Genomic DNA, 138,521 nt, shown 5'->3' on the forward strand with positions numbered 1-138,521 from the left:
CGGGGCGGGAGGGAAAGCTTCCGAGTTCCAGGGCAACGGGCTCCGGGAATAAAGCGCTATTTCATGGGCTCAGGAGGAAACACGACAAACGGGGCTCAGTCCCCTTTGCCCCCCGGCCTCGTCTGTCCTGGGAATAGAGAAAGGCTGCCAAGGGACACCGCAGCGAGAGCACTATCACCACACTCCCGCGACAACGGGAGAAATCCTCGTACCTCCCCATCATTCAGCTCTTGCCTTAGTTTAGCCTTTCAGCTTCAACACCAGAAAGTTACATCCAAGTGATGCAAACCAACAAACTCCCTTTATGCTGACACACAGAATGACACTGTCTCCCAGAAAAGGTAGTCAGGAGATCAAGTTTTGGAAAGGAGAAGTCAGGACAGTATTCCTGTTAGACTGCAACACTGTGCCAGAATCCTCTCTGGTTTGTATCGAAGAACGAGGGTGAGTCAGAACAGGTAGAAAGGGTAGAGGAGAGGGTCACATAGCCAAGGGCCACTTCCTACAACTTGTAAGCGATAAGTCAACTACAATATATTTCTCAGGTCTGCATGAACACACACAAAGTACCTGCAGTAAGGGGCAAGGTTAGGCTTAAAGGCTTGAGTCACCAGAACCTTCCCTGGGGAGAGGCTCTTTCCTCTAACCAGGTCATCCCATTTGTCAGCCTGCTGTGATTTAAAGATACAACCAAAGCCAAGCTTGGCCAGAACAGCTGCTTCCTTTCTAGTCGTCAAAGACCATTAACTTGGGAGCTTTATTCCTGAAATGCATCCATGAGCCCTTGTCATGATTTCAGAGGGACTAGGCAAAGATTTGCCCCGCAAAAGTAGCCGGTATAAAAGCAGTCGGACTGATCTGCACGTTTCATAGACTTGCGTGCCTTAAACGTGTTTAAGGTTCAACCTTAAGGTGTTTCAGTTTCAAACACCTTAAAGGTGTTTAAATGCTCGTCAGCTGTCCCTTGTTCCCGTGAAAGCCAAACCAGGCACACAGTGATGGCAGGACGACCAGAGCATCTGCCCAAGAAAGGCAGAAGAGCGCCTTACCGTGTCTCTCGGCCCCTGGAGTCACGCGATTGCCACCTTTATCCCACCGCTGCTTAAACAGGTTGTGCTCTACCTCCAGCTGCTGCTCTCCTGCTCCCTCCATGGCTTCGATGCTCAAATCTGAAAGCAGTGAGCAAGGGAAGTGGTCTGTAAAGGCACAGTCATTATGGCCTGTGGTGGGCTGAGGAAGCATTCAACCCGTGAAAATACAGACTCTTTCAGCCAGGGGGACAAGAATGTGCCAACGTGAAAGGCTGTGTATGCTTGGGGCCGAGTGTCACCCAGGGAAGAAAACGCACGTTGCAGCAGCCGAAATGCCCCTTCCAAATACGGGGTTGGGTTTGGTGTACAAGAAGGACTGTTTCCAGCTGCCACAGAAAGCGTTACCCTGAAGGGTAATACACTTAAGGCCAAACAAATCCACAAACCAAGCCCCTCCAAGCCCATAACCATCTTCACAAACACCGCTTCAGGAGCACAGCTTAAAACTGGTGGAAAGCTGCCTCCTACCTCAACCCCCCCACCTTCAGCTGTCTGACTCCTTGTGGGAGTGGGGTGTCTCTGAGGGTGCCAGGGATAATTTAGACGTTTCCCGAGAGCGGTTCCCGAAGATTTCCGAAGGGCAAACTTTGGCCTGCTTAGGAGCATGGTTGAGAGTGTCCCTTGGGGGACAGTCCTGAAGGGCAAAGGTGCCCAGGAAGGCTGGTCTCACTTCAAGGAGGAACTCCTAAAAGCTCAGGAGAAGGCCACATCCCCAAGTCCCAGAAAACGAGCAGACAGGGAAGACGACCAGTAAATTATCCACGAGCAAGCAATGTGTCCTTGTCGCCAAGGCGGCCAACGGAATTCTGGGCTGCATAGGGAAGAGTGTGGCCAGCAGGTCCAGGGAGGTCATTCTCCCCCTCTACTCTGCACTGGTGAGGCCACAACTGGAATACTGTGTCCAGTTCTGGGCTCCCCAGTTCAAGAGAGACAGGGAACGGCTGGAGAGAGTCCAGCGGAGGGCAACAAAGACGATGGAGGCATTGGAGCATCTCCCTTATGAGGGAAGGCTGAGAGAGCTGGGACTCTTTAGCCTGGAGAAGAGAAGGCCGAGGGGAGACCTTATTAATGTTGCCAAGTATCTAAAGGGTGGGTTTAAAGAGGATGGAGACAGACTCTTTTCAGTGGTTCCCAGTAACAGGTGATGGGCACAAGGACCCTTGGGGCCTCCCTGTAGGGCTGCCTACACTTTCTGCATTCCTTGTGCAGTGGAAAGGGTCCCCTCCTTGACCTCTCCTGTCAGGGGACACTACACCCAGGAATCAGCAGCTCTCTGCCGTTTGGCAGGACTCGGAGCGAACCCACCTTCTGCAGCCTTAAACCCCTCCCCTGAGCAGCCCGTGGGGGCGAGCAGCCCGTGCAGAGCAGGGTCGGGAGAACTGGACCTGGCGAAGCAAAGCTCCTGCTGCGCTGGTGGATGAGCCTGGGACCCCCGGCTCTGCAGCGCAGTCGGGGCTCTGCCCCTTATCTCAGCCCTTTGCCGGCCAGGGCTGCTGCGGGGGCACCAAAACTCTTCATTCCTGCACCTGTGAGCAAAAAATAAACAAGTCATTTCCCCAGCCAACGGTGAGAGTGCTCATCCCTCCTCCTCCCCCCTCACCTCCTCCTTTCGCCAGTGGGCAGCAACCCCACTCCCGACACCAACCTGGGGGGGATTCTGCATCTCCGGGGCCTCAGCCCAGAGAGAATTTTCATCCCGAGCCAGCCTGTCCCGTGGAGAAGGGGCAATAAAGAGCAGGTCACAGACAACCTCCCATCGGCACGTTTGCTGGCAGAAGAATGCAAGCACCAAATAAAGACATTTTCAAAAAACGAGCAGTACTATGTTTTCCATTCTCCTTGAGCAAAAGAGTTTTGCTGAAGTGTTTTCCCCTTCTGGCAACAACCAAAGTTCCATATTTTGGCTGGGGCAGGCAGCAGGGCTGAGGACCCTCCGCTTGCCTCGGCAGCGGCACTGGCACCTCGTCCCGGCTTGTTGAGACCCCCCCACTGCCGCCACCCCCCGCCCCATCCCGGTTGTCCCCCACCCGCCTCAGCCCTGACACATGCCAGCCAGCGGGGCTGGCACCAAGGAGCGCGTCCCGCAGCCTCCACCCCACCGCTGAGGGCGATGCCTTCCCCTCCCAGCCCACGGGGGGCTCGGCAGCAGCTTGGGAAGCCTGACCCACCGGGCACTCGGCCCCCGCCTTGCCCTGGCACCTTTCCTCCGAGCCAAGGCACCGGGGCTTTCCCTTCATTGCTCCCTGCAGCTCCTTGAAACTCCTTTGCGCTCCCCACAACTCACTGCCGGGCACAAAAAGATGCCCCCAGTCATCCCCGCAAACATTTTATTGCTGACTTCCCACTTGCCCCCCACCTTGCCCCTTCTGCTCGATTGCTCTTTAAGCAGACCTTTCCCCAAACCCGCCCAACACCACCCTCGTTACCCAGCTCATCTGGGATTGTTACAGCTCTGCTGAAGTTAATGCCCTCCCAACACCATCATCTTGGGGCACTCGCTACAAACTCACCAACACCAGGGGTGAGCTCAACTCAAGCCACAAGGAGGAAAGCTCTCGCAGGAAGGGTCTCAGCATGCGGGGGGGAAGGGAGAAGGATGGCTTTGGGCAGCAGGATCCGAGTGGAGACCGGGTGCAGGCTGCTCCCTGCAGCACCTGACCCTGGGACAGCCCGGACACCTGCGAGTCCCTGGCTGAAGCCCCTGTGTCCAGGGGAGCCTTGACAGCCGGGGGGGCACGGACAGCTCGGCTCCGCCAGCCGACACCCACCGGACACACACGCACAGCCCCGACCCAGCCACACGGAGAGAGGGGACCCCGCATCGCCCCCCGACTCCGCACCCCAGGCAGCGGCCCCTCCGCAGCCCGACCCCCGCCCGGGCAGCCTCCCCCAGGGACAGGAGCAGCACGGCGGGGCGCCGCCGCCCGCAACCCCCATGGCCGGCAGCGCTCCCCGACCGCCTCCGCGGGGAGGGCACCACGCCCCGGCCGCCGCTAATGAGGCGCTAATGAGCCGCCGCTAATGAGGGGGCGGGCGGGGCCGCGGCTCCCGAGCGCCCGGCGGCAGCCCCGTGCCCGCAGCCCCGGCCCCCCGCGGCTCCCCGCATCCCGCACCCCCGGCCCGCACGGCATCGCCCCCCCTCGCCACTCTGCCGGCACCCACGGCTCCCCGCACCCCGACACCCTGCGCCCACCGCACCCCTGCACCAGCTCCCTCTCCCCAAAGCCCCCCGCAGCCTGCGCTGCCCCCTCCACGGCTCGCCCCGAGTGGGGACCAGGGCCCGGGGCCGCTGCCGGCAGCAGGAATGCCGGAGGGCAAGGAGGGCTTTGCTCCGGGCTTCGGCTCTGGGCACGGCCCCGGGTAAAGCACGGCAGGACCAGAAGCAAAGACCCGAGCGAGGGGAGGTTCACACCATTAAACATCAGCTCCTGCAGCTCCAAAACCTTCTCCCCTGAGCCTTGTACCAGCCATTCCCAAGGATGTCATGGCCCTCGGCTGATCAGTTTGCATTTTGCAGCTCTACGGCCCCATCCTGGCTTGTGCCCCGTCCCTCCCTTTCCTTTCCCTCCAGCAGCAAGGGCAGCAGCAGGTTTCCTGCCTGCTTTGATGGCATCACAGCAGAGTTGGGTCATGGCAGAGCTCACGCTTGGTTGGGGACCCCTTTGCTGTTGGGGACCCCACTCCCCAGCAGCCCTTGAACCCCGCTGGTGCCCAGGGACGTCCCCTCCATCAGCCACATCCCATCTGTGCACAGGGACCCCCGGGGTGGCCGTGCCACTACCCCCAGCCGCCTCCAGCGCCGCCATCCCCGAGACACTGGAACCACAACTCTGCAAAGGCCGCGGCTCCCAAGAAATGCACACAGAGCTTGGGTGTGAAAAACAGGAACACAACTCTTTATTAACAACAACACAACCACCTACAACTCTTAACAACCAGTAACAACTCTTACAACTCTTAACAACTCTGAACAACTAACAAAAATATTAACAACTAACAAAACTATTAACAAACACCAAAACTATTAACAAACTGTAGACAACTATTTACAACACTTCCTCTTCCTTGATCTGCTCTTGGTCTGGCTTCCGCACGCCTGCTGCCCCTGGAAGAAAAGCCAGCGGCACGGCCGTTTGGCTAACGAGCAGCGCCTCGCCGAGCAGAGCTGGGGCTTCCCGAGCCGGCTCAGCGGCAGCAGCTGCTTCGGGTCGGGCTTCGCCCTGACGGGCATTCGATGGCCACAGCCCTGGGACACGCTGGGGACAGCGGGACTCTGCCGCCGGCGCTGAGACCCACCTGGGCTCGGGCTTACACTTGCCTGTCCCGGCCCTAAGGAATCGCTCCCGGCCCAAAGCGGAGGGGGGCTCAGGGCAGCACGGTGGGGGCGGTTGTGCCGCCAGCACGAGGGCAGCGGGCGCCGTGTCCCTGTAGCGGGGACCACCCAGCCCAGCCCCAGCCCCAGCCCGGTGGCAGGAGACCCTCCCTCCCTGCGGGCAGGGCATGGGGAGCACGTGCCTGTCCTCCTGATGGCGGGTCCACATCCATCGCCTCCTCCTCCTCCACATCCACCTCCATCTCCTCCTCCTCAGCCACATCCACCTCCATCGCCATCTCTTCCTCCGTCCCCACACTCCTGGCAGCCGCCTCTGCAGCCTCCAGCGCAGTCTGGCACATCCTAAGCCGAAAGGCAAGCAGAAAAGGGCATTGGTCCTGCCCTGGCCAGACCAGCGGACCTGTGGGACGGGGGTCTCCACACCCCTGCCCCTCTTGCTGCCCAGGGAGAGCCGTGGGGCCATGGGGCTCCAGCAGGAACTGGCTGGACCTGAGTGGCTCCTTGGCCACCAGCACCCACCAGCACTGACGCCCCAGCGCCTGCAGCTGGAGGCTCCTCTTCTTCCTCTCCTTCAGCAGCTTGGAGTGCGGCACGGTCCTGTGGATCTGGCGGAGCAGAGAGGGCAGGGGTGAGCAGCCCTGCTCCCTGCCCCACGGGGCTCTGGCCACAGTCCCCGGCGCCCCCTGCGTAGACCCCGGCCCCGCGCCTGCCCTGGCGCCCAGAAGCTCCTTACTTGGTGCAGGCAACCTTTGGGCTCGGCACTGCTCCGCTGGCAGGGCTCAGCTCCCACGGCTCCAGCCTGGAAAGGGGCAGCGCAGGCACCGGCTCAGGCTCCGGCCAGCACCCGCCTGCTCCCGCCGAGCATCCCTGCGGCACCAGCCCGGGGCAGCGTGGGCTGTGTGTGGGGACGTGTCCCCCCGCGCAGGGATGCTGCATCCCAGCAGGGCATGAGCAGCCCAGAAGGGCTTCTGCCAGCCCCTGGCCTTGCAGGGGTGGGGGGAGAGGGCGAGACAAGCTCCCGGCCCCCTGAGCACTGGGGGGTGCCCCCCTCCGGGGAGTGGGGCCATACCTCTGCCAGCACAAGCGTCTTCTTTCCCTGGGCTTTCATGATGCCACCGAGATGGCAGCACACAGATGAGGAATGAGGTGTCGGGAGAAGTGCACAGGGGAAGGGCTGGGTTCTGGGTCCGAGGCACCAGGAGCAGGGCAGAAGGGCTGCGTGGGCAGTAGGTGAGCAGGGCTGAGTTGTGCCCGTCGCCGGGCACTGGCAGTTGCAGATGGAACACGGGCCATGGCAACGGGAGCCCCAGTGACAACTGCGCAGTGGGGATGGGGACGAGCCCCCTTAAAGCGGGGGGCAGCTTTATACATACATACGTGCCCCCCAAAGTTAAGAATCCCAACACAGTACACTTCATTCCTGTCTTCAGCAGCTCTTCCTAACCATCCCCTCATGCCTGGCAGTCACCCACGACCCACAGAAAAGTTCCTCTCCAGCTATTTCCTGCAGGAGCTGATGTTCACCTCACATCTCATGGCCATCCCTGGCTGGTCTCTGCTCTCGCTCTGCATCTGTACAGCACGTGGTGCTCACCAGTGCCCAGGGACCTTTCGCCAGTGACCAGCACACCAGTTGAGACCATGGTGTGTGGCAGGGCTCCCCGGGCTGCTTGTGCCCCCTCCAGCTCTAAGGCAGGAAGAGCATTGCCCATCTCTGCCACGGCAGCAGATGGAGTTACGACAGCCCTTGACAGTCCTGGTGGGTTATTGCCAGGGCAGGAATGCTCACGGAAACTTGTGGAAGGCAGTTTGTTGGCTATTTAACAAGTGGGTTTTACCCAAGGCGTTGCAGCCTGCCTGTGGGACGCGGGGGCAAGTGGTGCCCGTCCTTCCCAAAGAGGTCTGGACGGATGGAAATGCCAAGGAAAAACCCAGCCCGTCCTCACGTGCAAGTGCCAGCCCAGGCTCCAGGCAGCGCCCTGCAGGCCTTTGAGCCGCCCACCCCTCACCCTCCTCCATTCCTTACGCTCTCATCGTACAACAGCTCTTACGGGTTTGGAGGTGAGCAGCCATAACATAGACCCAAAGGCAAAGCCCCACAGCAAACCCGGCTACAACTCCGAAAAGCAATCGACAGCTCCCGCTGACACCAAGACGGTCATGGCAGTCTGTGGGCAGGGCTGGAGCCTTTCCTGCTGGTGGCACCTGAGCCAAGGCAGCTCCTCGAGAGCACCCAGCTCTGCTGGGACGGGCCATGCCCTCTGCGTGGGCTCTGACGACGCTGGGACCCTCGGAGGCCGGGCAGCGCGGGGGCAGGTGAGCAGCCCTTGCCCACGGCTGCAGCATCGGGAATTCCCAGGGCCCGGGCAGGTCCCTTCCAGTGCAGCCCAAGGCCGTTTGCGCTGGCACAGCTGGAGGGAGACCCCGGCTCCTGCTTTCCGGGTCGTGTCATATTCCTTCTCATACAGCCAGCTGTCAGAGCCTCTCCTAGTTGTTGGAAATCCCTTGGGTCTTATTGAGCCAAGGGACGACGTTCCAAATTCTGTCCCACCAACGATATTTTCACCAGTCCCAGACCCTTGTTTTCTCTGACTTGGGATCTGAAGCACGCTAGCGTTGATACTCCTGGTAAGGACACAGACCAAACCCTCGGCCCAAGGGGAACCTTGCAACAGTTTTGAGATGTACACTTGTCGTTTCAGTTGGGACGGACAAACGACAAGACTCTCCTTGAAGAGTTAAGTTAAGCTCTCTCTTTATTGTGAACTTGGCTTTCTTATATAGCTAATCTTGTTCACGCTCCGTTCACGCGTTCTTTCTACACTTTCAATTGGTTCGGTTACATAGCACATGCGCTCGTAGCTACAATGCGACTGGTTATTGAAATCCTGTTCACATTGCTCAAAATCCGGCTTTCTCACAGCCTAGTTCCTCCTTGTTCTCTGAAGCAATCTTCTTCTTTCTCCTTTTTCTTCCATTGTCCTTACATGACACAACTCGCGGCCTTCTTATGGGTACACTGCAATCTCTGTCTCTTCTGTCAAGGGGTCTACGGACCCATCGTATCCCCCAGCAACTGTGAGGTTTCTTTGGAAAAATACGAGCCTTGAGAAGCCAAAGGAGAACGTTGCCACCCGCCTTCTGCTCTGGGGAAAGGAGCTGATGGAGGCCCAGACCTGAGCATTGGTCCTTTCAAGAGAAAAACAGAACCAAAATAGAGATTTTTTTTTTTTTTCCCCTCTACTGGACATGAAGATTCAGCAAAAATTAAACAAAGCCATGAAAATGTGGTGGCCCAGAAACAACAACAAAAAAAAAAAAAAATCAGCCTTTTTTATACCGTCGGTAGAGACAAGACGCTTTTCTTTCCATTTCCTCCCTTCAACTAATCAAACTCTCCACGTTCCCTCCCAAATGCCGTGTTAATTTATGCAAATGAGCACCAATTAATAAAATAAACACGCAACGATGGCTTGAAATAGGACCGAGACGCCTCACGGCCACCCAACACCTTTAACCACCCCGATTCTGCTGCCCCGGAACCAGCGCAACGAGTTTTAAAGCCTTTAATGATCGCGCAAAAAGCTGGAGCGGGGCAAGAACTTGAAAACTCACCAACCAAATTTAAGAAGTAAATGAAAATCCACACACGAAAACTAACCTTATCTCTACCACAAGGGCGCTGCAGTCCAGATCTTAAACGCTGCGCACCACCAGCAGGGAAAAACGTTGTTAAATAGGATGACCCTTTTGGGGCCATTTCCCCCATTCCCTCTCTTTTTAGAGCGGGGGCGACCGCGTCTTCTTGAATCCTCAAAGCCCAGCCGCTGCCCGGATGCGGAGAAAAAGCTGGGCGGTTTTCAGAAAAATGGTAAAAACTGGCCTCGGGGTTGGTTTGGTGTCAGTTCCCAGGTGTTATGGGAGGAGGTCAGCGGAATGCGGGGGCTTTTGTGGCTTCGCCACCCTTTAGAAGAGCTCCCGGGGCCCTTTTAAACATCAGCTTTGGGGCGATGGAATCTCATGTGGGCGTTTCTCCCCTGGATCTTCTCAAACACCCTGAAAGTTAGAAAAGAAAGGCAGTTTTAAGTCTTTGGCATTTTTTGTAAATTTGTGAGACCAAGCTCCGTTATTCCTCCTTTTGGGAACTCTTGTGCTTTGCTGCGTGGTACGACAGAGTATCGGACGTCAGTGGTTCAACAGGACAGATCGTGGGCGACTAAAATATTAGAATGAATTGGGCCATCGCTTAAATGAGACTGAACTGAAACGCGAGGCATTTTGCTCGGAGCGAGCGAGCGGAGCGGGGAAGCCTCAGGCCCCAAATCCTCACGGAACATGAGGGTTTTTTGGTCAAAAAGGAGAAGCGCCGGGATTCTTGCGCAAGGGAGGGCCACCGCTCTGAACCTCAGGGCTCGGTGGAGGGTCTCCCTGACTCCGAAAACACACATTTTTGGGGGTTGAAAGTCAATGAAAACCGCCAAGCGGCCCCGGGGCAAGGGGAATCCTCCAGCTGCCCTCCCCCGCTGCCCCCACGGCTGCTTTTTGAGCCCCAAAACAGCCGCTTTTGAGAAGAAAAAGGAAGAGCTGACCTTCCACACTCGCCGCAGGGGAAAAATCCCGGATCTCCGGCGCTGCCGTCCCAGCACCAGGAAGCGCCGGCATTGATGGAGGAGCTGCCGTTGTCGTGGGGCTTCTCTTCCTGACTCCCCACCTTTGGATTTTCCTTTGGGATGACGCGCCGTCTCTTCTTTGCACTGCAAAGAGCCTGTAAATCAGGTAAAAAATAGCTTGAAACAGCTGCGGGTGGCAAAGGAATCGGATTTTCTGCGCCAGAGGTACCGCATTTTATCAGCCCAACCCCGCCCGGGTGGACTCTGAACACTAAATAGTCAAAAAAACCCACTTTAATTCCTCTGGGAGGACCAGACCTTGAAGGAAAACCCGTATTATTTCTTTATTTTTAGCAGAACAGCGCCTTCCGCAACAAAAATCTATCCCAAAGGGTTGAAAACATGGAATTCCGAAGCACCGAAGTGACACCGTCACCCCGTTTCTACCAGAACAAAGCTACAAATATTTCTGTGAACCAAATCCGCTGGTTTTTAAGGAATGTTTTCCCAGATGGCTTCATGGAGGAGCGGAAGCTGGCACAAAAATCCATCCCCCAGCAGCTTTTCTACCTCATCTTTAGCATTTTCCTCCTCCTCCGGGCGTCTCGGGCGCTTCTTCTGCGTCAGGCGAGGCCGAGTGCAGCCGAAACGGGTTTTCTTCTTCCAGGTGTAATAATATTCAACACACTGAGACACGCTTTTAGTCTGGATCTGCCGGGAGGAAAACCAGGAGCCACTTAATAAGGGAAATGCGGCAGTAAAATACCCAAGGGGCAGATCGACCCGGAGTCTCTCCTGCGCTTCTCGCAACGCAATGTCCGGGGGAGCTCGGACAGAAAAGAAACCGTCACCTGCTGAAAAACGCCATCAAGAAGCGATTTCAGGGCAGAATTCTCTGTTTCACAACAAAAACTGTCGCTATTCTTTTAACATCTCTGCTATTTTCTCCCAGAGAGATTAAATAGTCCCTTGCCATCACACATGAGGGCAAAAACTTGTCTCGTACCGGTGGTTTTTTAGCATGAAGAAGGGTCCTAAGAACAGCATTCCAACACGCAACTCAACATACGACTTTCTGGGTTGAAATTGCCCACGCTAACGAGCTGCGCCTCCCTCTAACGGCTTTACCTGCTTCTGTATGAGGTGAAAATTCTTCTTATGCATGTAAAAAGCCTCTTTAAACAATTGCTCCTCCACCGCTGTCCAAGTATCCGAGCCTAGGAATTAACCAGCGACAGCCAAACTATTACAATAGGCATCCCCCGCCTCCAAAAGCCCCGGAAAGGGATTAGAACTACTCTTTTCCCCACCCCAAAGGAACATTTTGAAGACTCAATTCAATCAGAGCAAAGGGAACGGCGGGAGCTGTTCTCCTCCTTTACCTGTGTAATGATAATCAGCCAGGGGATGGGACTCGGGTCTCCGAGGCGGCCCAGCACGGAGCATCTCCGCCGCCTCCTGCCAGATTTCATAGGGAAAAAAGAGTTAAATTCTTCCGGAGGAGGAGCCAAAAGGGAAATTCTCCCTCCTCCTGGCCACGCCCCAGCAGACGCCCAGCCCAGGGGTGTTAAATCCCTTCTTCCAAGAAGAGGGAGCAAAGCAGACCCGCTCGGGGCTCATCGAGGACACACCTCGGGTTTTAGCCAATATCCCTTCATTCGGGAGTAATTCTATTCTCCAAATCCTCCCAGAATCAAAACCAACTCTTAGTGATGCACCAGGAGAGGGCTCGGGAAGCCCACGACACATTAACGCCGTGACAGGCAACATCCAAGAACCTCCTGCGCCTTCGGCAAAGAGACTCCCGCCCGCGCAATAGAAAACTCGGAGCGACTCTCAGCTCAAACCAGGAGCAAAGTCCGTTCTTCATTAGAAATTGCCTCTTCTTACCAGCACGTCGCCTTGAGCCTCGTGCAGACAATGCAGAGCCAGCTCCGCGTTGACCCGGCCCCCCGGCCCGCCCTTGGGAGACGCCAAATGGAGCAGGTTTCTAACTACAAACGCAACAAAAACCCACAAAAAGTCACGTTTTCCTCCAGAAAAGGGGCCATAGGAGAGGGAGGGAAAACAGGACGAGCGCAGCAGAGACCGCAGACGAGGAAAAGGCAGAGAAAGAAGTCCGGTACCCCAAAGAGCTCTGTTTAAAAGCTCGGAGAGAAACCTCCCCTCTCCCGAGGGCGCCGCACATGAGCTGGGAGGGCTCCAAACACCCGTTTTTCATGCAAGACGCTGCCGAGAGTGTCGCCCGTTAGTCTTTAGTCCCTCTCCCACCAAAACCCAGCCGTCTCCTTCCCTCCAACGGGAAGGTGGGCAAGAAAAGGAGGGAGACAAGCCCAAAAAGGTGGCATTTTCAACCCCTCCTATCCCTGGCTGGGGTCAAAGTGGAAGAAAAGAGGTAGGAAAAAAAAAAGCCAAACACCTTTCTCCTGCGTCTCTGGGTTGGTTTCCACGTCGCCCCAGGGCTTCCACACCAGCGACGCTCCCTCTTCCTCCTCTACCAAACGGGCTGGGTCCTGGAGGTCTGGAAGCTCCGCTTGGAATTGGCTTCCAATGTTGATGCGCCTGAAAGCGTGAGGAAGAGGAGGTGAGGAAGGCGAGCGGGGAACAGCTCCGGCAGGAGAAACGCGTGCATACGGGAGGAGCTGTAAGAAAGACGGCCCCTATTTCCCAGGAAAGCGCTAATCGCTCTCCTCTAACAACTTCTCCAGCACCACCACGGTACCGTTCTGCCTCCTGAGTCCTCTTGGGCCCCATCGGGCAAGAAAATTGGGGGTTTCTTCCTCCTCAAAACCTCTCCCAAGTGGTCACGTTCCCTCTGAGAAGAGCAGCGAGCTGCAAGAGCCACCACCGCCGAGCACCAAGTGCTTCGGAATGTTGTGTAGAACGCGGGAGGCCGGCAACTCTCCGTGACAGCGCTCGGCCGGGCATTTCCGCACATTTCTGGCCAACTTGGCCTCAAAAAACGCGCCCTTGAGGACTGGCCGAGCCACCGGCAGAAGCTCAATGGCAACTGCCAGGGCCTGCGCACAACGGGCCTTGCACCAACCACACGCCCACTCCTCAACAGCACTTCCCTCGTCCCCCCTTTTCCCACACTTTGCTCTTCTTCCCACGGCTGGGCGCCCATTTTACTGTTTCATCAGCCAAAACACCCAAACCCCCTTGCAATTCTGCCTGGAAGGCAGGCAAAAAAAAACGCCCGAGAGAAAAATTGTTCCAACAAGACCAGCCTTTAGCCTTCCTCGCCATCCTCCAGTCTTTTGAACTGTGCGTTTTTAATGCTTACCTTCAGTTTTTACCCCAAACTCGCACAATCTAATCAGGTCGCGGCTTTAGGAGGAACTTAAATCACAACTCCAAAGGGATTAACAGGTTACCTGTTTCCCAGAAATTCCACCAACAGGCCCCTGGAACCTTTACCAACTCCGTTACCATTAGCGTTCATTACCACCAAGCCCATTCCTGCCGTCTTAGTCGAATAGAATTGGGGGGATTAGCTGAGCTGCTAAACTGCTGACCAGTGGCTCACAGAAGCCATTCCAGCAAGGGAGTTTTCTCTAAATACACTCAAAAAAAATCACTAAAATCGCCACCCACCTCCTTCCCTGCTGGAAAATTCCTTGTCGTGGACGGTACCAAGAAGGCAATCAGCCGGCAGAGCCACCACGACGTCCCCCTGAAGGCATCTCGGCTTTGGAGGGACGCTTTCCATCTCCTGCGTCCTCCGGCGATGGTTTCTGGGCACCAGCGAGGGACTGGGGTGCATTTTCTGGCCTCCAAGTCCTTCGCATCCCAACTCCAATCCAAATTGTTTCTCTCTGAAAGAAAATAACGAGAACTTCTGTTAAATAACAAGCGCTCAAGGATTCCCTTTCCCTTGACCGGCTGCTCCTTCCTTGCTGTGCGCCATCGCTCCCTGCAAAAACACCCGATGGTGACCCTTTTCGGTATAAAACCACCCGACCGCGGTTACTGGGGGGGGCGGCGGGAAAGCCGAAAAGGGGAGAAAAAAAAAAATGGAGATAAAGGGGTGGAAAATTAACGGGAGGAAGTTGAACTGCTTTTTTGAAGAATAGAATTTCATCACCCTCAGTGTTCGATCTGCCGTTTCGGGCCGGGCTGTGTGGCGGGGAAAGGACTACGGGGCTCGGAGCTGAGCCTGTGCAGGGTGCTGGGGTGGGCACGGGCAGGAAGGCGACGTGCAGCCACACAGAGTGCCGAGGGAAGCCCTTCTCTTCTGCCCTCGTCCCACGGCTGAAGCGGAGCCCTGGCCTGCGCCCGCGGGAAGCCTCAGCACACAGGGCTGCGAGCGCTTGTCCAGGCAACAGCGAGCCACAGCCTGGTGTCTCCTCCTCAGGAAAGGCTTCCGCAACAAAGTTGAAGGTTGCCCCCAAACGACCGGGAGCCATCAACACTTCTTGCCTGGGCGAGCGGCTGCTGCAGCCTCGAAGACCAGCTTGCCCACCCCCACCCAAGAGCTCCCTGAAATCAGGGCGACGCAGAAGAGCGAAAGCAGATCTGGAGGAAGGCCACATCTTCTCCCAATACGAGTGGGGACGGGAAGGTGCCAAGCTGGCCGGGAGGGTCAGTAGCGATGCTGACTCTGAGACACCTTTAGCCAGCACTTTGAGTGTGAGGACCAGGTCACGTTGCACGGTCGACTCTGCGTCGGAGCGGTTCTGTCAATGTGGGCCTGCCCTGTCCCCCGAACTGAGTTTTGGAAGGCGTGTCACAAAAACCACGCGCACCACGAGAGGGAAAGCCGTGCTGTCCCGCTAAGGACGCCCTCCCCTCCATGGGCGCGCAGTGGTCCCGACAGCCCGTCCCTCCAGCAGGTCCCAAGCCCCCTGCCCAGACAGGAGCCCGGCGCAGATCACTGCGTGTAAAGCCTGTCGGAGGCGAGCCCCAGCCGCCCGCCTCAGAAAGGAGGGGGTTCGCGGGAAGGCTTGTGGCCCATGACCTGAGGAGGTGTGCGGCAAGCGAGGTGTAGAGCCCCTGGGCAGCAGACACAGACCTCACCCGCTTGCGTTGCAATAAAGAGTTTACTCCCACGTCTTTGCTTGTGCCTTCCTTCCTTCCAGCCAGGCCATACTGCGTCTGTCTGGGCATCTTCCCTGCAATGATTTCCCTCCTCTTCCTTCCTCCCAATCCCTGGGTCAGGCAAAGACCCAGCTTTTGTCTCCTTTGGGAAGCTTTGTGGCCGGGCTATGGGAGGGGCTGCTCCAGCTCTGTTGAGCCGGGGTTCTGGCGGTCCTTGTGTCGAGATCCTTTCTCCAGGGCTCTTTCTCCTCAGAGCAAGCAGCCCTGCACAAAACCCTTGTTCCCGCCGCTCTGGGGACGGACGCTGGCGTCTCCCCCTGGGGACCGCTCTGCCACCTGTCCTTTGGGTCTCCTCGCTGCGCAGCGGGGAGGCAGGTCTATTGTGGAGGCCCAGAACGGTGCAGCGGAGCAGGTTCGAGCAGCCGGTGCCAGGGCTCACCCAAAGAGAGCTGCAAGCAGGGAATGGGAAAAACCAGGGCGGGAGGAGATGGCCCTAAATCAGGGTTCTTCACCCGCTGGGCAAAAACCAATCAACACACTGAGTCGAGATATTTGGCTTTATTTCAGTTCTGCAGAATCGGGTGCCGGGCGTTTCACAACAGCCAGCACACCACGCGTTTCCGACAGTCCCAGGTTCACAGTGATGAGATACAGCCCATGGGTGAGCTACAGTTCCCTTACCATCCCTCATCAGACACATGCATTCAAGTCCAAGTTTGGAACGGTTTGGGAGATCCCCCTAATTAGGCCAATTAAGGTTTAATTTCAGGAGTTCAGCTCAAGTTCCATCAAAGTTCTACTACAATTCTATACAAAGTGCTCCTGGAACTTTTTAACCATATTCTTTTGACATCCCTACTCTAACATTTTTCTAACCCATGAATGTACCAACCACTCTCTTTTTCCTTCAGAAACAGTACAAAATGGCTTTTATTACAAAAAAGGTATAAACCCCACTCTCTTTTTCCTTCAGAAACAATACAAAATGGCTTTTATTACAAAAACATAAAAACCCCTCGCCCTTTTCCCTTCAGAAATAGTACAAAATGGCTTTTAGTACAAAAACATAAACCCCCACTATCACTATCACATGCTGCAAAATCTAAACAGAACAAATGCACCCCCCCTGCCCACAGGAAAACAAACACAGTCCAGGGAAGGGCCCAAGACGGGAACCCCGCGATGCTGCAGCTGCCCCCTCGGCAGGACAAGGTTCAGCGCAGCTCCCGAGTCTCTGCCACCGGAGCAGCAGCTTTGGCCTTCAAGGTCTTGAAGTTCCTGGCCCGTCTTTGCACAGCACTCAATCCAGTCCCGCTTCTATTTTCCGTCTTGCGCCAGCTGCGTCTGCGGAAGGGACACCTGAAAGAGGCCAAAGGCCGAGCTCAGACAAGCCCACGCTGGTAGGACCAGCCCTAGCTCCACGGTACCGGCTCTCGGGGAAGACGCACCCTCTAACGCCAGCCCCGACAAACACTTGCTCTTCGGGGAATGGAAGTCACAGGCTCCCAGAGTCACCCTGGCCTCACCTCACACTATCAACACGTTGACTTTCTCTCTGGCTTACCATTCACACGTACAACCCCGAGACATCACACGGATATGAGAGAGAGAGGTTCCTACAGGATTAAGTCACCCAACTCTCCTTTCCAAGAGAGAGACTGGGGCTACTGCCACCTTACTGCCACAGGCTTTTTCCTCAGCAGGAGAGTTACTGGTTACACAAGGCACTGAGGAACTCTTCTGCTCTCATCTGCCTTAAAAACGTGACAGCTAGCGCGTGAAAAGGGAAAATGGGAAAGCTCAACAAGACGAGCAAGACTCAAGGGGAACGTCCTTAGACGATTCTCTATTTCCCATCCATTCCGTTTTCTGAGTTTCCTCCAATCCCTCTCCCACCCTGCCTGACCCGATGGCACCACAGAGACCAGACCGCGGTGAACGATGCTGTCTGGCCATGGCCAAGGGACGCGTCTGACTGGGTATTCCCACTGCCTGCCGGCCTCCCTTCCCGATGGCCAAACAAAACTCGGGCCACAGCATCGTGCAGAGCTGTGCCCATCAGCACAGCCACAGCGGCTCTGGATGAGAGCTTTCCTGCTCCTCACCCGGTCTATACTGGGGGGCTGCTGCCATCGTTCCTCCATCTGGCCAGAGCCTCCTCCCACCAAGGAAGATCCTGGTCTCACCTGCTGAGACACCGGCATCTTGTGCTGGTCAGACTCGGAGAGAGAAGATCCGCCTGCATCTGGCAGCGCCCGACCTCTGCAACATCTCCTCAGCCTCCTCCGTTCACGTTCCACCTGCACGTTGGATAGGAGAAAGGGTCACAGAAACCTGCCACCACACAAGGCGCAAAAGGACCTCTGGACATCCTGGCAAGGAGATGGCTGCTCAGAGACTGTGAATTGCACCACAGAACGCTGGGGCCAAAAAGCACTCCAAGTAGCCCACGGAAGAGAGCGAGCAGGAGGAAAGACTTCCTGACACAAGAGTGTCCAGTGGGTGTGTATGGGGACACTGGGGCAAGAAGGCTGGTACCGCAGTGAATGTGCATTTGCGAAGGCAACGGGGTGCCAGAAGAGAGAGAAAAGACAAAAGCGTGTGGCCACAGGGGACAGTGGGAGAGGGAAGGAAACAAGCCGAGGACTCCACAGTGCTGCCTCTGGAAATGCGGTGTCTTCCAGAGGACCGTGATGCTGCGCAGAGGCAGCGAAAGCCTGGTCTACCTCCTCCAGAGTCCTCCTGAGCTCAGCACTGTATTGCTTCAGCTCCGTCTTCTCCTGGTCCAGCCTTGCAACTGCTCGCTGCAGACGTTCCAGCCGCTGCGACAGGAGTCTCTTCTCCGAGAGCCAGGACAGCCGCTGCCCTTCTGCAATCGCCTGCTGGGCATTCAGAGAGCAGATGATGGGAGTGGTGCCACAGAAAGGAGAGAAGGGCCAGAGTCAACACATCGCGGAGAGTGACCATGGAGGAAAGGACAGTGCTACGTCCCTTCTCCTCCTCCTCCCGGCCCACAGCCCAAAACAACACTCTCCCTTCCCAGGGGCCCTCCTCCACATCACCTTGGAGAAATCCCTGCGCCAAAAGAACACCCTGAAAGCGCAATGAAGCCTTCAACCTCACCAGCCAACGGTACCATTTCCATTCTCTCTAATACCCTGGGAAAGCTGGACCTCAGGAGTCTCCATCTCTGAAAGCCTCCTCTAAGCACCATCAGTGTCGCTGCTGTTCAGCCATCCTTACAAAATTCTACTACGTTTAGTGCATTCGCTTGGTCAACTGTGCCCTTTCCAGGCCAAATCCCAACCGCCACACATTGCTTCATCTTGCCTAGATAGGAGAGAACCAACCACCCACGCACAGCTCTTGGACTCGCATTAATTTTAACGGCAAGCTGCGTAGTTCTTTCATTAGTTCTGGGCTTGACGGAAAGCGTTTGAGCAGCTGAATGGTGAATTACTAGCAAACATTTTCTTCTCGGCCCAAGCACAAACACAGGCTGGGCAGAGAATGGATTGAGAGAGCCCTGAGCAGGAGGACTTGGGGGTGATGGTCGATGAGAGCCGGCAACGTGCACTTGCAGCCCAGAAAGCCCCCCGTATCCTGGGCTGCATCCCCAGTAGCGTGGCCAGCAGAGCGAGGGAGGGGATTCTGCCCCTCTGCTCTGCTCTGCTCTGGGGAGAACCCCTGCAGTGCTGCCTCCAGCTCTGGGGCCATGAATATCAGCACACGGACCTGTTGGAGCGGGGACAGAGGAGGCCACAGAGATGCTGCGAGGCCTGGAGCCCCTCTGCTGTGAGGACAGGCTGAGAGAGTTGGGGGGGTTCAGCCTGGAGAAGAGCAGGCCCTGGGGAGACCTTAGAGCCCCTTCCAGTCCCTAAAGGGGCTCAGGGGGAACGGTTTTAGACTGAAAGAAGGGAGACTGAGATGAGATATTAGGAAGAAATTCTTTGCTGTGCGAGCGGTGAGACGCTGGCCCAGGTTGCCCAGAGAAGCTGTGGCTGCCCCATCCCTGGAGGGGTTCAAGGCCAGGTTGGACGGGGCTTGGAGCAGCCTGGGCTGGTGGGAGGTGTCCCACTGGCATGGGGGTAGGAACTAGAAGATCTTTAAGGTCTCTTCCAACCCAAACCATTCAGTCATTTCATGAAGTCTCAGCCAAGCTCCTCAGAACAGCGTAGGCTCACAGCCTCCATTTTCACAGCTCGGCTCCCTTTTCGTCAAGGAAAAGGTGCAGACGGACTGCAGGGCCAGAAAGGGACCAGACCCTCGTGCCCTCCTCACAAGACAGGCCACGAACTCCCGTACCAGGAACAAGGGGCCTGTTCCGTCTGCTCCAACACCTCTGTCAGCCGCCAAAGGACAGAAAGGAAGGAACAAAGTTCCCCCGCCTGCAGCTGGCAGCAGCGTTAGGAGTCTACTCCATGGCGGGCGGGAGGCTGGGAAGATCACAGCCCTTTGCTGCCATGCTTTGGCTGGGGACCACCCAACCTTCTGTTGAACTCCTCTTACGCCCACACGCAACCCGTGCCTGCATTTACTGTCCCACCAGAGTCCTGGGGGTCTCCACGCTCCTTCCAGGACGAGCCACTGGCTCTGCTGCCTGGCCCGGCACCGTGTCGCCCGGGACAGACCATTGCTGCCATTTCACACGCTCAGGCTGTTCTTCTCCTCAAGCCAGCCCACAAAGCTTGCTTGAAGCATTCAGAAGCATAGTGTTTCCTACCACGTCTTGCAGGAGCTTGTTTATCTCCCCTTGGTGGTCGGCCTCCCGAACTTTGAGGGTGTCGGTATGCTGCTCTTCTTTCTGCAGGAGCTCTTGCGCCATGTTTTGCCGTTCCCGCTTCAGGAGAGACCTCTCCGCTTCCAGCTCCCACTGAAGGCACTTCACTTCCCCTGCAAACACGACAAATGGCAAGAGTCAGAGTCTGCACAAACAGCGGCTCTGACTTTACTGACCTTATGCCCTTTGAGTTTCCGTGGAGGAGGGGTCTGTCTCCAGCTCCTTCACTCCTCAGAAGCACTGCGGACAGAGAGCTGCTTTCATACCACCTTCCCCAGGCACGGGGTCACCAGAAACGGGAGGCTCTCACCTTGGATCACCTCCTTGGCCTGCGCCACCGCGTGAAGCTGGGTTTCAAGATGACTCCTGCTGATCTCCAGCTCAGACAAGTGCTGCTGAGCCTCCAACAGGCTGCATTCCAGGGTCTCCTTCCCTGACCTGCAAAGCGTGAATACAGAGAGAAAGGAGCTGCTTGCTCCTGACACCCACAGGGAGTTGTTCCAGGAAGAAGCGGTGCAAGATCCCTACCCCTGCCTACGGAAAAAGGCTCGCCTGGAAACTCCTACACAGAGAGCCTATTTCTGCCCTTCAAAATAGCAATGCGGGCCCCTGCGAGGGGATGGCCAGGCTTCCCTTGTCACCTGGCAGCACACAGAAAGCCCAGCCGAATTGGACTGCAATAGCCAAATCTTCACTTGCTGGGGTCTGATCCACGACACACGGGTAGCTGCGCCCACCAAGCCTGTGCCAGCAAGCAAAACTTGGATGGACAACGGAGGACGTATCTTCAAGAAGGAGAACAAGCACACAGTTCCGATTACCCCAGTCTCTGGCAGGCCAAAGTAACTATGTCCATTTTAACAGACATCAGTGACGGGCAGGAACCCCTGAAGGCTGGCGAGAATTCAAGAGAGGGTTCCCTGCGGCTGGTGTCACCAGCTCTAGCTCCTGCACCACACTAACACCAGTTAGCTTAGAAACAGAAGGCCCTCCACATTTTCTGCAGGAGCCTCTGGCTTCTCCCAAAGGGCAGCGTCCTGCTCACAACCTCCATAAGCAATAGCCGTCAATTCTGAAGATCCCACCTCAAACTACGTGACAAGGAAAGATCAATGTTCAAATGCACAGAACAAGAATCCAAGACCCGAGAGAAACTTCACGTTCTGGGAAACGTCTGCGTGGTTTAATTATGGCTCCGTTCAGAGCCCACTCGGCTTGCCGTGGACGTCACAGAGGAACACGTAAGGGGGCATAAACATGAGCCCAACGCTCAGGAGAGCTTTGCCAGCTTCAGCTGTCAGAAAAATAACCTTCAAATCAAGGTAGACTTTGGTTTTTTTGCTTGAAATTCTTCCATTTTCTGTCCATGGAAGCGAAAACATGTGAAAAGCACACAGGATGCAATCAGTCCCCGTGTAACCACCGTCACCTTTACCATTACAGACATTAAAGAACGTCCTGCCCAGGGTCTCCTCCCTGCCCTTACCTGGCCTCTGCCAGCTGCTCCGAAAGGCCTTGTCTCTCCCGCTCCAGGGCTGCCAGTCGCACCTCCAGGGCAGCCTTCTCCCGCACCAGCAACTCCTTCTCTGCGCACACCTCGGCCAGCGCGTGCCCTTGGCGAGAGGACTCCTGGCGCAACTGCTCCAGGCCACTGCGAGACGACTCTTGCTGGCGGGAAACCTGGAAGCGGGACAAAATGCAGTGAGAGTCCTTGCGTGCAGCCCTGGCTTTTGCCCCAGACAAAGGCTCCAGAGCTACACAGTTTGCTGCTTTTGCCACATGGGAGAACAGTAGAGTCGTGGATGCAGTCCTCTCTCTGCAACTTACCAGAAGCCAAACAGGAGGCCAACACGGACAGCTTCACCCAGCCAAGCAGCCACATGCCCACCCAGAAGCACCAGGTCTTTGGTCTCACCTCAAGGAGTTTCTCTTGGGCTTCTTCCTTCTCCTCTGCCAGGACCCCCAGCTCTACCCGCAGCTCCTCTTGTTGCTCCTCTGCTTTCTTCAGCAGCTGCTCCAGGTGGGCTTTCTCTGCACAGAGCTCGCTCTTTGTTCTTTCACACAAGCTCAGCTTCTCCTGGGCAGAGATCTTTGCTCTCTCCATCTCATCCACTTTACACAACAGAGCCTCATTCTCTTGCTCCAGCTGCAATCACAGAAGCACAGAGGAAATCAAATACAGCAAGACTTACTCTGAAGAAGAGGAGAGCAGCAACTCCACATCCCCTGCGTCTCGCTGACATACTCCCAGGTCAGCGCTCCCAATAAGCACGTGCCCACAAACTACCCCAAGGAGCCTGCGTGGTCTCATCACCATTTCCCAAGAAGAAGAAGGACGCTGCATTTAAACAACAGTAGGAGAATGGAAAGGGAGCAACACGGTGTTCAAAAGACGGGTAGACGTGGTGCTCAGGGACATGGGTTAGTGGGGTTTTGGCAGTGTTAGGTTCGTGTTTGGACTCAATGATTTTAAAGGTCCCTTCCAACCTAGACAATTCTACGAGTCTATGATTGTCCCTGTCTTCCCCTGCCAGAAACAGCATCTGTGGCGCTCTTGCTAGACTTCCTATGAAGGTTGGGCTTGGACAGAAAAAGGAACAGTTCCATATTCAGTCAGTCACACTGTCAGAAGGCAAGAAGTCTGAGAAGAAGCAGCAGCTGGAGACAAACACCTGCCAAGACCTGTGGCAACTCTGCTCACCTGCAGCACACGTTGGTTCAGTTGCACTTTGTCCAACGCAAGAGCTTCATTGATACAGCTCATGTTTGCTGTTGCAACACGTAGATCGGCAAGTTCAGCACTCAGCTCACGCTGAGCCCCCGTCAGCTCTGCCACCGACTGCTCGGCCTGAAGAGACAAAAGAACAACATGACAATAAGGGCAGGGAAATCCCTGCCTTCGAGCAGCAACTCCACATCCCCTGTGTCTCGCTGACATACTCCCAGGTCAGCGCTCCCAATAAGCACGTGCCCACAAACTACCCCAAGGAGCCTGCGTGGTCTCATCACCATTTCCCAAGGAGGAGAACAGCACGTTCCCTGGCCTCTACTGACACGAAAAAAGCATCTGTGCTGGTCTTGCTATCACAAGGTGGCCATACCTTCTCCAGGGCCACTCTAAGCTCATGCTTCTCTTCCTTCAGCACATCCCTCTCAAGGTGCGATTCCTCCAGCGCCTCTCTCGCAACTACCAACTCATGCTGTAACACGCAGTGTTTGTCTTCGAGTGCCACTAAGTCCTTCAGTCTGTGAGAAGGGGAAAGACAAACAAGTTGTCAATGTAAAAACATTCTCCTTTCCAAAACCAGGAGCACATACTGTGTCCCAGATATGGCAGTTGGAAGGATTTCCAACGGCTTTGGACCTACACCTAAACACCACCGGCATTTCCTGACTAGAGCTGCGTCACTCTTTGTCATGGATGAAACGTTCGTCAGTGAGAAAGTAAATCAAGCTTCCAGAAATCACAGAACGTTTCCAAAACGTTCAGGTACCGGCAACAGCTTCCTGCCTCTTAGTTCTCTCTCTCCTCTTTCATACGTTGGATACAAGCCTTGCACAAGTTCTTCTTGGGCTAAAACAGACTTTGAAAGTCCAGACTACGACTCCCACAACTACTTTTGCCTTCTGCAGTGAATGAATCCAAGGCCCTGCAAGCTGTCTGGGGAGACGGCTACGAATGTCCAATCCAATAACCATGGGATCACAGGAGGGTCCCGGTTAATACGCTGCATGTTGCAAAATGGCCCTTCTTGCCCCAAAGGCCTTCTGCACTCAGTCTCGCAAGGAACTGTCAGCACAGAGGTGCTACAGTGCTTAGGATGGTGCTGGGCAAATTCCTGCCAACTCCTCTAGCACCGCCCCGGGGAGCAAAAGGGCTGTACCAGAGACAGAGCTCTCTTTAGGCTGCTCTCGCTTGCTCACCAAGAACCAGTTCACAGCAAAAGCACTGGAATACGCCACCTCTTTGCCAGTCTGGTCTTACCCAGAGGAGCTTCTGGCAGTCAGACGATTTTTGCCGTCCTTTCTGTTGAAGGCAACCGTTTGACTCGGGACAGAAACAAGGCCGTGCAGAACGGGTGTGTTTGCAATGTGAACACAGCCCATCTATGAATGCAAGAGGCAGCCCCAGAAGAGAACGGTGCTAACAGCAAAGTCTAAAACACCTTTACCTGTCCTGAAGCTCCTTCTTCTCCAGCTCCCCCTTCGCTTGGAAGGACATCACGCTGGAGTTTAGACGGGAGCAGTTTGCCATTACAGACCCAGAAAGCCTCGTTTGCTCTGCCTTCAGCTCTGACAAATCTCTGCAGAAGAACAAAGGAAGGGCCAACGTTCACACCACCAGCTCTATCAGCTGACTCGCTTCTCACGCACGTAATCGCGCAAAGAGGAAAAGCTGCCAGGAAAGATGACATCTCGGCTGGGGACAAATCATTCCTCGACACTCTGGGGTCAGGACACACCTTGGCGAGCGACTGCTCAGACACTCACGACAACAGCCACATAATAAACTTTTCAGGAAGGCGGAGGAAGAATAAGCCTAAAACGGCGTAACGAAAAAGCACAAAGAACACAAGAACCAAGGCACGCTCAACGCATTAAGGAAGGTTCATCATCCCGGAAGATAAATGGCTGACAGTAACCCAGAGTTTGAAGTCGCCTGCTGACACCAGCAGCAGACACTCTCACGGCTACGCTGCTCTTGTTTGTGTAGAAGGCAACTGTGAGAAAGGAACCTCAGAGAGGTGTGAAGGGAAGGTACATCTTTTCTGCCAGAGATCGGGCCTCAACTTCTACTCACCGGTTCGTGGCAGTCTTCATTTCCAGGAAATGACGGCGGAAGGTGACCATCTGATGCCACAGCCCGAGCAGACGGTCACGGTCACCCCTGAAGTAGTTCTCATAGAGCTACAGATGCAAAGACAAAAAGAAATGCCAGTTCAGCCTCCGCCATCACTGTACGAGTCTTTCCGCTGGCAGAGAGCACAACCACCATCGCCAGCTCTCCTTGAATAACTATTCCGACAGGGCACCAAGGACTGAGGAGGCACCGCAGAAGCAGCCCCAGCAGACCTGCCACCTGCCTTCAAAGAAGGCAACATCCACCCTTCTCCTGCGGGAGGGGACATCAGCAAAGCAAGCTGACCCCGAGTCAGCACCTCGCCTTGCAGAGCTGTCTCACACTCTTGGTGGAGGAAGACAAAGACATGCCCCTCCAAGACCACCGTCCCATTTGCTAGCGGTGACGGAGGCCTGTCTTCTTCTTCCCTTGGCTGCTCTGAATCTCAAAACACACAGACCTCTCTGCTCTCACGGCTCTAGACGGAGATTTAAGAACCATCAAAAAGATGAGCGCTCCCGTGTCGCTGCCCTACAGCGTCCAGCAGCAGCAAGCATTTGCCTTCAGGACCCAGCAGCGCGGCCACAGCAGGTGGGCCTCTTCCGTCACCACAATTTGCTGACACTCCCCCAGCACCCTCTTAAAACTGTCACGTCTACTATCGACTTGGTCAAATCATTGGTTTATATCAATAAATATATTGCTGCTTCTCTCTTAGGAGTGAAGTCTATTGCTGCATCCGCGACAACCCCTCTCTTCTGCTCATCAACACCAACACATCCTCAACAGAGCCACAACCTTCTCACAGCAAGTTCTCTGGGCCAGAAACAAAACGCGTTCTCATGCCACGCTGGCACCACCTCTGACATTCCCGCAGCTGAGCCTCACCTCACGTTCCTGGCGCCACTCGCGCTCCTTCGCTTCCAGCTCCTCCCGCGCCCTCATCCAATCCGCCGTCAGCTTTCCAACATCTTCTTTGAGGGCTGAATTCACCTCTTTCGCTTTCTCCAGGTGCTCCCGCAGCAGACTGTTCGCTTCAGCCAGATCCTCGCACCTTGCAAAGGGAGGAACAGCCATGAGGTCACTGAACAACCCCGATCCACAAGCGGCATCCCCGGGATTTCCCGGCTCCCCCAACACTGACTTTGTTCTCAAACTGAGAGGCAGGAAAAGCGCTTTCTAGGATGAACTAAGATCTCTGGGTGATGGCCACCTCATGTGCTTCTCCTTGCTTTAAGCCTTCAGTTTCCACCTACAGGTTGGGTTTCCCCTTCCTCTGCAACTCGGACGATGCCCACAGTTGACGGCTGCCTCCCCTTCGTGCTGCCTCATCACTGGACGCATCACCTTTCTCTAGCGTTGCCCCCAGTCCCTCACCTACTGCACCAGGGCAGCGTTTAGGCTGGAAAGGGACCCTTGGAGCTCACCCGCAGGAACGCCCCGCTCCAAACAGAAGCGGTCAGCACACACCACTATTACTGCCCCACACAACAGGTTGGGCACCTCTCTCCTTTCCAAAGGGCTTGCCCCAACACTTCCCTTGCGGAGACTGCCTACCACTGACAGGTTTTCCCTCCCTGCCGTGAGCATCCAGGATACCGAGTAGGAGGGAACGCTTCTTCCTTGTACCTTTGCTGCTCCTCTTTCACCTGAAGCAGGGCTTTCTCCAGGGCCTCCGTGCCTTCCCACCTGCCTGGGAGGCATCCCTGAAGAAGAAAGCGAATGGTTGGTCCAATTCTTCCACCTGAAGCCCAGGAATGCTCTCCTACGCTCCCGCCCTTTCTTTCCTAGATCTGCTTTAGCCGGCAAGCAGAACGAAAAGCACAGAGCCAGCTCTCTCTGGCCGACGCCAGCGTTCTCGCCTTCCAAAACACTGTCTGTCCACCCATTCTATTTCAGAGACAGCCCCAGAACAGGCAGCAAAGCCCTCTCCCGAGACCCAGGACGAAACGCTCCCCGGCAAGAAAGCACCCCTGCACACAACTCAAATCCTGCATTTCTGGGACTGCTGGCTGCTCTGAGAGCGGCAACTGGGCAGAACAGGGGCGGGCAAACTCGCAGCGCTTCTTGAAACCCTCCGGGGGCACAATCTTGCTTTCCCCTGTCATGGCCCGGGGAGCTTTTTCGCTCCCGAACGCTACGGCCGCTCTCTTCAGTTCGCGCCCTGCGCACTCACCGCTCCTGCTTCCAGCTGCTGCTCCAGCTCTCGGCAGCGGGTCCGGTACTGCAGGACCTGGGCGCAGACACGGCATGAAGATGAGCGAGTGCAGCCGGGGACGGACCCGGCTTCTCCGGCACCGGCTTTTCTCTCGCTCTCTGCAGCCCGAGCTCAGCCCGCGCCACGGCGCTGCCGCTCCGACACCGAGTCCCTTCGGGACCGGGAAGCTTCGCTTCCCCCGAGCCCGGCCAAGCCCCGGCGAGCGGCTCGGGGGTGACCGCGGACGGGACGGGACGGGACGGGACGGGACGGGGCGGCTCCCGGGGCCTCCCTCCCTCCCTCCCCCGAGCTCCGGGCTCGGCGCCGTCCCGCCCGCGGCAGCGCAGGGCAGGGCCCGGGCAGGACCCCGCCGGGGCCGCGCCTTCGCCCCCCGAGGGCTCCGCCGCCGAGTCCCGTCCGCGGACGGCGCGGGCACCCCGGCCCGGCCTCGGGGAGCTCCCCCCGGGCAGGCGCCCCCGCTCCTCACCTTCGCCTGCAGCTTCCGCACCAGCACCGCTTGCCGGTGCCGCGCCTCCTGCGAGCTCTGCAGCCGGCGCTGCAGGGAGGCCGGGCCCGGCGCCGCCATGCCCCCCGCTCGCCGGCCGGGCTCCGCCGCCTGACGGGCGCCGCCGGGAGCCGCGGGGCGGGAGGGACGGGCTCGCTCGGGGCCGCTCTGCGGCGGCGCTTTCCTGCGGGCTGCGGGGCTGCCGCGGGGGAAGAGGCCGCTCCGGCCGCGGTTCGCTCCGGCCGGCTCCGCTCGGAGACCGTTACCGGCCCCGGCCGACGCTGGGGGCGGGAGCGGGGGGAAACGGTCCCCGCGAGCCGCGTGTCGGGGGGGGCCCGCGACGGCGGGCGAGAGCCGGGGCCGCGGGGACGGGCCGTCGCCCGGGGAAGGCGGCGGCAGCGCCGGAGCCTCTGCCGGAGGCTGCGGCTTCGGCCCGGGCTGCCGCGGGAGCGGGGGGCCCGGCCCGGGGCGAAACGCCGACGTGCCCGGGGGGAGCTCCCGGACCTTGTCCTCCCCGACGGGCGGCGCGAAGGGCCCGGGCCGCCAGCAGGGAACGGGGAAGCCGGGGCGGGAGGGAAAGCTTCCGAGTTCCAGGGCAAGGGACCCCGGGAATAAAGCGCTATTTCATGGGCTCAGGAGGAAACACGACAAACGGGGCTCAGTCCCCTTTGCCCCCCGGCCTCGTCTGTCCTGGGAGTAGAGAAAGGCTGCCAAGGGACACCGCAGCGAGAGCACTATCACCACACTCCCGCGGCAACGGGAGAAATCCTCGTACCTCCCCATCATTCAGCTCTTGCCTTAGTTTAGCCTTTCAGCTTCAACACCAGAAAGTTACATCCAAGTGATGGAAACCAACAAATTCCCTTTATGCTGACACACAGAACGACGCTGTCTCCCAGAAAAGGTAGTCAGGAGATCAAGTTTTGGAAAGGAGAAGTCAGGACAGTATTCCTGTTAGACTGCAACACTGTGCCAGAATCCTCTCTGGTTTGTATCGAAGAACGAGGGTGAGTCAGAACAGGTAGAAAGGGTAGAGGAGAGGGTCACGTAGCCAAGGGCCACTTCCTACAACTTGTAACCGATAAGTCAACTACAATATATTTCTCAGGTCTGCATGAACACACACAAAGTACCTGCAGTAAGGGGCAAGGTTAGGCTTCAAGGCTTGAGTCGCCAGAACCTTCCCTGGGGAGAGGCTCTTTCCTCTAACCAGGTCATCCCATTTGTCAGCCTGCTGTGATTTAAAGATACAACCAAAGCCAAGCTTGGCCAGAACAGCTGCTTCCTTTCTAGTCGTCAAAGACCATTAACTTGGGAGCTTTATTCCTGAAATGCATCCATGAGCCCTTGTCATAATGTCAGAGGGACTAGGCAAAGATTTGCCCCGCAAAAGTAGCCGGTATAAAAGCAGTCGGACTGATCTGCACGTTTCATAGACTTGCGTGCCTTAAACGTGTTTAAGGTTCAACCTTAAGGTGTTTCAGTTTTAAACACCTTAAAGGTGTTTAAATGCTCGTCAGCTGTCCCTTGTTCCCGTGAAAGCCAAACCAGGCACACAGTGATGGCAGGACGACCAGAGCATCTGCCCAAGAAAGGCAGAAGAGCGCCTTACCGTGTCTCTCGGCCCCTGGAGTCACGCGATTGCCACCTTTATCCCACCGCTGCTTAAACAGGTTGTGCTCTACCTCCAGCTGCTGCTCTCCTGCTCCCTCCATGGCTTCGATGCTCAAATCTGAAAGCAGTGAGCAAGGGAAGTGGTCTGTAAAGGCACAGTCATTATGGCCTGTGGTGGGCTGAGGAAGCATTCAACCCGTGAAAATACAGACTCTTTCAGCCAGGGGGACAAGAATGTGCCAACGTGAAAGGCTGTGTATGCTTGGGGCCGAGTGTCACCCAGGGAAGAAAACGCACGTTGCAGCAGCCGAAATGCCCCTTCCAAATACGGGGTTGGGTTTGGTGTACAAGAAGGACTGTTTCCAGCTGCCAGAGAAAGCGTTACCCTGAAGGGTAATACACTTAAGGCCAAACAAATCCACAAACCAAGCCCCTCCAAGCCCATAACCATCTTCACAAACACCGCTTCAGGAGCACAGCTTAAAACTGGTGGAAAGCTGCCTCCTACCTCAACCCCCCCACCTTCAGCTGTCTGACTCCTTGTGGGAGTGGGGTGTCTCTGAGGGTGCCAGGGATAATTTAGACGTTTCCCGAGAGCGGTTCCCGAAGATTTCCGAAGGGCAAACTTTGGCCTGCTTAGGAGCATGGTTGAGAGTGTCCCTTGGGGGACAGTCCTGAAGGGCAAAGGTGCCCAGGAAGGCTGGTCTTACTTCAAGGAGGAACTCCTAAAAGCTCAGGAGAAGGCCACATCCCCAAGTCCCAGAAAACGAGCAGACAGGGAAGACGACCAGTAAATTATCCACGAGCAAGCAATGTGTCCTTGTCGCCAAGGCGGCCAACGGAATTCTGGGCTGCATAGGGAAGAGTGTGGCCAGCAGGTCCAGGGAGGTCATTCTCCCCCTCTGCTCTGCACTGGTGAGGCCACAACTGGAATACTGTGTCCAGTTCTGGGCTCCCCAGTTCAAGAGAGACAGGGAACGGCTGGAGAGAGTCCAGCGGAGGGCAACAAAGACGATGGAGGCATTGGAGCATCTCCCTTATGAGGGAAGGCTGAGAGAGCTGGGACTCTTTAGCCTGGAGAAGAGAAGGCTGAGGGGAGACCTTATTAATGTTGCCAAGTATCTAAAGGGTGGGTTTAAAGAGGATGGAGACAGACTCTTTTCAGTGGTTCCCAGTAACAGGTGATGGGCACAAGGACCCTTGGGGCCTCCCTGTAGGGCTGCCTACACTTTCTGCATTCCTTGTGCAGTGGAAAGGGTCCCCTTCTTGACCTCTCCTGTCAGGGGACACTACACCCAGGAATCAGCAGCTCTCTGCCGTTTGGCAGGACTCGGAGCGAACCCACCTTCTGCAGCCTTAAACCCCTCCCCTGAGCAGCCCGTGGGGGCGAGCAGCCCGTGCAGAGCAGGGTCGGGAGAACTGGACCTGGCGAAGCAAAGCTCCTGCTGCGCTGGTGGATGAGCCTGGGACCCCCGGCTCTGCAGCGCAGTCGGGGCTCTGCCCCTTATCTCAGCCCTTTGCCGGCCAGGGCTGCTGCGGGGGCACCAAAACTCTTCATTCCTGCACCTGTGAGCAAAAAATAAACAAGTCATTTCCCCAGCCAACGGTGAGAGTGCTCATCCCTCCTCCTCCCCCCTCACCTCCTCCTTTCGCCAGTGGGCAGCAACCCCACTCCCGACACCAACCTGGGGGGGATTCTGCATCTCCGGGGCCTCAGCCCAGAGAGAATTTTCATCCCGAGCCAGCCTGTCCCGTGGAGAAGGGGCAATAAAGAGCAGGTCACAGACAACCTCCCATCGGCATTTTGCTGGCAGAAGAATGCAAGCACCAAATAAAGACATTTTCAAAAAACGAGCAGTACTATGTTTTCCATTCTCCTTGAGCAAAAGGGTTTTGCTGAAGTGTTTTCCCCTTCTGGCAACAACCAAAGTTCCATATTTTGGCTGGGGCAGGCAGCAGGGCTGAGGACCCTCCGCTTGCCTCGGAAGCGGCACTGGCACCTCGTCCCGGCTTGTTGAGACCCCCCCCTGCCGCCACCCCCCGCCCCATCCCGGTTGTCCCCCGCCCGCCTCAGCCCTGACACATGCCAGCCAGCGGGGCTGGCACCAAGGAGCGCGTCCCGCAGCCTCCACCCCACCGCTGAGGGCGATGCCTTCCCCTCCCAGCCCACGGGGGGCTCGGCAGCGGCTTGGGAAGCCTGACCCACCGGGCACTCGGCCCCCGCCTTGCCCTGGCACCTTTCCTCCGAGCCAAGGCACCGGGGCTTTCCCTTCATTGCTCCCTGCAGCTCCTTGTAAATCCTTTGCGCTCCCCGCAACTCACTGCCGGGCACAAAAAGATGCCCCCAGTCATCCCCGCAAACATTTTATTGCTGACTTCCCACTTGCCCCCCACCTTGCCCCTTCTGCTCGATTGCTCTTTAAGCAGACCTTTCCCCAAACCCGCCCAACACCACCCTCGTTACCCAGCTCATCTGGGATTGTTACAGCTCTGCTGAAGTTAATGCCCTCCCAACACCATCATCTTGGGGCACTCGCTACAAACTCACCAACACCAGGGGTGAGCTCAACTCAAGCCACAAGGAGGAAAGCTCTCGCAGGAAGGGTCTCAGCATGCGGGGGGGAAGGGAGAAGGATGGCTTTGGGCAGCAGGATCCGAGTGGAGACCGGGTGCAGGCTGCTCCCTGCAGCGCCTGACCCTGGGACAGCCCGGACACCTGCGAGTCCCTGGCTGAAGCCCCTGTGTCCAGGGGAGCCTTGACAGCCGGGGGGGCACGGACAGCTCGGCTCCGCCAGCCGACACCCACCGGACACACACACACAGCCCCGACCCAGCCACACGGAGAGAGGGGACCCCGCATCGCCCCCCGACTCCGCACCCCAGGCAGCGGCCCCTCCGCAGCCCGGCCCCCACAGCCCGACCCCCGCCCGGGCAGCCTCCCCCAGGGACAGGAGCAGCACGGCGGGGCGCCGCCGCCCGCAACCCCCATGGCCGGCAGCGCTCCCCGACCGCCTCCGCGGGGAGGGCACCACGCCCCGGCCGCCGCTAATGAGGCGCTAATGAGCCGCGGCTAATGAGGGGGCGGGCGGGGCCGCGGCTCCCGAGCGCCCGGCGGCAGCCCCGTGCCCGCAGCCCCGGCCCCCCGCGGCTCCCCGCATCCCGCACCCCCGGCCCGCACGGCATCGCCCCCCGTCGCCACTCTGCCGGCACCCACGGCTCCCCGCACCCCGACACCCTGCGCCCACCGCACCCCTGCACCATCTCCCTCTCCCCAAAGCCCCCCGCAGCCTGCGCTGCCCCCTCCACGGCTCGCCCCGAGTGGGGACCAGGGGCCGAGGCCGCTGCCGGCAGCAGGAATGCCGGAGGGCAAGGAGGGCTTTGCTCCGGGCTTCGGCTCTGGGCACGGCCCCGGGTAAAGCACGGCAGGACCAGAAGCAAAGACCCGAGCGTGGGGAGGTTCGCACCATTAAACATCAGCCCCTGCAGCTCCAAAACCTTCTCCCCTCATCCGTGTACCAGCCATTCCCAAGGATGCCATGGCCCTCGGCTGATCAGTTTGCATTTTGCAGCTCTACGGCCCCATCCTGGCTTGTGCCCCGTCCCTCCCTTTCCTTTCCCTCCAGCAGCAAGGCAGCAGCAGGTTTCCTGCCTGCTTTGATGGCATCACGGCAGAGTTGGGTCATGGCAGAGCTCACGCTTGGTTGGGGACCCCTTTGCTGTTGGGGACACCACTCCCCAGCAGCCCATGAACCCCGCTGGTGCCCAGGGACGTCCCCTCCATCAGCCACATCCCATCTGTGCACAGGGACCCCCGGGGTGGCCGTGCCACTACCCCCAGCCGCCTCCAGCGCCGCCATCCCCGAGACACTGGAACCACAACTCTGCAAACGCCGCGGCTCCCAAGAAATGCACACAGAGCTTGGGTGTGAAAAACAGGAACACAACTCTTTATTAACAACAACACAACTACCTACAACTCTTAACAACCAGTAACAACTCTTACAACTCTTAACAACTCTGAACAACTAACAAAAATATTAACAACTAACAAAACTATTAACAAACACCAAAACTATTAACAAACTGTAGACAACTATTTACAACACTTCCTCTTCCTTGATCTGCTCTTGGTCTGGCCTCCGCACGCCTGCTGCCCCTGGAAGAAAAGCCAGCGGCACGGCCGTTTGGCTAATGAGCAGCGCCTCGCCGAGCAGAGCTGGGGCTTCCCGAGCCGGCTCAGCGGCAGCAGCTGCTTCGGGTCGGGCTTTTCCCCGACGGGCGTTCCAAGGCCACAGCCCTGGGACACGCTGGGGACAGCGGGACTCTGCCGCCAGCGCTGAGCCCCACCTGGGCTCGGGCTTACACTTGCCTGTCCCGGCCCTAAGGAATCGCTCCCGGCCCAAAGCGGACGGGGGCTCAGGGCAGCACGGTGGGGGCGGTTGTGCCGCCAGCACGAGGGCAGCGGGCGCCGTGTCCCTGCAGCGGGGACCACCCACACCAACCCCAGCCCCAGCCCCAGCCCGGTGGCAGGAGACCCTCCCTCCCTGCGGGCAGGGCATGGGGAGCACGTGCCTGTCCTCCTGATGGCGGGTCCACATCCATCGCCTCCTCCTCCTCCACATCCACCTCCATCTCCTCCTCCTCAGCCACATCCACCTCCATCGCCATCTCTTCCTCCGTCCCCACACTCCTGGCAGCCGCCTCTGCAGCCTCCAGCGCAGTCTGGCACATCCTAAGCCGAAAGGCAAGCAGAAAAGTGCATTGGTCCTGCCCTGGCCAGCCCAGTGGACCTGTGGGACGGGGGTCTCCACACCCCTGCCCCTCTTGCTGCCCGGGGAGAGCCGTGGGGCCATGGGGCTCCAGCAGGAACTGGCTGGACCTGAGTGGCTCCTTGGCCACCAGCACCCACCAGCACTGACGCCCCAGTGCCTGCAGCTGGAGGCTCCTCTTCTTCCTCTCCTTCAGCAGCTTGGAGTGCGGCACGGTCCTGTGGATCTGGCGGAGCAGAGAGGGCAGGGGTGAGCAGCCCTGCTCCCTGCCCCACGGGGCTCTGGCCACAGTCCCCGGCGCCCCCTGCGTAGACCCCGGCCCCGCGCCTGCCCTGGCGCCCAGAAGCTCCTTACTTGGTGCAGGCAACCTTTGGGCTCGGCGCTGCTCCGCTGGCAGGGCTCAGCTCCCACGGCTCCAGCCTGGAAAGGGGCAGCGCAGGCACCGGCTCAGGCTCCGGCCAGCACCCGCCTGCTCCCGCCGAGCATCCCTGCGGCACCAGCCCGGGGCAGCCTGGGCTGTGTGTGGGGACGTGTCCCCCCACGCAGGGATGCTGCATCCCAGCAGGGCATGAGCAGCCCAGAAGGGCTTCTGCCAGCCCCTGGCCTTGCAGGGGTGGGGGGAGAGGGCGAGACAAGCTCCCGGCCCCCTGAGCACTGGGGGGTGCCCCCCTCCGGGGAGTGGGGCCATACCTCTGCCAGCACAAGCGTCTTCTTTCCCTGGGCTTTCATGATGCCACCGAGATGGCAGCACACAGATGAGGAATGAGGTGTCGGGAGAAGTGCACAGGGGAAGGGCTGGGTTCTGGGTCCGAGGCACCAGGAGCAGGGCAGAAGGGCTGCGTGGGCAGTAGGTGAGCAGGGCTGAGTTGTGCCCGTCGCCGGGCACTGGCAGTTGCAGATGGAACACGGGCCATGGCAACGGGAGCCCCAGTGACAACTGCGCAGTGGGGATGGGGACGAGCCCCCTTAAAGCGGGGGGCAGCTTTATACATACATACGTGCCCCCCAAAGTTAAGAATCCCAACACAGTACACTTCATTCCTGTCTTCAGCAGCTCTTCCTAACCATCCCCTCATGCCTGGCAGTCACCCACGACCCACAGAAAAGTTCCTCTCCAGCTATTTCCTGCAGGAGCTGATGTTCACCTCACATCTCATGGCCATCCCTGTCTGGTCTCTGCTCTCGCTCTGCATCTGTACAGCACGCGGTGCTCACCAGTGCCCAGGGACCTTTCGCCAGTGACCAGCACACCAGTTGAGACCATGGTGTGTGGCAGGGCTACCCGGGATGCTTGTGCCCCCTCCAGCTCTACGGCAGGAAGAGCATTGCCCATCTCTGCCACGGCAGCAGATGGAGTTACGACAGCCCTTGACAGTCCTGGTGGGTTATTGCCAGGGCAGGAATGCTCACGGAAACTTGTGGAAGGCAGTTTGTTGGCTATTTAACAAGTGGGTTTTACCCAAGGCGTTGCAGCCTGCCTGTGGGACGCGGGGGCAAGTGGTGCCCGTCCTTCCCAAAGAGGTCTGGACGGATGGAAATGCCAAGGAAAAACCCAGCCCGTCCTCACGTGCAAGTGCCAGCCCAGGCTCCAGGCAGCGCCCTGCAGGCCTTTGAGCCGCCCACCCCTCACCCTCCTCCATTCCTTACGCTCTCATCGTACAACAGCTCTTACGGGTTTGGAGGTGAGCAGCCATAACATAGACCCAAAGGCAAAGCCCCACAGCAAACCCGGCTACAACTCCGAAAAGCAATCGACAGCTCCCGCTGACACCAAGAGGGTCATGGCAGTCTGTGGGCAGGGCTGGAGCCTTTCCTGCTGGTGGCACCTGAGCCAAGGCAGCTCCTCGAGAGCACCCAGCTCTGCTGGGACGGGCCATGCCCTCTGCGTGGGCTCTGACGACGCTGGGACCCTCGGAGGCCGGGCAGCGCGGGGGCAGGTGAGCAGCCCTTGCCCACGGCTGCAGCATCGGGAATTCCCAGGGCCTGGGCAGGTCCCTTCCAGCGCAGCCCAAGGCCGTTTGCGCTGGCACAGCTGGAGGGAGACCCCGGCTCCTGCTTTCCGGGTCATGTCATATTCCTTCTCATACAGCCAGCTGTCAGAGTCCCTCCTAGTTGTTGGAAATCCCTTGGGTCTTATTGAGCCAAGGGACGACGTTCCAAATTCTGTCCCACCAACGATATTTTCACCAGTCCCAGACCCTTGTTTTCTCTGACTTGGGATCTGAAGCACGCTAGCGTTGATACTCCTGGTAAGGACACAGACCAAACCCTCGGCTTCCCCTTGCAACAGTTTTGAGATGTACGCTCTCCGACATTGACAAAGGACCGCAGGGGTCTAGAAGTCCTCCAAAAGGTCCTGAGGAGCTCTTCATCTTGTCAAACCCCACCAACCCACCCAGCAGCAGTTTTTAGAGCGGGCAATCCTGGGCATTCTTTTCAAAAAATTCTGCTTATGTTTAGGCCTTTCTTATCTGCTGTAATGCCCGGCTCCGGATCAATGGTGTGTATATAGTGTACGGGACTGGGGTATTTCTGCAGCACCAAGCTTTGTGAAAAGGCAGACAGTAGAGTTTACAGTGGCTCTTACAGGCTCCTTCTACCTGGAAGTGGGTGTAATACAGCTGCAGAGAGCCTTGGGAAAGAGAGGGAAAAGGCAGTTTGTAGAAAAATCCATCAGTAGCAAGATTTGCCTTGATTTCTTCTCAGCGCTGCTCTCGCTGCAGCTGACGCTGTTACCAAGAGCCTGCCAAGACCTCAGAGCTGTGTTTGGAGCGAGTCTTTTCTTTCAGGTGGTGCCACCTCCGCTGTTCCGTGAACATCAGTCGGGTGTCTGCTCGGGACAGGGCTCTGGCACCAGAAGTGAAACTTTTGCAGATTGGTTTTGAGGATCCTGGGGGTGGCCCGAAGACCTTACGTAGTGTTGTGCTGTCCTCGTGGTTTTCTTCTTTTGCAGATCCACTTGATAAGGCACAACCGTGTCTTTTCAGACCAGGAGTGCACTAAGTGGAGACCTGGGGGCAATGGCCAAGCACCCTCCGCAGTACCAGGGGCGCTCACCCCCTCCACCAGACTTGTCCTGTAATCTGTTCAAAGGCTGGAAGACAACAGGGAACACTTTGCATCCCCTCTTCCCCCTCTTTTTCCACTAAAATCCCTTCCGACTTGGAAGGTATTGAGTTTGAAAAGTCCGTCACACGTGCTCACAGGGAAGGGGCCGTTCAGGCTGTGCGGAGCACAGTTCCCTCACTCATCCCGGCACGGCAGATGTTCCCCTGGCCCAGCAGCTCTGGCTAACTGTTGCCACGTCAGTTGCAATAGTGTGGCCAGCAGGACCAGGGCAGCGATGGTCCCGCTGTACTCGGCACTGGCGAGGCCGCTGTGTGAGCCCATGCAGACAGGACACAGGAACAACCACAAAACCACGGATGAAAGGCAAAGAACAAATTTAATCTTGATACCTCCCGGATAGGGGAATCTCCGCAGCAGCACCCGGGCAGAGGCACGCAAGCAGGGGACACAGGTACCGCAGAGCGAGAGAGTCCTCATTAGCGAGACAGGCCTTGTTAGCAAGAGAGCGAGAAAGCGAGAGCGCTCCGACTCCCTGTTCTTGCCCGTACGTCAAGGGTCCAAGCAGGCATAACGTCCCCACTGTGCTTTGACCTTCTTAAACAGGGCAGGATTCTCAAGCAGCCGGGTAAGGTGGGATAGAGTGTGACATATGTGTTTCCCAGCACCCCAGGTGCGAGTCACTGGAGTGTATTTACAATCCTCCTCGCCGATCTGCCATTACTGTCCCACAGCCCAACTCAAACACTGTGGCCAGTTTTGGGCCCCTCACGACAGGAAAGACATTGAGGTGTTGGAGTGCACCCAAGGAAGAGCACCAAGCTGGTGAGGGCTCTGGAGCACCAGTCTCATGAGGAGCGGCTGAGGGAGCTGGGGGTGTTCAGCCTGGAGAAACGGAGGCTAAGGGGAGACCTTCTCGCTCCCCACAACTCCCTGAAAGGAGGGGGTAGCCAGGGGGGATCAGTCTCTTCTCACAAGTAACAAGCCATAGGATGAGAGGAAATGAAATGGCCTCAAATTGCACCAGGGCAGGTTTAGATTGGATATTAGGAAAAATTTCTTCACCAAAAGGGTTATCGCGCTTTGGAACAGGCTGCCTGGGGAAGCGATTGAGTCACCATCCCTGGAGGTGTTTACAAGATGTGGAGATGTGGTGCTGAGAGACACGGTTTAGCGGTAACTTGGCAGAGTTAGACTGATGGTCGGACTCGATGATCTTAAAGGTCCCTTCCCACCTGGACGATTCTATGATTCTAAGGAGAGAAGGGCTCCCCAGAGAGCAGCCAGGAAGAGCAGCAACTGGATTTTCAGGTGAGCGTCCCCTCCGCTGCGGCAGGGGGTTCTCAACGCTTCTCCAGTATAACAACTGCATGCTTCTCAGGATCTTCTCAAATGGCCTATTAGCCACTACTCTTATGATGCTACTCAGAACACGCATTTGTCAGAGGGAGGTGCAGCTCGCTGATCAGCTAGAAGAGGACCCAGACTTCTAGAGCCCTGGGAAGAACACAGGCAACCAAGGCATCAGGACATGCTCTCTGCTCTAACTCCTGGACTTTACTTCCACAAACGGCTGACAAGCGCAGGTGTCCAGGTTTGCAGGCACCTCGCCCTTCTCTTTCCACTAGACACTTAGTCCACAAACTGCAGAAGCAACCAAATATCCAGGACACAAGGAACTTCCTCCCTGCCAGCTAGAGGAGGACCCAGGCGCTGAGGACTCCTTCAACCTCACACTTTCCTCTTACCCATGGGAGGACAAAGGCATGCAGGATCAAAGCACCCTCTTCCTGCTCTAACTTCAAGGTTCCCACCCAGCTGGCAGGAGAACCCAAAGCCCAGGGCACGGGTACCCACAGAGGTATCCTGTGATGGACCCTGTGGAGAACCCCAGCTTCCATGTTCCCACACCAAACTCAATGGGAAGCCGCAGCCTTAACGTCTGTCCTGCTTATAGAATCCTGGTGCCCCTGGGGCAGAGGGCCCCATGGAACGGCAGCACTGCATCTTCCTAATTTGAGCCACCCCTCATTTCTAGGGTCCCCACAAGTTCACAGACATGTTGCCCACTGCTGTCACGTCTGACCTCCACTTCTGCTTGCACCCCACACTCCCCATAAGGGAGAGCCACAGACAAGAGAAACAGGAATTATGGTCTCAGTCTTTCTAGCCTTGAAGGCACGTAAGCCTCCTCCTTTTACAACTGCGCAAGAGTCAGGGTGCCTGACAGGGAGCCTTCGGCACTGAGTGATGGCATCCTGGTTGTGTAGTCTTGGCCCAACTAGAGGATCTGGTCTCCCCAGGAACTGCCCTTTGACCTCATGGCAGGGACCACTCAACACCGGGAGACGATGCCATGGCAGCTTGGCAACCCCTGTGATCCCTAACATGATGTTTCACGTCAAAATACCAACACAATCAAACTTTGGCTTTGGCGATGGCCTCCGGGCCTATGGCAATGATTCCAGCCTGTCGGAACTTTGGGCTCCTCTTGCTACTTCACCTGCCTCTTGAGTGCCCCGTGCTCCCCTTGACATCACCTCGTCATCCTTGTATTTGGCTTCTGTGGCAATGTTTTGGTAGCGGCAGGGCTGCTCACAGAAGGAGTGGCTTCTGTGAGAAGACACCAGAAGCTGCCCCCATGTTGGCTGGAGACAGTTGCAGCTGGCTTCAAGATGGATCTGCCGCTGGCCAAAGCTGACCCGATCAGCAATGTCGGTAGCACCTCTGTGATATTGTTTAAGAAGGGGTAAAAACTGTTGTGCAACAGCAGCTGGGAGGGAGGGGTGAGAATATGTGAGAGGAACAACTCTGCAGACACCAAGGCCAGTGAAGAAGGGAGGGGAGGAGGTGCTCCAGGTGGTGGAGCACAGATTCCCCTGTAGTGCCTGGTGAAGACCATGGTGACACAGGTTGCTGCCCTGTAGCCCATGTAGGACCCCCCACCACAGCAGCTGGAGAAGCCCTGAAGGGAGCTGCAGGCCATGAAAAGCCCACACTGAAGCAGGCTCCTGGCAGGGGCTGCAGCCTGTGGAGAGAAGTCCACGCAGGATCAGGTTTTCTGTCAGGACCTGTGGCCCCGTGGGGGGGCCCACGCTGGAGCAGTCGTGTTCCTGAAGGAACGCACCCCGTGTGAAGGACCCATGCTGGAGCAGCTCTTGAAGAACTGGAGCCCATGGGAAGGACCCAGACTGGAGAAGTTAGTGCCGGACTGTCTCCCATGGGAGGGACCCCACTCTGGAGCCGGGGAACAGCATGAGGAGGAAGGAGCTGCAGAGATAAAGTGCCATGAGCTGACCTCAACCCACATTCTCCATCCCCCTACGCTGCTCGGGGAGAGGACGTAGAAGAGTCGTGTGTGAAGTTGAGCCGAGGAAGAAAGGAGGGGTGGGGGCAGGTGGTTTTAGCTTTGTTCTTATTTCTACTCTGTTTAATTGGCAATAAATTAAGTTAATTTCCCCAAGCCGAGTCTGTTTTGCCTGTGACAGTAATAGGTGAGTGATCTCCCTGTCCTTACTATGACCCATGAGATTTTCATCCTGTTTTCTCCCCCTGTCCTGTCAAAGAGGGGCAGTGATAGAGTGGCTTGCTGGGCACCTGCTGGCTAGCCAAGGTCAACCCACCGGAGTCCTCTAAATCCCATCATCGCCACCTTCACATGCCACACATCCCCACTCGCCCACGACTTCTCCGTGTCCCCTGACCACACTGTTAGTGAAAGGTCTACCAGCACCGCAACATTTATTATTATGGTACTTTATTTCCCCTGCTCTCAAGGCATGTCAATGGTAGATGCTACTCCACGACTTTCAGTGGCCTAGGGCCCCTATCTGGACCCAAAACCTTCCTGCCTTAGTCCAGCCCGGCTGCAGGGCTGGACAGTTTGAAATTGCCTGTGGCAGGTCTATGGCAAGTCCACGGTGAGGTCAGACAGGTCCACGGTGGGTCTCTGGCGGGTCCATGGTGGTGCCGTGGCTCAGCTGCCAGTGCCTCCTCTCTGGGGACATCCTCACATTCTGTCCACATAGTCCTGCAGCCTCCCCAGCACTTCTTGCACCCGCTTCAGTAGCTCCTCCTCATCCACGTTGTGGAAGGCCTCACTGGGGATGACGGGGAAGGGGTGGTGACTTGGGTACTGTGTGGCCTTGCCATCCACGCCACAGCCGTGCAACGCCTCCACCTCCTCTGCCAGGCCTCTCAGCTTTGGCTCCACCGCCTCCAGCCATTGGGCCAGCCCCACCAGCTCCATTGGAGCCTCAAAGGCCTCATCATGGCAAAGTACGGCAGCCACCAGCGCCTTCTCCAGGGCCTGATGCACTTTGAAGAGGACCCAGTTGGGACAGCAGCATCTGATATCATTGTGGGCTGCCTGCAGGTCACTCTTGGCCTGCCGCAGCCACCGCTGCGCCTCTGGGATGGATGGAGTCAGGGTCATGGCCTCCTCATTGCACAAACAGGAGCCATGGCCTTCCTGTCCCCAGCAGTGGTGCTGGGCGGTGCTCGCAGTGTCGTGCTGCAGGTAGAGGCACCGCTTTGGCCGCTCGACAGCACACAGCTGCCCCAGGGTTGCCGGGCTGTTGCCATTCACCCCTGGCACCAGGCTGTGGCAGTCCTTCCCCGGCTTGCCCTTTGCCACAGCCTCCTCCTGCAGCCTCTTCTCCAGCTTTGGCTCCAGCACCGGTGCCATGACCTCCTCTGTCTCTGGTGCATCACCCACCAGTGGCACATTGTTCTCCTCCAGAACAAAGGCCAGGTCCTGTGCCTTCTGGCAGACCAGCATTTCACGCAGCACTGACAAGGCGGGAGCCTCCAGCTGTCCACCCAGGATGACATTGATCTCCTGCGCTAGCGTCTCCAGGACCCTCAGCTGGTGCCGGTTCAGCACCGTATCTGCATGCCGCATGTAGAGGAGTCGCTGGGCACCACCAGCGAGGCACACGTGGATGACCCGTGGCTGGGAGCTGCCCTCCACCCTTGCACCACGGTGGACCAGCACAGTGCGGATGACCTCACAGCACTGCACTTGCAGCTGCTCCCCTGTAAAGCCACAATCCCCCTCCATTCTCATCATAGACCTGTGGCTCTGCCACTGGAGCAGGGCCTCCAGCCCCATCCTAAACCACGGTGATACCAGAAGGGTCTGCAGACGCCTCTGCATGGGGCAGCGAGAGCCATAGCGACATGGTCGCAGACTGCCCTCCTCCAGCTGCTGCTCTGTCACCTCTGAGAGGGCCTGAGGCCGCAGGTGCTGCGGTAGCCTTTGCAGCAGCCACCAGGTGTTACACCTGGACTCCGGCAGCTCAGCCATAAACACAAAGGTCTTCTCCAAGGCCCTAGAGGTACTTGAAGACACGCAGTCATTGAAGTACAGCCTGTGGGATGGCTCTAGGCGGTCAGCAGTGCTCAGCAAGTACAGCTCAGACACAGCGGAGAAGTCAGGGGGCTCCGTGGCATCCCGCAGCAGCCGAAAGAAATGCCGTGTGGCCAGCAGGGCTGTCTTCTTCTGGGTAGGATTGAGGGTCCCGCTGACATGGCTCTCCTGGTGGATTTGGGCCAGGACGTAGCTGTAGTGACTCGGTGTGGGGAGCAGGACCACCCCAAGGTGTCGCAGGAGACCTGCATAGGCAGTTACGCAGGGGTGAGGCTTGAGGAGATAGGGGTAAAAGTCATCCTCGTCCGGCAGCAATAGCACCACTTGCCGTGGCACGGTCATTTTCCCTGACTTGGCCAGCACCACAGGCAGCTTAGCGAGGTGCCCTGTGTCCACCTCCTTCAGATGGGACTGCAAGAAGTTGTACACCTTCTGGAGCACGCTGGCCCGTGTCTTCACCTGCTGTTGCGTCTGGCAGGCTGCCCTGCACACCTGCACCAGGTTGGCCACCACCAGGGCGGTGGGGATCTCTACAAGGACTCCTATGGCCTTCAGGAGGTTCTTCTTGAGTGCCAAGGACTCCGGCAGGATGGTGGCTGTTGTCCACAGGAGCTCAGCCACATCTTCTTGGCAGTAGTAAACACTGCCCTTCAGGGCTACGGGCTTAGTGCAGGCTGCGAAAGGGGGGTGGAGTTTCATCAAATCTGGGGGAATGTCCAGTGGAGGCAGGAAGCGGATTGAGGCAATTTGCTGCAGGAAATTCTCTGACAAGGGAAGTGTGTCACCCAACAGTGTCTGCAGCATCTCCTGCTGTCGCACCAGCAGATCTGCAGCGTGGCACCTGGCCTGAGTGGCTTCATGATCTATCTCCTGGGCCAGTGCCACAAAATCCTCCACAGAGAGGCTGGTGCGGACACCTACCTCATGCAGGAAGTCCATAACAGCTTTCTGCTTGCAATGTAGCTCCACAAAGAAAGACTCGGGCACAAAGCGGTGTTGGAGCCGCAGAGTGCGGAAGGAGGTTGTGTTGTTGTAGAAGTAGGAGGCCAGGCGCAGCACGCCACTGGCATCGGGTATAAAGGCCACAGTCTTAAAAGCTGCCACAACATCTTCTGTGAACTCATCGTCATGGATGGTCTGCAGGGCAAAGAACAAGCGCAGAGCTTCCATATGCTGTTGCGCTGTGAGCTGGGACAGCCGAGGCAGCACCAGAGTCTTGAAGAGCTGCCAGTCATCTGTGATCTTCCAATGGAAATCCTTGGCCAGGTCCTGGTGGATCTCATCTGCTGTGAGCAGCAATATGTCCTTCTCCAGGCTGTACAGGGCTTGTGCACCCTGGGTCAGTTTTGGGCACTGGCTTCTGAGCAACAGCACGTCGTGGTAGGGTGCCACAGCCACATAGTCCCCACCATACTTCTGAAAGAGAGGCAGGAGCCGGAGCTGATCCAGTCCCACCGAATCCAGTTTTCCCTGCACAAAGCGCAGCAGGCAAGTCACATCCTGCTTTGTTAAGTCCTTCCAGTGGAGACAATCTCTGGTGTCCGCCAGCTGAGCGAGAACAGCCCTGGGCTCTGTGGCCTGCAATGTCCTTGTCTTCAGGCGGAATGGGGCAAAGCTAGAAGGCAGCAGGGACTGCTGGAGCACAGGGATGCCCAGTTTGTGCAGTACCTTGTCCACATCCGTCCCACACTGAAAAAGAACTTTGGGGAGGAAGGAGAGTGGCAGTAAAGGCTTCAAGTCTGTCTTACCACCCTGAACAGGCAGCACTGCCATATGCTGGAAACGATCTATGAATGACTTCACGTTCACCTCCAAATCCTCTTCGGTCTTTGCATCTGTGCCGACCACAGTGCTGAAGAACTGCCACAGGTCCTTGAGCCACTTCTCCCCTTCTGGGGTCCAGTTCAGCTGGCCCAGTTCCTCCCGGATGAACGGTTCGGCCTCCAGGAGGCTGAGCTTCTTCACAAAGCAAGGCAGGGTCAAATAAGAAAGGAACTTGTGGGCAAAGCGGTGGCAGTGGCGGGGGAAGAGGTGGGCAAAGGTGTTCTGAAAGACTGGGTGGTGGATGCTGAGGGCATTCAGGCGGCCATCTTCTGTGGCCAGCAAGGGCAGGCCTTCCAGTTCTTCCTTGGCTACATCTCTGGGCTCCAGGCAGTGTTTCAACAGGACGTAGCAGCTCTCTGGGGTCCACAGGGGTGTCTCAGCCAGCACACAGGGCACGGGGAGTGCCAGGGCCTTGAGGAAGCGCCGGAGAGAGGGCGGCTGAAAGGCTACAGCTCCCACCTGGGCTGCAATGAACTCCTCATAGATCTCCTGCAGGTTGGTGAATGCTGGCACCAGGTTCATGTTCAGGCGCTGCAGCACCTCCTGGAGCTTTAACTCAGGCTTCGCTGTGAGGAAGTATGGCTCTGTTAGCACATCCTTTCCACCTGGAGATGCCCAGGTGATCGTCACCGTGCTGCCAGGGGGCTGCACATGGTACTGCACACGGTACACAGGCACCAGGGGCAGGCGTGAGTGAGTGAGGCGCCTATAGACACCCCTCACCATGTCCTGAAAGGCAGGTGTCACAGCGCCCTTTCCCACAGCAGGGAAGAAACGGAGGTAGCGAGAGACCAGGTGCAGCTGGCAGTCCTCCAGGCACTTGAACTGGAGTCCTTCAGGCCCCAGGGCTTCCCACTGCCTCGTGAGAAAGGCACAGTACAGCGGAGTCACTAAGTGTCGGAGCAAGAAGCAATTCCAGGCTGCCTCTGTGCTGCCTTCGTCCTGGCGGAGATTGCGTCTGGCCGCATCCACAGAGAAGTTGGCGTTGATGTGTACAGGCAGCCCTGTGGTCAGCGGCAGTGGGAGGGTGCAGAAAGCTTTGCCCATGACTTTGTGTAAGCTCAATGGCTTCAGGCAGCCAGCCACAGCCCCATAGGGCAGCCGCCCACGCACTGGAGACTCCTCAGCCCCCTCCTGAACGCCAATTTGGGAGACCACCCTCCACACGGTACTGTCCCTGGCCTTGCTGGTTTTGACTGTCACGATATAGGAGACAGAGATGGGGCTGTTCCCATCCGTGCCTTGGCTCAATCTCGCTTGAAAATCCCGTCTCAGCTCTGCATCGCCATCTGACAGCTCTGTGGTCACCCGCAGCTTCTCCAACAGCTGCTTCCCGTGTGGGGGGATCTCAGAGAAAACCACGGTGCGGAGGTGCCGGAGGAAGAGCACCAAGTCCTCACCTTTCTCAGCCAGTTCTGTCTCCATGTCCCTGATGTCTTGGTCCCGCACGACCAGGTCAGACACCCTGGAGGTGGCAGCCCCAGTTGCAGTGCGCAGGGGCAGCCGGAAAAGGACACCCTGGTTCAGGTTGAAGAGGGAGGGCAGGAAGGTGCCATAAATGTCCGGAAAGTTCCTCTTGAATTCAGGGTTGACAGCGAACATCCCACCAGGCCTTTCCGTTGTGGCTACGGGCACGTAGCATTGATGGGGATCAAAGACACACAGGGCACTGTCTCCAGTAAGGAAGGCTGGGCAGTCAGTAAAGTGGAAGACAGTGTTGAAGCCAAGGCCATATTTGCCTGTCACATCCTGCCGGCCTTGCTTGCCACCCACCCCCAGACGCTGAATGCCTTCAATGTCCTGCTGCTGGAAGGGGCTGTCACTGTAGATGCAGAGGGCAGGGCCCTGCAGGTTGTTCCAGTTCTCACTGAAAGTGGTACGCACTGGGTGCTGCCGGCGGTCCCACACAAAGTGTACAAGCTGCGCACCAGCATCGTCCGCATTCTGGAGCAACTCTGTCACCATATCACGAGCGCATGCTGGGTACTCAGCCAATATGTTCTTCAGACGTGTAGGCAAGTCTTCATGGGCACCAAACGGCTGTGCCCAGAGGCTGAGATCTGCAGTGGGCAGCTGGATCCTCTCCAGTGCCCAGTGACGTGTGGTAGGCACCCCACAGCGCAGGGCCGTGTGTCGGGACAGCTTTTCATGGCACAGCAGGACATCTCTGTCCAATGGCACCCACGGCGTATCGTTGAAGTGGAGCTTGTCTTGTGGACGCAAAACGCCCTCCTGGTCAGGCAGAAAGAGTTGCTGGGCCTGGTAGGCATCCGGCTCTTTGTCATCTGCCATCAAGCCACAAGACACCAGCCGCAAGGCCAGAGCCAGCTCCGTGGCAGGCAGTGGCTCTCCAGCATGCATCTTCGCCAGGTTGCAGAGCGCTTGGGCATAATCATCCCATGTGAATGTGTGGCGCAGACCCACACACTCCCAGAGATGGCTGTAGGACCGGTACTGCTCTGGGAGCTGGTGAAGATACGGGGCAGCCTCAAACGACAACTTCTCAGCCACAGCCATGACCGGCAGAAAGCGGGAGCCCACCAAGATGAAGGGCTCCCCTTGGGATGCTGCAGAAGCCACCTCACCCCAGATGGAGCGATCTCCCTGGAGCAGCACGTCCAGGTACATGTAGCAGCGGTCGGTGCTGGTCTGCAGGTTCTCCAAAGGGAGAGCGTTGGAACTGCAGCTCAGTGCATGCAGCTGCTCAAGGACTGTAGCTGCTGGCGGCTGACGGTCCAGCCCCAAGAAGGATGCAACGTCCTTGGGGAGGCTGAAGTTTTTTCCCAGCGCTTGAGGAGCCAAAATAGGGTGGATGAGTCCCACTAGAGGGGCATTGAGGTGATGGTAGAGCTGGGCAGCTGGCAAGAGCACATGTTCACCAGTGGGCAGTGTACCAGGGAGGAAGGGCACAGTCTGGAAAGCTGCCTGCATGGTGTTGTTCACCCTCTCCTCCACTGCATCCCGAAGCAGATGAAGGATGCAAGCAGCCCTCCAGCAGCCCTGGGCATGGTCCTCGGTCCAGAGAAGCTGCACTGTCTTTGCCCGCTCCAGCAGCTCTGGCAGGGTCATTGTGTCCTTAGCCATGCCCAGCCTCTCCAGTTGGCTTAGTCTTTCTGGGGAAAGGAAGGCATCCCCAGTGGGGAAGCGCCCATCCTTAGGGTCATAGAGAGAGGCAGCGCGGCCTCTGGGATGCACCAGGTAACTGATGAGCTGCAGCTGGCCATGAGGGGTGGCAGGAATGCAGGGCACTGTCTGCAGCACTTTGTTCACATCATCGTGGGACATATCCAACGCATGGAGAAGCAGTGCATCCCGGTCAACAACAGAGAGGTCTTTCAAGTTGGGAAGCACAAGCTCGCAGTAAAAGCAGGGCCAGTCATAGGTGCCAGCATCCACTGCCTTCCCCAGGCCCCTCCGCACCTGCTCTGGCAATGCCACAGGTAACAGGGGATGGGGCAGGGTGGTGGCAAAGACACGCCTCGCTATGGCACCCAGAGTGGGGTGTCTGATCACAGCCTGGTGCAGGAAGCGGGCGTCCTGCAGTGAGCACCATGAGCAGCCATCCGAAAAGAGCCTGGGGCCATTCCTGGCTGCCAAAGCCTGGTAGAAACCAGTCACAGCCTCCGTAAAGGGGTAACGGGCGGTGTTAATGTCCGGCCAGAAGACATGATATTCATAGCTCTCCAACTCACCTGCCTCATGCATGGTGCGGAGGTGGTCCAGCGCCCGGATCCAGGCAGCTGGCACGGCACTGCGGAGCAGCACCCGGTTCCACTCACCCTGCTCCGCTGTGTCCCACAGCCCCTTGCGGTTTGAGAGGATGCTGAAGGCTCCATGCACGTGGACTGGCAGCCCTGAGGCAATTGGCATGGGAAGGTGGCAGAAGACTTGCCCCTCCTCAGCATCCGGATGTGGCATCCACTTGCCATCTGCAGTTCGGGCAAGGGGAAGGGCCACACCAGCCATGGGAGGCAGAGGGTGGAGCCCTGCCTGTGTGTTCCGGTGAAACAGTTCCAGCAACTCCCCATCATCCTGGCACACCAAAACTAGGTAGCGCCATGTGGTCTTGGATGTCTCCTCACAGGCTGTGAGCTGCTCGAGGGCTGCCCAGCTTGAGGGGTCCCCAGGGGCTCCCAAGTCTCGGATCTCCTTTCGCCGCAGCATGGCCAGAGGCACAGTCTCCTCCACAGAGGTGGCCGTGTCTGGCAGCACCTCCAGGGACATCTCCCTCACCTTCCGCAGGAAGAGCAGCAGGAGCCGGTTAGAGCCAAGGAAGCCGGTGCCAAGGGACTTGATGCGCTCTGTACCAAAGGCCTCTGAGCAAATCTGTGATGTCACAGCTTCCTCTTCAGTGCGGAAAGGCAGGCGGAAAAGGCTCCCTGGGAAGGGTCCTGGCTCAGGCAGGCGGCACCCAAAGATACCGTGGTAAGGCCAGAACTGCTCAGCAAAGGCACGGAGGATGCGTGGTCGTCTGGAAAAGTCCAGGCGGATGCCAGGGCTGCCAGCCCTGGGCATGTGCTTGCTCAGATGGGTGCCATTGGGATCAAAGATGAGCAGTGTCTCCCCACTCAGCACTGCTGGCACATCTGTGACACGGTAGACAGAGCTGAAGCCCAGCCCAAAGCGTCCAATCTGGCCTGCCTGGCCCTCCTTTGTAGCAGCCCCAACCCGTGTGATGTTATGGAAGTCATCCTCTGTGAACAAGGCATTGTTGTAGGCCCAGAGAGCTGGGCCATGGCAGGCAGCCATGCCGGGGTCTAGCAGCCCAGAGTTGGCCTTTCTGCAGCGTCGGAGGTCCAGGAGGAAGCGGCACACAGTGGCTCCAGCATCCTCTGCATTCTGGACGATCTCTGTGAAGATGTCACCTTCCTCACCATACTCCCGGAGAATGTTGCGAAGCCGTAAGGTGATGGGCTCTGAGGGGCCGCAGGCTGTGAATGGCTCCGGCCCCAGCACCCGCGTACTGAGCAGCTCCGTGCCGAGGAATATGGCCGTGGTGGATGGCACTGCCTCATGCACCACCTCCTGAACATCCTCCTCTGCCTCCAGCTCCATGTCCAGGTACACAGTAGAAGCTGCTGGACGGAGGGCAAATCCCGAGCCTTCCGGGACCCTCACGGGAACTGGCACCGTGCCCTCGCCCTGGTGCCCCCGGCTCTTAAGCCACTCCAGGACAGCTACAGCCACCTGTAGCTCTGCTGCAGTGCCAGCTCTGGAGCTGCGTGCATCTATGTCCTGCCCCAGGCAGCGCAGGGCTGCAACCGCCCTCTCCTCACTCACCCTCGCCTCCACTCCCCAGGCCCTGAAGAGGCAGCTGTAGGGCAGAAAGTCAGGGGGCACCTGGGGCACCAGTGTCCCCAGCTCCAGCTCCTCAGGACAGCCCAGCACAGCATCACACGGCAGGGCAAACCCATTCCCGGTCCACACCACAGCATCATCTGGGGCAGCCCCAAAGGTCTTCAGGTTTTCCTGCATGTGCCGGTAGACAGGCTGGAGTGCGGGACCTACCTCACCCATGTCCCTGCATCCTGCCAGCTGTCTCAGCTGCTCCCACACTCTCTCGGGTGGCGGGGTCTGGCTCAGTCCCAGTTTCTTCTCTGCCTCTGGCACAAAGGCGTCAGTCAGGTGCATGGCCAGCCCCACAAGCGGCTGGTACTGGGCAGACCGCAGCTCCTTGGGGGGCAGGAAGGGCCGGTCTGGCTTTCCAGTGCACTTGGAATGAGGTACCCATGGTAGGGCCTGGAGCTGGCTAAGCTCTGCACTGCTGAAGCCAGCCAGTGTCTTGGGGCAGTTGCAGACCTTGATCAGTGCCTGTGCCCTGTCCAGAGCCGCTGCGTCACCCTGACTGACACTTGCTGCAGCCTCTAGGATGTCCAAAGGCAACAGGCACCCCTCGCCGTGCCGCAAGCCCAGGGCTCTCAAGGCACGGAGGACAGGTGGACTGCAGAAGGCGGCAGGAGGAAAGTGCTCAGGGCCCAGCAGTGCCTGCAAGGTGCTCTCACAGGGGTCGTAGAGGTCCCGCGGACACCTAGGGCCCTTGGGGGTCTCCAGGAAGGCCAGCGTGCTGCAGGCTTGGAGGAGCGGGGGACTCTGTGCAAAGAGGATGTCTCCGTGCTGCAGCACCCAGAGCAGCAGAGCCTCTGTCTCCGCCGCTCGCCCTGCATAGGCACCACAGGCCACGGCTCTGATGGCCTCCAGCGCCACGTGGGCTGCACCGATGAAGGACCTCTGGAGCCTCTCCAGGAGCCGCCGGTCAACTTCATCCCGGCACTGCAACATGGCCTTTGGCAGCACCACCTCTCTGGGCAGCTCCAGCTGTGGCTCCAGCGCCGGGGTGTCACCAGCCGGTACCAGTTCCGTGGGCTGCGGGGTGGCCAAGCAGGGCAGTGGGCTGAAGAGGGGCAGCGCAGCCAGCGTGGCCCTATCCTGCTCTGTCAGGGATGGGATGTCTGCCACATAGAGCCGGAGGGTGTCCACATCCGCAGCAGGCAGTGTGGCCAGGCGGGAGGCCACAACTGCAGTCTCCTGCCTGCCAAGGGCCCGCAAGGCATTGAGGGGGGATGGAGGCAGGACATAGCGGGACAGGCAGCGGTGCCACATGCCTGGTGGCACCACTGGGCAACCCAGGGCTTCCAGGACAGAGGTCACAGCAGGTGGCAGGCACTGGTCCTCCCATGCCTGGAAGATAAGTCCAGACTGGGGTATCAGTGGAGCCAGACGGATGCTAGGGGCATCCAGTGCGGACAGAGGGATGAGAGGGAGCCCCTCCAGAGGGCCCAGGTCTTCCACGTGGTGAGCCAGGAATTGCCACAGGGCTGAGAACCAGGAGGCTGGGGGCTGCGGGGGGCCTTCAGCTGGGTACCAGGTCACTGGGGTTGAAGATTGGGACGTCCAGGTGGAGGGCAGAGCCAAGCGTAGGGTCTGGGCAGTCACGGCTGGGTCCAGCACAACCAGGTTGGGGAAGAGACCTGTGTACGAGAGGCAGAGGCTGGATGAGGAGTATGTGGGACCCGGGACCTGGCAGGGGATCCCAGGATCTGGGGGAAAGAACCTGAGATCTGCAGGGGGGTGGGAGGACCTGGGCTCTGGAGGGACAGTGGATAGCCTGAATAGGAGGAACAGAGGAACCCCGCATTGGTGGGGACAGAGGAGATCTGGAAGGGAAAGAGGTGTTGGGGGGGACCGGTATTAGGGGGCACAGAGGTCCTCAGATGGGGAACACAGGGAGACCCAGGATCCAAGGGAGCACGGAGGGAATAAGGGAACGTGGGAAAAACAGCAAGGACAGGGGAGTCCCCAGAGACACGGGAAGATGCAGGGTAGGAGAGGTGGCCCTGAGCTCAGACAACGCACCCCAAACCGGAGAGAGACAGTGAGACTTGGGATCTACAGTGCTGTTGAACGGATGGGGGCAGCCCAGAGGGGGGCATCAGACAGGGACCAGGGACCCCAGGTGTGTACAGGGAGTATCAGCCTGGTACAGGGGCACATTGGGGCTGCAGAGGAGCCCAAGGATGTACAAGGGGGCCTAGGGCTGTTGGGGTTGAGGGAGATTAGGGGACCCAAAGGTGGCCCAGGCACCCCTGTCTCTTACCTGCCTTGGCGATGCCTCGCAGGAGGCTGTCCAAGCCTGGCTCCAGGTCCGAGGGCAGGAAGGACCCGGCCAGGCCAGGCAGGAGCTCCCTGTGGGAACAAATGGAGGTGCTGGGGGACTAGAGAGGTAACGGGGGGCAGGCAGCTTCCTGGCTCAGCTCCCACTCGGTGAAACCAGGGGAGAGGAGGAGGGCGGTGAGGTGCCCGCATGTCCAGGTTCAACCCTGGACACCCTTTCAGCCCAAGAGCAGGAGCTGTGCCATGGGCAGCCGGCTCACCTGCCCAGTCCCACAGGGAATGGGGTCACCTGGGGCCGCGGACTCACCTGGGGCAGTCGGACGTGTCCACGTAGACAATGTCTGACGCAGTCCCAAAGGCCACGAAGGTCCCATTGGCGCGAGGCAGGAGGGGGAGACCCTGCAGGTCAGCATGGCACCCATCCCCGGCCACGTAGCGCAGCAGGGAGAGCCGGTCGGCAGCCGGGAGGCCTGCGTCCCCATGGCGCCGCAGCACCTCCCGCACGTGGCCGGCTGTGGCCTCCCGCATGCCCTCCGCCATCCCCAAAGCCAGCGCCCTCCGGACATGGGCTGGGACCTCAACCACCGGCTCCCCAGCTGCCACCAGCAAGGCCCGGAGCACCCGCTGTGTGGCCATGTCCCCCGCGGCCTCCGGCAGCAGCAGGGCCTCAGGGGCCCGCAGCCACCTTGTGACACTCTCTGTGGCTGGCGCCAGGGTGCAGGCAGCTGCCAGCTCCTGGCAGACATGGGTCACCAAAGTGCGGATGCGGCCAGAGCTCGGCGTGCGCTCAGGGTCTGGCCAGATGCTGTAGGCGTCTGCCCCAGGCAGAGCCGTGGCCACGGCAGCCATGTGCCTGTAGACCCGCGGCAGGAGGCCAAGGAGCAGCAGGGCGTTCCAGCGGGCACCCTTCTCGCCTTCCTCACCCTCCTCAGGCCAGCGGAGGTGGCGGCGGTCGTCGGAGAGGGCGAAGGGGGCGCTGGCATGGAGGGGCAGCTCTGTGACCGTCTCGTCTGTGGCTGGCAGGGGTAGGAAGCAGCACAGCCGGCCTCGGCAGGGCCCACGGAGGGGGTGCGCCAGGCTTAGCTCGGGGCAGCACCCCAGCCCTGCGCCCAGCGCCACTGCCGGCCCCTCCGTGGCTCTGCCTGTGGCCACCAGCCACTCACTCCCGTCCCGCCCCCCATCCCTGTGCAGGGCCATCAGGCACCACGCCAGACTCAGCCCCTCATCCCCTGATGGACCTGGGATAGGGAGAGGCTGAGGGGATGCCACAAGGGTCCCCATGAGGGTCTGGACCCCATCAGGGGCCACGCGGTGCAGGGCCACACGGCGGACATGGCGAAGGAAGAGGAGGGCAAGAGGGGCCTCGGTGAGGAAGGCCTGGAGGAGGCTACGGAGGCGCTCAGGATCGGAGACCCCTGCAGCGATTCCTGAGGGGTGCCGGCGGAGGGGGAAGCGGAAGAGGGTGCCCTGGGCAGAGCCACGGTGCTGTCCCACAGCTTCCAGCCCAGCCCAGAAGGGCTCGAAAAGACCAGGAAAGTCCTGGGCTGCAGAGATGTCCCAGCGGCCACCGGCATCTGACAGCACCTGGCATTCGGGGTCCAGCACTCCCAAGGATGGGGGGCTCAGCACGCCTGGCAGGTCTGGGGACATGGGAACCATGAGGCCACAGGGATGGCATGGCCACCACTGCCTCCTCAGACCATCTGAACCCACCAGTGGCCCAAGTGCCCACCCAGTACCCTCAAATTCAGCTCCCCAGTGCCTCCCGTGATCCCAAGCTTAATTGTTATTCATCAGTCCTTCCTCAGTTTACCCCTGCAGCCCTGCCCTCCTTTGCCCCCCAGCCTCCCGGTGCTCCAGTTTTCCTCGCTTCAGTCACAGCCCTCCACTTATCACCCCCTCAGTGCCCCCCAGTACTCCCCAGCACCTGTAGTTCAGTGCCTCCAGTACAAACCACGTCCCCAATTCAATCCCAGTGGAGGCCCCCAGTGCTTCCTTACCGGTCAGGTGATAGACAGAGGTGAAGCCCAGGCCGAAGCGTCCCACAGTGCTGGGGTCCTCCCGCTTGTGCGACACCCCTGGGCGCATGAGCCCTGTCCAGTCCCGGGGGGACATTGGGGCGTCATTGTAGGCCAGGAGGGCTGGGCCTAGGGGATCCAGACCGTGGGTTAAGGGAGACTTGGGATATGGAGGGGGGGGTTTGCCACCCGCACTCAGCCCCTCATCCCCTGATGGACCTGGGGATGGACCCCACCCTCTCAGTCCCCCCTCCAGTCCCACAAAACCCCCCTCAGTGCCCCCAATACCACTGAGTCCTCCCAGTACCATCAGTGCCACCGACACACCCCAGAACACCTCATTGGTTTCAGTTTTCCCAGTCCACTCTCATCCCTCTGCAATTCTTCACCAGTACCCCCCAATCCCTCCCAGTATCTGCCAGTGCCACCCCTGCGCTTTGCCCAGTCTTTCCCAGTGCCCGCAGCGCCTCTCACCCTGAGTGCCCTTCAGTCCCCCTCTGGTGACGTCGAACTCCCGCTCATCGGACACGAGCACGACCTCGTTAGCACCAGCATCGTCCGCATTCTGCACCAGCTCCTGCATTCAGGGATCAGCGCCTGGACACCTGGGTCCCCCCCAGCCCCCAGAGAAAACCACCAACCCGCTCTCCCATCAAGGTCCAGAGGCTGGTGCTGGGCAAGGACCACCACCCTCCCCAGCTGCCTGCAGCCTGTCTGCCCAGCTGGGCAAGAGAGCCCAGGCGGCTGGGTTCCCCGGGGTCTCACCTTGAAGATCTGCCCCCCGTCGGGGTACTTCTGCAGGACGTTGTGCAGGTAGTCAAGGAAGGTGGGTGCTCGCTGGCAGAAGGCCTCCCTGCAAAGCAGAGAGAAGGGTCAGGGGGGCCTGGTCTCCATGGGTAACCGGGACCCCCATGTCCTCCTCAAATCCCCCAGGATGTCCCCCTCCTTCTGGGGTCCAGAACGTTATCTCCTCCCGGGACCCACTGAAACAACCACCTCCAAGGACCGCCCCCCACCTCCCCAAGACCCCCATACCTTCCTGGGACCTTCCAGCAGCCCTGAAACTTCCCCATACACCCCCCTGCAAGCCCTGAGCCCCCCCCATAATCCCCACCTCCCTCAGTAACCCTTCGGGTCTCCCCAGTAACCCCTGAGCCCCCAGTGAACCCTGGAACCCCCCATGTCCCTCCATAAAACCCCAATAACATCCTAGTGCCCCCTCCCCACTCACACATTGGGCTGCTTGAGGGCCATGACGGACACTGCAGGGGGGGACACCTGGGTCCCTGGTGAGGAGCTGCTGCGCCGACACCCACCCGGGTCCTCTTCAACAGCGCGGGGGCCCTGGCCCCGCCCCCGTGAGCCGGCAGTTTCGTTTCTCGGCTGCACACGCCTCAGCCTCTCAGCTCTTTTTTTTAACCCAAAAAAGAGTGTAAGACCATGGCAGTGGGATGGGGTCCCTTGGGGTATGGCTGTGGTGCAGGTGGCCACGGCGATGGGTTGGGAGCCGTAGGTATACGGCTATGGGGTGACGGAGATACACGGGACGTAGCTATGGGGTGGGATCCCCACGAGCAGGGGCACATCACTACGGCGTACGGGGACATGGAGACGTAGCTGTGGGGTGGGATCGCTATGGGTCAGGGAGACGCTGGGATGTGCTAGATGGAGGGGGTGCAGAGGACATGGCAGCGGAGTGGGGAGAACATGGAGACAGGGAAATGAAGCAGGGAGGATGTGGAGCATGTATATGGGGTGGTGGGTACATGTGGGACATAGCCATGGAGTAGGGGGGGACTCTGGGACATGTCCATGGGATGGGATTGCTGTGGGGTGGGATGTATATGGGAACACGGCCATGGGTTGAAGGGCTGTGGTGGGATTGATGAGAGGGAAGGCTTAGCAGGTCTCTTCCAACTCCCCATGCCCCTGGTCAAAAGGAGATTCTGGGTGACCATGGGCCCACCTGACTCCTTCAAAAAGGTCAGTGCCTAGAAGCATGTCCCTGCCTGGTGGATCCGGTAGATCGTACGTGGCATGTCACCATGGACAGGCAGCTGAGGACATCCCCTGTCACAAGAACTGTGTGGGAACAGAGGGAATGGGAGGATACGAGGACCTGGAGGACACTGAGAAAGGCGTCTCCAGGGACATAGGCACTGGGGAAAAAAGGACATGGGCTGTCCCTGTCTTGAGCCTGGGGGTGGTTAAGGACAGAAGGCCTGGTGAGGTATGGGGCCAGCAAGGATCCATGTTGTGAACTCAGCTGGGCACTGAGATGGGCCTATGGCCGTCCATAGCGGTTTCCGAGGTGAGGTAGGACCAGGTGTCACGGGCAGAGTGATTCGCTTCGCTCATAAGAAAGAAGTGGCGAAATATTTATCAATATAAAACCCTGATTTAACAAAGTTAGCAGTGAATGCGACAGTGTTTTACAAGATTCGATGGCAAGGTGGTACGCTTGGTTATTTACTGCCCAGAGGCCAGGGTCAGAGAGAGCTGTCAGGGAGACCCTCCCGTTGAATCAAGGTTCAGAAAGGACCCCTGGCTTTCTCAACTCCTTCTCCAAGAGGAGTCTGGGTGCGGCTGGACCCAACCCTAGTCCCAGACTTGGTCAACAGTTTGTGCACAGTCAATCCCTATATCCCTTAGCTAAGATTTCAAAGTTTAGCATGCTACTAGTCACTTACCGAGGATCTGTTGCGGCAAGGAATCTCTCAGCCTCGAGGAGAAGAGCCTTAAGCGAGTGTCCCTGCTCACGGGGAGATGCTGGCGCGCTGCCGTGCGGGAGAGCTCAAAGGGCTCCTGGGCTGCCCACTATTTATGGAGTAAGAGAATTGACCTACAGTCGTATTCGCAGGGGAGCGAAATAGTCAGGTCCCCACTGCAGACAGGGTTTTGTCTGTGTTGCCAGCCCGCCCCCAAAGTCCGGGTGCAACTCATCACACCTCCCACTGATGGCTTGAGCAGCAGCCGGGGGGGGGGGGGGGGGAAGGGGGAAAAGGGTGAAAAGGGGAGAGCACACTGCCACACCAGGCATGTGTCCAGGTGGGGAATGTGGGATAAAACATGTGTCAAGGGTGGGGAGGGAAGAAGACGTATGTGGGGCAACAGGTGGGAGCCAGACATGAGTCCAGGATGACATGGGACCAGGATGTACGTTTGCGGAGGGCAACTATCTCGGACTAGGGCCTCACAGACCCTTTTCCTTCCCTCCCTCCCTCCCTCCATCCATCCATCCATCCCTCTGTCTCTTTACCATCTCACTACAGGGCGCTGGCTGCTCAGGCAGGGCAGCACCCCCGTGAGTGTCCATGGATTCCTTGGGGAGACATTACAGGGGAACATCAATGCTAAGGGCAAGGCTGGGAGGGACAGGGAACCCGGGGGGGTAGCGTGCAGGTCAGTGCTTCATGGCTTCACTCTATCTCCATGCAGAGCCACTCTTTCCTGAGCTCTTCATCCCCATGAGCCTCAGAGCTGTGGTGAGACTGGGGACAGCCATGAGCATCTCCTACATGTGCCAGTGCTGGGATGTGACGTTCCTCCTGTGCAGGGATGGAGATGGGTGCCCCCAGGACTGCCAGGATCCGCTGGCCAGCCAGGTGGATAGTGGGTCACGAGCCTGCTGCTGCGCCAGAAGGATGGAGCCGGGTGTCCCGTTGGGAATCCAATGGCCCCTGGAACTGGCTATTACTCTATGCGATACAAAGCTCATCTGCAGGCACGTGGAGCACAGAGAAACCAAATTGTGTACTGTGAGGGTGGTGAGCCCCTGGCCCAGGCTGCCCAGAGAAGCTGTGGCTGCCCCATCCCTGGAGGGGTTCAAGGCCAGGTTGGATGGGGCTTGGAGCAACCTGGGCTGGTGGGAGGTGTCCCTGCCCAGGGCAGGGGGGTGGAATGAGATGATCTTTAAGGTCCCTTCCCACCCAAACTATTCTGTGATTCCATGATTCTATGACAGGTGTAACTGCTCAGCAACGGTAACTTGTGACCAAGGGATGATCTGGCACGGAAGGTGAGGATGCCCAGCTGCAGAAAGGGTTAAACTGGTTGGGAGCAGGAATGCGGGGATTTTGACTCCTGCCGGGGAAACGAAACTTCCCTCGCTGATGAGGTAGAAAGCCGGCAGACTTGTCTTCTAGCCAACGTGTGACGCACTCGCTGAGGGGCCACCATTGGTCAGCGGAGCTGGCGCCCGGGGATGAACCCGCGCTCGCAGGATCGGTGCTTCGGGGCCGGTGCAATGCATGGTCACACACACACACACACACACACACACACACACACACACACACACACACACACACTCGCTCCCGGGCGCTTCCTCCTCCTTCAGGCTGAACCCTCGGTTTCCCGCAGCAGAGTCTCAGGCGTTGGATTTCATAAAACAATTAATTTAATTGGAAGGTACGGCAGCAAGAAGAGCCCGGGCTGGGTGCTTCCGAAAAGAGGGACCCCGAACAAAGGAATCCCTGGGCACTGGTGCCCTTGTGACCCACACGGCCGTGCCACACTCGCCCTTCACACGCTATCCACGCGTCTTCTAGTCCAATGGGGATTTTTGGTCTGGGCTCTTCTAACACCTAATTGGATCCTTTTCCCGTGTCCAGGGAAAGACACAGGTTGATCTGCAGTTTACGGCAAGGGCTGCAGCCTCTGTGTCTTCTGGTCCGTACTCCTTGTGCAGCTGCACTCCCTGGCAGAACACGGGGAACTGAAGAGTCCTGGACTCGGGAAAAACATCACCAAAACATCAGCGTGATATCAAAACACTTTCCCATGCTGAAAGACTAAACCCAGCACTGTACCAGCTGCTAGGAAAATTACTAAGAAAAATACCTCTGTTGGTGCTTCAGCAAATCCAGCTGCTCCTGCTCCGTAAAGCTAAGAAAACAGCCCAAATCACACTGCATTATAATCCTAAGTAATTTATTCTAATTAAAACTTGCTTATTTAGGCTAAACAACAGATAGCCCTCAAGATGAGCTCAAAATCGCCTCAGGGGGTAAAATAAGGAGTACATCATGATCAGGCAGTGGGGGGGGGGGCAAGTGCTGTTTGTGGGAGTGCTCCAGACCGATCTGCGGGGCTGGATGTGCCCATGTGCCCGTACCTGTGTCCTATGGGCACATCTGCCTGCTGGAAACACGCCGTCGGCTCCACAGCTGGGTGGACCTGGGGGTCTGGAGCTGGGGCGGCCTCGCCTCTCTCCTCTCCGGCCGCTGGATGCAACAACCCCTAACAGTGGTGACGGAGGGCAAAGCTCTTCCCGTGGTCCCGTGCCCTGGGCTTGCCCCCCGGAGGCAGGTCTCCAGTTGGGGGATGTGAGAAAAGGCTCTGCAGAGGGGGGGGGCCAGGAGTCCAACGTGCCCATGGAGGAGCCCCGTGGCAGTGCCGCCAGCTCTGTCCCGGACTGCGTTAGCCAGGCGGTAGTCAGCAAGGTCAGCCGGGGGGGGTTCTTCTCCCCTGGGCGCTGGTGAGGCCGGAGCAGCTTGGTGTCCCTCAGCCCAGTGTGGAGAGCGGGGGCTGTTGGGATGAATGGGCCCGAAGGGGGATTGTCCAAGGAGATGCCAAGAACTGGGGGAGGCAAAGGGAGGTTAAGGCAGGAGACGGGGCCAGAAGAGGTGCCCCACCAAAGGAGAAGGCACCCTGCTGCAAAACTTCTACCCCGTGACGTCTCCAAGGGAGCCCAAAAAGGCTGAAGAGGGAAGAAAGAAAAGGGTAGGGAGGGTCTAGGGGGGACCACATGGGGCAGCTGAGAGCCCTGCAGGAGTCCAGTGGCCGCTTCCCCTTTTTCCCCTGGAATCCAGCCACATAAACACCCTCTGCATCGCCCGGAGCGCTGCCGTTTTGTCCCTGCGGGGGCCAGTCGCGGCAGGGGCTGAGCAGAGCCACAAGAGGGCAGGAGGCGCCCGCCTGCAGCTTGCGGGAGGGCGGGGGGCTGGAGACAGACCCATAGAATCGTAGAATGGGTTGGGTTGGAAGGGACCTCTAAAGGCCATCTAGTCCAACCCCCCTGCACTCAGCAGGGACATCTTCAACTCGATCAGGTTGCTCAGAGCCTCATCCAGCCTGGCCTTGGATGTCTCCAGGGATGGGGCCTCCACCCCCTCTCTGAGCAACCTGGGCCAGTGTCTCACCACCCTCAGTGTAAAGAACTTCTTCCTAATGTCTGATCTAACCCTGCCCTGCTCGAGTTTAAACCATTGTCCCTCGTCCTGTCGCTACACGCCCTTGCCAACAGCCCCTCCCCAGCTTTCTTGTAGCCCCTTCAGGTACTGGAAGACCGCTATAAGGTCTCCCCGGAGCCTTCTCTCCTCCAGGCTGAACCCCCCCAACTCTCTCAGCCTGTCCTCACAGCAGAGGGGCTCCAGCCCTCGGATCATCTTCATGGCCCTCCTCTGGCCCCCCTCCAACAGGTCCACGTCCCTCTTGAGCTGAGGGCTCCAGAGCTGGACACAGCACTGCAGGTGGGGTCTCACCAGAGCAGAGGAGAGGGGCAGAATCCCCTCTCTGGACCTGCTGGCCACGCTTCTTTTGATGCAGCCCAGGATGCGATTGGCCTTCTGGGCTGCAAATGCGCATTGTTGGCTCATGTCCAGCTTTTCATCCACCAGGACCCCCAAGTCCTCAGCCTTCAGCCATGTGAGATCCCTGGACAAGCTGCCACCTCTCCTACACAGTTCCAGTCCCACAACCCATCTTTTCCCTGCTCTCCTCGCTCCTGCATCACCCAAAGGTGCAAGCGACTTCCCCTGTTTAATTAACCCTTCGTTATTGCCAAAGGGAGCTCTGTCTACACCACCCAGACTAGATGGCAGCTGAGGAGGTTGGAGGCCAGGCCCCAGGTGTGGTGGAAGCGAGCAGTTATGTGGGGTGAGGACCTCGCCGTTGCTCCAGCACGGGAGTGGGGAGGCTTGGATGGATGAGGAATGGGGCCAGCCCTGTGGGGTGGATCCAGACCTGCACGCAGGAGATGTTGCTCCTCCAGTGAAAGACACTACTGGTCAGGTGGGATGAAACAGTCCCTGAGGAGGACAAAAGGGACACCAAGTTACTTCCCTCCTATGCCACTCTGTGGAGCTGCCAAACCTGCCCCACAGCCGTGGGGAAGAGGCAGCCTGGACATCGCCTGTGCCCGGACTCAGTGTCCTCCACCAGCTGCTCTGCGCTGCGGCGGGGGCACCATGCAGTGTTTCTGGGCGGGACGAGGGGGCACGACACAGTGCAGAGGTCTTCCTGGACCTCGGTGAGGAAGGCCTGACAACAAATGGAGTAGTGAAATGTCTGCTTTAATGGCACGGAATAAAAAAGAGGAAGTAAATCTTACGTCCCTTCGGATGCTGGGCACATCTCCACAGATGGGATTTGCGCAGCCGGGATTTCCCCTCCGTGCCGCTGGAAAATCTATGCGGGGTCCCTCGGTGCTGCCAGGGAAGTGGGGTGCCCAGCCTCCGAAGGGATGGAAGATTTACTTGCTATCTATAGTCCCCCTTTTATCCTGTCTTATTAACGCAGCTAGTTTATGATACCACTTGTTGCAGTTTTCTCACCAAGATTCGAGAGGAACCTTGTGCTGTCCCTTCTCCCCACCCCAGCTGCAGAACGTCACCCTGTTTCGCAAGGGCTCAGAGGAAGCCATTTCCCCATCAAGTGACCAGAGGCGAGGAAGAGAAACAAAAAGCCTCGATAGCTCCTCTCCTAAGGTCCGTGGGATCCTAAGACCTGGTCATCATGGTGACCTGGGCAGGTGACTGGGACATTCTGGTTCCAGTTCAACCATCCCAGGCCTGTAATTGTGTCTGCAGAATCCCAGGCCGTGGGACAGAAGGTGGCTTTTGTCAACGAGGCAACCCACAGGAAGCCACACGGCTGCTCAGCGCCTCCGGCCAACGCCTTCCTCTGAAGAAACCCTGCTTGAGCCGAGGACGGAGAGAGCCAAGAGGCAGATGATGCTGCCCGTGACCCAGGTGCTGGCCTTTGGTGAGTGCCAGAGGCTGTATGGGCTCCTGGAGGGGGGACATGAGGCGTCTGGAGACTCCACAGAAACGCTACATGGCTGTTTCTCCTGCAGGTGCTTGGCTGGTGGCACAGAGCAAGGCTACACTGAGTGAGTATTATGAGGCGGTGGATGGGGAGTTTGGACACATCTCTGGGCCCCCATCCATCTCCCAGGGTTCTTCCCCAGCCCCACAGAACAAAACCTGCCCTTGTGTGGAGGTGGCAAACCCAGGGCAGCCGGGCGCTGGGGCCTCCCCGTCTGGCAGCATCTCTCTCCCTGCGCAGGTGCCCCCACCATCTCCATCTTCCAGAAGCCGGCTGGGGTGATCCCACCAGGAGGCTCCACCACCATCTGCTGCAGTTGCCAGTGTGACGAAGGGGAATTTGATCTGTACAAGGGTGGCCGCTGGGTCCGTACCTTGGAGCTGCGCGACAGCAGGGCTGAGTTCTCCATCTCCAATGCCACCCAAAAGGACGCAGGTGGCTACAGCTGCCAGTACCGGGATGGAGGTGCTGTGCTGGCTCACAGCGAAACCGTGGAAATCCGGGTGCAAGGTGAGGGATATGCTGTTACCTCTTCACGTGGGGTCAGACGCCACATGGGCACACCGGGAGGCACGTAGCCACTTGGCTTCCCCGTCCACAGGGTGGGCAGGGTTTTTCCCCTCTTCCCTGGCTTGGAGAGGTGGGGACCGTCTTCATCTCTGCTTGACCCAGGTGGTGGGATCACGGAGATCCCAGTGGCTGCTGGCACCGTGTCAAAGCCCTGCACACCTCCTCATGCCCTCTCCTCTCCCCACAGAGTTCCGTCTCCCCGAACCTGTCCTCTCTGTCCTGCCTGGGCACAATGTGGCTGCAGGAGCGGATGTGGTTTTCCGTTGCACCATCGCACACCCCAACGCTGGCTGTTTCCTCTACCTGGAGGGCTGGGTCAAAGAATTCAAATTTATCCCCAAGGACGAAGATTGCAAACTCTCCCACGTGCATAAAGGCAACGAGGGCCGCTACAGCTGCCAGTGTTTCGCCAGGAATGTTTCGTTCGAATGGTCTGCTGTCAGCAAGACCCTGGATTTGGTGGTAAGAGGTGAGATGTCCCCCCACCCACATCCTACTCTTCTCTTCCTCCCTGGCATCTGTCATGTCCTGAGAGAGCTAGGCAGGAGGATGTGGTGAAAGAAAGCGGCTGTAATTGGGGGCCAAGCAGAGGGTTACAGTTTCCTCCAGATGCGTTTGAGCCTTGCCAGCTCCTCAGAGCCCCTACAGATGCCCTATAGACCCAGGGCTGCTAGGCTACCCGCGGGGGGCCAAGGGTGAGGGGACACCCGCCAGCCCCAGGACAGTTGTACGTCGCATTGCAGCCCAGCGGCAGGGGCTGGCTGGCAGTGGCAGATGAGGGCCAGCTCCATGTTCCTGTCCTCCTCCCTGGCTTTGGTGCCACTGCGTGGGGTGACGGGTCAGAGACTGTGGGTAGGGGGTGTCCCAGGGGCCTGGGACGTGGGAGGTAGATCCAGCAGGAGCCCCTGGGGCTCCCTTTGAACTTCCCTTTATCCCTCCTTAGCCCAGGAGCTCCCCAGCGTGTCCCCTTCCCCACGTGTCTGTTTGCCCTGGGACTCCCACGTCCCCTTGGGTCCCCTGTTGCCCCCATGGGACTCTTTTGGTCCGTCCGGGAGCTCTGGGGGGCTCCTCCCAGGGCCCCCCCTCGGTGACTGTCCTTTCCTGTCCCCTGCAGATTACACCTGGAACAACGTGGTGCGCCTGGTGCTGGGGGCCGGGGTCCTGCTGCTGCTGGGGCTCATCGTGGCCGAGGCCATGTGCACCCCCTGCCGCACAACGGGGCCCCGCTAGGAGGGGGCGCAGAGCCCCCCCTTCCTCCTCGGCCTGTGTCCCGTTCCCCCCACCCGTGTCCGTGTCCTTCTGTCCCCAGCAGGGACAAGCACCCATCCCCGGGGGAGGCAGCGGGGCTGAATAACCAGTCTCCAGCCGCAGCCTTCCATTGCTCACATTCGTTTATTATTTTAAAACACTGACGAAACACATCACACCGTGACCTATATATATAAATTTACTTTTATGCAGGTATAAATTTATATATACAGGACCTTTAAACCTCTGTATACTCAGGACACAAAGTTCCAGAATAGCTTCACCGGCTACAACAAAAGTATTCTTGTTATGAAAACACAAAGAGGAGGTGCGAATATCAAAAAACGCAGAATAAAGAAATTAAAAACGAGTGCAAAATGAATGAAAGTGCAAAAAAGCTTTTGTTATCGTAACGCTCCTTCCAAAACACGCCCCCTCCCCCCCCCCCGTCCTTTTCTGCCCGCCGAGGCCGGGCGAGCCTCAGGCCCCAGGTGAAGGGGGGGATTGGAGGAAGGGAGCCCGGCTGCAGCACCCAGGTCGTTCCCCCTCCTCTGCACCGCGGGGTCCCCTCCGGAGGGCACGGAGTGAGGAACGGAAGCGGCCGAGTCACATCGTCCTCACGCTGCCTCCTCTTCTCCAACGCCCCTCATTGCACTCGCGTCCCCAGATCTGCCTCCGCAGGCAGCAGCTGCCCCCAGCTCTCCTAGACAATTCGGAGGGTTTTTCTTTCCTAAAAGTGCTTGTGATGGACGCGGGAATCACCGGAGGATGGCAGCGGCAGGCAGCTGCGCTCCGGCGAGGCAGGCATGGCCGTCCTCCTCGCTGAGCTCCAGGCTGGCTGCTCTCACAGAAATGGAGACTTCGACCTTGCGCACACCACCTCCTGTTTTCCACGAGGAGGGAGAAACACCTTCCTGAGAGGCTCCGGCTGCTCCCACGCCCCCAGAGTCACCTGCGGACCAGCCGCCCCAGAAGACACTCCACGCCCGAGGCTGGAGCGCGTGGTGGGACATCTCCCACAGCTCCCGCTAAGCCCTGCCAACACCATCTGCAGCAGCAGGGGCAGGAACGACACCTGCGCAGGCTTGGGGGCCCCCACTCCAAAAAAACATTTGACTTGAAAAATTCTTCATTGACTTTGAAATTTTGGCTGCAGTCACGTCTCTCAGAAAGACCCCAGAGAGGAACCTGTGGGCCAGACACAGCCCCATTGTCCTCTCCAGCTTCCTAGTGACACAGCGGTGAACAACCCCGGGACGAGTTTGGTCAGGCAACAGGGAAAGGATGAAAAACTTTGGTGCTTCTGCCTTGGTCACAGCTGCCCTTGATGCTCCCTGAGGGGGGACTCCCAAACAATACTCTGTGGAGACGGAGGACCTGCAAGGTCAAGGGTGCAGCAATCCTTCCTTCTCCTGGTTTCCCTGCTGGGACCAGAGACAACTTCTGCTTGCAGAGGACACAGCACCCGAGACCCTGCCTGGGACTAGAACCTGCCGCCTCCACAGCCACAGAAACCACCACATTAAAACAGCGACACACCAACAGTAGAGGAAATAGGCGCTGTGGTATTTCCACAAACACCCATCCACACGTACACACACAATGCTTTGGGTTGGGTTTGGTTCGAAAGGAAAACAAGAAGAAGGTTAGAAGTTTTAACAGTAAATAGCCCTTGACCACCTGCAAACCCCGTAACTCTCTCAACCCAGATGAATCCAGAAGCTTTGTACCCCAGCGGCTGAGTCAGCCCGAGAGGCTGAGGAACCGATGCTCACGGAACCACTAAGTGTGTGTGACAGAGACCCTCGTGTCTCCCATCACCCTTCCAGTGGGGCTGGTTTTCCTGCACCCAGCAGAGACCCAGGCTCCAGCCCCGCGCCACAGCCAAGGGGGAGCACCTTGGCAGTCCTGCCCTCTGCTCTCCTGGCAGTCGAAAGAGCCCAGAGGAGGAGTAGCCCGTGGGCACAGCTTCCCGCTGCTGCCCGTGGCTGGCACAGTCTGAATCATGCCCCTCTGCCCATTTTGCTGGTGCCCAGGCAGAGCACGGCTTGACTGCACCCAACTGCAGAGCAAGAGCCGATGGTGCTGGCCGTACCCAGGCCTGTGGGCCAGCCATAGCTCCTCTTCCCCTTCAGCAGGGATCTTCTGAGCTCACCACCACCGCCGCTCTCACAAGGCTCTCCGTCCTTCACGCTAGTTTCAGATCTGACCCCTGGGTGACAACTCCTCTCCCGGCAGCCGGGGCAGTGCTCGGTCCCCTGCCCAAGAGGAGGAATGACTTAGCACGAGGGAATGGAGCAGACAAGAACAGAACGCCTTCGTTAAGATGTTTCCTCACAAGCTCAATAACCATGTCCCGTGCAAGGGTATCAAGAGTCACAGAGGAGCCGTTCCATTCTAGATCACGCCTGGAGAGGTCTCAGCACCGGTCGCGCAGAGTCTCACAGCTGAAGGTCCCAGGGCTCCTCTTCTCCCCCAGCACACCGTGGCCCCGAAGAGACTCCCCATCAACTGAAGAGGCCAACTTCAGGACCATTCACTGCGGATCAAGGGTGACCCGGAGAGTGGCTGTGGGACCCAGGGACGTGGCGTTCCTACCCACTGCCCCTCTCTCCACAGCTGCCCACGTTGCAGTGCTTGAAGAGACAGAAGAAAATAAAAACAGGAAAGGAGACGGAGAGCTGCCTAAATCAAACCCAAGCACTGAGAAAACAAATACACGGACTAATTTCAAGTCCTGCGTGAAGAGCAAGCAGCAGACGTTTCAAGAGCGGGTCAAATGTGACCCCAAATATTCAATAAGAAAGAGTCAAAATGCTACATTTCCATGGGAAGCCTAGAACAGATTGACTCAGGTGTGACAGCGGCTCCCAAGGCAGTGCTGCTCCAAGACGTGTTGCTGGTGCACTCGCTAAGATCCCTTCATCCCTGTCTTTGGGCACTGGGAAAGGGGGAAAAATTGTTTTGCTACCGATATGTCATTCTTGGGAACGGGAAAGAAAGCGGACCTGGGACTCAGATCACATCGCTGCGGACGGTGGAGAGCCCTGGGGGCAGGTGGCCGCCCTCCAGCCCTGCACTGCCACACCGCTGCTCCAACGGCAGGCGGCACGGGACGGGGACACACCACGGCGAGGGGAGCACGGGTGCTGCCAGGGGACACAGGGACTCTCAGAAGCTGCCAGGGACTCTGCCAGCAGCCCCCAGGCATGTTGGCGTGTCCTAGCCTACTCGGCCTCTCCTCCGTTACAGGGGACAGCGTTACATGGGCATTCCCGAAGTGCCTGCACCCTTGTTGAAAAGGTGCTCTGTTACTAAAAGGACAGAAAAAAACCTCCAAAACAGTTAACTGCTGAATTTCCTTTAGCTCTGCAGGTAAGGAATCCAGGGACAACGAAAGATCCTGCTCTTCTGGCAGCAAAACCTGGGGGACTCGCCAGGGCAAAAAAGGGGGAGAAGGCGGCTTGGCAGGATCGAGTCAGCCAACTCCGGAACGCCTTCGGAAGCGAGCTGTGAATCCGCCTGCAGAGGAATGGATGTTTCTTGTCCTTGGAAGCTGTCTCCGCTCTAGAAAGGGCCTTCCTCCTAATATGTGGACCAAAGAGGGTCTGACTCTCCTTTGCAGAGGATTTTTTAATTGCTGCAAGGGGAAGAAGTTAACCAAGCATCCTTCCTCCCAGAGGAAGAGGAAATGGAGCTTGTTCTGCATCCACCCAGCCCTGGCCCCGCGGGGCCCTGGGGCCGCTGCAGATAAAGCGCAGATGCTGGTCGTGGGCAGAGCAGCAGCCAGGACACATTGGTCCCTGGAAGGGACAAGAGGTCGGCCACTGGTTCCCAGTGCGGTGAAGGGGCAAAGCAAAGTCATCATCTGGCCTTAAAAGGGAAAGTCAAAGGAACTCAGAGAAAAAGGCAAAGCGAGCAGAAGCTCCTTGAGGAGCATCCCTTGGAAACGATGTTAACACAAGCCCCCCCCAGAGGAACACATCACAGGAAAAAAAAATAAAAAAAAATAAAAAAAAAATAGATCTCTCTCAGCTGCTGAGCAAAGCCAAGACCAGCCTTTAAACGGGTGCAAGCACGTGCGCAGGCAGCCAGTCCCTTCCCTTATCTGGGTGAATTGAGTAGTGGTGTCAGCCCCCAGCCGCCACACTGCTCCCCTGGCCCTCAACACAACCCCCGCAGCAGTGCGGTCACAGCAGGACATGGGGGACAGCTGTCACGTGAAGACAGGCTGGTCCCACGTCCACCCTCTGTCCCTGCAGCCACCCCCGAGGCTTGGGGTCAGCCTGTAGCCAGCGCCGGAGGAGAAGGGCAGTGTGGAGGGGAGCGGAGAGGATGGGAGATGGACTGGTGGGAGGGAGGAGATGCGGCACCCGAGGGGACATGAGCAGGACATGACAAGCTGCGGTCGGTCGGGGGGAATCTCTGTCCTGACCAGACAGTTTGGCAGCACCGGTGCTGAGGGAGGGTCCCGATCGGGCCAAGAAAAGTCACTTTAAGGTGTCATCAGCATTCTTGAACATGAGGATGGCATTGTAGATCTTGAGTGCTGGGCCCAGCTTGACACTCATAATCTTGACGATGTCAGCCTGCGTCAGCAAGAGGAACGCCTCGCCATCGATCATCTGGAGAGGAGAGCAGGGACAAAGGAAGTCACCGAAAACCCAGGCTGTGGCTTCCTAGGGACAGCCAGCACGGCCAGAACCTGGGGACATGCACCATCGCCTTCACCCTCAGCCAGGGACCACAGATGATCCCAGTCAGGGGCACCCACAGCACTCCCATGCTGTCCCAGATAAACCAGAGCTGGGAGCTGGCGTGCCCAGGAACAGGGTAGAGAAGGGGAAAGGCCCTTCCCAGGGCTGCCCCACGAGCTCGCACTGCAGCTGGCCCGGGCTTCTGTGCCAGAGCACAACGGGCACAGCACACGGCCAGCGGGCAACCCGCTCTGGGCAAACACCTGCCCATTCCCAGCTCCAGGTCCCGGCACACGTGGAAGCTGACCCCAGCTCAGCTTCGCCTGCCTGAGCACCCTTAAAGCGCAGGGGTCATTTACTAACAGGCTGGGACGCTCGCCGTCCCCAGCATCAGCCTGCCCCGGGCGTACCCCCCATGCTGGAAAGCAGCCCCTCCGCGCGTCTGCCCACAGAGCAGTCTAAAAACAATGAACCTGGCTGACAGACAGCAACGCCATCGAACCGCTGTGCCGGTGAGAGGATGCAGGTGGGGACGGACGAACGGGTGAGGAGCAAGCTGCTTCCCTCAGGAGGTGATGGCGCTATTAAGGCTGCAGTATCATCCTCCCCCTGGCTCCCCGCTCCCGGCCTCCGCAGAGGGGCCCTCACTCACCCGCGCCGGGAGAAGGGGGCAGCACAGCTCCCTGGGGGTCGGCATCTCCCCTCCTGCTGCCGTATCTGCACGGGCAGACACTCGAATGCAGTGGGGCTGCTGCCCCCAGGGCTGCAGGTTGGGATCGCTGCCAGGTGCTGGACATGCTCTCCGCATTCAGCAGCAAGCCGCTGCAGGAAGGCCACTAGCCCATTCCTCCCTACCCTGTTGGCAAACAGCTGTCCTTGGCCAGCTGCACTCAACCCTCCAGCCCTTCTCACCTCATCCTTGAAGAGCTTGGCTTGGTCCTCGCAACCCGTCAGAGTCTGAACAAAGCTAAAGACCTTGGAACAAACAGAGAAAAATGTCAAGACAGAAGCAAGGAGACCTCCCGTGAGCCCACATCCTCGCTTCCAGAGACGCACTTTGCACCCTGTAAGGTAACGGCGTGGCTGTCAGGGCACAGGCTGAAGTTGCAGCACCCTCCCATGCCTAGAGACCACCCTCGGACCAGGGCACAGGCGCTGGCCTCCTCCAGCCCCACAGCAGCAAATGCTACAGCAGCTTCCTCTCCAACAAGCCACCTCCAGCACAGCGAGATGCTTCCCAGTGAGGGGTGGGGGCAGGAGAGGGGCTCACAGGAGGGTAATGGGGAGATCAGGCAGGGCTGGCTGCTGGGGCTGGTGCCAGAGGTCCAGCTACCCAGGCCTTAAGAGGGGCCATCACAGATGCTCAAGAAAGTGAATGAAGGTGACGATGAAGAATTTGAGGTAAAAATTTCTTTTTTTAAAGAAACAGTGGAGTGAGTTCTTATCTGCAGAGTCTACGGTTTAATTTTTTTTTAACATGGCAAAGACAAAACTGATTTCTTTGGAAAACTGGAACATGCTAAATGAAGATTCTGCTGTTTGCCTTCACCTGCCTGCCCTGGGCTAGTGCCACATTCAAGCCAAGCAAGAACCTGGTAGTTCTGCACGTACTTCCCAGAAGCTGCCATCAGGGCTCATGTCTGGCAGTTGTCCCCAGAGGGCCTTACAAGCGTGTCCAGCAGACTGCCTTCTCACTAGCCCAGGGAAGTCGCCACTGGAATACCTCCGTGCCTGGTGCATGTACCATGGTGCTGCACAGCCAGGAAGAGTGCTCCCAGCCATGCCAGTGGGTTAGGAGCCAGCACACGGCCTTCAAAACCATCTTACCTCATCAATGGTCCACTTGGCCACCGTAGTTGCTGTGATGCCAGCCACCCCCGGCAGGAGTTTGCAGTGCTGCTCCCAGCAGAGCGACAGGGAGCGGTCGGGGTGGGCAGACAGGGCAGACATGAAGAGCGACTGGTGCATATTGTCTGAAGAAATAGCTGGCAATAAAAAAGCAAGATGCGATACAAGGTAGAAGGATGAGAACATCCCATCCCATCCCATCCCATCCTACAAGTCTTGGGGAGGGCCCAGGACTGGCAGCAGATGGTCTCATGGGTCCAGGAATCCAGAGCTAGTTGTTGTCCCTTGAATTAATAGGACATAAGTGTATCCAAGTGTTCAGTTTGGTGGGATTGGGGATGACGGGGGAAGATGTTTAGAGACAAGCTTGGTTTTGCCTTGTTCTCACCACCTTCAGTCTTTCATTTTCCGTACTGAAATAGATTTCAATGTCAAATTTCACACCAGAATGCCATCCCATGGCACATCATTCCATTCATTTCACATTTTTAACCAAGCTTTTCCCTTGCTCGCTGCTCCAAGTAGTCAAGGATGGCTCCCAAGAAGAGATCCTCATCATTCACCCCCAGCGCTGGGGTAGGCAGCAGGACCCGCCCACGGTAAAACAGATACTGGCTGAAATAAATGTCAGTCTTCGTCTTACGTCAGTCATCAAAACTAAATGCCAAGGAAACTCTGGGCTGCAGCAATAATTTGGCACTTCACAACCACACTGATGTTTCGGGGTACGGCAGCCACAGGATGAAGGCACAGCACCCCTGCCTGAAGAGGACAAAGTGCCAGGGAAAACACACTGCCACAGAGAGGGGATCCGAATTCTCTGCCCTAACGCACTCAAGGATTCACAGACATAAACCAAGAGACATGACGAGGGTCCTAGCAGAGCTCTGGGAAGAGGCAGGGACGTTCTTCGCAACTTTGGTAGTCGACCACAAGCTCCTCACTGGTGCTCACCTGCGTGAGGTCTGACTGAGTGAGCCAAGGGAGACCTGCCTCAAGCAGCCACCACCCCAGTTCCTCCAGCCTTGCCCCTGGGATGACACCGCGGCAGAGGATGGCACTTACTCTGGAAGTCTTCCTGCTGGATCTTCCGGTACTTTGGAGGTCGCCCTCTAAAGAGACAAGAAGACTAATTTCCAACTGGGTTGGGACTGGCCCGAGGGCAATGCCTTGGCAGCGGGAGCAAGGATTACCTCTCGGACCCTGACCCAAAGGGTTGACAGCTAGAGATATAAAACATGGTAAGAAGAACCAAGAGAGGTGCCCAACAGAGCCGGAAGGACAAACGCCAGCTGCCAGCAACTGTGCTCCCCCGTGGTCAAGGAGCCTCTCTGGCTTGGCCATCCCTCACAGGGACAGAAGTCATGGCACAGGGGCCCTGCGCTGCTGCACGGGGCTCACGGGGTTTGTCCCTACCTCCCATGGTGCCGAGATTTCTTTCGCTGAGGGAAGCCAATCAGGTTCCTCTTGCGAGTTGAGGCCTCGGTGTCAGACAAGTCCGCCTTAAGCCTGCCCTGGTTCTTCTCTGCCAGCGGGCACCCTGAGAGGCAGTAATGGGCCGTGAATCTCCCAGTCACGTGTCCTGACCCGTCGCAACCCGGTGTGGGGCACTTCCTAGAGAACAGAGGGGAGGCAAGCGTCGGACCCAGCTCAGAGCAGCACGGGAGGCGAGCCAGCAGGCCCGCCCTTCCGTTCCTGAGCACGGGAAGCCATAGCCTTGGCCACGAAAAGCACAGTAAAGATGTGCTGAACAAATTCCAGGGGTGAGGACGCTGGGTGCACGGGCAGGGCACACCCAGGTATAGATATCCTCCAGGTATAGAATAGAATCATAGAATCGTTTTGGTTGGAAGAGACCTTTAAGATCATCAAGTCCAACCGTTAACCCAGCACTGCCATGTTACTACTCACCCATGTCCCTCAGCACCGCGACTACCCATCTTCTAAATACCTCCAGGGATGGCGACTCAACCACTTCCCCATGCAACCATTCCAAACCTTGATTAGCTTTTTGGCGAAGAAATTTTTTCCTAATATCCAATCTAAACCTCCCCTGGTGCAACTTGAGGCCGTTTCCTCTTGTCCTATTGCCCGCTACTTGGGAGAAGAGACTGACCCCCCCTCATTACACTCTCCTTTCAGGGAGTTGGAGAGAGCGAGAAGGTCTCCCCTCAGCCTCCATTTCTCCAGGCTGAACACCCCCAGCTCCCTCAGCCGCTCCTCATGAGACTTGCGCTCCAGACCCCTCACCAGCTCCATTGCCCTTCTCTGGACACGCTCCAGCCCCTCAATATCTTTCCTGTAATGAGGGGCCCAAAACTGGACACAGCACTCAAGGTGGGGCCTCACCAGTGCCCAGTACAGGGGGACCATCACTCCCCTAGTCCTGCTGGCCACACTATTTCTACAAACACCCATCCCACCTCTGCTGCTGTCACAGCGACACTGTGCAAGTCACCAGAGCAGTGCTGATGAAGCACATCACGGGTTCACAGAGTCTCCATCTTCCCTTCCTTGCCCTCGCAGGCATCCAGACTAGCCTCAGAGCGAGGAGGAAGCAAGTGTGACAAGTGTGGCCAGCAGAGAAACCCCTGGGAGCCAGACCTGCCTTCCCCATCCTCACAGATGCTCCACCATACTCGCTTCTCTTGATGCCAGCCTGCCGTGCTGGGGTCGGCACTACACCGTGCCCGGTTTCTGCTGGAAAAGCTGACGCAAGTGACTGACTGAGCTGGGGGAGACGCACTGTTCCTTCTCGGGCCTTCCCAGCTCACAACCTCACAGTGAAGGGTATCCATGAGGGGCAGGAGGAACATTGCCCTCGAAGCCGGTATCAGTGAACAGCAACTTAGAGGCACTGTCCCCTACACAGCCCACATGTCCCCACAGGTAGATGAGCACGTAGGGCACCCCCAGGGGCTCTGGGTGCTGCAGGACAGGTGCAGGGTAGGAACTCACAGGAGTTACACTAGCCGCAGGCTCTGGGCCACCTTGGGGCCTGGCCTGGGGAGAGCAAGGGCTGCACCGAAGCAGGGGGCAGAGCCAGGCGTGGGGTGGGTGCAGGGAAGAGCTGGCTGCTGGTGGGGGTGGCGGGTGTGGAGGAGCGGAGGAAGGGCCAGAGCGAAGCTGTGCCCCTCTGAGCTGTGCTGGGAGCTCACCTGTGGTGAAAGCTGTACTTGGAGCTCTTGGTGTGAGGGATGCTCTTGCAGCCCAGGGTTGGGCAGCCCCCATGAGCGGAGGAGGCTGGTTCCTTTGGCCCTAGACAAGGAGGAGAAACAGGAGAGAGACTGTCACGGCTGTAGCCCCAGGCAGAGTCAGGGCTCTAGGGTCCCTGCCTGCACCAAACACGGACACCTTTTCCAACTGATAACTCCACAGAAAAGCCCTTCCTCCCTGCCCATCCTCAGCCAGCACATGCCTTCCCATTTCTGCGCATGGGCAGGTGATGGTGGCAGTAGGGACCTGGCATGTTTTGCCCCTGGTATGAGGGACTGACCCAGGCGCAGGACTTACTGAGAGGAGGCTGCAGTGGGTGTCCAGTTTTTGAGCACCAGCCTATGGGGTGGATGTCTGGATGATCCACATCAATCCAGAAATCATAGACGTGGCTCCAGCCATCAAAATGGATCTAGGGAGACAAGTAGAGAGGTCACACTTCAAGCCTCAGGGCACCTCCCTGAGGAGCTCTGGAGCCCTCCAAGCAGCAGGGTAGAGATGAACTGCAGCACAAGGATCTGGTCCACTCCGGGAACCTGGCACTGGGACCTGCCATCCTCCACATGGTGTGCTTCCACAGACCTCCACACACTTTGCCTCTACAACTGGCAGTGAGCTGGGAAGTGCAGAAGCAAGCCAGCACAGTGCCTGGACACAGGCTCAGCACCGAGACTTCAGCACTCACCTTTATCCTGTGATCTTCCACGTCCTCCACACTGGCCACTCGGATGAAGGAAGGAGTCCTCCTGTCCACTGCTTCCAGCTTCATGTTGACCAGGAAGCCATGGGGTGGGCGCTGGGGCCAGGAAGAACGCAGGTTAGCACAGAACAGGGACGTGCTTCGGGCTCCTGTGCCACTCGGCAGCTTTCCCAGCAGCGTGTGCTCCTGAAGCCCAGCTCCCAGCCCCGGCCTGTCTGGGTAAGAGCCATCCCAGCTCACAGTGGCAGCAGGAGAGAGTGGGGACAGGCCTCCCAGATGTGAGCCGTTTTAACAAGATGGGAAAGCGGTGCCCAAGGGAAGAAAGTCGCTAAGAGACATATTCTGGGGATCCATATTGCAGCCAGGCTTGGCTGGACACAGCTGATGTTATTGCAGTTGGAAACGACAACTATCAAGTAAGCCTAAACAAGTCCCCATCATCCAGCTCCTGTCTAGCTGAGGGGATGGTCATACTTCCCATTTTTCCCAGTTTTGAACTATTTGCCCAGGATAGCCCTGACTTCTGAACCTTGAGTGTAGATCCGAACCCCGGGCCTGTGGCCGGAACATACTGAACATCAATTGACTTTTCATAAAAGCAAAGACCTGACAACAGAGAAAACCTGAATTCCTGCCCAGGCACAGTGGAGCAGATGATGTGGCACTCACCACTTTAAAGGCCCAAGCCGGGACAGCAGATGCTCCGGTTTCCTTTAAGTACTTTTCCCAGGTGAAGTTGTCAGGATCAGGATAATCTAAAAAGGGCAAGATGCAGAAGGTGAGACCCCCTTGCAGGAAGATGGCAAGTACCCTAGAATGTCCTACTGCCTTGAAGGACCGAGCAAGTCTGCGCCACGCACACAGGAGCCTAAGAGACCTCAAGGAGTACTACTATTTTCTCATGGACCTTGAAATCCAGGGTACAGGAAGCAGAAAGATCTGGGCCTGCACAGACAGCTTGGGTCCTCCTCGTGTCTCCACTTGGCCCGACACAACCACTATGATGCACCTGAACACATGTACAGGAGCCTTGTCAGGAGCGTGCTGCCTCCCTGGCTGTGGCCTTGCTGAAGGAAACCACCTGGGCTTGCAGACAAGCAAAGGCCATGGGGTTTGTGCCCCCTGAATCCCCATGCCACTTTGGGAAGCCTGTCCCCAAGGGGACTTGCCAGCGAAGGCTGTGCTCCCGGGCCACTGACTCACCTTGAGGAGGTGTGAGGGGTTTGCCGTGCTCCTGACACCATCCAACTGGGTGGATGTATGGACTGCTGGGGTCACACCTGGAAAACACACCCGAACTCTTACACAGGGCTGAGACACCCGGCTCATCACCACCAGGCAGCGCAGGCTGAGGGGGCCCAGGGCAAAAGCCCCTGCAGAAGCCAAGTTCTTCTACAGCACTCCTGTCCCTGAGTGACCCAGGGAACCACGGGCCCTGGCAAGGGAAGGGCTAGAGCAGGGGAACTCCAGCTCAGAGGGGCAGGACACGAACGCGCCCCCCGTGCAAGCCCTTCCGCAGAGGTGCCCAGGGGAACAGCAATCCTTTGCCGCGAGCGGGGAGACAGGCTGTGCCTTTCAGAGCTCCGAGAGGTGAGACCTGAGCAATCCGGGGGGGCTCATGTCCTGGTCACAGCTTCCAGAAGGTCACAGCACACTCAGGTGCTGCTGCTTCACAGCTCTGCCCTGGGACAGAGCAGGCAGCTGCCCAGCACCAGTGAGACAGGAGCAGTTGGGGACAGAAACCACTGCAGCCCCATAGCTCCTCAGGGCAAGAAGTAAGAGAAGGTCAGAGGGTTCCAGCCACAAAGAAAACAGAATTGCTCTCAGGACCCTGATTGTGCTAACTGGCCATTTTAATTGGCTTTAACTAGCTTTAACTGGGACACCTCCCCACCCCGGCCACAATCCCCTGCGACAGACCCAGGAGCTACTTTTAAGATCAGGCCTTCAGTCTCTGCATCGCAGGTGGCCCTGTCCCCTAGGTGGGTTTCAGGGTGATCACATCTGTCTCTGCCCCACATTAACTATAGGGCCACGGCAATTTCCCAGAAGGTGACATGGAACAGGTAAAGGTTTGTCCCCCAGCACAGGGAGGCGACCCTCTGCCCCACGGGACCACTGGTGGCCTGTCTGCAGCAGCGTGCTGGGATCATCCCACACTTTCGCGAGCACCCCGTCACTCTTGCTGAGGCACCAGCAGGGTGTCTCCCCAGCACTGGCACCCCAGGAGCCTCTGTGCACTCACCAGTAGTCGTAAGTATCATCCCAGTTGTCAAAGTGCACCAAAAAGCGATTGTCGACCACGTCAGTCACTGTGGCAACACAGATGAGGGAAGGGTTCATGCGGTCCACAGCTTCGAGCTTCATTCCCACCTCGAAGCCTGGGGAAGCCTCGTGCTGGGAGGAGAGAGGGGCAGGTTTCTTTCGGAGCCGCGGGCCCAGCACCCTCCTCACCACTTCCCTTGCTGCAAGGAGGCACCTGCCCAAACCCTCCCAAAACCAGATCCTCCCTGGCCTCCAGGCAGGCCCAGGACCACTTAAGATCCCAGAAGGGCAGTGCCCTGCTGTGCATGTAAGAAAAGAGGCAGAGGGCACGTAACCCAGCTTGGCCATGCAAAGAAAGAGGAAAAGAAATCTTCAGACCCTCAGGACCTTCTATAAGTAGTAACCCCCAAGAGAAAAACAGCCTCCAACCTACACTGATTCACATTTTGCCACAAAACACTTCTTCGCGGTCACGCTCCTCCAGTATTAGCAGCTAACAAAGCCCTAGGCTTGGGAGGAGGAGCTGGGATGGGGCTCTTCATCCTACCTTGCCTTGATTTCTTGGACACAAAATCTGTGCAAAAGGCTGGGTCACAACACTCGTGGGATTGTTGCAGCAATGAACAGGAGGGTTTAGACACAATAAATAACTCAGAGAGGCTGATTTATCAGTAGGTTGAGTTTCCTCTGCAGCTGACAAGGAAACCATCAGCATTTTGCGCTCCGCTGTATTCCCACTTTCTGTACCCAAGCTGCCGTATGAAAAATAAAGGCAGAGGCAGAAACAATGAGGATACAAAACAGAGACAAAAGACTTATATTTAAGAATCATTAACTGAGAGGTTTTGGCAAAATAACTGAGAGTAGCGGTTACTTCTCCTCACCAGTACTTTTGCAATATATTTAACTGTCCATGAGACTGACCTGGATGAAACAGTGAATCAGACCAACCTCAATTTTTGGGCACACCAAACTAATGTCCTGGCTACAGATCCTCAGCGGCAAAGCATGCCACGTCTCATCATTCTGCACTGTGACTTGAGAAGCATGGGGTAGACAGAAAAAAGCTCAGCCCTGATGGAGGCATTCTGCTCAGCTGGGGGGGAAGAAGTCACACCTGAAACTGGCTTGGATGGGTGTACGCGTCGCTGGGTAAAAAAAATGGCTGGAGGGCTACGAATGGAGTTAAATCCAGTTGGCAGTTGTTACAAGTGGTGTTCCCCAGGGCTCAGTATTGGGCCCAGTTCTCTTTAATATCTTTATCAACAATCTGGATGAGGAGACCCTCAGTAAGTTCCCAGACGACAAGAAGTTGGGTGGGAGCGTTGATCTGATTGAGGGCAGGATGGCTCTGCAGGGGGATCTGGACAGGCTGGACCGATGGGCTGAGGCCAATGGTGTGAAGTTCAACGAGGCCAAGTACTGGGTCCTGCACTTGGGTCACAACAACCCCATGGATGCTACAGGCTGGGGGCAGAGCGGCTGGAGAGCTGCCTGGCAGAAAAGGACCTGGGGGTGTTGGTTGAGTGCTGGCTGAATATGAGCCAGCGGTGTGCCCAGGTGGCCGAGAAGGCCAACAGCATCCTGGCCTGTGTCAGCAATAGTGTGGCCAGCAGGACTAGGGAAGTGATCGTCCCCCCCACCACTGGTGAGACCCCACCTTGAGTGCTGTGTCCAGTTTTGGGCCCTTCACCACAAGAAAGACATTGAGGTGCTGGAGCGTGTCCAGAGAAGGGCAACGGAGCTGGTGAGGGGTCTGGAGCACAAGTCTTGTGAGGGGCGGCTGAGGGAGCTGGGGGTGTTCAACCTGGAGGCTGAGGGGAGACCTTCTCGCTCTCTACAACCCCCTGAAAGGAGGGGGTAATGAGGGGGGTCGGTCTCTTTTCCCAGGTAACGAGCGATACCTTGAGAACCTATGGGACATGATTTAGTGATAACTTGGCAGTGCTAGGTTAATAGTTGGACTTGATCATCTTAAAGGTCTCTTCCAACCAAAACGATTCTATGATTGTACGAACCTGCAGGCTCTGGCAGGAAGGACAAGCTGCTACTCACAGTGTTTCGGACCATGAAGAGGTGCTTAGGAGCTGCCTGAGCCTTTGTTATCTTCAGGTAGTTTGTCCAGCTGAATTCTTCTTCCTTATAACCTACAACCCCTCAGGAAGAGAAATGAGAGCAGCGAGTTCACAGAGAGGAACCAGGAGGTTGTGAGACCGAGCCCGGCCATCCCCGATCAGCCCTCAGCCTGCCAGGCACATCCTGCACGGGCGGATGGGGTCCACAGCAGCCCTGGGAAACCCAAAGCCCATGGCTCAGGCCCAACAGCTGATTTTGAAGTGGTGCTAGGAAACGTTAGCAGTGGAGTGGAAATCCAGAGCTCAGCTCCTCCCTGGCGAGCATCAGCCTCACCTGCCCTGGGGCAGAGCTGCTGGCTTCCGCCTGGCACGGGGACATCCAGGCTGTCAGGGCTTTGCCCCAAAATGGGAGCGAGCAGAGACCTTTAGCGTGATGGGTGCCTGAAAGGTTGTCCTGCAGAACCTCCCCCAGCACGGCAGCATCCTCTCCTGGGCCTCATGGAGCCACCCTGTCCCCATCTCCAGCTCTACATTTGGGGGCCCACTACTCGTCCCCCTCCTTCAACCCACTAACTGAGACTCGCTAACTCCTTACCTTTTGGTGGCTGGAGTTTGTGCCCCGTCTCCTCAAACCAGCCAGCGGGGTGGATGTCGGGGGAGTCAGCATTCAGCCAGAAATCATGGCACTCAGAGTAGCCATCAAAGTGGAGGCGCATCCGGTAACCGCACACCTACCAGAGGGAAGGCAGGAAAAGGAAAGGACCATGGAAACCTCCTCCTGTCCCTGGCTGAGCATCGTACGCACCTCCCCTCCCGCACGCAATCTCAGAGTACCACTTAGGGCAGCCAAGGGTCAATCATAGGTCAGTGCCCAAATCGGAAGGCACACGCCAGTCTCAGAAGATGTCCAGCATGGAACAAGGTAAGTGCAAGGCCACGACAAGCCAGCCCTGAGAAGGGAGGTTCAGGGTGGTACATGAGATGCCACGGTGGGGCACCTTGCTGGGTCCAGCAAGACCAAGGATTCCTTTTTCTGCACCCAGAGGAGATGCTGGCACAGGGATTTTGGCTGAATGCCATTCTCCTTTGGTGAAATCTCTCCAGCAGCAAGAAGAGCAGCCACTGTTGTATGGCTGATCTCCTTGGCTGCCTGAGGAGCACTGTGAGGAGCTGGGGAGATGGTTCGGCTGCCACATGGCTGAGCGGAGAGCTCCACAGACAGAGGGCCTCCACAGACACAAGGAAGAGCAATGGTATGCCTCCACACCCTCCACCTCAAGGGCTCAGACCTGTCTGAGGGGCATCAGCTCAAAGATAAGAAGCTGTTGCCGTCACCACAGTCTCTCCCCCCATGGCTCTGCTGTGTCAGGGGGAGGGAGAGACCAACTAGGCTGAGGCATGACGGCTGCTCCACAGCAGTCTCCTGCCCCTACGAACTGGAAGGAAACCCCCCATTTGCTTGATTGAGGTCATCTCATGCAGTGACATGCAGGCGAGGGCCCAAAGCCCATCTCCTCCACGGGCCAGCTGGCAGCACCTCCCCTCCCATGGAGCCTCCCAACTGCGCAGACGCAAGGAGAAACCAAGGAACATGGGAACCGGAGCCGCCTTACCTCAGCCACTGTCAGGATAAAGTACATAGATGGGTGCTGCGGATCGATCCCCTCCAGCTTCATCCCCACTTTAAAGCCATTCTTGTGCTGGGAAGCTACTTGGTACTGGAAACAAAAAATAAACTACAATGTAAAAAAACGACACGGGTAGTTGGGTCCAGAAGCATCCCAAGGAGCAACCATCAGGCAATGGGAGCTGCTGGGACCAGGAGATTGTGGGCCACAGGTTATTCTGTCCAAATGTTAATTCTTTTCCCATAGGAAAACACATTCTTCCACCTCCTTGTGGGTTTGCGTCTCTTGCTACTGGTAGGGCAGGGTGTCCCCGGGCTAACAGCTGCAGCCGGGGAGAGTGGGGCATGGGCCTGGCTCCTCTTGCGCTCCGGCAGTCAGAGGCCTGGGAGCAGGGGTGCAGCGCAGCAAGGTGGCCTCAGGAGATCCCACACCTGGCTTTGAGGAAAGGCTGGAAAGGCTCCAGCACCCTGCCAGAGCCACAGGAGTGTCCTAGGCAAATGTGGGGCGCTTGGGAGTGGGGACAGCACCCCGCTGGGGACTCGGGGCAAATCAAAACTGGAGGCTGACTGATCTTCACCTCCAGGTGAAGACGGGAGCTTGCTTATTGCTCAGAGCCCCGCAACATAGGGAAGCAAGGAAGAGAGGCGAAGGAGGAGGGGTGGGAAAAAAAAGGGAAAGAAAAGAGAAGATGGAAGAGGGAAAAAGACAGGAAAATCCCAACTCACATCCTGGAAGAGATCTAAAGGGGCAGCGACAGCTTTCTGCTCCTCCAAGTAGGACGCCCAAGACCAGCCTTCTTTCTTCTCCTCACTGGCACCTGAGCGCAGCACAAACGCACACACAAGAGGCGCTGCTGAGGGTCCGCTCCAGCCTCCGTCCCTGCCTGCCTCGGGGCAGTGTGGAGGGCAGGCGAGTGCATGGGTCCCGCTGGGGCTGCATCCTGCTCTCACGCACAGTCCTGCATCCCTGCAAAGCTCAGCACCATCCTACCAGAGCCCCTTCTCCAGCAAACCTGGCTGGCTGTCTGAGGAGGGACAGAGCCAAGAGGGCCCCTCTCACACAGGTCCCCATGACCTAGATGTCCTCTGTTGCTGTACAACGCCCTAGTAAGGCACCCAAGGAGCCTGAGGGACAAGCCATCCTGTGCAAAGCATCAGGACACCTCTTGCAACCAGTCCTCCTCCAGCCAGTACATCTGAAAAGGCCACACCACTGATGGATTTCGGACAGCGAGCAGGAGCCATCCAGATGTCTGGGAATCACTCCCAGCTGCAAGGGACTCCCGGCCAGTCAAACCAGCAGTGGGCTCACCTCCCACCGCCACTCCAGAGGCACCAGCTCTGCTATGCTCTGCTCCAAGACAACCACATTATCTCCCCATGGCGCACCAGGGCCACCCTGATGCCCTACAGATGATGCATTTACCCCTGTGGTATTCACAAAAAGAAGATAGTGTGGTCTCTTCATAGGCAGGGAGGTGATCCTTCATGCCTTCGACACCTTTGGGACAGCCACAAAGGCCTTGTCCGAGGCACATGAGAAACAACCCAAGCCTCTTGCTCTCCAGCCACTTTCTCTCCCTGCTTCGTAGTGCCTGAAGGGACTCCAGGAATGCTGTGCCTAATCCAGCACCGAGTAATTCACAGCTACAGGTCAGCCATGGCAGAGAGCCTTGGGTAGGGCAGGCCAGAAATGCAGGGGAAAAACAGACCAACTCCTTCCTCCCATGGGCTTAGGGGAAGTGAAGATGGAAAAAATACGAACTTACAGACGAAATTAAGCTGAGCTTCAATGAGCAAGGTTACTAACCTAGATGCTTTGCTCACACTTAAGAGTGATGAACACCTTTATTATTCTTTAGGACATAGAAAAAAAGGGGAAGGCATGTTTGGGGAATCCATTAAGTACAAGCTCCGCACTTCTGGAGAATGACAAATACACCTGGAGATAGAGCATACATCGACTCTGCTGCATTGAAGCATCCAGCTGTGCATTTTGTTTGATGATGTACTTCTACAGTAAGAGGAAATAAAATGCCGAAATAACAAGGCTCAACACTGCTTACTTGTATGCAACAGGGAAGGTTACATGCTCAGGACTCATATTGTAGAGAAAAGGACCTGGCAAGTGAGTATGAGATCCCTTTTTAATAGTGGTTAACTCAGTGTAACATCAGGGGTTAACACCTGGCCCCTGTTACTGTCCCTACATTTGGCTATGGAGAGGAGTATGAAGCTGGAACAGTTTCATTTAAAAATTACCTTGAGTATGACCATTCACTATTCAAAGACAAAAGATTTCCCGTAAGTGTTTATTTGCAGTATTTTCCCATGATCTCCTTCCCCCTCGCCCCCATCGCACTGCAGGGAAAAAAAAAACCAAACAAGCAAACACTGCACCCCTCAGCTTGTCTCCTTGCCCTCTTGCGTCGACAGCTCTGCATTTGAGATCTCCTCTCATATGGCCCAGGAACAGATTCCCAAGAGATGAGACAACCCCAAATCACCCGGCTTCAGTGGCACTAGACCTACAGGAGCAGCTCCCAAACTTGTGAGCTCCCGATCACCTGAGGGGAGTTCCCCATAAGACTGTCCAAAGGCGGGGGCAAAGCCAGATGCGGCGCAGAACCACGTTATTGCTCAGGACAGTGCCTCTTGGAACAAACACAGTATCCACGAGCATGTAATAAAATCAGCTCCCAAGGGGAGGGACCAGAAAGCACTGTACAGTACGGCCCAATGCCTGAAGAAGACACAGCCGTATCTGTAAGGGTGCCCCGTCCCATGGAGAGAAAGAGAGGAAAGGAGAGAAATGGAAAGAGACAGAGAGAGCAGGATCAAGCAAGCAGAGGAGCTTACAAGCCTTCAAGGAACATGTACCAGTGCATTGCACTGGGTGTTTGACTCTGCTGGAGCACCAAAATGCTGGCCCAGCCCCGCAGCACTGCAGTGGGACCCCACAGTCGTGGCAGGAGTGCCCACCCCACCACCCACCCGGCCCCTACATACCGTGCTGGCTCCCATTCCACGCGTTGGCCTCTGGATTGCTGATGGCAGCGTCTCCTGCAGAGCTTTTCCTCTCTTCCTGCTTTTCCTCCTAGTCATGAGAGCAGACAAAACAGAAACCCATCATGTTGGAGGTCTGCACAGAGGTTTATGCTGTGTTGTACCCTCACACTGGTGCCAAGGGCCACACCGTGCCTCCGCAACATCCAGGATTTGACTGATGCTTGGCCCAGAAATGGCTGGGCAAGAGGATCTGATGGTGGGAGCCCAAGGGGGATTTTGGTGCTGAGTGGTAGCAATCACACCTGGAGTGGATCGGCTACAATCAGGGCTGGCAAGCAGAGCTTCCTTGCCTTGTCAAAGTCACTCTTCCTTCCCCAGGATACACATCACACAGACACTCTCTTACTTCAACACTTACTTTGGTGGTCTAGACTCAAGAGAGCAGTTGAGAGCGTTAGATACCTGCAGCCCAATCAGGATGTGTCTAGCACTGCCGAATCCAAGGCGCTCGGCATGCCAAACAGCCAGCCAAGCGGCTAGAAGCCCTGACGCTCCACACATTCAAGTCTTTTTGGCATTAACAGCCAACAGGTTACCCCTTTGACGTATAGCTGACATAGCACTGAGAAGAACTGCGCACACCCGCAGTGCATACAGGGGTGGCCCATGGCCCACCCTTGACATTGGCACGCGCACGCACGGGCCCTCCCTGCCCTCTTCCTACCATTTGCTCAGATTCATATTCTTCCTCTGAAGGGCTCTGGTAGTCCTTCCTCTTTCGTTTCTTCACTGGCTTGAGGATTTCAGTGGCATTGGTGCTGCTGGCAGAGTTTTCCACAATGACAGACCTGCACAGAGGAAGGAAGAGTAAACCACTACGGCACGTGGCAATGGCTGGGGTGTCAGCAAGGGAGTAGGTGGGTGCTGGAGAATCACTGTCACCCCATTCTTACTCACACATGCTCCCATACCCCACGACTAACGTATGCACTCCTCTCAGCGCACAAGTTGGCAAGAGATTAGAACCAGGGTACAGACCAGAATCACCCTCACACGCTCGGGTGTCAGAAACCTGAACCCAGGGATGGATCAAAAGCGATCTAGTTTCGTAGCAGGCCTCTAAGCTGCATCAGAGTCACACAGAGATGCTGGAAAACGAGTCCCAGGAGTCACACATTAGTAAGCAGAGGGGCTAGACATGCCCTCATGACCCACGCCTCCCAGTGCTGCTCAGCCCGGAAGCACCCACTGCAGCAACCTCCCGCTGCAGCCCTGCTCCAGCAGATATGTGTTTATGAGGCCACAAATCGGGCACGAGAGAGTCTGGCTCCCGTGCTTCCTGCTCTCCCTTGGGATAAGTCTTCACCCCGCGCCTCTGCAGATAGGGCTCCCTGCCCACAGGAAGGAGGGAAACAAGTGGGGTCCCCAGCACCTGCCAGAGACAGATGCACTTGCATCCCTTGCTGGAGCACGCGGACGAGGGGAGGGAGGGCAGATGGATGGATGGAGATGGCTCTGCATGGAGCAGACTCCCCTTCCTTTACCTTTCTTTGAACTGCTGGTGACAGTGCTCGCTGCAGAAGCCCCTGCCTTCCCGGGCTCCGTCCGACACATGCCTCCGGCCACAGGTATCACAGTGGCACATGCTTTCTGCTGGTGGCAGCTTGGTCTGTTCTGGCACATCTGAGTCAGAGAGGAGAAGAGCAGTGAGGCACAAGGTGCAGCAAAGGAAGGGGAGCAGGATGCAGGAGACATTTGCTTTGGATGATGGTACCCACCCCAAAAGTGCCACCATGGTGCCCTTACCCTGAGCCACAGTAGGATTGTCCCTGCTGGTGGGTGCCACCTCTGACTCCCCATCTTTCTCTGTGGGACCCTCCTTTATAGCTTCCACTGGAGGCACCTTATCAGCACTCACCACCTTCAGCGTTCCGTACTCATTTATTCGAAACTATGTTATTGAACAAAAAAACCAAGGAAAAATAGTTAACAAGGCGGATAGAAATTTAACTTGATAGCTAGTGGGTACATGTGAGCTCTGAAAATGAGAGGGACATTGTCTGGTCGTTAGTGCATCCAACAAGAGGACAGTGCTTTCGATGACAGAGGCAAGCACTGCCCCAAAGTCACCTGTCCTGCTGCCCCTCACAGAATCACAGAATAGTAGGCGTTGGAAAGGACCTCTGGAGATCATCTAGTCCAACCCCCCTGCCCGGGCAGGGTCACCCAGAGCAGGCTGCACAGGGATGCATCCAGGCAGGTTTGGAATGTCTCCAGAGATGGAGACTCCACCACCTCTCTGGGCATCCCTCTGCGTCCCTGTGCAGGGCAGATGTGCTGCAGCCCCTCGGGGCACCATGTGTGTGCTCTCTCTGCTGAGTTCACAAGACGGGAGGGACACAGGGACACAGGATGGGGCACAAGGAGAGCCTCGCAGAGCTGGAACAGCTGAGGGATCCTCCAGCTGGGGTGTGGGTACTGCCAGGGGCCATGTCACATCCTGGTGGTCCCTGCCTGCCACAGGCTGGGGGACTGCCACTTACAAGGACAAGTGGCTTTGGGGAGTGGCAAGGTTGGGGAGGAAACACAGTGGCCCAGGGCTACACTTACCCGCAGGTTACTCCCAGGCAAAGTAGCCACCCCGTCTTTCCACTCCAGCACACGGACCGTGCTGCAGGTCTGCACCCCGCTGATCTGGGGAATGACAGTAGCTGTGATGGGCTCGCTCCCCGCTCCCCTCTCTGGCCTCTCGGCCCCTGTGCTCCTCTGTGGCTCCCGAGGGAATCGCTGAATTTCTAAGGTGCTCGTGGGAAGATTGATGGTAGTGGCATTTGCTTGAGAAGGGAAGAAAGGAAACAAACAACGAGAGGCATACACAGAACACTTAACTGATGCAAACAATGCTCAAAGGCAGCACAAAATGACAGAGAGGATGGTTTCCCAGCCAAGAGCTCAGTGCTGTGGGCTAAAGCACCCACAGGCAGGCAGCGTGACCCAACAAGATCTGCAGCCAGCAATGGCTTGTGCTGGAGGGTGGCACCAACAATATCCTCATTCAAGGGTTCCTACTTCAGTCTGACCTCAGACTGTTCCCATGACCAGGATGCCCTGATGTGGCAAGATTGTGATGGTGAGCTCCTGGACTGCATCTTCTAGTTACATTTCAAAGGAACACGCTGTGCAGCCCAGGGCTTCTCCACAATGGGAACGAAGGCACCGGGAGCAGGAAAAATTGGGAGACTTTCTGCTAAAGAACGCCCCTGATCTCACCTAACATATATCCACGCTTTGCTCACACACCTCCTGAAAGACACTGGTCAGTGGGGCTGAAAATTGTTCTCCCAATTTTCAAGGACAATTTTCAAGAACAATTTTCAAGAAGGACGACCCTGGTAGTTATAGGCCTGTCAGTCTCACTTCAGTGCCTGGTAAAATCACGCAGAAGGTTATTCTGGGAGTTACTGAAAAACACTTGAGAGACAATGCAGTCGTTGGTCATGGCCAACATGGGTTCATGAGGGGAAAGTCCTGCTTAACTAACTTAATTTCCTTTTATGAAAAGGTCACCCATCGAGCTGACCAAGGGAAGCCAGCAGATGTGGGGGTGTGGGATTTTAACAAAGCTTTTCATACTGTCTCTCACAGTAGCCTTCTGGACAAAACATCCAGCATACAGCTGGATAAGTCCCTGGCACGCTGGGTGAACAATGGGCTGATGGGTTGGACTCAAAGACTTACAGTAAACAGGGGCACATCAGGCTGGCGGCCAGTCACCAGTGGGGTTCCCCAAGGCTCAATTTCAGGGACACTGCTCTTTAATGTTTTTATAAATGATCTGGATGCAGGAGTTGAATGTCCATTAAGTAAGTTTGATGATGATACTAAATTAGGAGGAGCTGCGGACTCCCTCGAGGGTAAAGAGGCCTTACAGAGAGATCTGGATAAGCTAGAGAGCTGGGCAATCACCAGCTGTATGATATTTAACAAGAGCAAGTGATGGATTCTGCACCTGGGATGGGGTTATCCTGGTTATTCAGACAAACTAGGGGATCAGAGGCTGGAGAGCAGCCCCGCAGAAAGATGTGAGGGTTTGGGTTGATGGAAGCTGAGCAGGAGTCAGCAGCGTGCCAGCTGGGCAAGGGAGGCGACTGTCCCGCTCTGCACCACACTGGAGCGGCCCCACCGCCAGCTTGGAGCACAGTTTGGGGCACCTCAATAGAAGAAGGACATCGAACTATTGGAGTGTGTCCAGAGGAGGGTGACCAAGACGGTGAAAGGTCTCGAGGGCAAGACTTAGGAGGAGCCACTGAGGTCGCTCGGCACGCTCGGCCTGGAGAAGAGCAGGCTGAGGGGTGTCCCCATGGCAGCCTGCGCCTTCCTCGAGGGGGACAGCGGAGGGGAGGCGCCGATCTCTTCTCTCTGGTGACCAGCGACGGGGCACGAGGGAATGGAATGAAGCTGCGTCAGGGGAAGTCCAGGTTGGACATGAGGAAAAGGTTCTTCTGGTCGATCTGTAGAACAGGCACCCCAGGGAGCGGTACCAAGCCTGTCAGGGTTCAGGAAGACTCTGGACAATGCTCTTAGTCACATGCTTTAGTTTTAGGTAGTCCTGCGAGGAGCAGGGAGTTGGGCTCAATGATCCTTTTGGGTCCCTTCCAACTCGAGATATCCTACGGTACTATGATAATGCAGCAACCCAGGAGCCCACGTGCCCTGCAAAGCAGGCACCCAGTACACTGTGCTGCCAAGGTTTTGGAGGAGCACAGATATACAAGGATTGTGAGGTGTCAATGTGGGGGAGAAGGCATACCACCATGCATACCTGGTATGATGAAGGCAGTCGTTGGCAGGTGGGTGCTCTGCACAGTGCTCTCGGTGGTGACCACATGGACGCTGACCTCCCCAGCGGCATTCCCCTTCGTGCTTCTCACAACCTCCATCTCTGCTCTGCTGTCCATCCCCTTGCCTGGACACAGAGCGAGACACTGGAAGACAGCAAGAAAGAAATCGAATTGGGTACAAGTACAAACATGACAAAAGAGTGAGAAAGAGACTGTGGAAGATGGTCCCTCCCTTTCCACCATCTCCCAGTAGAAACCCCTGTAAGACGTACTAAAGGCCCATTGAACCCAAGAGAGAACTGCATGAAGGTCACAGCTGGTACCAACATGACCTAGCAAAGCCCCTGTTGCGAGATCCCAGCTCAGTCTTGCAAACGCCAAGGGTTTTTTCTTACCTGGCCCCACCATAAGATGGTCTGAGCACAGGAGGTTCCCCACAAGCGATGGCTGCTCTTGGCTCCTACTGGGGCCTACGCCACTCTGATGCAGACTATGACTGAGGGTTGTCAAATCCTACCCTGGAGAAGATGGAGGTCCCTGATCTTCTAAGTGGCTGTAAGAGAGAATTTCACAAGTTAACCGGGGTGGTAGTGGTGGGGAACATGAAGTCCACTGCATGCAGCTGAGTCTCTCACAGAACTGGTGATGTTCAACCCATTTAGCCACGAATTTCAAGGAGCAGGCAAAGTGTCAGGGCCCTGAGGGCACTACTGGGCCTTAGTGGCCCTGACCAGCCTCCTCTGGGACCCACGGGCCCAGGGGCCCCACGTCAGCCGACCCTCAACCTGTCCACACCGTGCTGCAGCAGTGCTGGTGTCCAGCTGCTGTCTGGCAGCAGCAGGACCTGAGTGGCCAGCTTGTCCTGGCTTGATCTCAGACCTTGTCTGGTGACCTGAGCTCCTAGCTGGACCTGGCCACAGTGGCCCTGCCGGCTGTCTTCCTCGGTTCCCTGTCCCTAGGGCAGCAGCTGGCCCTTGCCGTGCCCCAGCAGGCAGGATGGTGCCTACACCAGCATGTCCCCAGACCAGGGCCTGCCTGCAAGCCGGGAGGAAGACCAGAGTTGCCTCCCGGTGCCCAGGGTGCCTCGGCGAGGGAGGGCGCTCGGTGCCGCTCCTGCCCTCATGAAAAACGCAATGGACACACAGAGCTAAGCAGGAAACCAGCAGTTTTTCACTGTAAGGGTGGTGAGACACTGGTTACCCTGAGAAGCTGTGGATGCCCCATCCCCAGAGGTGTTCAACGCCAGGTTGGACGGGGCTTTGAGGTGTCCCTACCCAGGGCATGGGGGTGGAAATAGATGATCTTCAAGGTCCCTTCCAGCCTAAACCATTCTATGATTCAGTATAATCGGATGCACTCAGGGAAGGCAGATTTCTCCATGCCCACTGAAAATGATGGTCTGAGTGTCCCAGAGACTGCTGGAGTCTGAGGACACTGGGCTGGGGAAGGATTTTGGACCTGCCCTGTTTCCCACACCCTCTTCAAAGCACTTGCCACCAGGATGGAGGCAGGGCCGCTATGGGGCTAAGCAGGGGACCGCGCTCACGTCTTGGGTGCTTTTGATGCGATGTGAATTTGAAAGAGAAGACAGCCATGTGGGAAACGGGATAACCGTTTCAGTGAAGCACGGTTAAATAAGAATTTGGCTACAAAAGGTAAAGTCTGGAATTTTAAAACCTGACACATTAATATCAAGGTGTTACAACCAACGGGTAAAGAGTGGGACAGTGTGCTCTACTTCTTCCTCTCTCTTACAGTGCTGCCAGGTTTCTGATCAGAAATACCTGATGTTCAACTGACAAATCGTACGGAACTTTAAGGCCCTCCAGGTGCAACGTCAGAAACACACTGTTAATTGTCAGGAGAACTGAAGGAAATGAGTAACTCAGCTGCACACCAGACTCCAACTGAAAGCCAAAACGAATTGGGCAAGCCAACCTGTCTCGCTGCTTCCTAATACCACCTAGGAACCTATCTGCTTTCTTAGGCACTTAAATCTGATATTTATCCTTGACTCCTCACTCGGGTCAAATGTTTCAAGTACAACTCCTCATCTTGTGGGAGCTGTCGGCTTTTTTTTTATTTTTTTATTTTTTATTTAAAGAGAACTTGGGACTGGAAGTGCCTAGAAAGGAAGAGGAATAACTAGATCCAGTGCCAAAGCTGGGTGATGCTCAAACTCATCTCTGTACAGCAGCCTATGACATAAATACAATAGTAAATAATTGCACAGGAAATAACCAGCAGTAATTATCACGCGTCAAACACTCTCCCAAGCCTTGTGGGGCTGCCTGACGATGCTGTTGAGACTGGTTCTCCTGGGCCTTGTGAGTTCAGGCTGAACAGAATGAATTTGGACTATAGATTGCGGCGCTATTCCTTAAACTAGAAGAACTAAAGCAAAACTTTCAAGTTGGGAAACCAAGGACCTGCACAGAGAACGGGGTCCCCGCATCACCCCTCACCTTGCAGGGGAGGGCACAGGTTGAACCTCCCGAGCACCAGACCGCGGCTGGGGACAGCTGATCCACACACATATTCACACGTGCAGAGGCAACTGGACGCGAAACACACAACTTAAGGCAGCCGGGCTTCACTGGTTCTGCTGCTCGCAAAGTTTCTAGTTCATCAAACAAGAAACGTTGGGTGTTGGCACACCAGTGCTTCGGACCAGCGGCACAGGGGCTTGGAAAGCAAGCATTTCTACAATTGCCATACACACAAGCCTCAAACTCTGCCACAGTTTCACACCCGCCCCCTCGCAAAACCATGGCAAAGCCAGGGAATGATCCTCTGTTTGGAAAGAGGAGGGATATGCTGTGTGCAACAGGCCATAGAGGAGCACGGAGAAAAGCAGCTCCCAGCACAGAGATGCTGTACAGCCCCATCAGCACGTTAGAAAGCACAGTCTGGTCAAAATGTGTTTCTTTTCATCAAAAAATTGGCTGCAAATAACTGTATTTCAAACAATATTAACATGTTTATTGACTTTGTGGCTTCTCAGATTTCTAAATATTCCTGAAATCTGCACTGGGATATGCTGGAGGCCACCCAGCTGGAAAGATAAAGCTTGATGGAAAAGGCCCTGGGGGTCCTGGTGCCACCAGGTTGACCAGGAGCCAGCAAAGGCGGCAAAGGGTGTCCCGGGCTGCCTTAGGAGCAGTGTCCCAGCTGGTGGAGGGAGATGATCCTTCCCCTCCGCTCAGCACCGCTGAGGCCACCCCTGAAGTGCTGGGTCGGGCGCTGCGCTCCCCAGTACGAGAGAGACAGGGACAGACTGGAGAGAGTCCAGCGAAGGTGATGAAGGGACTGGAGCGTCTCTGCTACGAGGAGAGGCTGAGAGAGCTGGGGCTGTTCAGCCTGGAGCAGAGCAGGCTCCGGGGGAGCTCGTCCCCTGGAGGGGGGGTGCAGAGAGGACGGAGCCAGGCTTTTCCCGGTGGTACCCAGGGACAGGACCAGAGGCCATGGGCACAAACCGAGGGTCCCTCTGAACACCAGGGAACGCTTCTCCGCTGTCAGGGTGACGGAGCACTGGCACAGGGTGCACAGGGAGGTGGTGGAGGCTCCATCCGTGGAGATACTCAAAAGGCTCCTGGACACGGTGCTGGGCAGCTGGCTCTGGGCGGCCCTGATGGAGCGGGGGGTTGGACGAGGTGATCACCAGAGGTGCCTCCAACCTCAACCACCCTGTGATTCTGCAAATTATTTTTGCAGGAATTTCCTCAGCTATAACAGAGAACTTCCCCATCCTTAACAACAGCTGAGGTATGGATTATTAATTACCTCCAGCGGCAAAATTGAGCCTTTAAGAAAAAGCACCAACAGGGATCATGCTAAAACTGCAAGTGGTACACCAGAGCACTGCAGAGACACGATGGACTGCGAGCTGCTCCCTTGGATCTTCCCATCTTCTGGCATTGCCCAGGGCAGGCTATCGGCACAGCAGAAAGTATTTGCTCCACATACACACAGGAGCACACTCAGTAACACCCATTGCACAGGTAGGTGGCCCAGCAGAGAAAGGCAAGCACACACACCTCTGCCCTTCCAACTCTGACTGTTGCTTTAAACCCAGGAGGCAATGCCGCCTCTGGAATAAATCAGGAGCCACAAAGCCCTCCTAGGTTCTGCTGCAGCGTGGGGTGAGGTTTGGAATGGACCACAGGATTTATCAATATCTCAAAACAGGATGAAACATCCTTCCATGCAGTAAGAAGCTGTTCGTGTTGCACGTTTCAAAATAGCAAATAGATTCCATGAAGATGGAGATCGGTGAGAGAAGGGCAAGACAGCAGCAAGCTGCCTTCAGCTTTAGGTTCAGACACAGCTATCAAAGCTGAGACATTCAGGCTGGGTGTCACCTACCTCCCCCAGGAGCATCACTGACACCGGGACTTGCTCTTGGGCCTGTGGATCTGCTGAGACCCGCACGTGGGGAGAATGAGCAGTTACCGGTGATCCATGTGCCACCCCAAATGGCTCAAGGTGACACCACCGAAGTTCAAGGCTGAAGCCAGAAGGCAGCCTGAAGCCTGGGCAGCTCCGACAGAGCGCAGACCCCCAGCCACCACTGAGAGGGGCAACAAGGGGGACACCCGCATCCCACCTTCCGCTCTGCTGCTGTAAGCCACTGCCTCTCGGGAGCGCCAGCCCTGCTGCAGCACCCAGCCCCGCACAGAGTTAGGGCATAACACAGGGTATTTTTCCACAAGTACAAGTTACACTTATAAGCAGGCAGAAACATCCAAAGAGGATTAATACATGACTCCGAAATATTTCAAAATGCCCGGTCTTTAACAACTAATGAAGAAATAAATCCAGAACCTGTCCTAGATCACATGGAGCATCCTCTCCGTAGCCTGGGCTGTGTGTTGCATGTCCTACTAAGCTGGACTAATGCCCGCCATGCTGCAGGACCCTTGCAAGGACGGCAGCGGTGTCATTGTCAGCCTCCAGGACAGCATGTGCTCACGCGGTGTTTGAGAAACACCAGAAGGAAGGTCAGGTGGCCACCCTGGAAGGGGCTTCCAACCTCTGTGTCCCCCAGAGAGGATCCCTTGGGAAAGCTAGGGAAGAACAGTCCCGTTCCCTGTCTCTGCTGGACACTGCTGGGTCACGCCTGGGCAGTGCCTCGTGCCACACACACGGAGCTGGGACCAGCCAGCCCAGCGGGACCTGCAGCCACACCAGTACAGAACATATCACAGAGCGGTTTGGGTGGGAAGGGACCTTAAAGATCATCTCGTTCCACCCCCCTGCCCTGGGCAGGGACACCTCCCACCAGCCCAGGTTGCTCCAAGCCCCGTCCAACCTGGCCTTGAACCCCTCCAAGGAGGGACTACTCCAAAGAAGATACACACCTGCACCTCCATTTCTTTTTGTTTTTATTTTTTTTTTCTTTTTTAGTAAGCTATCTTCCCACTTTGGGGCATAGCGGTTGCCTTGAGAGGAAAAAAAAAAAAAACCAAACAAACACAAACCACTTTGCTGCACATCAGCGTTCCATCCCTAAATGGACCCGGACCCGCAGCCGCCCCGCCGCCCCCCGCGGGGCACCGGGCGGGCAGCCCTCGGCCCGCTCCGCTCCCGGCCGCCCCCCGGCACCCCGCCGGGCCCGGGCCGCCCTGCCCCAGCCCGAGCTGGCTTTCGATAAAAGGCGGCGATGGCGGAGCGTCCCTCCCCCACCGGGCCCGGGGCCGCCCCGACTGCAGGGGGCGGCGCGGAGCGGCCACCCCACCCCGGCAAGGCCGCGGCCCCGCTCACCCGTCCCGGGCCTCGCCTCCGAGGCGGGGAGGCGGCCCCCGGAGCCGGGGCAGCGCCCGCCCGGCCGCGCTCCTTACCTGAGCGGCGGGGCCCGGCGGCGGGGGCCCGGCCGGGGCGCTGTCTGTGAGGCGCAGCGGGGGCGGCCCGGCCCGGCCCGGCCTGCGCTGCGCGGAGCCCCGCGGTACGGCTGGGCCGCGGCGGCGCCCGCACGGCCCGGCCCGGCCCGGCCCGGGGCTGGCGGGGGAGGGAGCGGGGCCGCGCCGGGCGGGGCGCGGGTGTGTGCGGGGAGGGGGGGGCGGGCGGTAATTGGGCAGGGTGAAAATGCAATGCACTTAATGAGCGCCGTCGCCATGGCAACCCGCGGGTGCCTCCACGCCGCAGTGGCGGTGGTTTAATCCCGCCGCAGGATTTCGGGGAGCTGCCTGGCGGGGATTGGGGGGGGTCGCCATGGCGACGCCGCGGACACTACCACCACCACCACCCCCCCACGCCCCCCAGGCCGGGCCCCCGGGGCCGCCCCCCACACACACACACTCCTCGCCCCGGCCTGGGCTTGTCCCCGCCGCGCTGAGGAGCCCCCGGTGGCACCGGTCACCCCGGGACAGGCCGGGCTGCGGGGTGCCAGTGTCCTCCCTGCCCACACTGGCTGAAACACCCTTTTCCACTGCTTTTTTCTCTCTGGGGTTAGATGGGATGGGGATGTGTGTGTGTGGGGATTGAAAGCCAGAAGCTGCTTTTTCTCTAAAATCACTGATATTAACCTAATCCCCCTCGGAGGGTAGTCGGGGGGATGACGACGTGTCCTCCTCTCCTCAGCAGCCTAAACTGGCTCCCCGGAGACCACACCGTCTCTCCGGGCCCTCTCCGACAGGGACAGGCACAGGCTGACCCGGCGAAGGTGGAGGAGCCTCTCAGGCTCAAGGAACAACCAGAGAACACGGACACGACTCCCCAGGATCTGCGGGAAGCGAGAGGATCGCTCCAACTAGTCCTCTGGAGGAAAGGCAGGACTTGCTCCTGCACTGTGCTTCAAAACCTGGGGCAGCTTTACCTGCCACCCAGTTGGTATTTTTATGGCCACACGAGGAACGTGCCTTTTAGACGCTTCCGCAATGTCTGTCCCACTTACCTGCGGAAGGTGGGAGTGGAAGGAGCCAAGGCTGGAAGCACAAGGAACAAAAAGCAGCTGAGAACCGCACTCGGTGCCTGTCGGGCGGCCGGGGAGAGGCGAGGGGCCGCTCGCCCCATGGCCAGCTCGGGACCCTGCCGGAGCCAGCCCAGGGCCAGGGCCACTCTTGCTTCGGGGAGGGCAGTTTTGTGTTTCTAGTGTAAGGACCTGCCAGTTTTTTATCCCCTTGAGTTTTGTACTCCCAACAATTTTTAATACGTGAAAAAAAGTTGAAGTCGACTCTGATGAAGCAATTAGTTCCTGAAAGTCAGGAAGTAACTAACAGGAATTTCCTTTGCTGCTGCCGCCGCCTTCACGCTTTTCAAATAAACCTTCGGTGGCACAGTATGGGAAAAGGCCTTCCCGTATAAACCCTTTTATGCTGTAGTGGGGGCTTCAGATAGGTTTGAATCAGGAGCAGAGTGAAACTCGGATACCTGAAAAGCAACCCGGGATTCACCTTCTCCCATCGGTTCCCTGTTCCCGGCTATGTTTGCCATAAAAAAAATTATGAATTCAGAATCAGGAATTTCTGGGGAATGGCAAAGAAGAGGTGGCATCTGTGGCTTCTGAGCAAGCCCTCTGGCTGATGTGATACCAGACCATTTCTCCCTCCTGTGCCTTAACTTCCATTTCCGCGATCTCTGTTGTAATGCATCTTAATTTACACATACAAACCGGGGGACGAGACGCTGGAGAGCATCGCCAGCCGGGCGAGGGAAGCGACTGTCCCGCTCTGCACCACACTGGAGCGGCCCCACCGCCAGCTCGGAGCGCGGTTTGGGGCACCTCAATAGAAGAAGGACATCGAACTATTGGAGTGTGTCCAGAGGAGGGTGACCGAGACGGTGAAAGGTCTCGAGGGCAGGACTTAGGAGGAGCCGCTGAGGTCGCTTGGCACGCTCGGCCTGGAGAAGAGCAGGCTGAGGGGTGTCCCCATGGCAGCCTGCGCCTTCCTCGAGGGGGACAGCGGAGGGGAGGCGCCGATCTCCTCTCTCTGGTGACCAGCGACGGGGCACAAGGGAATGGAATGAAGCTGCCTCAGGGGAAGTCCAGGTTGGACATGAGGAAAAGGTTCTTCACTGAGAGGGTGGTCAGTCCCTGGAACAGGCTCCCCAGGGAAGGGGTCGCAGCACCGATCCTGTCAGAGCTCAGGGAGCGTCTGGACGATGCTCTCAGTCGTAGGGTTTGGTTTCAGGTAGTCCTGTGAGGAGCAGGGAGCTGGGCTCGATGATCCTTTCGGGTCCCTTCCAACTTGAGATCTTTTGTGATTCTATGAACTTTTGTTTATTTAAACTTCACTCTTAGTAGTGCTTTCATTATTTAATTTATTCTGACTCCGCTCTGCCACGAATACCACTAGACCTTACCAGCGCGGGCTGCAGCAGGGCTGTGCTCTCCGAGAGATGCTCTGGCACGCGTCGGGCCAGGGTTCCTCCCCGCGCATTCTGCTGTTCACAGGGTGGCTGTGCCCGCCGTTCCTGTCCTCCCCCACAGTCACGTCCCACGCTCATTTGACCTGAAAGAGACCTTACAAAACATGAAGCAAGAGGACTAAGCTCGAAGTACAAAGCGGCATCCCTAGCTTTTATTCCCACTGGGCAAGTGACTGCAATTCCGTGCCTCCCTTTCCTGCTCTCTAGGGGGTTTTCGTGTACGGGGAATGACCAAACAGTTCTGCTCTGGGTAGTCAAACACACATAGGTGACACCTGAATTATGGCAGTGGTGGGTTACCCTTTCAGCTCAAAGAGCAATGATTTTTAGTTGTCAGCAAACAGAACCGGACGAGGCAAATGGAGAGGCTCTTTCCAAATGTTTTCTCCTGTCTCCCCAGATAGCCAGCGCTTGCTCCCGGCTGGGTGGCACGTCCGTGACGGAGAGCTGAGCAGAAGAGGAGGTGCCGCCCCAGGGCAGCTGCCGCACCCCGCCGTTGCCCCCCCCTCCCCGTTCATTGTACAGCATCACTGGGCACCACTGGCACCGCGAGAGACGATCTGCTGTATTTTCCTCTGCTGCTGACACCGAGCAGAACCAGGAAGAAACGTTGCGCAGGGGAAAGCTTTTTGCACTTCACCCATTTCTAGGAGAAACGTTGCTCTTCGGCCGGGTGCAACTGTACGTCGTGATTACACCAGGCAGGTGAGATGTGATCTGTTTTACACCGACTGACTTAACGGCACTAACTTTTCTTATTCACGTTTACAGGATAACCCTGTTCCTGGGAGCTGCACGCACCGGCAATAAATTTCCCCAAGTTCATTCCTCCCACAGCTCCATCCACAAGAGAGCACAGGCTGCGTCTTCCCGGCACCCCCAACCCCGCCGTCACCCGCAGAGCTCTCCCTCTGCTGTTTGCAGTATTTTGGACTGAACTCACCCAGTTCTTCCCCAAAGGCAAAACACTGCAGCAAAACTTAAGCTTTTGCTTTGAAAAGGAGTAAAAATACTGATTTTTAAGAACGAGTAATTGAGAGATTCGAAACTGAAGCAGACCATCCCGCAGAAGTCAGTCTCTGTGAACAAAAGGAGGAGGATGTAGCCCTTGAGTTGGAGAATCACAGAGAAGCAGTCAGAGTCATGCCCAAAACTTAAAAGTATTAGTAGGATCGGTTGTGGAGTACATCCCGAAGCACGCGCTGGCTGCAGACACCTTCCCGATGCCACTACTTTGTCAGCGGAGCGGATCATACCAACTGCTGCGATCCATTCCCTCTTACAGAGGAGAGCACCTACGTTCACCCAACCGACTTAGACACGTTCTTGACAGATGTAGCTAAAGGGGTCGGAGTTTATGAGCCACTTCAGAGCAGTTTATTTCCATTTTTTATTGGATTATGAAACAGCTGCAACTTCCCTTCTGCCATCCGCATCCACATTTAGCAAAAATAATAATGCGTGAAGAAGCTGTGAGAGTTAAGAGCCATTTGATTCTTTCCACCTAACCACAAAACCAAACATGGGGGGAAAAGGGCCCAGCGCAACGTTAACAGATACCGTTATGAAACCAAGAACAGAGAGTTAAAATTCTTGAACCGTTAATAGCTGCCACTACGCAAAGCAACATTTCTGGTAGTTGTGCTTCTCACCTTTCCAAGTAATGCATTCCTATTCCCATTAAATAGACAGCTACAAAGCGCACGAGAAACGCGGCAAAGACCTGCCAATTTTGTCGCGGGAACTTTACCTTCTGATGAACGTTTGCACTACGCATCTTTCAAACGACCACAGCATTTTGCATCATCTCTCAAGGACGTACCGAATGGCAGCTCAGCTAAATTTTGGGGATTTCCAGGCTCCTGAGCCAAATTCCTACTTTTGCTCTTTGATTTAGGTCATTGCGCCGCGGCTGTTACAATCCCAGCCTGAGCCAGGTGCGAGCACGAACTGGAAACAGTTCAAGCTACTCCATGTGTGAAGAATAAACCCAAAAATCATGCTTTAAATGCCCCTCCCTGTCGCTCATACAAAGAGGGTTACAAATCCTGTTTGGGACAGAGTAATCTCCCCGTTGTAAATGGGCTTGAAAACCGCAACATTTAAGAGGTAGAAATGTTATAGTAGAAACAAGGAGTGTTGTCTATTCTACCCCCTCACAGCTTTGCCCCAAGCATAGCAATATCGCTAGGTGAGACACGTGTTTTGGCGCGCATCAAACACAAAAGTTGCGCTCTTCCTTACAGCGAACCGACATGCTGTACCCGCTTTCCCTTCGTGACGCAACGGCAATGGCCCTTTCAAAAGGCCTGTCTTGTGACAGCACATTTTAAATCCTCCTCTTAGTCCACCTCCTGCTCTTTTTTAAGCAGCGATTTCCCTACGCTCGGCCTGAAACAGGCCTGTCCACCTGCCTATTGGAGCGTGCTGTTCTTCACAGCGGCACAGGGACTCGCTGACGCAGAACCACTTGCAGGGGCTCGAATAGCGGTGTTACCGGCTTCCAAAAACCCCGCGCTGCGGAGGCAAAAGCTAAAGCAAGCGTTTCTGGGCCGCGGCATCGGAGGAGGTAACCATCTCTCTTCATCTGCCCCCCTCACTGGCTCTGTGGGCTGGCAAATTGCCATCCTCGCCAGCCAGATGCTCACGGTAGCCCCCAGGCCCCAAAGCACTGCCCGTGTCACGCTTCAGGGCTGGAGCCAGTCACCCACCTAGGTCAGGAACAATCCCGTTTTGCAGCTTGCTTCCTCACCAGACCAGCGGCATTAGGGATTCGGCTCTTCCCCCTCAAAGCGCTGGGCTAGAAGCCACAGCATGGAAGAAAACACCTTTTTGAGCTGAGAAAAAGAATTCTCTTTTATGACCTCCTGGCAGGGGCAGTCAAGGAGATTAAGTTCCAAGCGCACAAATGACGGGTCACGCAGAAATTCTGAGCAAGAGTGAACTTTGGTTCATCCCAGCTTTCCCCATTTGGGTGTGACAGCCAGTGCCACTGCTGTCCAAGGAAGACTCCAATTTGCTTCCAAGGCTCCAGGCGGCTTCAGGAAAAGCACCCTGGACTCGCCACCCCAGCGATGCAGAAACACTCGCCCACTGTCTGCCGGGGTTGAAGTGAGACACGCTAAAGGCGAAAAGGTGTTTGCACCATCTAACTTTAAAGCAGGTATTTTACCTCACAGGCATCACTGATTTAAGGACAGAACTTGCATTTCTGTCGAACACCAACGTACAGGGAGGGATGCTTTTTTAAATACAGGAAAAGGCTGGGAACAGACTCCAAACACAGCCCCGGATTCTAAGTTTTGCTTTTTTTTAAATGTTACTGTTGATTTCTCCTTCACAATTTGCTATGGGACACTAACATTTTAAGTCAATCCTGCACTCCACATTTGACGAGAAGGCGTATTTCTTTCTTTGTCTTTTTAAGAACAAATGTATATTTTCCATACCAAATGCAGAAAAGGAGAGTCGGGATGCCTAATACTAAAGCACATCTCTGAAAAGATGGCTCCACAGTTAGGTTAAAAACTTGAGATGATGGCAACGCCAGACGGTTTTGCCACCGACTATTGCTACTGCTGCGGGCCAGCGCAAAGCCCACGCAAGAGCTGCAAAGCGCAGCGCCCACGCAAGCCGTCCGCGGGCTTTCACTCTTCTACGGAGCTCAAGACACCCATCCAAGCCGCGCTTTCCTAACACCTACAAGAGACCTCAGAAATAATCCCATTTGTGATCACAAATCCACACCAGACTGAGAGTCTTTCACTCATTTAAAAAAAAAAAAAAAAAAAAGCACTGCCAGAACCAGAGGGCTGACGGTGTTTGGGTTTTGTTGGCGAGTTCTTTATAAAGAGTTATCGCAAGCCGCGCGCTGAGCTGCACTGGCTCGGTAGCTGGCACTACTGAAATCCCACTCGCTTTCCAGGGCAAACAAATCCAGAAGGATGCAAGCCATGCCAAGGAATTCCTGCTTCATTCACACAGGCAAGGGCCGTTTCTCTCTTGCGGAGCAGCCAAGGGAGACACTGCATGTGGCGCCAGAAACAGAAAAAGAAATCTTCGATATTTAAAGGAGTTACAGGCAAATTGATTAAATCCCATCTAAGCCCTCCCTGTAAGTAATTCATGAATAAAGATGACTTCAAACATAACCATTAAGAGCCTCGTATCAGGAAGCTGAGAATATAGATGGCAAAAGCCATGGTTACGCATTGCTAACCAAGACTGGGGGGCTACCGGCTGCTGTAAGGCCAAGCCATTCTCATCCTGGCACTGAGAACTGGTTTTAGAAACCAGCTATTACTGATATCTACAAGCACGTGCAAAATAATAAAGGTTAACCGAGCCACCAGCTCAATTCCTGTTTCGAGGAGCGCAACATATTTTACTGGCAAGCCCTGGAGGCTCATCAAGGAAGAGCAGTTCTCCACGAAGTCTTGACCTACTCCATCATCTGCGTAAATAAAGTCAAGGGGGCATAAATGCCTTTGTGTCAAGTTTAAGGCAGGCGAGTATTTCCACAAGGGCTGTAAACCTGAATTAAACTATTCTCGCGCAGTCTGACTTCTGCAGAAAGCGCCCAGCACTCCCCCACCTTCGCAATCCGATGCAGGGAAGGTGCTGCCTGCAGCGATCGGAACTACAGCATGTGGTTTTTTTACTAGTCATTACGCTAATACACACCTTAAAACAGCTTCTTTTTTTTTAAATTACTTATCACGAATTAACTAAACACAGGAGTCTACCTCATTCCAGGTGCAAAGAATAAAACTTTAGTTCGAAGTGCACCCCGCGGAACTGTGGATTTAGTCATGCCAGAAGCATCCGTGAGGCTCCGCAGTTATACAATCACTGGGAAGCCTGGCTCGGCAGCTCAAACACAGCCGCTTTTCCATGCTCGGGGTAGAAACAGCATGGAGAAGCGCGCAATATAAAAGCAACAGTAATGCGATCTGATGGCAACACGCACCACGTAACCACTTCCACTCAGGTCCCATCAGGAATGTGAGCTCATCAGGCTCAACTTCACTCCTCCTGGGATCCCTTCTTGTACTAGCACAGCTACTCGCATGCAACAGGCAACCAGCTTTCTAGATATGATCAGAAAATGGTAAGAGACCAAATAATAATTTTCAAGAGAACTCTTTAGATCATAAAACAATTCCAGGAATGAGAAGTTGGCATTAGGTTCCATTTGATCATGCACTTGACGTGCTCCTTGTGCCTGATGCAATTCAGCTGAACAGCTGGGTTAAATTCTGACCAGAGGCGCTGCTGCACATCCAAGCCACGCTGGAAGAAAGGACAAGGTGCCGGGACACTCGGTGCTCGGCTGGCTAGCTGGGCTCAAGGGCTCCCCACGTCTCTTACTAAACCAAAGAAGTTACTTCAGCAAAAGAGGTTAAGTAGGATAAATTGTGATTTCCCCAGCATGAGAGGCAGAAAACCAATCCCATTACACTGCAATAAACACAAGAGTTTGAGTCACCAATTTAATTTTATACAAGTCAAACTACACGTTGTATAAAGAGTACAAGGCAGTTCTAATGTTTGCTATTGCATGTTACAAAAATCAATTTAGCTATAAAGGGGAATTTTTGGGATGAGTCCTATTCCACAATTTTAAGTGAATTGGCAACTGTGGTTTAGCAAAGCCTTTGTTAAGACTAGAACTCTAGCTCCAAGAGATTACATTTCCAATAAAGGTCAGACTTACACACAATAGGATTATAGTTCTCCTAGTCTGAAGCAAAACGTTAACATAAACGAGTCAAAAGGGAGGGAAGACAAGTTGTTGGTTTTTTTTACCTACTTTTCATATCCAATAGGTATTTAGAGGCTGACAAACCATACAACATACTAGTGACTTGGACCACATCCAAGAGACACGTTAGTGTCCGACAACTGAGTGACACTTGATATTCAAGCAAAAAAAAAAAAAAAAAGGTCGGAAAGCTTTCATTCTTTCAAGTTTGAAACGTAGGATTTTTCAGCAATACTGTATGATACAGGTTCCCGAGTACCCTTATTACCTTTAATACAGTCACAGTATGGGGGGGCAGAGGGGGAATGTTCTTTTGGCAAGTTAAGATACAACACAAATGCTCCAACTTGAGTTTATTGCTGGTCTAAAATCTTTCTAGTATTGTTACCGGTTTATATAGTTTGCAGCCTGCTTCCACAAATTAAGATGAACCAGAGAGTTATGTGACCTGCCCAGCAAGGCAATCCTGCCTTTGGTAGCAAGCTGTAACCTATTAAGCTAATGATACCCATAGTTCTAAATCCATGAAAAAAAAATAGGAAAAAATGATACTTTCAAAAAAGCCCAGATTTAAGCCTGTTTATATTCAGTTTATTTTTAATATAAAAACCACTTTGCACTTAAGAGTAGTTAAGTTACTCCTGCGGAAATGCTATAAAATCAAACTTTTAGCTGAATTTCTACAAAAGGGGGACTTTTCCTGCTTTGTACCACCATCCGATCTCATGTTTTCAAATTTGGGATACAAATTAAACCCTTATGCCTCAGTTAGGCCATTCACTCCTGCAAGAGAGAAAACCAACTTCTGAAGTACTAACATAACACTAATGGCCTGACAAGTAGGAAAATGTTCCGTAATAGTGTGCAATGTAAGAGGAGAGTTCTAGTCTTAATCTCTTGAACTAGATCTTGATCGTGAGCGAGATTTTGAGCGAGATCTGGAGCGGGACCTCGATGCAGCTCTTTTGGGTGGTGACTCTGAGCGAGCCTTGGCAGATGGCTGCTGCTGCGGAGAATTGGAACGGGACCTGCTCCTTGACCTGGACTTAGACTTAGCATCTCCTTTACCATTTTCTTTGGGAGATCGAGACCTGGACCTGGATCTGGACCGAGACTTCTCAGACTTCTCCTTGGATCTGCTGTGCGAGCGGGAACCCCTGTCAGACTTCGGTTTCGATTTGCTCTTTGATCTAGACTTCCTGCTTTTAGATCTGGAACGTGAGCGGTCTTTGCTTCGTGACCTGGATTTGGATCTTTCAAAAAGAGACAGAGTTTATTCTGCATGAACTGAACTGTACTTATAGCAGTTGTAAAGATCTATCAATTAATAAGTAGCAATTCCTGTACTAACAGAAAACAACGTATCACTTACCGGGAACGGCTTTTGGAGACGCTACGGGACCTGCTGCGGCTGCTCCTACTCCTACGACTTCTGCTTCTAGACCGTCTTCTAGACCGTGACCTAGAAGCAGTAAAAATGTAATTTGTCGCTTATTCTTTGTCTGGTGTGCTCTCCTATGCTATGTAACAGAGAAAAGCTGCTAAAGAACTCCTCAAAAACAAGTATGGCCACATGAAGACATATTCTTAATCCACTCAGGTTCGATATACCATTGAATTACCTCTGACATCTCACACATGAAAAACTCTCAAACCTGGCTTTGCTGTATGACATAAAAGAATTCCGTTTACATTCCCAGGCATCCTCCTATTCCTAAGTATCAACTGAAGATAACCACTGCAGGTATCCCCATTCTTAGTGTAAGTAGTCTTCACACAGAGACCGACGTGTCCCAAACGTTACCTTGACCTGCTGCCAGAGTACGATCGCCTATGGCTCGACCGCGGCTTGTCTTCAACCAGCCTGATCTTCCTGCCATTTATCTCTGTGCCATCCAGTTTGTCCAGGGCACGCTTCATGTCCGAGTAAGATCGGAACTCAATTACTCCTTCGTTTGTACGTTCTTTGTGAGCATCTGCGTAAGTTACCTCACCAGCTTGCCTCATGAAATCCTTGAGGGAGTAGATGAAGAATAACGTAAGCATTCCACGTGCTTATGCTCTGCAAGAACATTCACTTAAGACAAGTCTGAGCAAATGCAAGAAGCATTAATTGCATATAAGCATTCACGCACAAATACTTCTCAATTACTTCCACCTAAATCAAAGTGAACATTGATATTAAAGGAAGTTATTGCTTCCCGCTAGTCACAACAGGCTCTGTGATAGAACATTAATACATACTTTCAAATCCTGCCAACTACAGCGACTGGAAAGGTTTTCAACAATCAGTCTGTACTCTGTACGAACAGGCGGTCCGTATTTATCTCTTCCAGATTGTCTCCGACTGCTATATCCGCCACCACCCCCACCTTGATTGTACAAAGAAATAAAGTTAGATGGTCTCCTAGCATGAAGGAAACTAAATGTTCTGAAAAAGTTAGTTAAACAGTTATATTTACTGGAGTAGGACTTTATTTCTCTAAGCCTCCAATAAACTTTGCAATTTTGCCATAATCTATATTAATGGCAAATCAAACAGACTAAAATCCTACAAGTCTGTGCTCCTAAGATCTGTTAGAGAGTGACTGCTCCTTATTAGATTCACCTTGCTAAGTTTTATTTTACAGAACATTGTAAAATATAAAACTTAACTGATTACATGCATTTCTACATTTTACAAAAACGTTTACTAGTTACACTAAGTACTTACATCACAGTATGAGGTTTTTGGTGGTGGTTTGGCCACAAAACACGCAAGGTAACAGTCACCTAGTTCAGTTTAACCAGTTTTGTCTAACCCTTGGAATCCTCACCATCACCCTGCGTCTAATGGCAAAAGGCTGCTGTCGTCATGGCTTCCGGTAAGGTCAGCCAAAGGGTCATAGGGCAAGGGTCACACAATGTATGGAAAAGCCATGGCCAATCAGGAAAGGCAGTCATCTTAGCCTCAGTGGACACAGCCTCAGCCCCACTGGTCACTTTTAAATTGAAACATCAAGGACTTGTTAAAAAGTTTGAATTGAACATGCAACAATTTTAAACAACATACATTTGATTTTTTTCAAGACAGATACCCACCCCCCCCAAACACCAAGCTTCCACCGATTACTCAAAAGATGAACCTTAGTACTTTTAGTTACAGTACTAGGCCCGTGAAGCTCTATATAGTTCAGCTTAAGAGGCTATACGAGTTAGCTGAACATAGAAATATTTACAGTATCCCCCACTTAGTACAACCGATTCCATCTTGAAAACCTCCCCCCACCCCTTCTATATATTCAACTGAAACCATTCACATGAAAGTTTACAGCTGAGCGCTTCTACCCCAATTATGCAACGGTATTTATTCATTAACATTAGTGATGCAACATCACTGTTTCATCGAAATGCTCCCAAGAACACTGGAGCCCTTAAATTAGTAGAGCATATCGTTTCTAATTAACCAGAAACCCCTTCTAGAAGGCCACAGATTTGCAGCCGGAATCGCTTCACATTTTTTGCCCTCCTAAGTTTCTTAGGGGATACCCGAGCGCAACGCCGGTGCCAGGAAAAAAGGCCCGCGGCACCGAAGCCGGCAGACAGCCTGCTCCCGGCGATGCACCGGGCATCCCCCACCCCCAGGGACAGCGACACCCCCCCGCGCCCCCCCCCCAGCCCCAGGGGACTCGGTCCCGTCCCCTCCATCACCCCGGCACGGCCTCGCCTCCTGCCCCTCGCCCGCAGCACCCCGGTAACCCCGCAGGAAGACGGGCCCGTACTCACTGCGACTACTGTAGCTGTACCCGTCCCTGTCGCGGCGGGGCCCGCGGGCGTGCTCCACGATCACCCGCTCCCCGCACAGATCCTTGCCGTTCAGCTCGTAAACGGCATCGTCGGCGTCTCGGGAGTCCTCGAACTCCACGAAGCCGTAACTGGGGCGGGGTGGGGGGGGTTGAAACGGACACACGGGACAAAAAGAGAGGCCCCGTCAGCCGCGGCGGGACAATGGGCGCCGTCCCCGCCGCAGCGCCCCCGCTCCCCCCGCGCCGCCGCCATCTTGAGCCGGGCGCCACGCGGCAGCGGCAGACAACATGGGGGAGGGAGAGAGGGAGGGAGGGAGAGAGGAAGGGAAAGAAGGGGGGAGGGAGGGGGCGGCGGGCGCGGCCCGGGGGCGGTGGGGGAAAGGGGGCGGCGGGGCAGCCCGCGGGCCCCGTGCCGGCGCTCACCCGTTTTTGAGGTCGACCTCGAGCAGGCGGCCATAGCCGCTGAAGAAGCGCTGGATGTCCTTCTCCCGGACGTGGTAGCTCAGGCGGCCGATGTAGACGCGCGGCATGTCCGCGGCGGGAGGGGGGAAAGGGGGAGGGAGAGGAGAAGAAAGAGAAAGGGGGAGAGAGAGAAGGAGGGAGAGAGAGGAAAAAAAGAGAGAGGCGGCGAGAAAGGAGCGATGCTGCAAGGCCCGGACGCTGCCACCGCCGCGGCCTGCTCCGCAGCACAATGGCGCCCGCCGCCCGCCGCCGCTTTTATAGCGGGGGGCGGGGCCGGTGGCGGACGTTACGGCACGAACGTCAGCACGCACGGGCGAGCGGGCGAGGGCGAGGCGGGCAGGGTGCCTGCGCGCAGGCGCGGGGCCTGGCGGGCTGCGCGGCGCATGCGCAGTGGCGCCGGGCGTGGGCGGGGGGACTCGCCTCATGGCGGCCGAGGGGGCGCCGCCGGCGCTGCCGCCGTCGGCCTCGTGGCTACAGGCCCAGGGCGGGCCCTTGGCCGCAGTCCGGCGGCTGGCGGACCGGCTTTGTCAGTCAGCCCCCACCGGGCACGCCTCACCCAGGCCTGCAGGAGCGGGCTCTGAGAGGGAAGGCGAGCGGCCTGGCCGGTGGCAGCCCCTCTGCCATCAGCCGGGGTCAGTCAGAGCAAAGCCCTGGGGTGGGAGAGCTCCTCGCAGGCCGGGACGGCCAGGGAACTCTGCGGAGCCGCTTTCCAGGCACGGTTGCACGGGAGCAATCCCTAAAGCCAGCCCAAAGTCACCCGAGTTCTGTGGCCTGGTTTCCCTCTAATATCTGTTCTGAACTGCAAAAGTCCTCCTGGTGTATCTGTAAAACCGCTGTTTCGATCTGCTGGGCTTCAAGTTGTGACACTACATAATGTATGCCACGATTTGTATATTTGACATAAACTATAAATGTACATTTTACATATACAAATGTATTTATTTTATATATATAAAATACATTCTAATACTTACAACATTTTTTATATTGTATACTATATAATTCAAATATTTAAGGTGAAAAAGCCACATCTGCTCCTGGATTTTTCCCAGCAGCCGGTGTTGGCCTCGTGCTGCAGTCCTGTGAGCATCGATGATGGTAACGTGACCCACCGAAGACACCATCGCTGCCTTCAGTTTTGCCCTGAGTTAATCTGTAACGAAGCAACTGCTGAGCTTTGAGTTGAAGAAGCGGGGGAAATCTCTGGAGTCTCTTTTTTTTTTTCTCATTTAATACAAGCTTGATTCATATAATACAGCAGACAGTGAGTGACCTCTTTCTCTTCCATTATTGTGGGCAGTCCTTGGGAGATTTCATGAGTTCATTCAGTGTTTTCTGTCTGCTTTAGAAAGACTTATGCAGGTAAGTCAGTAACTTACAGGCCTGCTGTAGTTTTTTCATACAATATCACCAGGAGATATTTTGACTTGTGAGTAAATTTAAGCATTAGCCAGGCTGTGGTGTTCGTCAGCTCTGTGTAGAGAATTCAAAAGGGTTCTTTTTAGACTGAATCGTCCGGCACAGAGGGGAACAGCACAAGATACGCTGTACCTTGCCCTGAGCCTGCTGAAATCAAAGCTCTCCTGAAAGAGTTGGGATGTGTCTCACACTCATGATCTTCAGCTTCGAGGTGTTTAGAGAGCAAGCTCTGAAGCACCAATGATTTCTCAGAAACAGGTAATTGGGAAAAGTATTATAGCTATTTATTGCTAAAATGTAATAGTACCTCTGAGCCTCTCCCATGGGCAGCAATAACATTGCATTGAGTGTTGTAGACAGAATTAAAGGATGGCTTCTCCTACCAAAACCTTACAATACAAAAAAATCCAATTATTTAAGTAATTTGTATCTTCTTTGAGATAACTGCAGGTTATAAGATCTGATCATAAAGGTCCTCTCCCCACTACATCTATATTCTGTTATTTTCCACTCTCCTTCTCATAAGAGGATAACGATTCCCTGTCCCAAATTTTAAGAACCTTGTGTATGAGCATTCATCTGAAATTGTCAGTGCTGGCACCTCTGGAGTAGGAGAGCTGCATGCTAAGACTCGCTGGAAACAACCCAATTAGATAGTGCTTGCTAAAACATCCTGTGCTCGGTGAAGATAGTGCGTAAGCCTGTGCTGAAGTTCGAGGATAAGAAGGAAAGCCGAGCCTGTTCTTAAGGGCTTCCCTGCAATTGGGTGCTCTTCAGGATCAGAGCCTTAAATAACTGCCTTTCCGGAAAGATTTGCACTTCTGTACTTCCCTCACAGCCCGTAAAAGCTGCTCTCTCGTAGGTGATGGCACTCATTTCAACATCTCTGCCTCTTAGTGTAAGGAATTTCTTTCCCCTTTCCACCAGGGAAAAATAAATTCTTCATGACGAAAGCGCTGTCCATGCATCCTCTGAGCTCTGAGGCCTCAGCTGGTGTTTATATCGCTGCCTTTGCTGGGGAGAATATCGCCGCACGATGCCCTAGAAATGGATGAAAACCAGCCTGTTCAGCTCAGGGCCGTACGGAGCATGAACAAGCACGGGCAGTCCCTGCGCTTGCTGGCCTGTTTTCATGCGTGCAAAGAACGGAGCCTGGGACCGACCCATCCTGAGCACCGGGGAGTCGAGCAGCAGCAAACAAAAGCAAACGAGTGAGTTGGTCCTCCTGTAGTCAGACAATGAGACAAACCCACTCCCAAAAGCAACATCGGGTTGGAAAAAATCCCCAAACGAGTAAGCAACAAAGCAGCGCCGAGGAGAGAGGGGTCGGGAAGGGGACAAATGGCACCAGGAATGCATTCGCTGGGTCAAGGTTGTGTCTAGGAAGGGAAAGGAGAGGCGGTTGCCTGATTCCGTCTGTGCTTGGTCTGGCTCGTTACCGGCAACAGTACGTCCTGCTGATGCGGTGAGCAGAGCCGCCTGCGCCCAAGGTATTGGGGACCTCCCCAGTTCAGGACCAGTACAGCATCCGTGCAGAGCAGCTCTCCATTGTACGCGTGCTGAGCACATCCAGTGACAGAGAAGCCATGCGGGTATCTGCACATGCGCAGTGCCCCTTTCTCCAAAGAAATATCGTGTGCTTGCGCCTCATATGCTTTCTAGAAGTACGCAGAGGATGTGACCATACAGGATATGAAGTCCCATGTTCCGTGGGATACTGATACACCAGCGCTGTCTGGTGTGTCTTTCAGGCTTCCAAGGGCCCCCATTATATGATGGCCCTCTCTGAGAGCTCTTGGCAATCTCAAAGCTCTTGGCAAGTGTCAACAGAGAGAGATTTGCTCAGGCCACATGGAAAGTGAGGGAGGATTCACATTAGGATCTCACATCCTTGTTTTCTTTTTCTGCTCCTATACTTGAGGAGGGATAAAGGTTCTTCAAGGTGCCTCCTCACTGGGTGCCATGCTCCGAGTTCTCCTCCAGTGCCCCCTCAAGCCATTTTCAAATCCTTGATTCTCATACCCCTGCGCTTCGTTCACTGTTTGCCTCCCATGATCAGTTGCCTATTTTTCACGTTGTTTCTATTTCCTCTAGCCTCTTCTCCCACCTTGGGGGATTGATGGCTCCCCCTATTCCAAGGGACCTACTTGACCGGCCTTGGCTGTAACTAGAACGGCCTTAGCCCTGTCCTGTCTTACTCCTTCTCTTATGGTCTGTTGGTAATCCTTGAAGGCAAGAAGTGGCTGTAAAACAGCGACACAGTGACCAGAGATGAACTTCACCTCTTAAGAGTCCAGGCAGGCTGGTGGATGTTGCTCAAAGGAGATGCAGATAAGATCCAATTATCTTCTTCATCCTTCTGGATCAGTGGTCCCAGGCTATTTCCCTGACCTGTCTCTGTCGTGTCCTATTATTTCTATGCCCGTGACCTAACAGTCCTATTCCTGACGTACGTGAGCGCACGCGCAGCGGCAGGTTCAGCCTGAATCAATAGCCTTTCTCGCGCACAGAGGGACGTGTGTTCCTGACCCCTGGAAACCTGGGATAAACATCTCAAATGCATTAGTTTTATGGCCCAATCTGCCAAATCAACTGGTGCTGCAGAACTGGAAATCGCAACTCTGTAGTTCAAACCTTTGGTGCTTTTTCCTGGGCACTGAAGACAAAGAGAGAAATGGAGAAAGGCAAGTATTGCAGTCTTTCCGTAACCACTTCCACAGTGGAAGGTGGGAGGAGCGTCATAAAAAGAAATTACAATTCATCTTTTTTCCTCCTAAGGGCGCAAGGCTCTAATCTCTCGGTACAAAGGCCTGAAGTCTGTAATTAATCATAATCTGTGAGATATGAAGCAGAGCTCTGGTAACCTTTTACAGGTCTTTTATTGTTTGTCCAATAAAAAGTATCACATGTAATTTGTCTGTCTTGTTGAGGGCTAATATTTGGCTAGTGATTATTTCTTATAATCTGTTGTCAGAGGAGCCCTCGGTGTGAAATTCATGTTCTTTCTCCAGTCTTGCCAGTAGCGGGTATGGCCATATGTGAGTGTCTCGTGAAAACAGTATAAAATATGCATATTATGAATTTATTATGCACCAGCTGTTTATTGTAAGACTGGAGCCTCAGGATGCTGCTGCCAAGTGTCTGACTGTTTCTCTTACACTTCCCTCTCCCATCACCTTGTCCTCGTCACATCTCTCCGATGGAGAAGCCAGTCCTGAACTCGGGTGCTGCTCAAGAGGGAAAATGGACAGGTTGGCTGGTTTTCTCCCTTTTTCCCACAGCTGCTTTGTGTGCACCCCATGGGCACTGACACTGGAGGGCACGTCTGGATTCACGTGCCAAACCTGGGCAAATTCCGTTCAGGGCTTTGGCAGGTGTATCTGGGTACTGTGATCATTGGGTATTCCGCTGCTGTGATCACACCTGTGTTATGGATTGAGAAACCTGTAACAATTTATTGTCGTTTAGACAATTCTTCTATCACCCCATGACTCCTCCCCACCCAGGAAGGGGAATCGGGGAAAACAAGGGAACCCGAGGGTTGACGTATAAACAGATTTAATAGAATAAGACTACATAATTAACACTGATAATACCAAAGAACTGCTATTGATCCCAATACCAATATAAAATACACAAGGACTATGCTCAGCCCGTTCCACCAGCAGAAGCCGTGCACTCCCCGCAGGGGACTCCCAGCAAATGTGGGACACTGCGAGCGCTGCGGCTTCAGGAGGAAGGGAAGGACTCAGGGCTCCGGCACCGGGGCAAGGAGTTCTCTGGATCACAGCCATCAAGGGAGAGAGAGAAACTACGCAGCAAACTTTCTAATTTATATTGCATGTGGCGTTCATGGTATGAACTAATCCTGTTGGCAGCCTGGGTCGAGTGCCCGGGTCTCGCTCCTCCTCATCCCCGCACCTGGCGAGGCTCGAAAACACTGAGGCCTTGAAACCCGCATCCCATAGCTGGCTGCAAAGTAGATATTTTTGCAAATTCAGGCTCTAGAGTCTTCTGAAAGTGCAGTTTTCCCAAGCATTATAAATTAGTCCTGTGTCGCTCAAAGCAGGACAACCCGTCCTCATTGGGTATTTCGCTGCGGCCATACCTGCATCTTCACCTTGACTGTGGGGAACGGAGGCTGAGGGAGACCAGAGGGCGTGATGCCTCCCCGTGGCTCTCTGGCAGGCCCTGCCTACAAGGGTCCCTTCTTCTTGCACGTGCCTCCTCCTCCCCAAAATTCGGGGTCAAGGAGCGTTGCAGGGGATAAAGTTCTCTTCCATAGGATGGAGGGAAGAAAGAAAACTGACAAAGAAGTGCTGTCTCAGAGACAGCCACTGCAAATCACCATGCTTTAAATGGATTATTTCCAGTGGAATTTTAGTCCTCCAGCTGCACCAACCTGTTAAAACAGGAGAGCTCTGAAAGCCGTCGTCGTCCCGTCGCAGCACAAGCTAACCAATATCTATGTGAGCTGAGGCACGGGAGACGCTAACAGCTCCCAGGAGCTGCTGTTCAAGCAGCTCTTTCATCTCCTGTGCCTTAGCAGGTCCTTCAGAGCCGCCACGCTGTGTCAGGCCAGCCACTGACTCACGAGCAGCAGTCTGGGCTTTGGACCAAAATTTGGACCATACGTAGAGAACTGCTGAACTGACCATGACTGGTTTTGTGTTGTAGGCTAGGATGTGACTTTTTCCTCCCGCTTTTTTTTTTTTTTGCAATATGAGTAAATGTCCTTAGATGCCTTGTGGGCCCCCTTTGCACATACATAGCCTTTGAAGCGCCCAGTTCAGGACAGCGGCCGAGCAGGGACACACCTGGGCTTTAGTGGCTTTCACTCTCTTGCCGTCTATTCTGCACATGGGTTTCATTCCCCCATGGACCCTCCATCTGAGCAGGGGCACACAGCACGGGTCTACCCGGGTGTTTGTACGGCTCGGACTTACACATGCGGGCAGAACTGGATATCCTTGGGCTGTGAAAGTGTTTGCTCTTCTCCTCAGTTATGTGGACTATTGCGTGTCCTACACGGTCACGGACTCCAGCAAAAATTCCCTCTCCGCTCTGGGTGGAGGTCCTGCCTGCCCCTGAGGAAGGTTGCAGGAGGACCATCCATTCTGTGCCCAGACAAAGCACTAATTACACTTTGAACCCAAATTTCTTGTATTATTCAATTTGGAGACTGTCTATAAAGGCCCGTCATTTCAGTTGATCCTATGTATACTTTTATAAAATCAATTGATCTATCTATATGAGTGCCTACATATAGCTGGCACACTGCTGGGTTAATAACATGTGCTGGTTTTGGCTGGGAGGGAGTTAATTTTCTCCATAGCAGCTAGTATGGGGCTGTGTTCTGGATTTGTGCTGAAAACAGTGTTGATAACACGGGGATATTTTCGTTACCACCGAGCGGGGCTTGCACAGAGCCAAGGCCTTTTCTGCTCCTCACCCCACCCCGCCAGCAATGGGCTGGAGGGACACAAGGAGCTGGGAGAGGACACGGCTGGGACAGCTGACCTCAACCGACCAAAGGGATGTTCCACGCCATGTGGCGTCACGCTCGGTATATAAAGCTGGGGGAAGAAGACGGAAGGGGGGGATATATGGAGTGATGTCATTTGTCTTCCCAAGTCACCGTTACGTGCGATGGAGCCCTGCTGTCCTGGAGATGACTGAACACCCGCCTGCCCGTGGGAAGCGGTGAATGGATTCCTTGGTTTGCTTTGCTTGCGTGAACGGCTTTTGCTCCACCTATTAAACTGCCTTTATCTCAGCCCACAAGTTTTCCCACTTTTACCCTTCTGATTCTCTCCCCCATCCTGCCATGGGCTGCATGGGGTTTAGTTGCCAACTGGGATCACTCCGTGACGCACGTGTCACAGAATGTTTGTGAAACCTTTGACTGAGCTTAGACTAAAAAACCTGTGACCTGGGATGTTTCTAAGCCTGAATCCCCAACCTGTGCTGCCGTACGGGAATATAAAAGATGAGTGAGTTGCGTTTTTTTTATATGTCTCCTATCCAGCTCTTCTAGATGTCCAGATATCTAGAAGATCAGGGTAAGGATTCCCAGCTTATTTTTCTTTCAGTGATTCTCCTGATGAAAATCCGATTTGATCCTGTCCCCCCCAGGCAGACCAGGGCTGGGGGATGTTAGCACACACTCCAGTTTGGCTGGCCGTAGGGCTGGGGCAGATCTTTCACCCAGGGAAATTTGGATGAAGTTATTTTTCTTTCACTGGCATTTTCATTTTAAAAACCTGTTGGGTGTTTTTCCCTTTCCTGCCAGCTCTTGTTCCTGCCCGCTGCTGTGATTCTCTGCCATGTTATTCAGCAATTGTGCTGCCTGCCCAGCAGAGGAGTGTAGAAACCAATATAAAGACGGCAAACTTGCTCCCATTTCCTGGGTTTTCCCATCCTGCTCTCTGGCAGGCAGTTCCGGCCCTCATTTCAGCGTCCTGAGCCATGGCAGCCGCAGGGCTGAGGACCTTCTACTCCGCTCTGGGGAGACCCCCCTGCAGTGGTGCCTCCAGCTCTGGTGCCACCAGCAGCAGAAGGACACGGAGCTGTTGGAGCGGGGCCAGAGGAGGCCCCGGAGATGCTGGGAGGGCTGGAGCCCCTCTGCTGTGGGGACAGGCTGGGAGAGCTGGGGGGGGTTCAGCCTGGAGAAGTGAAGGCTCCGGGGAGACCTTGGACCCCCTTCCAGTCCCTAAAGGGGACATATAGGAGAGATGTGGGGGGACTCCTTATGAGGGAGCGTAGTGATAGGACGGGGGGGAAACTGAAAAGGGAGATTTAAACCGAAAGGGGAGATTTAGACTAGAAACAAGGAAGAAATTCTTCACTCTGAGGGTGGTAAGACCCTGGCCCAGGTTGCCCAGAGAAGCTGTGGCTGCCCCATCCCTGGAGGGGTTCAAGGCCAGGTTGGATGGGGCTTGGAGCAACCTGGGCTGGTGGGAGGTGTCCGTGCTCATTGCGGGGATTGGACTAGATGGCCTTTTAATGTCCCTTCCAACCCAAACCATTCTATGATTCGATGATTCTATGACCACGGAGTGGCAGGACCCCGCGGGATGCCTCTGCCGAGCCATGGGTCTGGAGCTGGCCCTGCTGCCTGCAGACAGCCATGGGGCCAGTGTGAGGGTGTCAGGGGAAGAGAGGAGGCAGGGAGGGGAGGGATTGGAGGAGACGAGAAGAAGCCTGCCAAGCCACCCAGGAGCTTGTGGTGCTGTGGCCCTGTACCACTGACCTGCTCCGGGCGCAGCGCTGGGGATGTGCCTCTCCTGTCGCTTCCGTGCCGCAGGTAGTGCACGGACAAGACACCAGCCTGGCCGAGAGCGTGAGGTGAAGGAAACCCCCGGGAGTGCTCTGCTGGTGCCTGGGGTCAAGGCAGGCTGTTTCAGGGCTGAGGGATGTCCCAGCCTTTCCTGGCTCGGTTTGCTTTGGAGCGGTGTGGGCTGGATACCTTAAAGAGCTGAGAAAAGCCACCAATTCTGTCCACACCTGGGCAGGCAGCAAGCTTGAGGCAAGGTGTGTGGTATCTCTCGGGAGCTCTGGCTGTCCTTCAACCCCACCGGTGACTTGCTCGTGAGTTGTAGCAGTGCTTTGCCTCCTGTTGCCTCCGCTCCACCTTTGCATTCATGGCTGGCTGCGGGCTGCTCCGCTGCTCAGACAGCTGCCCGTGAGGTGTGTTTTCTTAACGAGACTCTTCGGGGCCTTCAAGTTATGTCCAAATTTTCTTCTCTCCGTCTGCTTTCCAGCCTCTGTCCACGTGCTCTCCATTCGTGTCAGGCCTGGCTGACATTTGTCACCGTGGGATGGCTCTTTGGAGGCGCAGTGCAAGGAGCCCACTGGGACGCCCTGATAAGCACTTCCCTGCCCATCCCCGACGCTGCCGGTGCCGCTGCCAGCCCCGTGGCCCGTATGGGTATCACCGCCTGGCCACCGCCGCGCACACCCAGCCCTGCCTGTCCCCGCAGGCGGCCCCCGTGTCCCCATGCTTGAGAGGCGGGCAGCCCCGCAGCCCCGTGGCAGGGCTCATGCCCGGCTCTCCCAGCCCTCCCCGTAGGCGGCAGAGACAATGACGTTGGGTCTCGGGGCGAGGGGTTGGGAAGAGCCTGGTGTAGGCACAGGTTGGGAGGTGGGCGTGGATGGAGCTCCAAAACCTCAAGTCTGGTGTGAGAGTGGTGATTTGCTGAGTCCCTCTGCATGCCATCCTGGGGGGGTTTTGTCCCCTTCTCCAGTTATTCTCCTTCCCCCTGGGGTTCAGCGCCTCTTTTCTGAATAAAACGCAGGAATTCTCTGGACTCCAGGAGCTGAATGAGGGGAGGGACTTTGCAGCACCGTGGCAGAAGTGTTGACTCATTAAACTGACGTCACAGAAAATGCTCTTTGCATTAAGGAGATTAATCACAGCTCTTTTTTTCAAAAAAAAAAAAATAAACCTCTTAAACTTCTATGAATCCTTCCTGTGAATCCTTCTCTATGCTGCCCATGATACTTGGCCTCCTTGGCTCAGGCTGAAACTTATTTAGCATTAAAAATCCCACTCCCAACAGTATTAATAAAATCTAAATCCTTATGGGCTGGAAATTCAAAGAGATGATCTCCCTAGGAGAAGCAACCTGTCAGAGCTCCTTCCAAACCCCAGGGAAGGAGCAGGGTTTGCGGCAGAGGGAGGATGAATAAAAATGTTTCTGGAAGGAAGCGGAGGGTTGAGGCTTGGCAGCAAAACGCCTGACCTGCTGGTGGGGCTGCCATGGAACTGGTGGCACGTGGAGGTTGAACATGCGCTCTTTGGTCTGCCCAACTGTGCTGGCCTGATGGGTGGGAGGCTCTTCTCTCCTTGTGATGCCGGCAGGGATTTCAGCTGGAGCACCATCATGAAGCCAAAGAGGAGAGGGAGGACCCTGCTGTTGGAGGCTCTGGAGAAGTACGGAGGAGCCCCAGCTCCAGGAGATCTGGGGAGCAGAGCAGAGGTGTTGGGGAAGAGCAGGCAGGAAACACGGTGGTGGTGGTGGATGAGGTGATGCCACCCACCCGGGGCAGGGCTGGCGGGCAAACGGAGGCATCCTGGCACACAGGAGCAGGGCTGGGCTCGGCAGTGGCTTTTAGACAGTGGCCCTTACTGTCCAGGGAGGGGAAGAGTAATTCATTCACTCTGTAGGACCTCAGAGCACTTCTATCGAGTCAAGAGACTGGCAGCCGGTGCTCATCTGCTCATCCTGAAAGCCAAACATCTAATGAATAAGACTTTCACACGTGTTGCAAGGATAAACATTATCAAATACTTTATTCTTACATCTTTATACATGAGCAGAGATAGAGATTTATTCTCAGCAGTGCAAAGTGCTTTCCATGAAGGTTTTATCTATTGGCTTTGAATTAAGATGTCTTAAGTTTATTTTTCTCTGCCACAGCGTTACGTGATCAGACTTCAGAATTAACCTGGTAAATCCAGCAAAACAACTCTGGGCTGTGCCATGTGTGTGTGTGAGAGAGATTTAATGCCACACGTAACTAAATGGAAGAATGACTCTGGGAGGGACAGGTAACCGCTTGCACAATTGGGCGATCGTTTGTGTTGCGCTTACGGAGCCTGGGATGGAAGGTGCTAGTGAAACGAGAACATTGTTGTACCTTTTAAATAACGCAGCGTACGAGATCAGCGTGTTTGTGGATTTTTTTCAAGAAAGGGTAACCTCTGTAAGCATAGTTCATTAATTTGCCTCTCCCCGGATTTTATTGAGTTGATGGTTTTTTAGTTTATTTCCCTTTTGAAGGCATTACAGATTTTCATATCAAAATGGATTTGCATTCATGGCTTAATTTTACCCTTTTCCCACGACTTGCTGCCTTGCTGACAAGGCTGTTTATAGGCGTGGTTTGGTTTTCACTGAGTACAAACCTAGGTAGGAGATTGTTTGGGAGTCATTTAATAAGCCTTTTTTTTTTCATTTCAGTAAAACCTAAAATGCATCCATTGTTCCAGAAAAATAAAAAAACCCTGGGTTATCAACAGTACCTGTAGCATTTGCCACGTGGTGTGAAGACGCTGGAGCTGGCTGCGCTCCCGGCACCATGGTGGTGCTGGTGTAGAGTGGCCAGAGAACTTGCCCAGGCTCCTCGGCGCCATGGCCAGCAGATCCGTGGCTTTCAGCTGAACCCAGGGGTGAATCTGAGATTTTCCACGAGGAGGCACAGAAGACCTTGAAAGGCTTTTGCTACCTCTATGGTGACCTCGCCGCGCATTATATCTATGGTAGTGTGGGTGTGCAGGGGTTTTCCCACTGCATCCAGCATCCGATCCTGCTCCAACAGGAGCTGTCATAAGCCGGGCTGAGCCCTGGAGCCAGATTTCCCACGGTTCTCTCAACAGGGGCGTTGCGTTGGTGATCACCATGAGAGTCCTGGGAAAGGCCTGATTACCACGGGCAGAGACACAACCTTTTTAAAGAAGCCGGTAACTTTATCGGGGAATTGACCCACCACCCACTTCTGAAAGCCTCTCAAATGACTTGTTTTCCACCAGTTGTCCTTGGGAATGAAGCCTTGAGCAGCTAGTAAGAGACTTAGGTGCAACTTGGCCAGATGAATCTGAGCCTTCAAGTCCTTACAGCAAGTCCGACCTCCCAGGATGCCCTTAAAGCCGCCCCAGGCCAGCCCTTAATGCAGCCCTGGCTGATGGTCCCTGTATGAAACAGGCTGCACGGGTGGAAACAGCCAGGCAGACACAGGGACGTAAGGAGAAAAGGCGAGTGCGCAGGGTGAGACGCGGTGGCATCAGAGCTGAAGGCACATGAAGGTGTCTGTTGGGACGGCGGGAAAGGAAGGCCGAATTTGTTGAGGCGATGTGGGTGCTGGAGTGGAGCGGCTGCGTTCAGCCCCACGCTCCCGCCCCTGGGCAGGTCTGGCCTGGACCCCGCACGTGCCCTCTCCGGGATAAGTTACCCTTGAAGTCTACATAAGGGTAAAGTTCATCCCGGAGGGTGACACTTCAAAAGGAAAACGCCTCACTCGGCAGAATGGAAAAGCAATCAGTCTGTCTGGCATGTGCTTACCAGCGACCTTCCCTCGCAGCTCCTCTGCTCTTGTTTATCAATCTGGAAGCATCAGCACCTTCTAATAATGCTGGAGTTGCCGGGAGGGGATGGAAAACAGATTGTTTGACCTGACACTGCCCCATTTGCAAGCATTTAGCCTCCTGCTCTGAGTCCTCCCGCGGGCGCCAGGGGAGCTGGGCCGGCAGTGACCGCAATCTGTGCTGCTCCTGGCACGTTGGGCTGCCTCCCGGCAGCAGCCCAGGTTGCAGGGCTGGCCCACTTTGACACAGGCACTAGTGCAAAAGAATTCACACTTGCGGATCTTGTCCGCGCTCCTTCTGGGTTCCCTGGATGCCGGCAGCATGCTGGAAGAGCAGGCATGGGCTGGGACTTCGTAGCCCACAGTTCTACACAACCTCAGGACAAAAAGATGTTTGCTGTGGAAGGTAAGTAGGAGAAACCTGATGGTCAGCTGGCAAATGTGAGCTCTCTCCTCCCATAGCGCTGCTCCTGACCTTCAGAAATGTCAGTATCACTTCCCTGCTGCAGTGACTTGCCAAACGGAGAAAGCAGGAAGAATTAATTGCTGTGTTGTTATTTGAGCTGCAGTAAATTTTCCCTGTGTAGGGACAAAGAGGAGAAATAAACCAGCCGCTCAGTCTGTCCTGTCCCAATGACACATTCAGTCCCTGCTGTCGTTGCCTACAGATCCAGTCTCTCAAAGGCCGATCGCAATCCAGGGGATTTCCCTGGGTTTATTCTTCTGGATGGATCACTGGAGGTGTCAGCTTCTTCAGGAGTGGTTTGGGATCAGGTTAGTTTCTCTGGTCTGCTTTTTTGCCCGTTCCTTTCCACGCCAAAGAGCTTGCCTGGTTGCTAATATTAGCCTGGCTCTGCGTAATGCGCTCTCACCAGAGACCCAGAGGTGCTCATCTGACATCCCGCCTCCATCCATGGCTGTCCCCTGCGAGCATCCTCAGATCAGCTACTCCTCCTCGGGCAGAGGCACGAGGACGTGCCCTGCTCAGACTCCCCTTTGCCTCCCACCCCGGGATCCGTCTCAACCTGCTTCCACAAATCTGGCTCACGCGCTTCCTGCCAGTTATGACTTGAAGAGCCCATAATAATTTATTGTCATTTAGACAATTATTCTATCCCCCGATGACCCCTCCCCACCCGGGACGGGGGATTGTGAAAAAACAAGGAAGCCCAAGGGTTGAAATATAAATAGATTTAATAGGATAAGACAACATAATTAACATTAATGATACTAAAGACCCACTATTGATCCCAACACCAATATAAAATGCACAAGGATTATACCCAGCCCGTTCCATCAGCAGAAGCCGTGCACTCCCGGCAGGGGACAGCAAATATGGGACACTGCGAGCGCTGCGGCTTCGGGAGGAAGGGAAGGGCTCAGGGCTCCGGCACCGGGGCAAGGAGTTCTCTGGATCAAGGGAGAGAGAGAAACTACGCAGCAAACTTTCTGATTTATATTGCATGTGGCGTTCATGGTATGAACTAATCTTGTTGGCAGCCTGGGTCGAGTGCCCGGGTCTCGCTTCTCCTCATCCCCGCACCTGGTGAGGCTCGATAACACTGAGACCTTGAAACCCGCACACCGGAGCTGGCTTTGAGGAAATATTTTCACAAATTCAGGCTCTAGAGTCTTCTGAAAGTGCAGTTTCCCCAAGCGTTAGAAGTGACCTTACTGCAAAGTAAAATTACTGAGAGGGAAATTAACTCCGTGTCGCTCAAACCAGGATGACGCCAAACGAGTCACCTGTACCGCGCCGTCAGACCCGCTGCGGAGGTGGGCGTGTGTGGGGTGTCTTTATGCTCCTGCCGCAGGTTCCCAAGCGCGATGTCCACCGCGGAGTCCCCGTACCCCAAGGCTGGGGCTCCACCAGGCCTTTGCTGGTCGGTTCAGGCACCGACGCTGTGAGGTGCTGGGTGCTCCCTACGCCCGGCTGATGTCCCCTGGCCCTCCTGCGCCGAGGGACTGGGTGGCGGTCGGTGCTCCAGCGTCCGCCCGTTTCTTTGCTTCATGCCAAGTTAGCACAAACTGATCAAAGCAGCCAGTCAAAACTCTTTATTTTTCCCTACAGATTGGTGGCGGCAGGGGTTTTGATCACTTTCAAGGGAAGAGCTAATTAGCGACTAACTGAATTAAGTAGAAGGTGCAGCATACGAACTGACTTTTTGCTGCTTTTGTGGCTGTCGTGAAGATTACTCATACCAATGAAATAAATGTTTCCATAGCAACTAATGTACTTAGTAGGGGGAGAATTGGAGGCACAAATAACAAAGACAAAGGCCAAATCTATAATGCTGAGAGGCATACACAAACAGAACAAACCACCGCGCAGCGCACCGCGATGGCTTCAGCGTGTGCCGCCTCCGAGGCTGCATGGGATGGCGCAAGGGGAATTCCACAGGCGGAGGAGCTGGGGAAGAAACCGGGCACAGCGAGGGGCTGCGTGGCTGGGGGCGAGGGCCGTGATCTCTCCCAGGGAGTTCAGGCAGTGGTTACTGCAGGATTTCACGCTCAGCAACTGCCACAGCTCCCCTTAAAAGCGCGGGGGTTTTAAGGCTTGTCCGGCACGTGCAGAAAGAGCAGAGCATTTGGAAGATAAGCAGGACTTAAACCTTCCCTTCACCTCTGCTGTGGGATCACACCTGACTTTACCCAGGCGAGCGACCCACCGGTCGTTTGCCTTGTTCTGGCTGCGAGTCCTGCTTCTGTAGCCCCGAAATTCAGCGAGCCCGTCCATCCGCAGGAGCAAACTGCCTCCGCCTGCCAGCGCCGCCCGCCCTGTTGTTCACCCAATGGTGGGGACCGCAGGAGGAATGCGGCCCCGCACAGCCTGGCCCGGCCGCCAGCGCCCGGCTCATAACCCTCTGCTGTTACTGCCGCTTCGAAATAGCTTTTCTCTCTCCACCTGCCAAAGGGCTTGTGGAATCCATTAACTACAGGGGTCTGAAGAACAGGTTGAACCAGCAGCCAGGAAGGCTGGCCTAGATATATTTATCCTTTGTCAGTGCGCGGGTGGATGCTCTGACCTCTAAGGTGTCCACGCTCCTGTAACAACCTGTGATGCAGCCAAGGAGAAGTCCTCCTTTTCTGCACTGCGTTTCTGTCTTTCTCTCTGTACCAGGAGCAGAGTAAATCCGGTCAGGGAAGAAGAGTTCCCCGCGCGGCAGTCCGGCACAAGGTCTTATTTAGTTGTCGACTTCTTTTTGAAACGCATGAGCACGAGGTCTCAGCTCAGCGAGAGCCCGGTTTGCTGTTGTGATGTGGTCCCGGCGCCGGGGTGTCACCGTGGAAGGAGACAAAGCAAAGGAGAGCTAGGCAGGCATCTTTGCAACCCCTCGGTACACAGGCAGAACCAGGCACAGAAGGATTGCGAGTCCGGTTTCCAAAGCTCCCAGCATCGCTCAGCATCTCCCTGGTGAGAATCCTGGGCCAGCCTGATGCCAAAGTGTCTGGAATTCCTGCTGGACTGGAATTCCTGCTGGTTTGGCTGGAATAAGGCCAGACAAGAGGCCTACACGCATGAAACTGAGACTGATCCCAGGTGACCTAAGTGCTGGAACCTATAAACGTCCTATAACCAATATAACCAGTCCTATAAGCAGGAAATACTCCTGCTCTGCCACCCGCAGACCTGAAGCCCTAGGACGTACCTAGAGCTTCTTCCAGGCTTTCTGTACCAGAGTCAACTGAAACACGGCAAAGATTTGATACTAGTTGTTTAATAAACCAGCCAGGTCAGAGAGCTGTTTGCCTGAAGTCCCACAGCCAGAGCTGCGGACGCGTTCATGGTTAGCACGAATGCTACAGGGTTCCTCTTGCTGGGAAGGTGCCTCTAAGCCGGCAGCCGGGAGCGTGCGAGGAGTTTGGTGTCAGGGATGGCACAGGGAAGGGACAGGAAAGGAGATGCTGCGCTGAATCAAAATGAGCAAACAAGCAGGGTTTGGTGCTGACGATTCCCTTCTGGCTCTGGACCCAAAGCACCACGAGCTGTGGAGAGAAGGTCCTGCCAGGTGTCAGACCCCGAGGTCTCAGGGCTCTGTGCTCTCAGTCCCAGGCTTTCCCCTTTCAGAGGCGGTCTGCTGAAGCACAAGCTGGCAAGGAGAATGCCATCCCTTGTTCTTTGCTCTTTTCTCTGGGGAAAAGGACCTCAAAGTGCCATCACAGCTCTGGGACTGTAGTGCTTGCTCATCCTTCGCGGCATCCCCAGCCTGCCTGCCCGAGCGCACGCCGTCACCAAACACACCTCCTGCACGCTCAGATGCCTTCGCCTGTTGCAAATCCCCCGGAGGTCTCTCGCGTAAGCCAGCGCTGGTTTGCTGAGGCAGAACAACATTTGCAAGAAATATGAGAAACAGCATCGCGTCTTCCCAAGGTAAACCCAAACCCCAGCTTTTTGGGCAGGAGGAAGAAGGAGGGGCAGATTAGGACTGATGAGTCTTAATGATGAGCCCCCTGCCAGAGGTCCGACCCAGAGCTACCCCATCCTCCTTCTCCTAGCCCATACCTCCTGCTCCCCCGGCCCTCCAGACTCCCCCCACAGCCCTGCTCCTGACTTCCCTTGCCGGCCTCGGCGGGTCTGGCTCTGTTGGGTCCCAGGAGACAGGGCTGTGGTTGCCCACAGCTGGATGAGGCTGATGCTCCTCCACCTGCAGGCCGTGCTGGGGCTTGTGCAGGAGGAGCTGGGGCCAAGCTGGCTGAGGTCTTGCCGGGGTGGGCTTCCTATGGGCAGATGGTCACGCAGGAGCGAGAAGCCAGCGGAGGTCCCTCGCTGTCAGCCCTTGTTGAAGAGCATCTCGGCCGAGATGCCACACCAAAGCAGCCGCCAAGATGATGCCTCTCCAACAGCCATCCCCCACATCAGAGTACCGCAGCTAACAGTGACCCACCAAGCAAGATGCTGAGCTGGAGCCAGAGTGTTAGAGGGACTCAGAGAGTGATGACCACAGCCTGGCTGGCTGCTCGCTGTTATCCTCACTTCTTTTTTATTTTTTTTTAAATTGGATGTATTGCTTTCCTCTGTAGAAAAAGCCTCTTCAAGAGAAAAATATATACTGTTTCTCGTGGGCACCCCTCCTACCCTCCATCTTTCACTTGGGACAACCCCAGGCGTAAGGGGGACATGTGAGCTGGAGCTCAGCTCCTTCATGTGCTTGTCTCAGTGATCCTTCTCCAGGCCATCGTGCAGAGCATCTGCCTTCTGCTGAGGACTGAGGGCAAACACACCACAGCACGTGATTTTGGGGAAGACAGATGGTTCGGACATGATTCCTCTCAAATCTTGCTTACCTTTGGCCACCTCAGAGGTATCTGAGGTATCTGATTTTCAAAAGCGGCCACTGACGCAAGGTAGCTGGACATTTAAATCATCTCCTATGAGATGGCACCTGTGAGACTCGGGGGGCTGTAAAGTGAGAGTGGGTGCTGCCAGGGTCCCACAGCTGGAGATGCCAGCCTCCCGCGTGCTCCCCTGTCCCCTCTGCGGGGGACATTGCCGCTGCCCTGAAATGGAGTTGGGTCTTTGTGGAGTCAAGGGAAGCAACGCCCTCCTACAGAGCAGCAGAGTAATTTTGTGTTTACAAATGGAACGAGTGATCATCACGGCACAGGGGGCTGGTGGTGGTGGCTGTAACATGCACAGAGGAGTTTATAGCTTATTGGGCTGGCTAACTGGGCAATTAGTGGTCAGGATTTATTGACGTTAAAAGCCTGATGGTCTTTTCTACAGGAGCCGAACACGCCTGCTGACAGGACAGGCTCTGGGCCCCGCAGCAGTGGCACCGGATGGGTCTTTTAGCTCATGTGACCGGTGTGGCAGCGTGCACGGGGACCTCCCCGGCCACCTGATGGACACAGCAACCTTGGAAGGGCATCCACTGGTGCACGCTGGCTGTGTTTGCCAGCACGTTGCAAAACAGGGACTTCAAGGTTGGGTAATGCCATCGTCCCACCTCTTGTGATGCTGCTTTTACCGCTGAAAAATCTTTAATCGCAGGGTAACGATTTCCCCCTCACTATTTCTGGGGATTGGGACACATTCAAGCAATTACTTTCTTGTAGAAACCTGTGGGGATTTGTCTACGAAAGGTGAGATCGTTACGGCCTGCCCTGGAGCAAAGGGTGCTTTGGCAGCACTGCAGCCATGGGTGTGGGCTCCCTGTGGGGCTTCAGCGCTGGAGCTATGGAATGGGTAGGATATGGTATGGGTATGGTATGGTATGGTATGATATGGTATGGTATGGTATGGTATATAAAAAAAAGCCAACCGCGTCCTGGGCTGCATCAAAAGAAGCGTGGCCAGCAGGTCCAGAGAGGGGATTCTGCCCCTCTCCTCTGCTCTGGTGAGACCCCACCTGCAGTACTGTGTCCAGCTCTGGAGCCCTCAGCACAAGGAGGACATGGACCTGTTGGAGCGGGTCCAGCGGAGGGCCATGAAGATGATCCGAGGGCTGGAGCCCCTCTGCTGTGAGGACAGGCTGAGAGAGTTGGGGGGGTTCAGCCTGGAGAAGAGAAGGCTCCAGGGAGACCTTATAGCGGCCTTCCAGTCCCTAAAGGGGGTCTACAGGAGCAATGGGGAGGGACTCTTGATCAGGGAGTGTAGTGATAGGACAAGGGGCAATGGTTTCGTACTGAAGGAGGGTAAATTTAGATTGAATATTAGGAAGAAGTTCTTTCCTGTGAGGGTGGTGAGGCATTGGAACAGGTTGCCCAGAGAAGCTCTGGTTGCCCCATCCGTGGAAGCGCTCAAGGCCAGGCTGGATGAGGCTTTGAGCAGCCTGGTCTAGTGGGAGGTGTCCCTGCCCATGGCAGGGGAGTTGAAACTGGGTGATCTTTAAGGTCCCTTCCAACCTGAACCCGAATTCTATGATTCTATGAGTCTATGGTATGGTATGGTATGTAGTGTCCTGCACTGGGACACATCTCTGTGCCAGGCACCGAGAGCAGCACCGTGGTGCCAGGAGGTCAGTATCTAGGCAGTTTAGTCCCCAGCCCTGCACCACGTTTTTGCCTGAGTTTGGTGCTCCCAATGCAGCCAGCTCTGCAGGGGCCTGCTGGATTTGACTTGAAGCAGGATCTGGTCCCCCATAACCACTGGCCATGCCCAAGAGCAACATGTGTGGTGCTGGGCACAAGCTCCAGCCGTTCCTCATCTGAGTGCAGAATGATGAGGCCGTGCCTTGACTCCTGGGCAGAGTCTGTCTCTGCTGGGTTGGTGGCCTCAGGTTGCGTCTTCAACACAGTGCCGGACCAGACCTTCCATCCGCTTGGTCAAGTGCAACACAAAGCTGTGCTTACAAAGCCTGATGACAAAAGGCTTTTGACTTTCGCATCTCCCAGCGCCTCTGAATTTGCTAGTGATGCGGCAGTCCCTGGGGACTCTTCGTGAAGCATGAAGAGTGAACGACCTCCAGCCGATATCGCAGGGCACACTCAGACATCAACTTGTTGCCATGTCGTTTCCATTTTCTTTGATTTCCTCAAGTTGATGGTCTCTCCCTTCCCGATCCCCTCTGATAAAACAAAGAAATGAACTATTGATTCACATGCGGCACTCGGCGTTTCAGAGAGAGAGCGCCCTCCTGTCCTTTGCTGCAAGTGGGAATAATCAGGCTTAAATGTGGTGGCTGGTGCTGCATCTGGGGCCGGTTTGGACCAGAGCGGAGGATTTAGCCCAGAGGGCTGGTTCCTAGTAGCACAGCTCATGGCTACGCAGCACCGGGAGCCCTTCCTGCACCCAGCTCCTCGCGTGGGCTCTGCCAGGCCCTCCGGGGCTGTGGGAGCCACGTCCATGGGTGCAATGGAAGAGGTGACTGAGCCAGAGCAGCTTGTGCAAAAAGCTCCTACCTGCCTGTGCCGTGGGCTGCTTTGGCCACTGGGAAACACTACCTCTTGCCCAGGTGTCTCCTCTGTGTCCTGCTCTCCTGGTTCCTGGCTGTGCAAGTGAAGTCCAGGGCCTTGGGACGACAGTGAGTCTTCTCTTCAGTGGGGTTGAGTTGGGTCTTGGACCACACTTTGGTGAGGAGACACCCTTTACTGTCGTGTACCATGCCCCCTTCCCACGTCCTGACACCCTGTACTTGAGGCAAGGACCTCCTGGCACAGGGAGCTCTGCAGGTTAACTGTCCTCTGGGTAAGGAAACATCCATTTGACTGTCTCCATCTTTCCTGATGGTCATCTCCAGGCAGCCCCCAGGAGCACGGGCCTTGCTATTCCAATGCGGACCTTGAGATCTTCAACGTAACCGTAACCTACTTTCCTCCTCCTGTTTTTTCCCCACCTCCTTTCTCCCCCACTCATTATCCTAGGAACAAAATGTGGGTTTTGTTTTTTTTTTCCTTTTCCCTGGCAGTGCTTCAGGCCTACCACCTCTCTCAGAGACGGACCGCTCAGCTCACTTCACATGGGCCACCAAGTAGCCCTGGGCTTGGGACGAGGTGATCGGCAGGGCTCGGTTTCTCATCTGGACTCTCCGTCACTGGGGACCCTTTGCCTGGACAAGAACCCGGCCTTTGCCCACCCCACAGAGAGCCTGTAGCGCCCATCCCTGGGGAAGCTCTCCTCTCGGAGGAGCCCTTGCGTGGTCTCTCGCCCCGCGGAGCCTGCCAGCTGGGGTTCAGACAGAAAGAGGAGGGGGGAGAAGTGCATTTTGCCCCGCGTGGCGCCTGCACTCGAGGGCTGCTGGCCTCGGTGGGCGAGTGTCTCATTCTGCTGCTCAGCAATGTGTTTCCCACCTCCCCTCTGCCAGAGACAGCCCATCATTTTGACCCGTAGGACTTCTCTGGAGTATTGTGGAGCTTCTGTTCCCCAGGATGCACGAGGTGCCTGGAGTGCCTGAGGAGGAGGGTACTTGAGGAGCAGCCGATCAGCTCAATATAATAAGTCTTCAAATACTTTCCTTGTCATCCCCCTCTTATAGCTGTTGCCTGCGTGGCTGTGCTCCGGCATGTGTTCAGGTTCCTATAGGCATTCGCTCCCGTTTCTTTGCTTGTGTGATTACTTATAATTCCTGTTTAAATTCTTCTCATTTTCACAGTGTAATTAGGCAGAGGAGTGGCTTTTGTTCTGCCGTCAAAAAGCAATTAGCTGTGCTTTTTGCTTCATGGTTGTTTTTTAATTAGGACTTTGTTGACGGCTTTTGTCCTCGGCACAAAATAAGGGCTGAGGCTTTTGGGGGCTGCAGCTGCTGCCCAGGGAGTAAGGGGCTGCCCTGCCTGCCTGCTGCCTGCTGCCCTGCCTGCTGCCCTGCCTGCCTGCTGCCCTGCCTGCCCGCTGCCTGCCTGCTGCCTGCCTGGCGAGGTGCAGGACCTGTGGAGGTGGCCCAGGGACACTCCCTTTGCTCCCCAACCTCAGCCCACTGTAACCAGGGGCCTTTCACCTGCTCGGAGGGGTGAGGTAACTTGCAAAAGTTTTACGTAGGTCAGGGTTTGCCCAGTTTTCCTGCTTCAGGATGCCAGTATTTGACTATTCACTATTCCCTGGCCCTTCCCGACGGGCCTGAGACATCTGTGCCATCAAGCAGCGAGCCCTGTCCCTTACTCCCAGCCGCTGTACACTCCTGCCAGCTACCCAGCTCCTGTCCCAGGGTGGTTGCGCACAGGTTTGCATCATGCCGTCGGTGCCAGCGGGGCCGAGGATGGAGACCCATGTAGGAATGCACGCTGGTGTTAGCCAGCTCCCTAGGACTGAGAAGATAACGCTGTGAAATCCAATGGCTTCCAAAGCCGCTTGTTATTCTGTAAGTGATGGCAACATCCACGTGGGGCTGGGAAGGAAATGAGTACGGGCCCGGCACTTAAATCCCCCAGACCAAGACACACGGAGCCGCTCTGCCCTTTGCAGTTCAGGGAAAGCCAGGTGCCCTGCACCCTGTAAAGAGACAGCTTCAGGGGAAGGATTCATTTCAAATGAGGAATAGTAAAAGGCTCCCCACCTGTGGCTGGGATAACGCAGCCGGGGTGATGCCCTGGGGAGGAGAGAAGCATCTCCAGGCAGCGGGTTCGGGCAGCACCGCACCGCGGCGAGCTCGTCTCTCCTCCTCTGCTGAGTTTCCAGGAAGGGATGGATGCAAAGAAGTGGGGCTTGTCTCCGTCTGGCTGCCCTGAGAAACACCTCTCTGGAAGGCGTAGCCTGGGTATCTTTAGGATCTTGATTTTGCTTGAATGAACCTTTTTAATGAGCACACCAGGGCCCTGCTGACGAGGGGACCAAGACAGAGCAGAGAGGCTGAACTCCTGAGCAAGTGGCAGGGCAGAGCTGTGCTGAGCGCTCTGGGCACGGCGCGTGCCTGCAGGTCACTCCTGCACACGCTGCTGATGGCACTTTGCACGATGCTCATGTGGTGGGGACGGTGATGTCCCACCTGCGCTGCTCCATGGCACCTCCTCTCCTCGCCTGCCCCAGCTCTCCTGGCCATCTCTCACTTGACAGCTGCTGAGCAGAAGCCTTCCCCAGGAGAGCTCCAGAGTTTTCCAGGCTTAAAGCTTCTGCGTGCAGCCAGGGGGATGCTGTGGCAGGGAGAGATGCTGTGGGAGGGGGGATGCTGTGGCAGGGAGAGATGCTGTGGGAGGGGGGATGCTGTGGGAGGGGGGATGCTGTGGCAGGGGGGGATGCTGTGGCAGGGGGAGATGCTGTGGCAGGGGGGGATGCTGTGGGAGGGGGGATGCTGTGGGAGGGGGGATGCTGTGGCAGGGGGATGCTGTGGGAGGGGGGATGCTGTGGGAGGGGGGATGCTGTGGCAGGGGGATGTTGTGGGAGGGGGGATGCTGTGGCAGGGGGATGCTGTGGGAGGGGGGATGCTGTGGGAGGGGGGATGCTGTGGCAGGGGGATGCTCTGGGAGGGGGAGATGCTGTGGCAGGGGGATGCTGTGGGAGGGGGGATGCTGTGGCAGAGGGGGATGCTGTGGCAGGGGGGGATGCTGTGGCAGGGGGATGCTGCAGCCAAGGGGATGCTGTGGCAGGGAGATGCTGCGGCGGGGGGATGCTGCAGTGGGGGGTTGCTGCAGTGAGGGGATGCTGTGCAGGGAGCAGGGGGCTCAGCTCACTCCACATCCCAGAGCGGGGTCCTGGGCTGCTTCCAACACCTGGGGACCACTTTCTGGGGAGAGCACCCATCTCCTTCCTTGGGAGGCTGCGGTCTGCCCTGCAGCTGGGCTGCTGATGTCCAGAGATCAGAGGGAGCAAGTTATATCCAGGATGAGAGTGGGAGCAGGCTGTGCCGGCTGATGGCTGGTCCCCAGGGCACCAGTGCCGAGTCTGCCTCTGCCACTGTCCCCGTACCAGGGCAGAGCTGAGGCTGCCTCAGGGCGCCCAGCAGTGGAAGGGGGTGTTTGTAGCGTAGGTACGAGCACCCAGAGAGTGTTTTGCAGCTGTATCTCAAGGTGTTTGGTGAAAAAAAATAGAGGGTGCCCAGCACCCCCCGTGGGAACCACAGTGGGTGCCGGCGGTGTGTCCCAGCAATGCGTGAGGCCGCCCGGCGCGTCTCCCCACTCGAGCCCTGGCACGCTCCTCACCAGCCCTGGCACACGTGCCTGGCTCTGCCCGCACCCGCGCTCACTTTGTCACCGGCACGGCCGGCGGCGAGGGTCGGCGTTGCCTTTCCACAAGTCAGCGGGACTGCGGGAGCTGCCCCCACCTGCCAACAGCGGCAGGACCCTCCTGCTAAACCTGCCCTCCCTGGGTGCCTGCTGGGACTCACTGGATATTTCCCCTTAAGGAGCACTGTCAGCGCTGTTAGGCGGGACGAAAAATCTGAGGTGTCATGCCTACATTGATTTGTTTACCGCAGGCTGAATGCTAAGTCAGGCGCTTTGGGGGCTGATTCTGTTGGAAGATACGAAGATAATGACACGTTTAAAATCCTTTCAGGGGAGCTTGGCACGAGGCGGCTGTCACGGCGGGGAGGGAAGACAGCCCAGCAAGCCCGGCGGGTGCGGACGGGGCTGACGCAGCACGGGGACAAGGTGGGACAGTCGCTTTTGTGGCTGGGCTCCGGGGGTCTCGGCGATGGCCTCGGCACACCCCCCCTGCCCGTGCTGCCGGCAGAGGCTGGGAGGTGACAGCCGAGGCCAGGCAGGGGTGCTTCCATGACATCCTCCTGCCCTCTGGCCTTTTTATATTATTATTATTATTATTATTATTATTATTATTATTATTATTGTCTTCTTTTTAAGGTCTGCCAGGTAATGGATGCAATTGGCTGAATGTTAGATTCAACGTTAGGAGCGGCGGGTACTTTCAGATGAAGATTATTTGCATGTAATAACGCAAAGACCCATCCGCCGACGGGCTCTCCTGGAGAATAATGACAGCCTTTGCGGCGCGGGGAGCCAGGACAAAGCCCGCTCCCTGGTTGTAATCCCCTGGAAGCCACTAAATAGCACTTGAGCAGGGTGTAAGCGGGGCAGGGCTGCGCGCCAGCCCTCTCCCTGCAGCGGAGGACGTTGTCCCAGATGCATTATTCAACAAAAGGTGTCAGTCCAGCTTTTTGCACTAGCTGAAAGCAAAATCACAGCCATTTGAAGCAGGCTCTTTGGAAACTAAAATTATCTTCACATCGTCTTCCTTCTCCAGTAATGCCAGCATTAAATTTTCTCAAATTCTGAGTCAGACGTCAGGAAAAAGAGTAAAAATGTAATTGGCTTGAATATCATAAAATTTAGAGAAGGATCACAGTGTCAGGCTGTTTTTCTCCTTTCTGCTGTCTCTAAGCCTTTAAGACACTCCGGTGCCGTGGTTTTGCGTGTGGCTTTGCAAGGAGCTGTGGAAATTTCCTGTTCCTTGATGTTTTTGAAGGCCAGCACTGACCTGCTTCGGCACCGCCGGTCATCGTCTGGCCGGCGGAGCCCTTGCCAACTCTGCCACGCAGCCGTGCCAGGGGTGTGCGCCCGAAACCCCTTCGTTCCCCATTTCTTAATGTGTTTCCTCTAACGACCTATAAGAGCCACCAGCCCTTAGCATTATAATTAGCAGCTGAATGGGAAATAAAGGGAAACAAACCTGCCCGTGCCCTGACACTGGTGAGAGAAGAGCTGGTGAGAGCTTCTCCTCCTGGGGCTTTTCTCCGTGCTGGGGAGCAGCACATTGTCCTCTTGCTCCTCTGGGTGCTGGGCAGCGGGTGCCGTTGGTGCTGGCTGTGGTGGGGATGGGGACGTGGCAGAGAGGAGGCCCCTTCCCCACTGCCGCCTCCTGCCTCCCCCCTGCCCACAGCCAGGACCGCTGCAGCCACCCTGCCCTCAGCTTGCCAGGGGAACCGGCTCCTCGCGCTCGGCATCTTCTCGCGGAGACATCTGACCACCTGCCAGCTCCTCTGTGCTGCTCCCACCTCGTACGGGAGCTCCCCAACCTCTGCCACCAGCCCTGATGGATGAGGCGGCGCGTGTCCACCTTGGGCATCTCTCCTGGCACGGTGCTCTTGCCCACGGGAAGGTTTCTCTTTGCCCAGCACACAATTTCCTGCCTTTCTTAGGTCAGCTGTCTTCCAAAATGCTGCTCTTCTTGGGGACCTAATCCAGCCTCTGCCAAAATCAATGGGAATGCTGTCCAATGGAGCCAGTGCGCTTTGGACCGGTGTCCTTCCCTGTGTTTTTGTGGTCTCTAGCACAGCAGGGGTCGAGAGGATGAGTGGTCCCATGCTGCTGCCTCATCTGGCGTCAGGAACACTTTGAGAAGTGGGTGCCCTCGCAATGCCGTGAGGGAAAAATGAGTTTGCTTTTCCACCAGCCCCAGGTTTTGGAGCTCACAGAAGATCAAACCTGCTTCTTTTCGCAATGACACGACAGAAATTGTAACATCACTGTCTTTTCCGGAGCTGATGCTCTGAACGTACCATCAACTTGGGAAGCTCATGTAGGGCAGTCACTCGCCCCATGTATGCTGCAAGAGCAACGCAGCTCTGCTATTTATAAGACATAATATCAGCTCCAGCAGTTGTGGATGAAACCATATCTGGCTCGACTTGCAAATGATAAGTCATGTTGAGGTGCTTTTTGGGGTTAGGGTTTTGTTCTTTTTTTTTTTCCCCTGTTATAAATGAAAAGGAAGATGATGTGATTGGAAACGTCAGGCTTCGTGTGGCGTGGGCGGGATGCCTGTAATTTCTCAGCCAGAGTAAAACTGTGTTATTGAGAAGCTCTCTAAAGGCAGACAAGCTGAAAACACGTTTTTTTCAAACAACACACAAGAGGTTTACAATCTGTCATATGCATCTAATTGGCTTTTATTATACGTGCATGCTGATAGCCTCCAAATGTGTGCCCAATCATCCATCCCCTGCCGCTGTGCCTACTGCGTCCCTCCTGCTGCCGCCGGCCCATGAGCGCTGCTGCTGCCTCTCCTCATCGCTCCCCCTTGGAAATGGAGACCCTTCCCTCTGGCGTTTAGCGTATCGCAGTAAGACCCCTCACGTCCTGTGCAGAGAGAGAAATCATAGAATTACAGAATGGTTTGGGTTGGAAGGGACCTTAAAGATCACCAAGTTCCAACCCCCCCGCCCTGGGCAGGGACACCTCCCACCAGACCAGGTTGCTCCAAGCCCCGTCCAACCTGGCCTTGAACCCCTCCAGGGATGGGGCAGCCGCAGCTTCTCTGGGCAACCTGGGCCAGGGGCTCACCACCCTCACAGCAAAGAATTTCTTCCTAATATCCAATCTAAATCTCCCCTCTTTCAGTTTGAAACCGTTCCCCTTCATCCCATGGCTCCCCTCCCTGATCCAGAGTCCCTCCCCGTCTCTCCTGTAGCCCCCTTTAGGGACTGGAAGGCCGCTCTGAGGTCTCCCCGGAGCCTTCTCTTCTCCAGGCTGAACAATCCCAGCTCTCCCAGCCTGACCTCACAGCAGAGGGGCTCCAGCCCTCGGATCATCTTCGTGGCCCTCCGCTGGACCCATTCCAACAGGTCCATGTCCTTCTTGTGCTGAGGGCTCCAGAGCTGGACACAGCACTGCAGGTGGGGTCTCCCCAGAGCAGAGCAGAGGGGCAGAATCCCCTCCCTCGCCCTGCTGGCCATGCTTCTTTTGATGCAGCCCAGGATGCGGTTGGCTTTCTGGGCTGTGAGCGCACATTGCCGGCTCATGTTGAGCTTCTCGTCCACCAGCACCCCCAAGTCCTTCTCCTCAGGGCTGCTCTCAAGCCATTCTCTGCCCAACCTGTATTTGTGCCTGGGATTGCTGTGACCCAGGTGCAGGACCTTGTTTCTGGAAGAACAGTGATATTGGGAAAAATTAACGAATGGCCAGAGAAGCACTGGGAAGTCGTCAGCTGCTGGTTGATGGATGTGTCACTATGCCAAGGGACAAGTGCCAGAGAGCACCTCTGAGCCAGCAGCACCCAGAGGAACCCCTTCTGCGGCTGTAACCTCCGTTGCTTGCCCACATTCGCAGGCCACAGCCGCAGAAAGCAAGGTGCGGCCCCCCTCCCACCTAACCTCGGCCAGGGCCAGAAAAGCCACGTAATGCTCTGGGAAAACCCAGCTCACACGAGAGCCAGGTGAATATTTTCCTCCACGACATTTCTCTGGGAGCTGTTTCACTGAAATCAGACTTCCTGTATGAATAGTCAATGTCAGTGACTTCTGGTTTTGAAAGAAACCTTCCTTTGAAGCACCTTTTTATTCCAAGAGCATATTTTATATTGTGAATTATATTACAAGGCAACATTTTAAAGTATCAGAAGGAAATGTACCAACTTTGTTGAAATATAACCCTTCCAAAATGATTTTTGGCACAAAAATATGAGTGTGACTTTTTTTGCTTTTGCCTGCCTGCCTCAGGAGCAATTTCAAAATGTCAGAATTTCCTGGAAAACGGTGGTCCTGCTTCCTTGGCTCCTGCGGCTTCAAGTGAGAAATCTCCGAGCTCCTCCTCGTGTGGGCTCTCTCGGTGTTGAAGGCAGCTGCACCCGTGTCAGAGGCCGAATCCGGATCCCTGGGCGCAGGCTGCACGTCATCGTGTTTATTCTTTGGGGGCGACACAAGATCACTGCCACGGGTGACAGGCCACCTCCTTTGGGTATTTCATAGGATCATAGACTCATAGAATGATCAGATTTGGAAAGGACCTTAAAGACCACCCAGTTCCAACCCCTTGCCCCAGGCAGGGACACCTCCCACCAGCCCAGGCTGCTCCCAGCCCCGTCCAACCTGGCCTTGAACCCCTCCAGGGATGGGGCAGCCACAGCTTCTCTGGGCAACCTGGGCCAGGGGCTCACCACCCTCAGAGTGAAACCAGATTTCAACAAGACCCTTGGCAGGTGCTCTCTGCAGCTCATGATCCTCATCGGCAGCGTCTTCCTCCGACGTCTGTCACTTCCAAAGGCGGCAGCCATGGGGACAGAGGTGGTGAGGGCTGAAGGAGCACACCCTTGGGTGCCAGGGCAGGTCCCTGCTTCTGGGGAAAAGCATCCAGCCACTCCGGGGCTTTTCCCATTATTCACTGCTGCCTCCCTTATGCTGGAGGAGGAAACGGGAGGTATGATACTGGTTTTCCAGCCCTTCCTGTGCCTGTCTGGTTTTCCTGGCCCCCTTTGACTCTGTGTTTGCATCTCTCCTAAATGGTGAGATTATCATATCAAAGGGAGCCCGAGCTCCCTCCACACTCCTGGTGCCGCCTGGGGACTTTGCTTGAGAAGGGTGAGTAATTCCTGCTCTCCCTCCCTCACTAGACACGGCAATTAAATCTTTCATTAGCTACTTTCCACCCTCCAGGACAAAGGTGTTTATCCTTTGATACGAGACATAAGAAGAACGTGAAGAACTATGTGTCGGTCTCCCAATCCCTGCTCACCTTGACAAGAGCCCAGACTAAAGGAAGAAAAGGAAGGGGATCTGTGCTGCTCTTGGAGAGAGGTCACCACGCAGCTGCTAACCCGGAGAGGCGTTTGAAACTCTGGGAGCATCTCACCTGTAGCACCAAGCAGGGAGTAAAGGTCCCCTCTGAGGAGCAGATGTCACAGGTTCACTTCGCGCAGTGTAAACCTTGATTCGGGTTCCTAAATCAGAGCTATTCACCCCGCTTTACGGGTGAAATTCATCTTTTCCTGCCTGGGCAGGGAGAGGAAGCCTCCATCCTCCAAGCTGCTGGGCATGCAGTCCACATGGGCATATTCGGCCGCATCATCGCATCCCTCATTTGGACTCCCTCCGGCAGGTGGAGAAAAAAAAGAAAAAGAATAAGAAGAATAAAAGAAAATATCATCATGGTTTAAAATTCCCCGGTTTGGGCTGGAAGACACGAGTGTTTCCCCTTCTGCAGCAGAAGTGAACGAAAGCCAGCCGATCCTCAGTGAGAGCCTTTCCCGTGACCTGCGGCCTGAGGCAGGGCTGAAGCGCAGCAGATCCTGGGGTGGGGGCGTGGAGAATTAATACCGCTACTGAAGAGGCAGAAGAGTCCCAATTCGTATCAAATGGATTCTCACTAGCAAAGTCTCCAGGCTGGGAGGTTTAAGACAGAGAGCCAGGTCAGCCTCTTGCAGAGCTGAAATGGATGTGGGAAGTGTCTCTGGGCTTCCCTGAGGGCGGGGGGGTTTCGTCTCAGAAGTGCTCCCCCAGCAAAACCTTCCCCCCCGCTGCCCGTGAGAGCTGCCCGTGCGGAGCGGAGCAGAGCAGCCAGCGCAGTGCAGAGCTCCTTCTGCTCCCAGCCTGGCCCCCGCCGGCCGCTCGCCCATGCGGAGCATCCCGGGCAGCCGCAGCCTCGTCCCCTGGGCATGGAGGCTTGATCCTGCCCGGTGCAGGCAACTAGGAAGCGTAGTCACCTGTCTCAGAGCAGCTATGCTGGAATTCACCATGGGGTTGGTGCGGCAGCGCGTGGCAGCCTGGGGGTTGACGGCAGACATGCAGTTAGAGGTTTTGCTTCTATCTGGACAAGTGACCCCCCAGGCGAGACCACGCGGGACCGCAGGACCGGCAGCTTGAGGAGGCTGTGCTGGGGTTCAGTGTGCTCGGTGCAGGGGACCACATGTGCAAAGGCGTTTCGGTGCCTGGAGGAGCCCCGGTGGGGCTGAAGCCTTCCCAAGCATCTGCCTCCGTCCCAGCCAGCGGCCCAGGCTCACCTCGGGCATCTCGCTGCGTCCGCAAACAGCTCAGTGAAAGTCTCCCCGTGGGTGTTTCAGTGCAGGTACCCAGAACTAGAGGCATCCACAGATTCAGGCCTTACTTAAAACGTGGGCCTGTGGCTTCCTCCCTGCAAAACAGGGACAATGAGTCTTGCCTTCATTGGCAGCCAAGGTGCAGGTCAGGGAGAGCAGGGAAATCCCTGGAAGCCTCTGGAGAAGCCCCAGGGACAGAGGCAGAGCATGCCCTGGGTGCCATGCTCAGGCTGCTCTGAGTGGACCAGCTGTGATTTATATTAATATTGTCTTCACTGGAAATCTTACACAGCCGCTTAGGGCTGCAGGACGCCGGGAAGGATGGACGCTGTTGAAGGAAAGGAAAGCCTGAACTTACGCACACAGGGGTGTGCGTGAGGCTGACTTTGCTCCTGGCAGCCTTCAGCCCTGAAGGTGGGCAGAGAGAGCCCAAAAGAACGTTTAGACTAACACCTAATTTCCCAGGAAGGTGTTTGGATGGCTCCACAGCCGAGGGCAGGGATTGTTGGCCTTGCTTTGGTATTGGCAAGAGCCCCCCAGCATGGGCGTTATCCTCACTGTGCAGCTGGAGAGAGGAAGGGGTGGAGGGGTACAGACGTAGGCAGAGACAACATCAATCTCTGCCTCCCGTCCCTAAGACCCACCACCCCCGCCTCTGTCCCTGCTCATGGTTCCCTGTGCCTCTCCCTCCCACATGCCTTTGTGCGGCCGGAGCCGCCTCTTCCCCTCCCTGATGAGCTGGCGGAGCCCAGCACACCGCCAACAGTGACGCTCCCGCTCTTCAAAGCGGCAAGTTGGAAGATGAAGAAACAGAAAAGGAGCCTTTGGTCCCCTGTTCTGACACATTTAACTTGAATAAAAAAGCTCCAGCTGTCCTCTCTCGCCCTGCGCATGAAGACACGACAGCCGCAGGCATTTGGCCCCTTGGTTTGGTGCTCCAAAAAAGACAGACAGCCTCGCCGGTCTGGGTTTAAAAGCAGCAGCAGCAGAGCTGGTCTGAGGAGGACGAGTTACCCGTGGCTCCCATCTGCTCCTCTGCACCCTGGCCTTGTGTGAGCGCTGGTCTCAACTCCAACTAGTGTGACACCCTAGCCCCAGCCCTGCCTGGAGCTTGGCCCCCTGCGGCCAGTGGCTGGGGTCCAACGGGGTGATTGCACGGCCGTCTTGTGCCAGTCCCTGCAGCCCCACAGCGCTCCTGGTCCCTGCTGGAGCTCCACATTCCGGAGGCTGGTGAAGAGCTCGGCTTTCACCCAAAAGCAAAGCATTTCCCCTCCTTGCCACAGCAGAGGCAGGCTAAAAATAGAGTCATAGAATCATAGAATGGGTTGGGTTGGAAGGGACCTCTAAAGGCCATCTAGTCCAACCCCCCTGCACTCAGCAGGGACATCTTCAACTCGATCAGGTTGCTCAGAGCCTCATCCAGCCTGGCCTTGGATGTCTCCAGGGATGGGGCCTCCACCCCCTCTCTGGGCAACCTGGGCCAGTGTCTCACCACCCTCAGTGTAAAGAACTTCTTCCTAATGTCTGATCTAACCCTGCCCTGCTCGAGTTTAAACCATTGTCCCTCGTCCTGTCGCTGCATGCCCTTGCCAACAGCCCCTCCACAGCTTTCCTGTAGCCCCTTCAGGTACTGGAAGGCTGCTATAAGGTCTCCCCGGAGCCTTCTCTTCTCCAGGCTGAACCCCCCCAACTCTCTCAGCCTGTCCTCACAGCAGAGGGGCTCCAGCCCTCGGATCATCTTCATGGCCCTCT

General features: G+C 56.0%; 4 protein-coding genes and 2 long non-coding RNA genes across 9 annotated transcripts; 1 reads left to right on the forward strand and 5 right to left on the reverse strand.

Annotated features, from left to right (window-relative positions):
- Positions 1–32,955: 32,955 nt before the first annotated feature.
- Positions 32,956–34,993, reverse strand: LOC128916549 (uncharacterized). The gene is made up of 3 exons (XR_008469008.1): positions 34,134–34,993; positions 33,920–34,005; positions 32,956–33,742 (listed from the first exon to the last, which is right to left on the reverse strand). It is a non-coding gene; the product is annotated as an uncharacterized LOC128916549 (long non-coding RNA).
- Positions 34,994–40,585: 5,592 nt separating this feature from the next.
- Positions 40,586–55,012, reverse strand: LOC128916654 (sacsin-like). Of its 2 annotated transcripts, none has more exons than XM_054218603.1 (7): positions 54,901–55,012; positions 54,435–54,522; positions 54,144–54,246; positions 53,652–53,798; positions 51,959–53,291; positions 51,635–51,723; positions 40,586–51,008 (listed from the first exon to the last, which is right to left on the reverse strand). In XM_054218603.1, exons 1-7 carry the CDS (start codon positions 54,921–54,923, stop codon positions 40,855–40,857), a joined length of 11,937 nt encoding a protein of 3,978 aa, XP_054074578.1. In that variant the 5' UTR covers positions 54,924–55,012; the 3' UTR covers positions 40,586–40,854. The 2 variants fall into 2 exon arrangements, with proteins under 2 accessions (XP_054074578.1, XP_054074579.1); XM_054218604.1 differs by having other exon boundaries at positions 54,144–54,274; positions 54,901–54,915.
- Positions 55,013–61,305: 6,293 nt separating this feature from the next.
- Positions 61,306–63,905, forward strand: LOC128916515 (leukocyte immunoglobulin-like receptor subfamily A member 2). 2 transcript variants are annotated; one of them, XM_054218358.1, is made up of 6 exons: positions 61,306–61,378; positions 61,481–61,655; positions 61,747–61,782; positions 61,959–62,228; positions 62,476–62,757; positions 63,403–63,905. In XM_054218358.1, the coding sequence occupies exons 2-6, from the start codon at positions 61,622–61,624 to the stop codon at positions 63,516–63,518; spliced, it is 738 nt and encodes a 245-aa protein (XP_054074333.1). In that variant the 5' UTR covers positions 61,306–61,378; positions 61,481–61,621; the 3' UTR covers positions 63,519–63,905. The 2 variants fall into 2 exon arrangements, with proteins under 2 accessions (XP_054074333.1, XP_054074332.1); XM_054218357.1 differs by having other exon boundaries at positions 61,328–61,378; positions 61,461–61,655.
- A 107-nt stretch (positions 63,906–64,012) lies between these two features.
- On the reverse strand, positions 64,013–93,784 carry L3MBTL1 (L3MBTL histone methyl-lysine binding protein 1). 2 transcript variants are annotated; one of them, XM_054218799.1, is made up of 23 exons: positions 93,655–93,784; positions 88,210–88,367; positions 87,796–87,958; positions 85,584–85,807; positions 84,780–84,924; positions 84,518–84,656; positions 83,698–83,821; positions 82,974–83,061; positions 80,691–80,782; positions 79,951–80,055; positions 78,933–79,068; positions 78,318–78,418; positions 76,243–76,394; positions 75,201–75,277; positions 74,667–74,752; positions 73,983–74,093; positions 73,595–73,709; positions 73,240–73,339; positions 71,498–71,695; positions 71,147–71,193; positions 70,061–70,218; positions 69,146–69,208; positions 64,013–68,161 (listed from the first exon to the last, which is right to left on the reverse strand). In XM_054218799.1, the coding sequence occupies exons 3-23, from the start codon at positions 87,929–87,931 to the stop codon at positions 68,027–68,029; spliced, it is 2,532 nt and encodes an 843-aa protein (XP_054074774.1). In that variant the 5' UTR covers positions 87,932–87,958; positions 88,210–88,367; positions 93,655–93,784; the 3' UTR covers positions 64,013–68,026. The 2 variants fall into 2 exon arrangements, with proteins under 2 accessions (XP_054074774.1, XP_054074773.1); XM_054218798.1 differs by lacking the exons at positions 88,210–88,367; positions 93,655–93,784 and having other exon boundaries at positions 78,318–78,409; positions 87,796–87,975.
- Positions 93,785–101,659: 7,875 nt separating this feature from the next.
- On the reverse strand, positions 101,660–106,435 carry SRSF6 (serine and arginine rich splicing factor 6). The gene is made up of 6 exons (XM_054218577.1): positions 106,154–106,435; positions 105,711–105,859; positions 104,190–104,317; positions 103,750–103,958; positions 103,318–103,407; positions 101,660–103,198 (listed from the first exon to the last, which is right to left on the reverse strand). The coding sequence occupies exons 1-6, from the start codon at positions 106,258–106,260 to the stop codon at positions 102,835–102,837; spliced, it is 1,047 nt and encodes a 348-aa protein (XP_054074552.1). The 5' UTR covers positions 106,261–106,435; the 3' UTR covers positions 101,660–102,834.
- Positions 106,436–107,193: 758 nt separating this feature from the next.
- On the reverse strand, positions 107,194–115,523 carry LOC128916721 (uncharacterized). Its single transcript, XR_008469041.1, has 3 exons — positions 114,864–115,523; positions 111,720–112,013; positions 107,194–111,034 (listed from the first exon to the last, which is right to left on the reverse strand). It is a non-coding gene; the product is annotated as an uncharacterized LOC128916721 (long non-coding RNA).
- Positions 115,524–138,521: the final 22,998 nt, after the last annotated feature.

The sequence above is a fragment of the Rissa tridactyla genome, chromosome 12 (genome assembly GCF_028500815.1).
Source record: "Rissa tridactyla isolate bRisTri1 chromosome 12, bRisTri1.patW.cur.20221130, whole genome shotgun sequence".
NCBI lineage: Eukaryota > Metazoa > Chordata > Aves > Charadriiformes > Laridae > Rissa > Rissa tridactyla.

Coding starts and splice junctions, on each gene's coding strand:
- LOC128916654 (XM_054218603.1), bottom strand. CDS start 54,923: ATGGCCCTCAAGCAGCCCAATGT. Junction 54,247..54,434: donor ACGGGGGGCAGATCTTCAAG/GTGAGACCCCGG, acceptor CCCTGAATGCAG/GAGCTGGTGCAGAATGCGGA. Junction 53,292..53,651: donor CTCTGTCTATCACCTGACCG/GTAAGGAAGCAC, acceptor CCATGTCCCCAG/ACCTGCCAGGCGTGCTGAGC.
- LOC128916515 (XM_054218358.1), top strand. CDS start 61,622: ATGATGCTGCCCGTGACCCAGGTGCTGGCCTTTG. Junction 61,783..61,958: donor ACAGAGCAAGGCTACACTGA/GTGAGTATTATG, acceptor CTCCCTGCGCAG/GTGCCCCCACCATCTCCATC. Junction 62,229..62,475: donor CGTGGAAATCCGGGTGCAAG/GTGAGGGATATG, acceptor CTCTCCCCACAG/AGTTCCGTCTCCCCGAACCT.
- L3MBTL1 (XM_054218799.1), bottom strand. CDS start 87,931: ATGGACAGCAGAGCAGAGATGGAGGTTGTGAGAAGCACGAAGGGGAAT. Junction 76,395..78,317: donor TCTTCATGGTCCGAAACACT/GTGAGTAGCAGC, acceptor CTCTCCTCCCAG/CACGAGGCTTCCCCAGGCTT. Junction 71,696..73,239: donor AAGTACAGCTTTCACCACAG/GTGAGCTCCCAG, acceptor TCTGTTCTCTAG/GAAGTGCCCCACACCGGGTT.
- SRSF6 (XM_054218577.1), bottom strand. CDS start 106,260: ATGCCGCGCGTCTACATCGGCCGCCTGAGCTACCACGTCCGGGAGAAG. Junction 103,959..104,189: donor GTAGTTGGCAGGATTTGAAA/GTATGTATTAAT, acceptor TACTCCCTCAAG/GATTTCATGAGGCAAGCTGG. Junction 103,199..103,317: donor GTCTCCAAAAGCCGTTCCCG/GTAAGTGATACG, acceptor TCTTTTTGAAAG/ATCCAAATCCAGGTCACGAA.